At 38.0% G+C, this 137,514-nt stretch overlaps 1 protein-coding gene across 1 annotated transcript; it reads right to left on the bottom strand.

Annotated features, from left to right (window-relative positions):
• Positions 1-63,984: 63,984 nt before the first annotated feature.
• Positions 63,985-118,626, bottom strand: LOC150086920 (cAMP-dependent protein kinase catalytic subunit beta-like). Its single transcript, XM_090372323.1, has 4 exons — positions 118,533-118,626; positions 106,795-106,856; positions 80,491-80,619; positions 63,985-64,043 (listed from the first exon to the last, which is right to left on the bottom strand). The coding sequence occupies exons 1-4, from the start codon at positions 118,624-118,626 to the stop codon at positions 64,032-64,034; spliced, it is 297 nt and encodes a 98-aa protein (XP_090228449.1). The 3' UTR covers positions 63,985-64,031.
• Positions 118,627-137,514: the final 18,888 nt, after the last annotated feature.

Below are 137,514 nucleotides of genomic sequence, written 5' to 3'. Positions count from 1 at the left end.
AAGCCTTTCTTCATAACAGCACCCCTTTGTTCCCTTCACCAGCCTTGTTGCCCTTCTCTGTACTCGTTCTAGCAACTCTAAATCCGTCCTGAAATGAAGCTTCCAGACCCATACGCAGTACTCAAGGTGTGGCCTGACCACTGCCTTATACAAGGGGATAATCACCTGCTTATCCCTGCTTGCAAAATTCCTGTATATCATTGACAAAACCCCATGACCTACTCTGGCAACCTGTCTGCACTGCTCAGAAAACTTCATATCTGACTGCACTATTACCCCCAGGTCTCTTTCATTCTCCATCATCCTGAGTGTAACACCACTCAGGTTTTGTTGATTCAAAAAAGTTAAGAGCACAAAAGGTGATATTGTTATAAACATCAATACTAATGATATTATGAGTAGGAGATCTGAGGATTTACTCAACAAGAATAGGGAAACATTGAGAAAAGATCACAAATTTGGATTGATATTAAAAGTGGCAGCAATTCTGAATAGAGATGATAGGAGTACATGGTGAAAGCTTCTTGACTATCAATTCAGCCCTAGAGGGACTGCAACTCATGGGGTGGAATTTTTCTCATGATCTGCACTTTTTTAAGGGAAGAGGCTGTTTATACAGGAATGGAACACACTTAAATAGAAGGGGTGCAGGAATATTTGCTGATGCTATGAAGGCAGTGTGAGGTGGGTTGGAAACTGTTAGCTTGGGGTAGATACATAGACTAATAGATTAACAGCAGTTGTACAGAGAGGTGTAAATAATTTTTACGCTGCTTCTACTGAAACATGCAACAGCCTGGAAAGCAAGGTACTGGAGGTTTCAAGGCCTACTGGAGTTCCTGATGGAACAAGCAAATACGTGAGCTGTATTAGGATTACTAAGAGTAAAGACAGTATTGCATATATACTTGTATGTACACTAATACTATGAACACAGTAAATAAATTTGAAGTACTACTAGTTAAATCATCATATGGGGACAGGACATTGTATGTAAATCAGAACCAGGGTGTCACTAAGGCGTAAGGGATGAAGAATGTGAATACAGAGAGTAAATGTTTACAGAAAGAAGAAACAGAATGGGGGGGGAGGTCACACACACCTGGTTCAGAAGCACATAAAATCTAAGGCAGTGCATCCAGTTCATATGGTTTGCAAGGGCAATGTTGAATCAGTTTGGTGTGACGTAATCACACGGAAAACAAAAATGAGAGGAGTAGAAGTAGTAGTGTGTTACAGCCTAATTACTGCAGAGTGTCATGTGATAAGAGATAATGAACGACTGTACATAAAGATAAAGTGGACCAGTAAATCAGATTGTCCTATAATGGGGATTTTAACTTTACAGATATTCACTAGAACTTGAGGGTCGATCACTCACATAAGGTTTTTGTGGATTTACTGGATGACTGTTTTCTACACCAGCATTTTAGAGAGCAACAAGAAAATGCATTACTCTTGATCTGATTATCAGTAGTGATCTTCATGTATTAAGAATCTGTAGATAAAATAGCCACTGGATGGCAGCAATCACAATGTATTGATGTGGTATTAACTTAAAGATGTAATTACTGACAAAAATAAGGGCATTTGCTTTCTTAAAGGTGACTATAGTGGGTTTCAGTTTTAAATTCTATGCAGTGGGACCCACTGATGATGTTCCCAACAGTGAATTCTAAATGTAAACAATCAGGGAATTGCAGAAGCTACAATGCTTAAGACCCAAATGGATGTTGCATAAACTGATGGGACTCGTGGCAGAGAAGAAAAATACATAGGATGCATATAAGTTATGAGGCAATACAGAAGACTATAGTAGAATAAAAAAAAAAAAAAAGCGAAGGTAAAGAAATCAACATGAGAACGATGAGAAACGTTGGATAACTTAAACGGAAAATTAGTTTCCCGATACGGCACTCTGGCGCTGCTCGCTCGGTAAACAGACGGTAGGTGTTATCGGACTGGAGCAAAGTCGAGAACAATATACTGATGACAGGTAAGTGTAGCAATCAATGTGCAGATTGGTGCGCAAACACAACACATGATAACATCGGGTTAGTATCATTTTAGTAACACTCAGAAGCACTAATGGTAACTTGCCCTAATGAATGCTTTCCATAATGGTGAAAAAAGATCAAGTTACTTCCACTTGAATCCCATGGGAGCCTGAACCCCTCCTGAAATGGAGGGGGTAACCTAACCTTTTTTCTTTAGAATCATGTGGACTAGCGCATAAATTGTTTATTAACAAAATATTATTTTTTTATTACTGTACTTTTATTTTTAAAGACACTCGTGCAGATACACACGTATCATAACATCAATCAACACCTCAACAGCTATTCACTAATATATATATATATATATATAGAATCTTTCTTTCTTTTCTTATATTATTTCCTAACCTAACGTTTAAGGTTAGGTCACTAAATATAAGGAAACCGTTTCTATTATTTCCCATTTAAGATCAGGTTACGAAATATAACGAAAAATAAAGAAACCTTTTCCTTTTTTCGTAACCAAACCTAAATCAACAGTATAGCAAAAACACTCATGAACTCCAAAAATCTGCTTTTAATAATGAGAAAAAAACATAAGGAAGAACATGAAAATGAACAGAACGAAACTTTTATTAATTTAGTTTTCATCACAAAATCAACCAACATTTTATTTTCCTTACAAATTTCTTCCATCTTTAAAAGATTCATCGCTACTTGTTTACCATTCATTACAAAACTATTATGCACCGTTCTTTACTCATAAATACATTATAATGCCAACCAATGACTACACAGTAGCTTGTCCTCTGTCGTGGCCGACCGGGCTAGCCGAGTGGGTAAAGTACCTGCCCGGCAACCCAAAGGTCGCGGGTTCGATTCCCGCCTCGGGCTTGGATCACTGTACTGCAAAAACCTTTGGAGGTGCAATATGGCCACAGAAGCCGATGCGCCAACAACTACCAAATCAAAAAAAAAAAAAAAAAAAAAACCTCTGTCGTGCTCATCACTAATCATTTCATCATTTGCCATGCCTACCTGTCAATCAATATATCCTTCTCGATTTCGGCTCCAGACCGATATCACCTACCGTCTGTTTACCAAGTGAGCAGCACTAGAGTCCGGTGTTGGGAAACTAATTTTCCGCATAAGTTATCTGACATTTCTCATCGTTCTCGTGTTGGCTTTCTTTACCTTAGCCAAAAAAAATTCTACAGTAAAGGAGTTAGGCTAAGGTAGATTATGAGAATTCTCTAGCAAAGAAAAGCAGCAAAGACTTGTTAACTTATCTAAACACTAAATTGAAGGAAATGAATCACATTGGTCCACTGGATATTAATCATATAACACTTGATGATTCTGCTCAGACTGTTGACAAGCTGAATAGCTATTATGTATCTATATTCACATGTGAGAAATTTTTTAGGAATGGGGATAGTGTAAGTAAATCAAATTACAAGGAGCTAAATGATTTTGTAATAACCGAGAGGAGAGTGGAAGAGAAATTGTTGAAGCTAAACATAAAAAAAAAAAAGGCACCTGGGGTGAATGGTAATTATCCAATTATATTAAGGCAGGTAGCAAAAGAGGTGAGAAAACTTTTAGCCATAATTATGAGAGTACCCTTGGATTCGGGGAAGGTCCCTATGGACAACATTTGGATGCATTTGCCTTGCACAACAAGGCAAATGTAACCCTGATTCACAAAGGAAGATCAAATGGTGACATGAGTTTTTTTTTTTTTTTTTTTTTTAGGAGCATTAGCAACTAAGGCCATATTGTTCCAGGGATATGCGGTGGTCATTCCCTGACCTTTCCACATCCTCCGTATTTGGTGGGCACGGGTTCGAACCCCAAGTCTAATCAAGAAGCGTGTGCTATGCACTGCTGCTCCTGCCCACCTGGCTACGGAGGCGCCGGTGACATGAGTAATTGCAAACATGTTAGCATGACTTCTGTACCATTGAAGAGTTGCAGGTTAAAGAGGTAATGTAGGAGCATCATCTATACAGGAATGGAGTTATACTTTAGTCATATTAAGGATTTAGTATCAAACAATATTAACTACAAAACTGCATTTTTTGAAACAAATTTAAATTTACTTTAAACAAATAACAATGTATGTCATGTCAAAGAGCTGTATCTCTCTCTGATTAGTACTTTACAAGTTATCTTGGGCTGTAAGTACATTTCCCATAAGCCAAGAACATGTCAAATGACATTATGTATACATAAAGTTTTTTGAGCCTCAACATTTCAACCACAAACTACTGGAAAAAGACACTATCTGTAGTTGACATTCTTTGACATTAATCCTACTGGCAAGGGTTCCACAAATTCAAGAGTTATTCTGCATGTGTTCCCCTGCCTGTTTCTATGTGTCTACCCCACTAGATGTTTTCTTTGATTCAGCTATGTGTTTGGTTTCACTGAGATTACACATGTGATTGAAGCAGATTTTTCTTGTACCAAGTGCGTCTGTTTGATTTTCATAATGAACATAGAAAAGAACAAGTTAGTGGGGGTTAATAAATCACTTAGTAGCAGGGGAAAAGTAATGCTTTATCTTGCTTTGAGTGTTCGGGAAAATAAAACAGCTTCATGTGTGACTAGTGAATTGAATTTCGATGCTTCTGCTTCTGCTTCTACCTCTTCAAAATGCGATACAGTTGCTGCCACCTCTGTTTCAGACAACACCTGCCCCAACAACGAGCCCAATAATGAAGTAAGTAACAATAATTCAATCCGTCGAGTTTCATTCTGCTGTTCAAAATTCCTGTTAATATTTGCACATAAGTCCAATTAAAAATTTTCTTTCTAGTTTGGGCTAACATAATTCAGGGAAGATGATTTTTTTGACTACTCCAATACAGACCCACACTACATTCCCGAGTCAAAAGGAAACTTTTCTTCTTCTGTCTCTTCCGATGATGAAGAAGACAATAACTCAAAGAAAAAAGTTTATTCCACTTTAACAAACATAAATCTACAAATAGAAGATGGTGATACCCTTTCAGGTGCTCCTAATTCAGGACAATGTGCTGCAGAGGTCCCTTCCCTAAAACATTAGATGGAAAGTCTGAATGCAAAGAAGGAAGATCTCTAGGTCTGATACATGGAAAAGGAATGTAATCAAAAAGAAGGTACAAAGAATAGAAGCTTATTTTTCCATCAGTAGAGGCAAAGGAATAGCTGTGAAACATGTTTTACCAAAAGACCCTTCAAAATGCCCTAGAAAATGTAACAGTTTATTCAATGAAAATGAGAGGCAAAAAGTATTTGAAGAATATTGGAACATAAGCGACTAAAATAAGAAAAGGTTATATCTAAGTGCACTGATTGATGAAACAGAAGGCAACTACTCGTTCTAAAAGTGAATTGTCTAGGGGGATGAAAATCAAGAGAATTTTGCTTAGGAAAGAATGGCAAGAAAGTCAGTCTGCCAAGATTTCTTTTTAGCTACCTTGAACAGTTGAAATACAGTAGTGGCTAATATTTTGAAAAAAAAAAAAAAAAAAGGAATGAACAGCTTGTAGTTGAAAATGATAAAAGATAAAAGCACAAGCCTGGAGTAAAACAGTCAGAAACTGCTGTACAAACAATTTACGAGCATATCAACTCCTTTCCCAAAATTCCATCACATTACACAAGAAAAGACACACAAAAGCAATATCTGCAAAGTGACCTGAACCTCTCTAAAATGCATGATTTGTACTTAGAGAAGTGTGTTGTAGAAAACATCAGGTCTGAAAAAACCTGGCTCTACTAACAACTTTTTCACACAAAGTTCAATATGTCTTTTCATACTCCATGAAAAGATATATGCAATAAGTGCTTTAGGTTTCAAAAAATGAGTGAGGAGGAAAAAGATAAAAATAAAGAAGACTTTTAACAACATATCGACATAAAAGTTAGATTAACAAAATCAGTAAAATAAAAGATAAAGTTTAGGAAACAAGAGAAATTTTGGCAACTTAGAAAGGAGGAATACAGAAATTTAGAAAAAAGAAAATATATTTTTATCCATTTATTTTGTATAAAAGGATTCGTGCCAATCCTTCTCATAGGCAGGTTGGAAAGTGAATATGTGCCTAGTTCAGCATGACTCTGTTGGTGTACCATCCCTTGGTCACGAGCACTGAGAACTGCCATGGGCCCCGGTGAACATGCCTCACGGGGCCAGAGTGCTTTTCTATGTAAGGGACAGACTCCAATTTTGACCCCTACACAATCTCCAGGGAAGCTTACCCACCTACCCTTAACCTATCCATGATACTAGCCTACTACTAACTTCTTTTGATAAAAACTATAGCACGGGTGCATGCTGAACATCAAAAGACACATATTACCTACCTGGCATCCATTAACAATCTCTACTTTTGGTCTCTGGTGTATTTCCTAAAAAAATGCAACTTACAGAAGTGAAAGTAAAGTGTGAACAAGTTCTATTGTATTCCAATCTTTAGCCCGTCCATGGCACCTTTTTAATAAGATTTCCTAAAAAAAGTATAATGTGCACTAAAAAAACAAAGTACACTCTATCAAAAATATAAAATATCAAGAATGATATTGAGATCACTAAATTCACCATTTACCATATTTAAAGTTTGTGCTTTCTGTCTTGCTTTGCCATACACTGAATTCTCCAAAAAAATTCACCAAATCATCATTGAATTGTTGTAGCCAATTGTCTTTTACCAAATTGTCACATACAGTAAAATGTAATTCACAAAATTGTCTTGTACATCAAATATCACATCATGCACTGAACTTGTTCATACAGCAAATTGTCTTGCAGTGAATTGAAGTGATCCTATTTTGACATTATATACTTAGATTTCAGAAAATCTTTTTATACTGTTTTGGATAAAAGGGCAAATTGGATCAGTGTGGCATTACATACAAGTTAGTGCTATGGATAAAGGGATGAGTAACTGGAAAACAGAGAGTGGTTATCAGTTACCGATGGACACTGGAGCAATATGGCCTTAGTTGCTAATGCTCCTAAAAACCAAATAACAAACAAAACAAAACAACAAAACCGATGGACACTGCTCTTCTTGGACTAATGGTATTAGTAGAGTTCATTTTTTGGCCAATTGTTTGTTTTCTATATTTACAAATGATATTGAAGGCATATCAAGCTTAAAGTCTAAACCAGAAGATACAATGGTTGGCAGGATGGTTAATGACAGTAATGAGAGTATTTTACTGTAACAAGATCTACAAAAATTAGGCAGACTGACAGATAAGTGGAATAATCCCAGTTTAATGTACCAACTGTGTGGTAGTACATTCAGTCTAGTGGAGAATGAAAAATACCTAGGGCTAACTGTGCAGTCAGATACTACGTTCTCTGAGAAGTGCAGATTGGCTTTACCTTGTATTATATTGCCAAAATCCAGGATTGGCTGGGTTTTGTCAATATAATACAAGGTAAAGAACTTTTGTGTACGGCAATAGTTAAAGCCACATTTTAGGAAGGATGTGGATCTGTTGGAATGGGTGCAGGGAAGAGTAACAAGATTAGAGGGGAACAAAAGGTTGCTTATCAAGAAGGACGTCCCTGCAAATTGCAACATCTGGAGACTAGGCACTTGCAAAGATATGCTTAAGGCATTCAATGGATTGAGTAAGCTAAATATTGATGGCATCCTTATTCTTGTTCAGACAACACACATAAGGGAGCATAAATTCAAACTGAGGAAGGATGGTCACAGGATAGATATGCAGAGTTTGCCTTCAGCAAACAAGTAGTTGATTGTTGGAACAGGCTTCCATCTGCCATTGTGGAAGAGGATAGTTTGAATAAATTTAAGGAAAAGCTAGACAAACTATTAGAGGAGATGGACAGATGACCAAGAGTTTGTCTAGTTCTTCCCTTGAATTTATTCAGACAACACAGTTTCACAATGCCAGACATAAGCCTGTTCCAACGATTAGCTACCCGCTGGCTGAAGGCAAACTTCTGCACATCTATTCTGCAACCAACCTACAATTTGAATTTATGCCCCCACGTGTGTAGGTCTGAGCAGGATGAAGGATCCCATCAGCCTTGAACTTACTTGATCCATCAAGAGCCCTAAACCTCATTCTGATCTCCACACGGGTGCCTAGTTTCCAAATGCTGCAGTTTGCAGAACTGAAAGTTTTCTTGGTGATGGTACCCTTTTGTTCCTCTCAATAATCTCATTGCTCTTCTCTGTACCCATACTGACAGATCCACACCTGTCCTAAAATAAAGATTTCAGACCTGAATGTAGCATTCAAGGTTGGCCTTACCATTTCCTTATACAATGGGATAATCACCTCCTTATCCCTGCTGGAAAAATTTCTGTATGTCATAGGTGCCTCCATGGGCAGGAGCAGCAGTGCGTAGCACGCACTTCTTGATTAGACCGGGAGTTCGAGCCCATGACCACCAAATACGGAAGATGCGAAAAGGTCAGAGAATGACCACCGCATATCCCCGGAGCAATATGGCCTTAGTTGCTAATGCTCCTAAAAACCAAAACAACAACAACAACATCATTGACAAAGCCCTATGAGTTGTCCTTAGCAGCCTGTCTACACTCTTCAGAGAACTTCATGTCTGATTGCACAATTACCCCAGGGTTTTTCTTACTCCACTACTCTCAGTATGCTACCACAACAGTTATGTTATTCTGAGATTACTTCTACCACATGCATACCATGCATTTGACAATGACAAATTTCGGTTAGCATGAATGACAATGAAATTATACAATTCTATGGTCCTAACAGATACTGAGATATAGTTAGAGTAAAGTAAAAATGTATGTTATATAGGTGAAATCCTAACTCTGCACAATCAGCTAACATGCTTTGGTGGCAAATGGTCAACCTGAGAACTAAATTTGCCAATCCTCAGCTGGTTTGCTGGATTCACTCATTCTCCTAAACACAACTCTGCAAAATGTGTGGAGGCTAGTAATGGACTGCTAGAGAGGGGAGATTCAACTAAACTAACATATAAAAAAATATGCACAAGGACTATGGGGGTTACATTAACAGACTTTTCAAAAGCTGATGCTACAAGTTTGGTTTCCTTGCACTGCTTATTACTAATACTAAGAGTTGTAGTATGTTATATTAGTCATTTATAAACTAATATAGCATAATATAACTCTTACTCTTATTTGTCCATGTCCCATCAGAAACAGACCTATGAACCTTCATTTCCTTGGTAAATAGATTTTTTTTTTTTTTTTTGTACCATAATTATCTTATATATGATGTATCTGGAAGTGTACTGAAACCCCACTTCATACAAAGGTCATACTTTCAAAGAATTTAAACTTCTTTTTTTTTTTAATAATTAATGGGAATACCTTTGAGAGAAACATTTCTGGAGCGAGATATTCTTGTGTGCCACATGTAGACCAAGTTCTGCTTTTTACTCTTTTGGAAAAGCCAAGGTCAGTCAGCTATATGAAGTATCATATTAAAAAAAATTTATTTGCATACAAATGTTTAATAATTATGAAATATTTATACTGAAATAATATTACATATAATATAAATATAAATTTCAATATAAATATAATATTATATTTATATTGAAATATACAATATAATTAATTATTGAAAAATATACGAACTATTATAAATTATTAAATAATTTTCTCTGAAAAAATAAATGAAGCCTCGGAACTTAAACAAAATTAGACTGAACCATAATGATATACAAGTGGAATAATATATTGGGAATTAATTTTGAATTTGGTCTACATAATCAATGCTCTGGCATTAATCATATCTGATGTTTAGACATGATTAGTTCCAGAGCATTAATCATGTCTAAACCTCAGATCACTTGTGTCCAGAAAAATAAAACTTATTTAAAAAAGAGCTTTTTCTCAGCTGTGGCCTTTTAAATTAGTATAGCTTATAATTATATAAGCTATACTAATATAGGTTAGCTTATAATTATATAAAAATATAAAGTTAAATAAACAATATTTTACAGCAATAAAAGAAATATTTATATAGAGGGGTTTAATTTACTTGTGATCATCATAACATAACAGTATAAGATGAAAATTAAGGCATATAAAGGAATTCGAACAAAAAATGAAATAAAATCAAATGCATGCCAACCTCTAAAATCAGGCCAATTTGATACCAATCATGCAAGTAGTATTAATACCAACAATGTATAATAAATGGAGTTTTAAATCATGGAATATAAATTCTGAGGCAATTATCTCAAGAAAATGCTGAGAGAGAGAAAATTGAGGATTTTTGCTCTTAACGAATATTATAATTGGAAGTAAAGCAATAATTTTAAGTGCCTAATTACATAGATGTTTAGTTTTTATTTACATAAATATTTAGAAAATTTTAGATTAATATAAAGTCTGTCCCACTTGCAGATAGATAGTGGGGGAACCTGGTCAGAAACAATTTCCGGATAGCCTGTTACACCCAAATGTTGCTCCATTGGTATCAAGAGAGCCCAGTGGGCAAAACAAAAATACTCCCCACACTGTTATACTGCAACTACCAGTCTGCATTATTGATATCTAGCATCCAGACTCATGCTGTTTTGCCATATTCTTGTGGTCCAACCAATGGGAAACAGAAGGAACCATGATGTGTCAGATCAAGCAATGTTTCTCCAATCCTGTCCTGCATTGTACAATTTGTAATGCTTCCTTGGTTACCAAGGAGACATTTCAAAGACAGGTCTTGTCAGCCTCTGTTCCCCTTCCATTTTCAATGAGCTGTTTCGAACCACAGGGGGCTGCCTCTGTGTTGCAAGATGACCAAGTGCAAGCTCTGGCGTTGATGTGGGCAGCTGAGAGCTTGATGGGCCCTCAATTTATTTCCTTCGAGGGCATCCACCCTGTCCTTCAAGGTCTCATATAGGCCCATAACAACGCTGAGTTGTCCCTAATTTCCTTGCTCTCCTTGCATCGGGCACACACAAAGACATCCCCCATGGCAGTATCATGTCCTGTACCCAATTGCTCCGCAAACATCAAGCAAACAGTACATCTAAAAGGCTGTGATTCAGAGGGCAACTGCCACCCTCAGTTCTCCCCTGAGCCACAGCACTCCCATTAGCTTGAGTCTTTTGCTTTGCTGCTCTGGTCTGAGTCTGATTTCGATTTAATGTCAATAAAATTACAATTTCAGAACAAAATTAAAACCTTGAACTTGTATCCTAACACAGTTATAATGCTATATTTATTTTTCAGTATCGAGTGTTATCTACGAATTCCCTTTATATAACTTCCGTATCAAGTTATGAATTAATTAATTGTTACGTTTGTACTTTAAGTCGTTATATATATATAGTTAAAAGCACAATTTAATTGACAATGAAGTTTAACAAGATTAATAGATTTACTGATTAATTGACAATATTATATTATGCACTATACTATACAAAGCTAATGCTATCGAATTCCGGATATGCTGTATCGTGTTACAATGGCGGTAATTACGAACGGTAGTTCTACGGACTCTTAAGTATTGATTAACTTCCAAATCTCGCTGTCTCAATTTAGAATAAACTAAGGATGCTGACAAGGTCTATAGCTACCACATAGATATAAAGGAGTTTAGGATGAGAGCCTTGAAAATCAATTTGACACTGGAAAGAATATGCAAGATAATGGGATAGAATTTTTCTCAGCATGGCCAATGCTATTAACAACTAACTGTTTTTGATGTGAAACATCCTTGGGGGTACCTACAAATATTTCAATGGAGTAAATCTGATTAGTCGCGAAAAATGCATCACAGAAGTGATTATGTCATCCACAGCTTCTGCCAGAGGTGTTCCCACACTCCCACCACTAGTCTGTGCCGAGCACTCGCTAATAGATTAGAGATTAGACTAGTAAATTAGAGAACGTGACGCATTTTACGTAACCAGTACAATATCTCAAGTTTTAGTGAATCTATTTACAAAATTCAAATGCCTTTCATTTGAATTTCATAAAACTGCATTAGAAAAACACAACAAAACAAGAAAAAAAACTTGTGCGTGCTTTGTATGCATGAAAGTTTTATTTTACATGAAAACATCCTTGGCTTGGAACAGGTTAGCGAAAACCAAGCCAATAGCCTAATTACCCATTTAATTGTAGCCATTTGTTGAATATCATGATTCACAATAATGCAGTTACTACTGCAGGAAGTATGATTGCCACTATTTATTATGACAAGTATTTGTGAACAATATCTTTTATTGTCTTGCATTTTCGTTATATTCCATTGTTAGGTGCCACTATAGATATTTTCACATCAATAATTTTCGAAAACAAAAAAAACTGGAATGCTCAACAATGACAAAGTCAAGTGCAGAGTGTTCACAAGAGTATCAAGCAAGAATGAAAGCGAGAAAACCAAAAAAAATAAAGAAAAAATCGAGTACCTAAATCGACGCTGTTTTCCAGAGAAATTTAGATACGTTGCAATCACAAATATAATTCTCTTACTTTAGTTTACATAAATCCATTGTAAGTGCTCCCAAGTTTGTTTCACATAAAGCCATCTACTGCGCATGCTCGGCACAGATGAATTTCTATTGTGATGAGATACACTTGAATAGAATGAGTGCAAATATTTGCTGGTGCTCTTGAAGCACTATTAGGTGGGTTGGAAAACTGGTAGCTTAAGGTGGGAGGTTAGACAAACTAATAATTTAATAACATCCATAAGCGAGGGGGAGGGTGAAACTGATTCTCATATTGCTTCTATTGAGACACCCATTAGTTTGAAAAGTAGAGGGCAGGGGGAATTATGAAGTTCAGGACTCTGGGTAGACTAGCAATTATATGGGTTGTGTTATTGTTATTACAGGCACACATTTACTTGCTTATAAAGGCTTGGAGTATAGTAAAGAATACTTTAAACTCATGCAGTTTGCTTATTATACTTTACTAACCTAGGTTAACTCATTGAATGTTAACATTATAGGAATAAGAGGAACATGTCACTCTGATATTGGAAATACAGAATTTTGAATTTGCAATTATAATCTATACAGAAAGTACAGCCATGACAAAAGGAGGGGGGGTATGCTTTTACTTAAGAGCACAGAATCCAAATCAGAACAACCAGTAGACACAGGCAGCTAGAGTAATACTGAGCCAGTGTGGGTTTTTTTTATGAAACCCCCAAACATGAGAGGCATTATAATCTATAGTACTTAGTACCGAGAATGAGCTGACGGTTGTTCTAGAAGATGAAAGAAGATACTTTCTGACATTAGACTTGAATTTCTGCAGACTGTAATTTTCAGGAAATATGTATGAAGGAAGGTTGTTCCAGAAAACAGTAGTTAAATGAATAAATGAGGAAGAAGTAAACTTGGATCTGTGAGTTTGAAGTTGGATAGTAAAAGGATGTTGACTGGTTGTGGCACGTGATTGGATGGCTTTAGAAGAGTGGGAATTGCAGAAGCCAATTAAGAAGAATAGTACGCATGGAAGTACCTATAGAAAAGGCATGCAGCAGAAACAGAATGTCTCTGAGACAGAGTAGAGAAGCTCTGTTAGAAATGAGTTTTTAATTAACCTAACTGCCCTCTTTTGAATGGAATCTAGAAGCCTGAGAGAGGTTTCAGGGCACCACCCCACATCTGGGGTGGTACCCCATTTGTACAGAGTGAACAGCTGTTTGAAAGAAAAGTAATGCAAAGAGCAAAAGAGAAAACCCAATTTTTTTAGGTGTAGAGGAAGCTATATTTGTAATGCGCTTATGCTAAGAGAGATTAGAAATCAGGTTGATCCCCAATAAATATATACAGTTGTGCCCCCGTATCCACTGATTCAGTTACCCGAGGTTAACCATGGGAAAAAAAAAGAAAAAACGTAACACGTACTACTCGCGTGTCCAATACGATGCTTCCCTTTATTTTTTATGATGTTGATTATGAGGACCTCTGCATGTTGAGACATGTTTATCTGCGTTTCTAGCCGATGATACTTTGCAGGGCTTTCCTGTCATGTTCCACTAGTTTCAGAAGTTTTCTGGGTTGTTTTGTGATTGTTTCAGCAACAATCCACTTCCATTTGCAGATCACATCACTAATCTCCAGCATAGGGATCTTCAGTGTCATTTAAATGTCAAATACAGTGGAACTTCTCTATTACGAACTTCTGTTTAATGAATTTTTCTATATTATGAATTTTTTCGCAAAACATTGCACCTTGAAACGAAATTACATGTAAAATTAACCCCATATGGCGAAGTGTTAGTCTCTCTATAACGAATTTTTAAAAAAATTAGTAAAAGCATTTTTGAAGATTTTCAAGCATTTACTGCTAAACAGCCGCTCAAATATACTGTCTCCATCCTTCTGAAATTGTGCTTTACCATCTGGAATTAAATAATCATCCTTTTAGTGAACACATGTGGCCATTGACGCCCGTAGGAGGGTCTTTGTTTCATTTTTGTTACAGTTATTAAACCAAATGGGTTTTCTTAAAAGTGGTCGTAAACTTTACAATAAATAGGGTAAATTTGTAAATTGATGTTGGCTCAGGGGAAAACGAAATTCGCTGCAGTAAACCTTTAGCATGCTGCAGCGGAATACATAGAATGCTACCACAGTTGGTTTTTAGTAATGCCTACTGAGTGACATTCGCTTCTCACCTCAACTGTACCACGTGGCCTTCCTGTCAATCATTATATGATATATCCATTCTCATCTAACTGAACTTCCAGTAGATGGTTTTCATGAATTTTTTTTTTTTTTAATTTCGTTCGTCATCAATCACATAGGCTATTATGCTCTTGTATTTTTTTTTTTTTTTCTAAAAAGTAACATACAGCATACATTAATCATAAATTTTCTTTCATATACATATGAATGAAAGCAGAATAAAAGAAATTCACAAAGTCGTATATTTCTTCAAAGTGACTGATAGGAAAGGTCATGTGACACTGTTGAATTGGCAAGTGAATGTCATTGAGTAGGCGTACTAACAATTCACTATATGGCCAGCGCAGCGAAGTTTGTAGTGTGTGTATTGGCAAGAGCTGCAGTCCAGTAATTTTTACAGTTGCAGAAACAATGTCGAAGAGAAAGTGTTTAAGTATTAACGATAAAGAAGAGATTGTTATGGTATTGACCAGGGTTTTAAGAAAAAAGATGTTGCAGAGAAATATGGCATACCTGCAAGCAGTTTATCTATTATTTAAAAAAAAAATCGAGAATCAATTTTAAATGCAATTGAAGGAGGAGCAGACAAGAAGCGAATTAAGTTGTATATATACGAAGATGGTGATAAAGCTGTTCTAAAATGGGTGCAAATGATACGTGAAAAGAATATCCCAATATTGGACCTAATAATTAAGCAACAAGCTCTGAAATTTGCACAGCCCCTTGGACATACAGAATTTAATGCGAGCACTGGGTGGTTAGATAAATTTAAGAAGCGCCACAGAATTGTGGAAAAGGTTATTTGTGGAGAAAGTGTTAATGTAAGCGAAGAAGATTGCAACAGTTGGAGGAACAATACCTTAAAGAAGATTTTGGAAGAATATGAGCATAAGGATGATAAATGTTTTGGCGAAAAACAAAGCAAGGAAAGAATCACTGTGCTAGTTGGAGCAAATATGACAGGAAGTGAAAAATTAAGACTTTTAATCATCGGAATATCAAAAAACCCAAGGTGTTTTAGAGGTACAAAATCTTTGGAAGTTGACTACACCTTTAATAAAAAAGCATCGATGACAAGTTATATTTTTGAAGAATGGATATTAAAACTAGACAAGCATATAACAAAAGAAAAAAGGAAAATCGTTTGGTAACTGACAACTGTCCGGCACATTCTGCCAAACTTAAAAGTGCGAAGTTGTTGTTTTTACCACCAAACGTAATGTAAAAACTCCAGCCAATGGACCAAGACATTATTAAAAATTTCATTATCGAAAGAGAATAATAATGAAGATTGTCAATGCGTTATCAGAAAATAGAAACTTGGAGGTTACAATTAACCTTAGAGATTGCATCTCTGAACTGGCAAAAGTTTGGACAAACAATGTCACCGAATACACTATTCAAAATTGTTTTTCGAAAGCGGGATTTGCATTGAATACAGAAGTCGAACAACAACTGGACGAACAAGATGAACTGCCCCTTTCACAACTGAAAAACTTTTGGACATTATTAGAATCGTCCGGTAACATCGAAAATGAAATAACACTGGTTAGTTATATTTATGTACATCAAGATTTGACTACGGCAGAACATCCAAACGAAGATGAAATACTGCTGAACAGTGTTAGACGCGACCATGATCACGAAGAAATTAACGATGATGCTGAAGATGCATCAGAATAACCCGCGAAGAAATGATTAACGCTTTTAAAACAGTTCGTATGGGTCTACAGTTTTGTGAAAATGTTCCTGATAATGTTTTTAATGCTCTGAACAAATGTGAGGTTTCTTTGCGAATCAGACATTTTTTAATTGTACTGTGCAAATGAAAATTACAGATTTTTTTTTAAATTTGTGATACTTACCGGCGAAAATTGTGTAAACATAATTTAAATAAGCATATTTATGAAATAAAATACATTAAAAATAAATATAGATTCGTTTTCATTTTCTAATTAGATAACAATTTCTAATAAAAAAGATATTCTCTGTATAATGAAATTTCTCTATAATGGATTTATCGAATTCGTTATAGGGAAGTTCGACTGTAGTTGGGCAGACAACTTGAGTAGTCAAGATCTGCTAATTTTCGTAAAATCAGACAAATGCTAATAATTTATTGTTTGTTTGTTTGTTATTTGGTTTTTAGGAGCATTAGCAACTAAGGCCATATTGCTCTGGGATATGCGGTGGTCATTCCCTGACCTTTCCGCATCCTCCGTATTTGGTGGTGACGGGCTCGAACCCCCGTCTAATCAAGAAGCGTGTGCTACACACTGCTGCTCCTTCCCACCTGGCTACGGAGGTGCCGAATAATTTATTGTAATTTTTCCTTGTAGAGGATCTGTGATCTCATTATGGATTTAAAATAAACTTTGTGGATTTTTTGAAAAGGGTAGTATAGGCTATTTTTGGGAATTTTAAAGGAATATTAAATTTTAAGAATATTATATATTTTATTTTAGGGCAGAAGAATATTCTTACCAGGGGTTTTCTTCAGGTCGGCTGCATCCAAGAGAGGTGTAATTCAGAAGATGTTGAAATTGCAAATTCCCAAACTATAAGTGTAATTCAATGAGGTGGGAAATTCTTACTTTTCCCCTCCCCACCCTACTTCACCCTTTTCCGACTACTCAAACTCCCCCCCCACACACACACTTTTGAAATATGGCAATGGAACATGCCCGGGCTATAAAAGACGGCCTTGACATGTATTCACCCTCCTTTGAAGATGGTATTAACGAAAAGTCCCCATCAGGCTTCAGGACATCATCTCCCTTTATATCTACAATTACTCCCCATGAAAGGATTTAGGACAAAAGCTGGCTTTTTCCTTCATCCTCCTTCCATATAATTGCAATTTCAACACCTTCTGAATTACACCTCTCCCGGATGCAGCCGACCTGAAGAAAACCCCAGGTAAGAATATTTTTCTGCCTTAAAATAAAATATATAATATTCTTAAAATTTAATATTCCTTTAAAATTTCCAAAAATAGCCTATACTACCCTTTTCAAAAAATCCACAAAGCTTATTTTAAATCCATAATGAGATTGCAGATCCTCTACAAGGAAAAATTACAATAAATTATTAGTATTTGTCCGATTTTACAAAAATTAGTGGGTCTCGACTACGCAAGTTGTCTGCCCAACTGTCTAATAAAGTTTCAAGACATTAGGACCTCCACATATTTTTTTACTCTATGTCTTAAATGTCAAATAGAGACAAATTACTTATGGGGCACACTATATCATTCTGAGCTAGAAGTCTTTTAACTCTGTCGATCACAGCATCATGCATTCATAATTCTACTACTGTCTCCTTGAATGCCTACAAGCATATTTATAGTTATGTTTGACACGTGCTTGAGTAGGATGTGATCTATCACATCCTACTCAAGCACGTGTCAAATCTACCAACTATCAATGGAAGTATGTCCAGATATTAATGGTTGAGCAGCGTAGATGCAAAACATTCATTCAGTTTGCCAGCTGTCTCTGAATGATCATTAATAGTTACCATTCATACCTAGTTGACTAGTATCATTCATTCCTTTTCTTCTAGTGTTAACATAAACATTGAATTCCTTGGTGTTTTGCTTAGCACTCTTAGCCAAAGGCTTCTCATAATCTATTTTTGCATGTTCCCCCCCCCCCCAGTAACCTGAATGTAGACTAATTGATACTTAGCACACTGTTCTGTGTTCCCTGATAATTTATAATCATCTCATGCAGTGTAATTCTCTGCCAATAAAATCATCGATTCATCTAACCTGCATTCTGATCCTCTTGGTATAAAAATTTAGTGGCTTTATGATTACCTCACAAAACACTTTCCATTTGGCATTTACACTTTTTTTGCAATATTAGTTTGTTTCCCACTAAAAAAAAGAGTTTAAAAATGTTTGTCCATTATAATCATTTTGGAAAAAGAAAATTCCTTCCCTTTACCCTTGACAGGTCTATCTTTGAATAGATACTTTATAAATGATGCGGAAAGGTCAGGGAATGACCACCGCATATCCCGGAGCAACATGGCCTTAGTTGCTAATGCTCCTAAAAACCAAATAACAAACAAACAAACAAACAAACAAACCACAGTTTCTTGTATAAGGCAATGGTCAGGCCACGCCTTGAGTACTGCATACAGGTCTGGAGGCCTCATTTTAGAAAGGATGTAGATTTACTTGAGCGTGTACAGAGAAGGGCAACAAGATTGGTGAGGGGAATGAAGGGATCCTCTTATCAAGAGAGGCTTAAGTTCTGCAAATTGCAGTGGCTGGAGACTAGGCACCTGCATGGTGATCTGATTGAGGTGTATAAGGCCTTGAATGGGTTCAGCACGCTGAATTCTGATGGGATCCTTCCACTTGTTCAGATTACGAACCTAAGGGGGCATAAATTCAAATTAAGAAAGGACAGATGTAGAATAGATGTGCGGAAATTTGCCTTTAGCCAGCGGGTGGTTAATTGCTGGAACAAACTTCCATTTGTCGTTGTGGAAGTTGATAGGTTGAATAAATTTAAGGAGGAACTGGACAGGCATTTGGAGGGAATGGTGTGATTTTTTTTTTTTTTTTGGCTGATGCTGCATAAGCTTATACACTTGCTTTCTTGCATCACATGCCACTACTACTACTTCTTCACTCAAAAGTTTTTAATAGATGATGAATAACTGCTGAAAACTAATGAAGAATATTGCTTCCTTTTTTTTGCCTCTGTAATATGTTGATGTAGAAAGGAATCATGTAGCAAATTCAGAAATGTTCTGATACTGAATGAGCTTGGGTTCAACCCATAATTTTCACTCAATATCTGGAAAGACAAATGGAAAAGTGTATACTGTTATATTTTAAAGTATATGCTTTTCTCCATACTGCATCAATCTCATTGTGGTGGCTCTTCACTAGGAGGCATCTTAGTGTTGCACTATTCACTTAAACAAAAAGTGTACCTGTACAATTACGTTCTGTAGTACTGCAAACAAAGTTTCAGTAATTCATGAAATAAATAGCATCGATCAGAACCATTTAAGAAAATACTTACTTTTATGTAGCCATCTGCATCTATCATAATATTCTCAGGCTTTAAATCTCTATATATCACATCCATTGAATGAAGGTATTCAAAGGCTAGAACAACTTGGGCAGAATAAAATTTTCCTTGCATTTCACTGAAAAAAATAAATTATAATATATTTTCATATTCTCATGAATTTCATGAAATAAAAAAAAAAAAAAAATACTAAATAAAATTCATTTTAAACACCAAAAATAATTTCCCATTTTCTCCCTGAGCATGAATATGGGTGTAACGGTTTATATACATAAAACATATCAGGTTCCACTCAGTTGTGAACTAACCATATTCCTGACAGTATTTTTCCCTGACAGGTACTTTTTATTGGCAGTATGAGAATTTCAAAAAATAAGGTAGCAAAGCAATATAATGTGAAGGACTTTATTTTTAAATGGATGTATGTACATACAATAAAGTAATAAGACTTTGGTACACATAACTTTTCCATGTAGTCATGACACATGAAACATTTGTTTAGCCATGACACCAATGTATATATAGTCGAAGCAGTATATAACGACTGCCCAGGGTAATGAGGAAAAACAGTTGTTATATCGGAAAGACGTTATACCAACTGTTCATAAAATCAGCAAAAAAAACAAGTAAAACTTGAACATTTAATGTAATTCTACTAATACAATATAGTACAATCATATTTATAATATGTACTACAGTATTAAACAAGAGAATTATGATTGTAGATTTTGCACTGAATGTAGAGTGCAGTAAGGTTACAATTAAATTGTAAATTTCACTACATAGGCTACGTACCTCATCATTATCATCAGCCAATTTCAATCCACTGCAGGATGAAGGCCTTTCAGCAACTTTCCAGTAATTTCTGTTTTGTGCAATGGCCATCCATTTACTACCCACAAACTCGTGAATTTCATCTGTCCATCTTCATTATTGTCTTCCAGGTTTTCTTTTAGCTCCTCTTGGGTACCATTCTGTTATTTTCTTAGACTATCTGTCATCATGTCTTCGAGCTATGTGTTCTGCCCAAGTCCATTTCGGTTCTTTAATTTTGATAAGAATGTCCTTTACTTGAGTTTGCTGCTTAATCCATTTGTTTCTCTTCTTATCCAACAGTTTGATTCCAAATATAATTTGTTCCATTCTTTGCTGTGTAGTCTTCTCTTCCATTCTTTTGGTGAGTGCCCAAGTTTCACTTCCATAAGTCATGGTGGGGAATATACATTGGCTCATTATTTTACGTTTCAGACAAACTGGGATACTACTCGTCAGTACATGACTATATTTCCTGAATGCTGTCCATCCAAAATTTATTCTTCTGTTGACTTCCAGCCATTTATCATTATTACAGCTAATGACTTCTCCCATATAAGTATATGAATCCACCTTTACAATTACTGCTCCTTCAGTGATTATATCCCTTTCTGTGGCATACTTGTTCATCATTACTTTTGTTTTAGCCATATTCATCTTTGGTCCAAAATCCTTACTAATCCTCCGTAACTAATTAAGATTTTCCTCTAATTCTTTGGGATCGTGGCTTATTACGACAATGTCATCTGCAAATCGTAAATGGTTTAGGGACTCGCCATCCACATTGACTCCTTTCTATGACCAAAAGCTTTCAGACCAATCTTCTGAAAGCTTCTTCAAGGGCAGCAGTAAATAACTTCAGAGATACTGTCTCCCCTGGTCGAACTCCTTTCTCAATTTTAAATTTGCTACCGTCTTTGTCTAGTCTAATAAAGGAGGTAGCATTCTCATGCATTTTCTTCAAAATCATAATGTGGCTATGCCTTGTCTTTCCAGTGCTTGAAACATTGCCTTATGCTGTATGAAGCCAAATGCCTTTTCATAACCCACAAATGCCAGGCATAATGGTGTTTTATATTCATTTGCTTTCTCCATTACATACCTATCAAGACCTAACAAGAGAATTGTTTCATACTTTAAAATAATCTGTCAAACCATGCTGTTTCAATGGTAGAACAACTTTTAAAAGAGAATTATGCAGGTGCACAATAGCAGTTATTTCACTTTAGCAGATAGACTGTGCTTGAAAAAATCAATGTACGAGTTGTAATCCTTGATGAGAATCATTCACTGAAAGTTATTGTTCAACCACAGTAGGTTCCTCATCTTCATCACTACAAATTTCAGAAGATTCCATTATGTCTCCAATGAGTTCCTCTTCATTTGTGCATATCTTGAAACATTCAATGTCCGCATCAACTTCTGTGTAATCTTTCAAGCTTAAGTTTTTATTTAAGATTAGCTGATGATGTGCATGCTCAAATATTTCTTCTCTATTATTGGACTGTTCATTGCAATTAATAGTGTAAGAAACATGTGTACCTTCACCCATTGCATCATTCAAGGTGGTAAATCCAGCAAGTTAGAAGAATCTGGCGATCACTTTTTCATCAACTTTATCCCATGCTCAAACAGATAAATACATTGCCTGCAGGATGTCGATTTCGCATTGAATTTTACTTTCAAGAAATAGCACAATTTTGTTAAATAGCATTCTTCAGTAGTTTTTCTAAGAACACTGGATAACACTTTCTTGAAACACCTTGATCAAGCAGCTGAAGAACTAAGGTCATATATGGTGGTAGGTACTTGGCAGTGATTACATGTAGGCTGTTTACTTGATAATGAGGGGTGCAGTTATTCCACAAACAGCAAAAATTTTTTTCTATTATACTTTCTCATCCCGCAATCTGGCTCTGATCCATTCTTCTAAATTTGTGATGTCTTCCATGCCTTTTGGTTTACACAATACATTAGCATTAGTATTAGTAGAGGCATATGATGCAAGAAAGCAAGATTATACAGCGTAAACACAAAAAAAAAAAAAAAAAAAAACCTTTCCCATTTCACCCATACATTCAATCCAAAAGTTTATCCAGTTCTTCCCTGAAAGTTTGGAAGTTTGTTCCAGCAATCAACCACTCGCTGGCTAAAGACAAATATCTGCACATCTATTCTACAATTGGCTTTCCTCAATTTGAATTTATGCCCCCTTAAGTGTGTAATCTGAGCAAGAGGAAGAATCTCATCAGCATCAAGCTTGCTCAAACCATTCAAGGCCTTATACACCTCAATCAGATCACCTGGCAGGTGCCTAAACTTTAGGTGCTGCAATTTGCAGAACTTAAGCCTTTCTTGGTAAGCACAACCCTTTATTCCCTGCACCAATCTCGCTGCCCTTCTCTATACTTGTTCCAGCATCTCTACACCCTTCCTAAAATAAGGCCTCCAAGCCTGTATGCAGTACTCAAGGTGTGGCCTAACCATTACCTTTATACAAAGGGATAATGACTTCCTTATCCCTGCTAGAAAAATTTGTGTATATCATTGACAAGACCCCATGAACTGCACTGGCAGCACTGCTCAGAAAACTTCATATCTGACTGCACAACTACCGCTAGGTTTTTATCATTCTCCACTACCCTGAGTGTAGTACTGTACAGTTGGTATGTTATTCTGAGGTTTCTGCTACCCATATGCAGTACTTTGCATTTGTCAATGTTAAACTTTAGTTGCCACCACTCAGCCCATCTACCCAACTTTTCTAGATCCTGTTCCCATAACATACTGTCATTAACAACCCTGCCAAACTTTGTATCATCTGCAAACTTGGACATTAAGCCTGATATACATTCATCAATATCATTGAAAAAAATAGAAAATAACAATGGACTGAACACTGGTGGACTCCAGTCCACAAAGAACAGAGTCCACTGATTACCACCCTGTCTTCTCCCAATCATAGCAGCAACTTGTCCGTAATGGCATACTGCTCTAATTTCTACTGCGTTCATCCTTGCGCAACAGTATCAAAAGCTTTTCTGAAATCCAAGTATATGATATCAAAATCTTTTTTTTTTTTTCCAGTTCCTTTGTGACTACGTCATAGTATCCAATCAAATTGGTCAAAGAAGACTTTCCCTTAACAAACCCATGCTATGTCTGAACTATAACTGCAGTCTTGTCTAGATGATTCTGCAATGCTTCTTTAAAAAGTGACTCCATTATTCTCTCTGGAACAGAAGTTAAAAAATTTAATCGTACTGATCAAATTGTATTCAAATTGAATCGAAATCATGTCTCAAACCACAGCAGCAAAGCAAAAGGCTCAAGGTAGTGGGTCGGGGGAGAACTGAGGGGCAGTGCTATCCTCTGAATCATAGCCTTTTGAAATGTACTGCTTGTTTGATGTTTGTTGAGCTATCAGGAACGAGACATGATATTGCCGAGGGGGATGTCTTTGTATGTGCTTGATGTAAGGAGTGTTGAGGTGCTAACTCAACTAGTTAGGTGCCAACATTGTTATTGGCCTTTATGAGAGCTTGAAGAACAGGATAGATGCTCTTAAGAGACTTAAATTGAGGGACTCATTAAGTGCTCAGCTGCCCACATCAATGTCAGAGCTTGAACTTGATCATCAAGAAACACAGTGGCAACCTTCAGGGCACAATGCACTGGTCCCACTGGAGCTAGTTATTGTCAGTGACTCTATTGTCAGGGAGACGGGAAATATATTGTGCAAAAATGATAGGTGGAACAGGCCCAGGGTACATGTGCAAGGGGAAAAAGTTGATGACATTGTAGAGCAGAAATCTTTTAAGGGCACAAAAGGTGATATTGTTGTACATGTTGGAACTAATGACATTAACAGTAGGAGAATGGCAGAATTACTTAACAAGTACAGGTCAATATTGAAAAAAAGCCATGAATTAGGGTTGAATTTGAAATTGTCTGCAATTCTGCCCAGACACGATAGGAAAGGATATATGATGAAAGCCTTGTCAATCAATTCAGCCGTGGGGAGATTATGCAAGGATCCTGGGATAGAATTTTTCTCAGTGTGGCCCATGTTTGTAAACAGGAGAGACTGCTTCTACAGGGATGAGTTACTACTTAAATAGAAAGGGTGCAAGAATATTTGCTGATGCTATCAAGGCAGAGTTAGGTGAGTTGGAAAACTGTTAACTTGGGGAAATACAGACTGATCGGTTAACAGTAGCAGAGGTGAAAGTGATTTTTTTGCTCTATTGGAATGAGCAGCAGTCAGGAAAACAAGTTGGTGGAGATTTCAGAGACTGCTGGGAATCATCATAGAACAAGTAAAATACATGGGCTGTGTTACGGTAACTAGAAATAAGAACAGGTGCATGTATACTTGTGAGTACACCAACCTTAGGAGTTTAGTAAATAAATTTGATGAACTAGAGGTGCTGGTCAAAATATCAAAGGCAGATATTGTTGGGATATCAGAGACATGGTGTCACACAGATATAAGGAACGCAGAATTGGAAATTTGGGGAGTACGATATTTACAGGAACGATAAACACGATAGGAGGAAGGAGGGGCTATGCTGTTGGTTAAGAAACACAAAATTTAGGGAAATGTATGCAGTTGACATAGATGGATGTGCAATGTTGAGTCAGTTTGGTGTGACATAAGCACTGGGAAAGTGAAATTGAGAGTAGGAGTGTGTTATAGGCCTAATGATTCTGATGAGTATAATTAACAACTGTACAGAGAAACAGAGTGAGCCAGTAAATCAGATTGTCTTATAATGGGAGATTTTAACTTAAAAATATTGACTGTGACTTCTGGGTTGGTCATTGCATACTCACAAGGCGTTTTTAGATTTACTGGATGATGTTTTATACAGCAGCACGATCAAGAGGCAACAAGAGTGAGTAATACTCTTAATCTGATTATCAATAGTGATTCTTCATGCAATAAGAATCTGCAGATACAGGAATCACAAGGTTGCATTGATCACAGTGTGTTGATGTGGTATGTACTCAAAGATGTAACTACCACCAGGGGTAAAGGGAATGTTTTTTGTTTTTGTAAAGGTCACTACTTTTAGCATTAGCATTAGTAGAAGCACACAATGAAAGAAAGCAAGCTTATGCAGCATCAGCCAAAAAAAAAAAATCTTTCCAAATGCCTGTCCTTTAAATTTATTTAGGCTATTAGCTTCCACAACAAAAGATGGCAGCCTGTACCACCAATGAACTACTCACTGGCGAAAGGCAAATTTCCGCACATCTATTCTACAACTGTCTTTCCTCAATTTGAAACTGTGCCCCCGCAAGTTCTTAGTCTGAGAAAGAGGAAGAATCCCATCAGTATTCAGCATACTCAACACATTCAAGGCCAATCTGATTCCTACTCTCCAGGCGCTGCAATTTGCAGAACTTAAGTCTTTCTTGGTAAGAGTACCCCTTTGTTTCCTTCACCAGTCTTGTTGCCCTTCTCTGTACTCATTCTAGCAACCCTATATCCTTCCTAAAATGAGCCTTCCAGAGCTCTATGCAGTACTCAAGTTGCAGTCTGACCACTGCCTTGTATAATGGGATAATCACCTCACTGTCACTGCTAGCAAAATTCCTATATACGATTGACAAAACTCCGTGATCTGCCTTGGCCGCCCGTCTGCACTGCTCTGCAAACTTCATATTTTTGACTGCACAATTAACCCCTGGACTTTTTCACTTTTTACTTCCCCGAGTGTAGTACCATACAGTTGGTACGTTCCTCTTTGGTTATTGCTAACCATACGCAGTACTTTGCATTTGTCGATGTTAAACTTCAGTTGCCGCTTCTCAGCCCATTTTCCCAACTTAACTAGATGGAATAGCATACTGTCTTTACTGTCGTTAACAACCCTGCCAACCTTTGTATCACCCGCAAACTTGGACATTAAATCCAATATACCTTCATCAATATCATCCATAAATATACAAAACAACAATGGGCCCAACACAGAACCCTGGGGAACTCCACTAACAACAATTGTTCACGAAGAGCAGTGTCCATTGATTACCACTCTCTGTCGTCTCACACTCAACCATTCCTTTATCCATTGCAGCAGCTTACCCTTAATGCCATACCTCTCCAATTTATACAGCATTCTTTCGTGTGCAACAGTATCAAAAGCTTTCCTGAAATCCAAGTATATGATATCAAAATTATTTTTGGCATTCAGTTCCTTTGTGACCACATCATAGTATCCAATCAAATTGATCAGACAGGACCTCCCTTTAACAATCCCATGCTGTGTCTTAACTATTACTGTAGTCTTGTCTAGGTGGTCCTGCAATGCTTCTTTAACCAGTGATTCCATTAATTTCCTCGGAACACAAGTTAAACTAACAGGACTGTGTTTACTTGTGTCACCTTTTGAACCCCCTTTGTGAATTGGTGATACATTTGCACACATCCAGTCCATGGGGATCTCTCCTGAGTCCAAGGAAGCTCTCATAATTATGGCTAAGGGTTTGCTTACTTCTTTTGCTGCCTCCTGGATATATAACTGGATAGAACCCATCGACCATCCCAGGTGCCTTCCTTATATTTAACTTCAACAATTTCTCCTCCACTTTGCTCTCAGTTATTACAAAATCACTTAGCTCCCTGTTAGTGTTTGATAAACTTCTGGCACTCCCCTCATTGAATAACTCCTCATGTGTGAATGTACATGCGAAATACTCATTCAGTTTATCAGCTCCCTGAGCATGATCATCAATAATCAATCCATCTATGTTAAGTGGTCCAGTCTGATTCATCCCTTTCCTTCTAGAGTTTACATAGGTAAAGAACTCTTTGCTGTTTTTCTTTGCATCCTTTGCCAAAGATATCTCATAATCTGCCTTCGCTGCCTAACCTCCTTTGTGACTTGATTACAGAGTAGTTTATACCTGCCATAGGCTTCTGTGTCACCTGATACTTTATATGTATCCCATACATTTTTCTTCTCTGCCACGAGCCTCATTAATTCATCTGACATCTATTTAGGCCTAAACCTTGAACAGTATTTCTTAGTCGGAATGAAAAGCCTAGCAGCCTCCAAAATTAAGTCCCCAAAGGCGTCCCATTTAGAATTCAATGTTGGTAACGTCATCAGTTGATCCCACTGAACAGAATTTAAAAACTGTCTGAGACCTCTCTATTCACCTTTGCAAAAGCCCTTCCCTTTAGCCTTGATGGTAGTTACATCTTTAAGTAATTCCCACATCAGTACATTGTGATCACTATCACCGAGTGGTTCCTTTATCTGTAAATTCTTAATGCATGAATAATCACTGCTGATAATCAGATCAAAAGTATTAATCCCTCTGGTTGCGTCTCGAACATGTTGCTGTAGAAAACAATCATCCAATAAATCCGGTGCCTCCGTAGCCAGGTGGGCAGGAGCAGCAGTGCGTAGCACACGCTACTTGATTAGACCGGGGTTCGAGCCCGTGCCCACCAAATACGGAGGATGCGGAAAGGTCAGGGAATGACCACCACATATCCTCGGAGCAATATGGCCTTAGTTGCTAATGCCCCTAAAAACCAAATAACAAACCAATAAATCCACAAAAGTCTTGCTAGTGTGCGAGTGACCAAACCACAAGTTCCAGTCAATATCTGGAAAGTTAAAATCCCTGATTATAATACATTCTGATTTACTGGCCCACTCTATTTCTCTGCACAACTGCTCATTGTACTCATCAGATTCATTAGGCCTATAACATTAGGCCTTTTGTAAAGATAAGATAGTTGCAGACAGTTTTTAAATTCTATGCAGTGGGACCAACTGATGATACCAACAGCAAATTCTAAATGGGAAGCATTCAAGGAATTAATCTTTGAAGCTACTAGCCATTTCATACCAACTAAGAAATACTCTTCAAAATTTAGGCCTAAATGGATGTCAGAGGAACTAATGAGACTCGTTACAGAGAAGAAAAATGCATGGGATGCATATAAATTATCAGGCAATGGATGCACAGTAAATCAGCAAACACTTCTTTACTTATATAAACTCCAGAAGAAGGGGGATGAATCTGATTGGAACACTTGAAATAGATGGTTCAACTATTGATGATCTGGCTCAGGTAGCTGACAAACTGAATGAGTATTTTGCATCTACATTCAGACATGAAGAATCTGGTCTGGATGGTATCTATCCAGTTATATTAAAGGAGCCAACAAAAGAAGTAAGCAAACCCTTATCCATAATTATGAGAGCATCCTTGGACTCGAGGGAACTCCCCATGGACTGGAGATGTACAAATGTACCTCCAATTCACAAGGGGGTTCAGACGTGACATGAGTAAATACAGACCTATTATTTTAATTTCTGTTCCAGGGAAAATAATGGAGTCCCTAGTTAAAGAGAATTGCAGGTAGATCTAGACAAACCTGCAGTTATAATTCAGACAAAGCATAGCATGAGTTTGTTAAGGGGGGAAGTCCTGTCTGACCAATTTGATTGGATACAATGATGTGATCACAGAGGAACTGGATGCAAAAAACAATTTTGATATCATATACTTGAATTTCAGGAAAGCCTTTGATACTGCTGCTAATAGAAGCTGCTGTACAAATTAAAGCAGTATGGCATTAAGTGCAAATTGCTGCCATGGATAAAGGGATGATTGAGTGGGAGAAGACAGAGCGTGGTAATCAGTGGACACTGTTCTTCTTGGACTAATGTTATTAGTGGCACCCCCAAGGTTTGGCGCTGGGCCCATTGTTATTTTATATCAATGAAATTGATGGAGGTATATCAGGCTTTATTATTATTATTAATTATTATTATTAGCCATATGTTGCAAGGAAGCCTGAGGCTTATGCTGCTCCAGCCAAAAAAGAGATAGAGAGAGAAGTAGAAGGGAATTACCAAGAAAGAGAAGAATTATGATATCCAGCTCAGGATCCTGGGTTTGCCAAGCCCATATTATTATTATTATTATTCATTTATTGTAAACAAATTCTCTTGATAAAATTGTATTGTATTGTATTGTATTGTATTATTATTATTATTGCGCTTATATTTTTTCTTCCTGATTGGGGATTCCACCTCGTGACAGGTATTGCTACCAAGTACACAGGGTGGTTGTTGTTGTGTCTGGTGTTACTGTTGGTCGAGGAACTCTCTGACTATCCTACAGGTGTTCAGGATTGAGACTTTCTGGAGTTCCTTGTAGGTGTTCACTGGAAGACCTATTGCTGCTAGGCTGTTATGTAGGGTCTTTGGCACCATATCTGTGGTTGACACGATGATCGGGATGGTCGTTACTTGTTGCATATGCCACATCTCTTTGGTTTCCTGTCTTAGGTTCGTGTACTTCCTGATTTTTTCCCAATGGTTTTTTGCGGGTTGCCAGCGTTGAGTACCGCTATGTCAATCAGATAGGTATACTTTTCCTTCTTGTCCACAAGGGTTATGTTCGGTCTGTTCTGCGGGATTGTCCTATCCGTTATTATGGCACGGTCCCTGTACAGCTTGTGGGTTGGGATCTCTAGTACTGCCTGGGGTTCATATGTGTAGTAAAGTACACTTTCTTTGATCAACTGGTATTTCCTTGATAGCTTCTGGTGTATTATCCTGGCTACCTGGTTGTGTCTATGAGTGTATTCAGTCTGGGTGATCACCTTGCATCCTGCTGTGATGTGTTGGATTGTTTCTGAGGCCAGGTGGCATCATCGACATGTGTTATCGAACACTCCAGGCTTCTTGGCAATGTATTTTCTGTAGTTCCTAGTGTTGATTACCTGGTCTTGGATAGCGAGCATGAATCCTTCAGTCTCGGGGAAGAGCGTCCCACTCGTGAACCATGCATTGGAAGCAATTTTATCTATGTGATCTTGATGGAGATCCTTGTAGTGTCTGCCATGGAGTGTCTTCTCTGCCCATCTTTCTAGCTTCGTTTGTACCTCCTGGTTGGGGGAGGCATTCTTCACTTAGGTTGAGTGGGGTATACCGCTTGTTTATCTTTTTTATGGCCTGGTGGAGTGCTGCTGTGTATTTCTGGAAGTAATCCTTCAGGTTAACTATCGCTATCTTATGTTGCTCAATGAGGTCTATGAGGCCCCTTCCTCCTCCTTCCAGGGCAATTGTCAGTCTCTCCATGGCAGATTTTGGGCGGTGTTGGTGGCTCTTGGTCATCGTTGTTGTTGTTGTCTTTCTCATGATATCCTCCAGCTCAATGTTAGTCCAATCTATGACCCGAAGGAGTATGTTAGCACTGGGACTGCATAGGTGTTTATGACTTTAACTGTGTTCCCTCTGTTCAGCTTTGCTTTCAGCAGGTTTCTCAGTCTCGATGGTATTTTTTGGTCAGGCAGGCCTTAATTTCCTTGTGCTTGATGTCATCCATGTACATCAGGTGGATGAGGGTGTACAGGTTGTTCCTTCCTTCTTTGAGGTTATATCCATACTTGCTACTGTTGAGCATGGTAGATAGCGGGTTAAGTGCTAGACAGCACAATGGGCTCAGGGCATCTCCCTGAAAGATTCATCTTCTGATGGGGATTGGCCTGGTTGTGATGTTTTTGACCTTAATGGTGGTACTCCATTTCGCCATCGTTTCTCCTAGAACGTTTGTCACTATCAGATTGACTTTGTAGATGTTCAGCACCTCTATTAGCCAGCTATGAGGCCTGGAGTATGAACGCCTTGTGGTAACCGATGTAGGCTGTGTACATGTTGGGGCACTTCTTGTATGCTTATTATTACTAGCTACATGGTGCAAGGAAGCCTGAGGCTTATGCTGCCCCAGCCAAAAAAAAAAAAAAAAAAAAAATTTCCCGAGTTACCCTGAGAGAGAGAGAGAGAGAGAGAGAGTTAAAAGTCAAAGGGAAGAAAGAGAAGAATGATGATATCCAGCTCAGACCCTGGGTGTGCCAAGCCCATACTCACCAGATGTGAGCTCCTGGGGCTTGCTCCATAACCGCAGCATTTATGGTTAATTGCTCCTTGCATCCTTTGCTCAGCCACTTCCATCCTTTCTGATGTTCGGCCATTATGTTCTGGCTCTCCAGGTTGTCTGATATCTTCCTGGTAATGCAGCTGGTCAGGATCTTGTACATTGTTGGGAGGCAGGTGATTGGTTGGCCTATATTTTGCCTGGTTTCTTGTACCTTCATCTTTAGGCTTCAGATATGTGATTCCTTGAGTGAGAAACTTTGGGATTGTCTCTGGGTGCCTTATCATTCAGGGAACTGCTTTGCCAGGTACTTGTGTGTGCAAGTGAGCTTCTTCTTCTTCTACCAGTAGTTGTGGATGTTATCTATTCCTGGAGTTCGCCAGTTGTGAGAGTTCTTGATCGTCTATTTTATTTCTTCTTCCCGAATCTCCCAACCTCTCATTTCTTGTATGTCCTTGGTTTTCTTGCATTCTAGTTCTATCCAGGTGGCTCAGCTGTTATGTCTTACTTCACTGCTCCATATGCTTCCCAAGGACTCCTCAATCGTCTTCTTCTCGGGTGGTCCATTCCTTCAAATTCTGTTAGGGCCTTCTTCCACTCGTTCTCTATTCTGGATATCATGACCTCGTCTCTTTCCACTACAGCTGCTGTGGGTTGTATTTCTTCTAGCTCTTCCTCCTCTGGTTTGGTGGTAGTCACAATTTTTATGTTCTTCCTCCTCTGGTTCCATATTCTATATCCTTTGTAGTTGATCACTCACGTTCTGCTTGATTTTTTCCAAAATTGCAAGAGCTATCAGGTTCTTAGTGATGATGATGGTCCTTCTCTGGCCTGCTATTCTCTGTTCAGCGACCTGAATATCCAGGAATCGTTCCAGCCACTTGATATGTAGTTTCAACCTGTAAGTTGTCATATCGGTCTCCGGCTTCGTTATTTCGTAGTATGCTTGCATGATGTACATATTCATTTTGATGTTCCACTTCGTGCGTTGGCATTTTCTCCCTTCCTGGGTGGTCACTAGCACAGTTGTGCAGGAAGCACTTCCAGTTGATGGAGCTGGATGGTCTTGCCCTTTTCTTGTGGTAGCCATATGGGGGACAGCTCCACTGTCTTCCTCGGGAAACCGTCTCTGATTTTTCGAACCGACCCCTCTGCCTAAGGTATGAATGCGAGTGACTTTATCCTGCACCACACTCAATGCAGTATGATTAATATTTCTCTGCGACATCATCCATCTATGGAGGTGGACCTGTTTAGCTTCAGCTTATGTCAAGTGGTAGTTCTTGGGAGTGACGCCAGATAGCGCCACAATCTGCCTTAGCCACCACTCCAATCTTGGGGTAGGTCGGAGCAACTCTGGAGCAACTTTCATGATGTTTATTTATTTATTAATTTTTATTACTATTAATTAATTTATTATTATTACTATTATTATTCTGGTCTCCCAGTGTGATGGAGCCATGTTCACTTCTGCCAAGGTGGTACTCGAACCCAGGTCCATCAGGCTGGTACTCCAGTGTCATAAGCACTGGGCCATCATGACGCTTCTTCTCCTGATGGAACTGGCCTGGTTGTGATGTTTTTGACCTTAATGGTGGTACTCCATTTCGCCATCGTTTCTCCTAGGAAGTTTATTATTATTATTATTATTAGCCATATGGTGCAAGGAAGCCTGAGGCTTATGCTGCATCAGCCAAAAAAAAAAAAAAAAAATTCTGAATTACCTTGAGAGAGAGAACAAGTAGAAGGGAATCACCAAGAAAGAGAAGAATGATGATATCCAGCTCAGGACCCTGGGTGTACCAAGCCCATACTCGCCAGATGTGAGTCCAAGTTTGCAGCCATTTTGGAGGTTGGCAGGATTGTTAATGACAGTAATGATAGTGTGCTACTGCAGCAGGATCTACAAAAGTTGGGCAGATAGGCTGAGAGGTGGCAACTGAAGAACAATGAAAAATGCAAAGTACTGCATATGGGTAGAAGCAGGGCCAGATTAACCACTTCATGGATTATCCCGAGATATCTCGTTTTTAGTTTTAAATGATATATAGGAATTTTGCTATTAGGAGTTAGGAGGTGATATATAAGGCAATGGTCAGGCAACACATTGAGTACCACATATAGGTCTGGAGGCCTCATTTTAGGAAGGATGTAGAGTTGATTGAGCAAATACAGAGAAGGGCTACGAGATTTGTGAGGGGAACAAAGGCAGTACCCCTTACCAACAAAGGCTTAAGTTCTGCAAATTGCAGCATCTGGAGAGTAGGCACCTATGAGGTGATCTGATTGAGGTGTATGACGCCTTGAATGGGTTGAGCAAGCTCAATTTTCTGATGGGATTCTTTTTCTTGCTCAGATTACGACCCTGAGAGTGAATTCAAATTGAGAGAAGACAGTTGTAGAATAGATGTGTGGAAATCTGCCTTTAACCAGCAGGTGGTTGATTCCTGTAGCAAACTTCCATCTGTCTTTGTGGAAGTTGATAGCTTAAAGAAATTCAAGGGAGGACTGGACAAACTTTTGGAGCAAATCGATGGGTGCATTGGGTATTTTTTTTTTTTTTTGTGGCTGATGCTGTATAAGCTTGCTTTATTGCATCATATGCCTCTACTAATGCTAATGCAGCCCTGTAAAAAATTTTTTGAAAATTATTTGTATTTTTCGCAGTGTGCTTTTTGCTTATTAACAGACTGTTTTCGCAGGACTGAGACACAGGGATTGATGGGATACACCTAAACTATCTAAGCAATTTAGGTGGGTCAGAAAACTATTAGCATGGGGTGAGGGGGAGATACATAGAATAATAAATTAATAGCAGTTGCAGGCAAAGGTATGATTCTTACATTCCTTTTTTGGAACAAGCAGCAGCCTGGAAAGCAAAGTGTGAAAGATTACATGGCCTGCTGGGATTCTCATAGCACAAGCAAATGAATGAGCAGCATTCGGTTTACTAACAGTGAAAACAGTTGCATGTATACTCATATGTACACTAAAGTATAGCTGGAATTTTAGCTGGTATAGCTAAAGATTATAAATAAATTTGATGAATTTGAAGTACTAATTAAGTAATCAGGTCTCGTGCAAGGCTCATGAGGCAGAATTTTTCTCAGCATGGTCTGTGCTTGTTAACAGGAGACACTGCTTCTACAGGGATGGGAAATACTTAAATACAGTGGCCAACAAAAAATCTGAATCACTTGTGAATTTTGCATATTATTTGTTTTGCGCTGCATTGTGGGTTGCAGAAATGTTCGAAATGCATTTGTTAGATGGGAAATATATCTCTGTGAATGAAATCCAATAAAAAGACTCCACCTGATATACCTAATTGCCATTAATATCTTACCAAAGGGTAAAATGATAATTAATGGAAATATGAGAAATCATGCAAATGGCAATCATTAGCATTAGTAAAGGCATATGACGCAAGAAAGCAAGCTTATGCAGCATCAGCCAAAAAAAAAAAAACCACTTCCACTTCACCCCTTCGATCGTTCGAAATACCTGTCCAGCTGAGCCTTAAATTTATTTAGGCTATCAACTTCCACGACAAGGGATGGAAGTCTGTTCCACCAACCAACTACCACTGGCTAAAGGCAAATTTCCGCACGTCTATCCTACATCTGTCTTTCCTCGATTTGAATTTATGCCCTCTCAGGTGATTATTCTGAGCAAGAGGAAGAATCCCATCAGCATTGAGCATGCTCAAACCGTTCAAGGCTTTATACACCTCTATCAGATCACCTCACTGGTGCCTAATCTCCAGACACTGTAATTTGCAAAACTTAAGCCTTTCTTCGTAAGAGTATCCTTTTGTTCCAAATCATGACAACCAAACATACATTTTATTGCATTTACGTGTACAAACTGAAATGACAGGTTAACGTAATAGTATTATGTACTGGAAATCAGCAAAATAAGTCCTCAATATTTTGTGGTTCCTCCTCAAGCTGCAATTACAGCCTTGCAACGATCTGTCGTAGAGTTAATCAACTTCTGGATATACGGATGCCCAATTTCATGGTACCACACTCTTACAATGCTGTTCTGCAGTTGAATCTTACTTATTGGCTTCTTCTGAGCAATTATAGATGACATTATGTACCAGCAATTTTCAATAGGGGTTCAAATCTGACTGTTGCCCGGTCAGCCAACACTGTAATGCCGACTGGCCTAGCCAGGTGGGTAAAGTGCTTGCCTGGCAACCCAAAGGTCATGGGTTCTAATCCCGCCTCAGGCTTGGATCAGAGTAAAATGCAAAAACTCTAGGAGGTGCATTATGGCCACAGAAACCGATGCACTAATAATAAAAAAAACAACAACAACACTGTAATGCCAGAATTTCTGAGGTATGACTGCACCTTAAGGGAGAAAAACGAGGTTGTTGTTTTTTGGTGCAAGGGCTACTTAGGCCATATTGCACCTATCAATGTTATAAATGTTACACATGCATAGAGGCTAAGAAATTTGTTAAAAACAATCATATAATTTTATCTGTTTAATAAAGTGAAAAAACTCCAGCAGATTAGCGTCGTTACTTATGATGTGGTAGAGTGTCAGGGGTTCTTTTAAGATTTAGAAGAAAGCTAAATGAGACTTGGCGGGCAGTGGTGTACAAAGTACACTCAACAAGAATATGTTCCACTGTAAGAGGAGAGTTGCACTGCGTGCATTGCGGAGGATCATTACCTGTGAGAAGGTAAGTGTAAAGTGTATTTAGGGTCAGATGGCACCAGGGGTTCCCCCCATCTCCGCATAATTTACATTGTGTGGTGATACAGTTCACTGTAAAGGCCAGAGATTTAAAATTATATGGATCCTGAAATGTGTGGTGTCATGTACTGTTGTTCTTCTGGCCATTAAGCCGCCAGACCGCTGCTGAGGCTCGACGTTGCTCCACTTTCGCCCCATGGAGGCAGACCACATACCCAGTAGTTTAAATTAGGTGGCAGGACCTGCCAGAGGTCCTGCCACCAAATTTCCTGAGATTTCAGTGGCTAGGTCCTAAAAAAAAAAGTGATCAAGTAGCATAGTGGGAAAGTACTAGGAGAAAGGCAAAAATGGTGGGTGAAATTGATTTTGGATTGTTTAATTTAGTTTGTGTGGGGCATTCAACTGTGTGCAGATAGAGTGGGGGAGATAGCAATACAGAGTCTATAGGGAAGACAACTCCAGTTACAGTGGAGCATGCCCATGCCCCACCAGAGGAGAAAGTGGGGGTGGCGGGAGGAGACTGCGAGGCCATCTACTCTCCCCTGACCAGGGAAGGGGAGGAATAGTGGCCGGCAAGGGGCCAGCTCAAATTGCCTGTACGGCACATTGGCAATGCTGCCGGTTGACAGCCAGCATAAAAATCGTGACTAGGACAGCATCCCAGTCTTAGTTTCCAAGCTGTTAGGATAATTTGTGGGAGGAATCCCATCCAAGATTCATAGTCATGAAGGCATGGTTGATTTCGACGGTTTAGTTTGGTATGGTTAGTTCCTTTGGCATATGAGTGGTGACTTTTCCTTTGGGAGAGTCATGTTATGGTGGTAGGCTTGTTCCTCATCTCTCAAAAAGGTCATGGGCGAATTTTGTGACGCCGTTGTATGTTTCCTTTGATTCCAGAAGATAGTGTTCCTGGTCCTTCAGGTTGAAATGGATGGTTGTGATCAGTATGCAGCAGAGGTCTTCATATAGTGGACAGTGGTACATTATGTGTTCCCAGTATTCCAGGAGGCCACAGGAGCAAAGCGGGTTGTCAGTCAAGCCTAGGGTAATTAGTTTTCCTTTGACAGGCCACCATAAGGCACCATGACCAGTCAGGAGATAAGTAGTGAAGAGGCCTGGAGAGAACCAGGATGGTGGTACTGGGTGGATTTTGTCAAGCTCTGTCAGGAATTTCTTCGTTATTGCACCTTTAGTTCTGTCATTCCAGCACTGTTGTCAGGTCTGTTTGAGGTATGTGGAGAGTTGCCGTTTTTCCATGGAGTGGTTGTTTTCGGGGTCAGTTGTGTGGTCCATGAATATGGTCGAGCTTCCTTTTGTCAGGTTGTAGAGCATGCTACACCACACAACCTCCGGGAGGAGGGCACCTACCAGGGCCTGGAAGGCATGAGTGCTGACAGTGCGGCAAGCCCAGGAGATGGTCAATAGGATTGAGCGTTGTATGCTCTCGAGTTTTCTTTGGTTGGTTGCCATTGTGGCTTTTCTGAACCATACTGGAGTGGCGTAGGTTATGGCAGTTAGGAATACTGTCTTCTGAGGGTTTTCCATTTGAAACCCCAATCCCTCCTGGCGACTCTAGCAACCATTGCCGAGTAGCCTTTGATTTTTTTCTGGATATAGTTGAGGTGTGGCTTGAATGTTCGATTTACATCGAGGATACGTCCCAGGTGTTTCAGTTGCAAGGAAAACTTGGTGGTAGTATTACAGATCTTGATTTGTGTTGGTCGGTTTCGGTGGAGATGACCTCTCAGCAAGATAGAGCAGGTTTTTGTTGGTGATATTTGGAGGTTGTTTTGGGCAGCTCACTCTTGTAGGGTCACAAGGGCCCTATTTCCCAATGCCTCCAGATGTGCTCTGGAGTCCAGCAATAAGTCAAGATCATCGGCATTGACCTGGGAGGTTACGCATACAAGATCCTGGTGGAGGCAGTCATCCATGACCACGTTCCAGAGCAGTGGGCCCAGTACAAGGCCCTGCAGACAGCCTCTATGTACCTGGCACATTGTTTGAAAGAAAGGCGCTCAGACTGTGATTTTTCTATTTGAGAGATATTGCATTACACAGTTGCAGAGATTTATGGGCAGGTTTGCCTTTCTGCGCCTACCTAGGATGCTAGGCCACCATAAGGTGTCGAATGCCCCAGCAAAGTCAACGGAGAGGAGTAAGAGATATTTTTGGTTGCAAGTGTTTGCAGTAGTGATGATGATGATGTTGTTCAGGGCCTCATTGGTGGATTTGCCTTGTCTGAAGCCAAACTGATTGTTTGAAGTGAGATTTGCAATGTTGTAGTGGTTCTCAATTCTTTGTCGCAAAAGGTATTCCATTGTCTTGCTTAAGACAGATAACAGGGCTATGGGATGGTAAGAGTCAGGTAGGTCCTGTTTCTTCGTCGGAGTTTTTAGGATTAGGCATACGCTGGCTGTTCTCCAATCAGTTCAGGAGTAGTTCAAGGGCATATTCGATGGTTCTTTTTATGATTTCTGGCTCCAAAAGGTCCAGGCCTAGTGTCTACTTTTTTCTAATTTTCTGGGCTGGGTGGTTGAGGTCTAGTTGTGTAAAAGGTTCTTCAGTCCGATCCAACCGGTATTGTTCATTGTCCTCACAGAGCTGGATCTGTTCATGCATGGAAGAAAGTTGTGCAGGTTTGAAGACAGTATTTAGTATATTGTTTATGGACTCTTGCCATGTTTTTGTTGGTTGGTTCTGTGGTGTCTTGGCTGTAGGGATGACCTCACCCCTGGGGAGTTTGTTTGTAGTGGTCTGGTATACCCCCCCAGGGTTCATCATTTCCCAGGCTTTTCTGAACCGTACTGGAGTGGCGTAGGTTATGGCAGGTAGGAATACTGTCTTGTAGAAGAGACTGAGGGTTCTCCATTTGAGACCCCAATTGCTCCTGGTGACAAGATACTCCCATGACTTTTTCTTCCTCTCCCTGATCGTTGAGGTGTTTCTCTGTAGAACTGTTTCAGGGCCTCAATCTCAGCCGCCAGCCAGGTTCTGCGTGCACTCTGGAACACACACCGCTTTCCATTCATTTCTCATTGGAGGTTTTGCAGCTCTTGATTCCACCATGGGACAGCATCTGGTATCGGTTTCTTTCATGGGATGGCATCACAAATGCTGCCATCCCATGAAAGAAACCGATACCAGGCAATGGCAGTATTTGTGATGATCTTTGTTACAGCTCGTTGATGGAGGTCTGGGCAACCAGCCTGTGGATTCTAGGCTTGGAGTGCTTGGGTGCCAGCAATTAGGTTTTTCCCAGAAGAGGGGGGGGGGGCAGTCTGCTTTTGCCAGAGAGCATCTTTGCTTTTGTTGTCTGGGAATGATTGTGCGGTCTAGGAATCTTAGCATTTGGAATGTGATTGCAGGGTCGTCAGATGTTGACCAGTTGTCTTGTACAGTCCAATTGGAGATATGTTTTGCTAGTGATCTGGTTGCAAAGGTGACATCGATGGTCACCTCCCAGAGGGTACTGGAGAAGGTGGGTAGGTTATTTGCTTGGTTTAGAATTTCTATGGACTGTTTACAAGATATTCCTCCAGGTATTGCCCGTTCATTGAGCGTCGGGGAGCTCGGTGGATAGGGTTTATAAGTAGGCTATGGCTGGATGAATGTAGTCTCCAGGTCTGAAGTATATAGAAACAGTGTAGAATTTGCCGACAGGTCTGATGATGTGTGCACAGGCCGCCCAGGGGAGGCAGAGATGGGAGATTCTGATAATTGTGAAGTCTGGATTATGCACCAGGATTTCAGCCCTGGAGGTGTCATCCTCACATTGCACAATTTTATAGGTGTTTGGGTATCCTCTCACTTCCTCGGCACGAGTGTAGGGTTCTTATAGCAGAAGTATATCTATATTTTATTCATCCGCTTTGAGGCGTAGTTGACTTATAACTGCAATTGCTCTTTGTGCATTGTTTTGTAGGAAGTTAACTCTGTTGTTATTATATTGTTTACAGTAGGTACGCTCCCATAATTGTTTCTGGACTGGTAGAAGCTCTTTGTCTTTAAGTAGACTGGGCATTTATTATCTCTGGAGGAGTGTGTGTGTTGCATGTTATGCTCTTTACAGTTTATGCATTTTTCCTCTTCTGATTTGTTTGGGCATGTATTAAATTCATGACCCTTTTGTGCACAGTGGCCACAAGTTGGTATTTATTTTTTGTTCACAGGTGTGCGTAGTGTGGCCGAAGCAGCAACACTGGAAACATTTGGGCACAGCCACGTAGTTCTTGAAGCAGTGGCTGCACCAGTTTAAAGACTGTTCTGTCGGTGTATGGCCTGCCAGGCTTTTGGGGCCAGTTCTACCACCCAGTTGGTTCCGGTGCCTGTTCGGGATTTAATCAAGTGTTTTGGTTTTATAAGAGTCGCTGGGTCATCATTTGGGAATGTCATCTATAGGTTTCTTTGGTAGAGTTTGTCTCTAATCGTGGAATTATCCAGATCTTTGCCAACATCAAATATTACAACTGATGGGCCTTTTTCCTTTGGGGTCTCTGCTACCAGCCCCAGGTTTGGAATTTTGGCATTTTTTAGGATTTGTGTGGCGTCATCCTCTGTTTCTGTCTTGATGATGAGCTCTGTTTTTCTGGTTTTTCTTGTTGGCTTTATTTTTGTGGTTTTCAGGTTGCCTGTAAGGTTTGTTATCACTGTGTCCTTTATCTGTTCATTTGTTTGTGTGGCCTCTGTGGATGCTGGCTTTAGCAGGACCAGGTGGGGTTTTAGGAGGACAGTCCTCTTTTTCATCATTGTTATGGTTTGGGATTTTGTTTGTTTGGATTCCTCAGCATTTCAGCATATGTAGGGGTATGCTGTGGCATTTGTTCGCCCCTACATTCTATGTAGGCCTCCAGTTTTTGCTTTGTTTCTTTCCGATTTGGAATGAACAAAAAGCATTATGGTTTCCAGCTTGGTCCATAAGCCAATAAGGTCCCCGTGGAGGGCTGTGGTGATCCAAATTGGAGGTTTCGTGCGTGGCGTCGCGTGCCCATTTAGGTTAGATGTGCTTTTATTGGGGGGGGGGAGTTTTATGCAACTCGAGCTACAAAATTCGCATATTAATCTGAACCTAAGATTGCATTTTTATCGACATGTGAAAGTTTTAAGAGTGCATAGTGCAGCACCAGCGCTCTTCTTAATTGATCCAATGTGATTAATTGTAGAATAATTTTGAATACCTTAATTTACTAACTAATATAATTTTAACTATACAATCCATAACTGTTTACGTGAGAAGCAGAGAGGGATTACGCTTTGTGATGAGAAGATTAGAATATCATTGCAAATACTAGAGTGAGGCACAAATTATCTGTATTTTGTTACAACTTTTAAATACAACCATATTTAATATAAGCACAGAAATCTGAAAAACGATTCACTTGCGAAAATATTAATTTTCCAGATTAAAATCAAAGGAAGGCTTAAAAAACTCATTTTATTTATTTATACACCAGTTCCAATCTCCTGTTTTGCCTTAGGAATTGTGTTAACACATCATCATAAAATGAAAGTCTATTCTTCAGTTCCACCATTGCAGCAATGTCTTTTCAATGGCGAGTAAACATAGGCCGCATAACCTTTTCTGCATTTGTGCTTCTTTATAACACGTATGTATTCTCTTCACAGTCAAAAAAGAACGCGCTCAACTGTAGCAGTAGAACTCGGCATCATCTCATGATAAGTTCCGCTAATTTATAAATTTCCTCGAATGCAACCTGAAGCTGATTTAGGTGATCCACTGGTTTCCTTGCAAATTCATCAAAAGAAAAGAGTACTTTTAATTCATTGTTCAAGCGAACATAGTGAAAAACTGATCCGTAGAAATCTTTTAATTTTTCTAAAATAACATCAGGAAAATTTTTCGCATATTGATCATATCTTACGCTACAAAGGAGTTGAAAAAATTCAAGTTTCGAAAGTGAAGAGTATCTTTCTTCCATCTCCAGGTACATGCAGTTGACTAGTCCCTGGTATAATCGAAAGCACATGCTCTTCTCCTCTTCTTCAGATCATTTTTGTCTTTTAGGCTTTGGCTCCTCAACCATATGCTTTTCCTTTGCAGAAACCCAAATATTATCAAATCCACGTTCCTTCATTCCTAAGCTGCTTCATAGTATCATCACCTTTTCACAACAATACAATATGTCATAGGATGAAGTTTGCAGTATATTATTCAACACATCAGTATAGCCAAAAAAGAACAGAAAAAATTGTTTGATTGCAGCATTCATGTCCCATTCCTCAGAATTCTTGACAATGTGTTCAAAAAATTCAATAAGTTGAATTCTGTGATGTTTTACAGTGTTTGCTAAATGGGAAGTTCCATCTGGTTGGTGTGACAGAGGGTAATGTTTTAGCAAAAAAATCTTGCAAAGCATTTACTCTTTTCAACGATTTAAAAAAATATGTTGCCAATCCACTGATGTTTGGATAACCAATCTACTTTTGTTGATATTCGAGAGGCTTTGATTCAGAACTAAGTTCAAAACATGGACATAGCAATGAGTAAATGTTGCTAAAGGATAGGCCTCAGATAACTTTACTCTGAAACCCATTAATATGCGCACTCATGTACAAAAAATTCAATAAGTGACACAGGCACCATCATAAGTTTGGCTGACCAACTTGTCCTTAATATTAAATTCCTCAACTCTGTTTAAAACATGTTTAAAAAGAACATTAGAGCGCCGACCGGGCTAGCCAGATGGGTAAAGTGCCTGCCTTGCAACCCAAAGGTCGCGGGTTCGAATCCCGCCTCGGGCTTGGATCACAGTAAAATACAAAAACTTTGGGAGTGCATTATGGCCACAGAAGCCGATGCACCAACAACTAAAAAAAAAAAAAGAATATTAGACATTCTATCATCACTTACGTCAGTAAATCCGACAAACCTTTTGCTCATTATGGACAAAACAGAAAACAAATGATAGCTATGATTTTGACATGACATCAGAAGTTTCATTCAAAAGAATGGCCACAAATGTAGTGGAAGAAATTTCTTTCTTTATAGCATCTTTAACCACATAAGATATAGCGTTGATGGTATCATTTTGTACTGTGGAAAAAGTTCCTCAAAATACAGTCAATGCCTTTAAATGACTGTCTAAAAGAGGATCATACTCATGGAGCACATTTAAAAATTCTATATAATTCCCTCAATTAGCTTGAATCTTCAGACTCATCATGACCTTTCAAAGGAAGCTCTTGCTTAGCCAAATAATGTACAACATCAATTAATCTTTTTAATGTTTCTATTTTATTTTTCTTTACGTGTTCATTATGACGGATAATTTCGATTTTTCTTTGACTGTCAATGAGAGTGTCAATTCTTTGTTTTCCATACATCTTAAGATTTAAAAATGACTAAATATGTTTGTTTGTTTGTTTGTTATTTGGTTTTTAGGAGCATTAACAACTAAGGCCATATTGCTCCGGGAATATGCGGTGGTCATTCCCTGACCTTTCCGCATCCTCCGTATTTGGTGGTGACGGGCTCGAACCCCGGTCTAATCAAGAAGAGTGTGCTACGCACTGCTGCTCCTTCCCACCTGGCTACGGAGGTGGCTGACTAAATATGTGGTTGGGAGTGCTCATGTTTTTGCACTGCTGTGGCTAAATGATTAACAGCGGAAATAGCCGTACTTATTTCAAACATGTTTCTCTTTGGAGAATAATAAACAAGGCCAACAAAAAAAAAAAAGTCTTGACCGCTCTTCACATCCAGTTAACCATTCTACTGTATTGTACTGTGAAACAGAGAAATGTCTCATATACTCAGTTTTTGCATCTTTGTGCTTGCAGAGTAAATTTGGAAGAGGAGGACAAGGCTTACCTTCTTTGACTATGTTCGTACAAGCCCCAAAAGCTCTGGCAGAAATGGGACATTTGGTACATTGTCAACACTGTTTCCCATTATAAATATGGGCAAAAAAGCTATAAATTATATCTAAAAAAATTATAAATATACATTTAAATATAAATGTATATTAAAAACTTGTCTAAATCAGTGTCATGAACATGTCAGTTCACCCTTTAAAAAAGCAAAACAGACGAAACTCAGAAAACAAACATAGCAACTCGTGACAAGTGACAATGTTGCATTGGATTGCTTCACACAATAGCCATTCACAATCACTAACTGGTTCTGGGTGCTGTTGTCTCAGTGCACACCCTACCACACCTTCTGAATGGTTTAAAACCACTAGAAGGCTAAGAATTTGACCTGTTACACCATCTGTATGTCTGTTCAAAGGGCTCAAAGGTGTCCGTTTGTGACTGTACACCCGGGCTATTAACGCGAATGTGATACAATGTTTACGTGCCAAAACTTCTCCTCTTCGTGAAACTGTATATTGGATTTAATTTTAGTAATCACGCGAAGCTAGCAAACAACTGCAAAATGCAAAAATATAATATTGGTGACATTGCAATTCCGTGGGTATGCACTGCACACCTACCACACCCTGAATATATGCCCATGGTTGTAAATAACATTAATTAAATTAAATTAAATATTGCAGTCGATAAGAAATAGCTTAACGTATATATATCTCGAACTGATAGCATAAGGTATAAAGTAAAACTAGATAGCATAATACGAAGCACTGTATTAGGAATCTGTTAGCTTATTAAAATATTATGAAGTAATCAAAAATAATATTAATCTTATTAAAATTCATTGTTAATTAAATTATATTTAACGGAAATCATGACCCAGACTAGAGCTGCGAAGCAAAGTTCAGAGACTGGCGAGAGTGCTGTGACTCGGGGGAGGAATGAAGGGAGCGAGTTTCCAAAGCATCACAGTTTGAAAAAATGTGCGAAATGTGAAATGTTTGCCGACCTTTCTAAAAAAAGGACATGATTTAGCCAAGGAGGATGCCTTTGTGTGTGTGTGTGTGTGTGTGTGTGTGTGTGTGTGTGTGTGTGTGTGTGTGTGTGTGTGTGTGTGTGTGTGTGTGTGTGTGTGTGTGTGTGCGCTACGTGTCTAGAGTGTCAAGAAATTAGGAGCCAACTCAGTGTTCTGATGGGCATCTACGAGAGCTTGAGGTGTAGGGTAAATGCCCTCGAAGAAATTAATATGAGGGGCCCATCAAGCTCTCAGCTGCCCACATCAATGCCAGAGCTTGCACTTGATCATCATGCACCACAGCGGCAATCCCCAAGGGAGAATGTGCTGGTCCCACAGGAACTAGCAGTTGTCGGTGACTCTATTGTCAGGGAAACGGGGAACATGGTGTGTAAAAAGGATAGGTGGAACAGGACCAGGGTATGTCTGCCAGGGACAAAGGATGATGACGTTTTAGAGCAGATATCATCTTTTAAGGGCACAAAAGGTGATGTACACATTGGAACTAATGACGTTAAGAGTAAGAGATCTGCAGATTTACTCAACAAGTACAGGTCAATGTTGAAAAAAAGTCATGAGTTAGGGTTGAATGTGAAAGTGTCTGCAATTCTGCCCAGACACGATAGGAGGGAGTATATGATGAGAGCTTTGTCGATCAATTTAGCCCTGGAGAGATTGTGCAAGGCTCAAGGAGTAGAATTTTTTTCAGCCTGATCTGTGCTTGCTGACAGGTGAGACTACTTCTACAGGAGTGAGGTACACTTAAACAGAAAGGGTGCAAGAATATTTGCTGATGCTATCGAGGCAGTGTTAGGCGGGTCGGAAAACTGTTAGCTTGGGGGGATACACAGACTAAAAGGTTAACAGTGGCTGCAGGCAGAGGCAAAAGTGATTCTTGCACTGCTATGATTAGAATGAGCAGCAGCCTGGAAAGCAAGGTGATGGAGATTTCCAGGACTGTTGGGAGTCATAGCGGAACAAGTAAAAAAATGGGCTGTGTTAGGGTAACCAAGGGTAGGAACAGGTGCATATATACTTGCATGTACACCAATGCTAGATGTATAGTTAATAAATTTGATGAACTTGAAGTGCTAGTCAAGACATCAATGGCAGATATTGTTGGGCTATCAGAGACGTGGTGTCACACAGATATAAGCAGTGCAGAATTGTAATTTGGGGAGTACAATGTGTATAGGAAGGATAAACAGGATAGGAAGGGAGCAGTTAGTTGAGAAATACCTATGCTATTAGTTAAGAAACACATAAAATCTAAGGAAGTGCATCCAATTGATGTTGGTGGAAAATGCAGTGTTCAGTCTGTTTGGTGTGAAATAAGCATTGGGAAAGGAAAAATGAGAGTAGGTGTGTGGTATAGGCCTTTTTTTTTTTTTTTTTTTTTTGATTTGGTAGTTGTTGGCGCATCGGCTTCTGTGGCCATATTGCACCTCCCAAGGTTTTTGCAGTACTTTGATCCAAGCCCGAGGCGGGAATCGAACCCGCGACCTTTGGGTTGCCAGGCAGGTACTTTACCCACTCGGCTAGCCCGGTCGGCGGTATAGGCCTAATGAATCTGATGAGTATAATGAGCAGTTGTGCAGAGAAATAGAGTTGGCCAGTAAATCAGAATGTCTTATAATGGGGAATTTTAACTTTCCAGATATTGACTGGAACTTGTGGATTGGTCAGATGCACACTAGCAAGAATTTTGTGGGTTTACTGGATGACAGTTTTCTATAGCAACATGTTCGAGAGACAACCAGAGGGAGTAATACTCTTGATCTGATTATCAGCAGTGATTATTCATGCATTAAGAATTTGCAGATAAAAGAACCACTGGGTGACAGTGATCACAATGTAATGATGTGGGAATTACTTAAAGATGTAACTACCATCAAGGCTAAAGGGAAGGGCTTTTGCTTTCGTTAAGGTGACTAGAGAGATCTCAGACAGTTTTTAAATTCTGTACAGTGGGATCAACTGATGGTGTTACCAATGTTGAATTCTAAATGGGAAGCCTTCAGGGACTTAATTTTGGAGACTACTAGGCTTTTCATTCCGACTAAGAAATACTGTTCAAGGTTTAGGCCTAAATAGATATCACAGGAATTAATGAGGCTCGTGGCAGAGAAGAAAAAAGTGTGGTATGCATATAAAGTATCAGGTGACACAGAAGCCTATGGCAGGTATAAACTAGTCTGTAATCAAGTCACAAAGGAGGTTAGGCAGCGAAGGCAGATTATGAGATATCTTTGGCACAGGATGCAAAGAAAAACAGCAAAGAGTTCTTTACTTATGTAAACTCTAGAAGGAAAGGGATGAATCAAATTGGACCACTTAACATAGATGGGTTGACTATTGATGATCATGCTGAGGTAGCTGATAAACCGAATGAGTATTTTGCATCTACATTCACACATGAGGAGTTATTCAATGAGGGGAGTGCCAGAAGTTTATCAAACGCTAATAGAGAGCTAAGTGATTTTTGTAATAACTGAGAGCAAAGTGGAGGAGAGATTGTCGAAGTTAAACATAAGGAAGGCACTTGGGGTGGATGAGATCTATCCAGTTATATTAAAGGAGGCAGTGAAGGAAGTAAGCAAACCCTTAGCCATAATTATGAGAGCTTCTTTGGACTCAGGGGCGGTCCCCATGGACTAGAGGTGTGCAAATGTATCACCAATTCACAAAGCAGGTTCAAAAGGTGACAGAAGTAACTACAGACCTGTTTGTTTAACTTGTGTTCAGGGGAAAATAATGGAATTACTGGTTAAAGAAGTATTGCAGGATCATCTAGACAAGACTACAGTAACAGTTAAGACACAGCATGGGATTGTTAAAGGTAGGTCTTGTCTGACCAATTTGATTGGATACTATGATGTAGTCACAAAGGAACTGAATGCCAAAAATAATTTTGATATCATATACTTAGCTTTCAGGAAAGCTTTTGATACTGTTGCGCATGAAAGACTGCTGTACAAATTGGAGAGGTATGGCATTAAGGATAAGTTGCTACAATGGATAAAGGGATGGTTGAGTGGGAGACGACAGAGAGTGGTAATCAATGGACACTGCTCTTCGTGGACAAATGTTATTAGTGGAGTTCTCCAGGGTTCGGTGTTGGGCCCATTGTTGTTTTGTATATTTTTCAAAGATATTGATGAAGGTATATCGGATTTAATGTCCAAGTTTGCAGATGATATAAAGGTTGGCAGGGTTGTTAACGACAGTAAAGACAGTATGCTACTCCAACTGGATCTAGATAAGTTGGGAAAATGGGCTGAGAAATGGCAACTGAAGTTTAACATTGTCAAATGCAAAGTACTGCATATGGGCAATAACCAAAGAGTGTAGTACCAACTGTGTGATACTACACTCAGGGAAATGGAAAGTGAAAGAGACCTGGGGGTAATTGTGTACCCAAATATGAAGTTCACTGAGCAGTGCAGATGGGCTGCCAGGGCAGGTCATGGAGTATTGTAAATGATATATAGCAATTTTGCTAGCAGGGATAGGGAGGTGACTATCCCGTTATACAAGGCAATGGTCAGGCCACACCTAGAGCACTGTGTACAGGTCTAGAGGCCTCATTTTAGGAAGGATGTAGAGTTACTAGAACGACTACAAAGAAGGGCAACAAGATTGATGAGGGGAACAAAGCGGTGCTCTTACCAAGAAACGCTTAAGTTCTGCAAATGGCAGTGCCTGGAGAGTAGGCACCTGCGATGTGATCTGACTGAGGTGTATAAGGCCTTGAATGGGTTGAGCAAGTTGAATGCTGATGGAATTCTTCCTCTTTCTCAGACCAAGAACCTGAGGTGAAACAGTTTCAAATTGAGGAAAGATAGTTGTAGAATAGATGTGCAGAAATTTGCATTTAGCCAGCAGGTACCGTATTTCCCCATGTATAAGACGCACCTTGATTTTGGGGCCTGAAATTTGAAAAAAAAATGTATTACATAAAGTTACTGAACTCAAGTTTTATTCATCATAAAATTCATACAACTCATCACTGTCAAAATTCCCATCCATTAGCTTGTCCTCATCTGTGTCTGATGACGAATCACTGTCTTCATATATTGCCTCGTCCTCAGCTCCATCTATGGCATTTGAAATGCCACACTTCTTAAATGACTTGACAACGATCTCAATCTTGATATTATCCCAGTATCTTTTCACCCAGGTACAAACTTCTCCTATAGTTGGTTTCTTCACTCTTCCTGCTGGTGTCAAATTGTCCCCAGAAGACTTTATCCATTGGTTCCATTCATCTCTCATGTCAGCTTTGAAGGGTTTGTTAATGCTGACATCAAGTGGTTTGAGCTGGGATGTCAAGGTATGATTGCAAGTATGGTTTTTTGCTCTGCAGCAATCTTCTTTGTATTTTTTGTTATGTGTAATCTAAACTGATCAAGCACCAATAGGGCAGGTTTGCGTAAGAGCCCACCTGGTCTCCTGCACCAAACTTTCTCAAACCAGATCTTCATTCCATCCTGATCCATCCAACCCTTGTCATGAATGTGGATAATCACTCCTCGAGGAATGTCTTCTTTTGACATTGTTTTGCGTTTGAAAATCAGCATAAGAGGCAGCTTGGTTACGTCGGCACATGCTAGAACAACTGTATAATGGCTCTTTTCATGTCCACTTCACAGTTAGTTTTCACCCCCTTCTTATCAACAGTTCTGTTACTTAGGACATCAAATTGAAGAGGGACTTTGTCCATATTTGCAATCTGTCCCAACTCAAACTGATGTGTCTTCCGACATTGAATGACAAAACAATGAAATTCAAGGACCTTCTGCTCGTAGCTTTCAGGCATCTTTTGGGCAAGTCTGGTGCATGTACGCATGCTTAGTCCATTCTGTTTCTTGAACCTGAAGCACCAATTGTGTCCTCCTTTGAAATCAGTAACTTCTTTTTCATCAGCAGTTCTTCTTGCCTCATGCTGAAACATCTTTGTGGACACAGGAATTACAATTGCCCTTTGCTCCTCAATCCATATCATCAATTCCCTCTCTAAATCAGGCCATTTTGCTGACTTGCCTCTAATGGCCTTCTTCTGCCGTGGCGTTTTCAGTAGGGTTTCTTCTTCCCGTAGCCAGTCTCAGATTGTTTTCTCAGTTGGAGGAAGACCAAACTTACGTTCAGCAGCACGATTTCCATTCACTTTTGCAAACTGGATCACTTTTAACTTGAATTCAGCACTGTACGAAAATCTTTTCTGAGCCATTTCTGGGCAGAACGTGGCAAAACGTAACCTAATATACCGGTAACAAGTGCGAAACAATGAGGCAAAGATAAGCGCGAAAAAGTAGGAAATGCAAGTAAAAAATCTATGACCACTGTATAAGACGCACCCAGTTTTTAGACCTCAAATTTTTCGAAAAAAGGTGTGTCTTATACATGGGGAAATACGGTAATTGATTGAACAGGCTTCCATCTTTTGTTGTGGAAGCTAATAGCCTAAATAAATTTAAGCTTGAGCTGGACAGGACTCCCATTCACCCCTCCATTAGAATGAATGGAGGGGTGAAAAGGGAGGGGGGGTTGTTGTTTTTTTTGGCTGATGCTGCATAAGCTTGCTTTCTTGCATTGTATGCCTCTACTAATGCTAAATCTACCAGGTCTACCTTTAGAAAAATTAAATCCCATTTTGGCTTAAGCCAGTTATTTAGCAGAAAATTATTATATTTGCTGTATGAGTTTTTAAAATTTATGAAAAGGAAAGAAAGAGATTAATTTCAAGAAAGGTAACTACGCCTAACTACCTGTTTCTTTTCAAGAAAGGTTGGTTAAAAAACAACTTTTGCACATACCATACCTCATTAGCATCGTGTATAGTAGAAATTTGTGTTAATACTTTTAGGTGTACTGGAATAAAGTAAAAAAAATCAAGTAGAAAATAAAAAAAAGGTAAAACTGAAGTTTCCTCTACCTACACTACTATTTTGCATTAGAGTTGATATACTCTGTGGGGAGGGGTAACCACCCAAAAAGAGTATGCTAATAAGTTGGCCAAAATAAATAGATCCACAGGAAAATATCATTCTCTACTCAAAAGAGCATTGACAATTATTATATCTACAACTTACTGATCACGCTAATGTACCGTGAGCTGTAGATAATAATAAAATTTTATTCAGGGTTTCCCTGAGACCTTAAAATTATTTCAAGGGTTCCTCCAGGGTAATAATATTGAGAAAGTCTGCTATACACTATTTTCTAAAGAATTTCAGAACTAGGGGTCAAAAATTCAAATTACAGGGCTTGAGGTTTAGATTAGAATGTAGGAAGTTTTCTTTTAGCCAGTGAGTTGTTGATAGCTATGAGTTTCCCTCACGGGTAGTGATGCTGACAGTTTGAATAAATTCAAAGATCTACTGAATACTTACCTGTGTGAGGAGGGAAGCATATAATTTGTTTTCTTATCTACTTGGTTGAGTTTTTCCTTTTTTTTTTTTTTTTTTTTTTTTTTTTTTTGCCAGTACAGTAATAGTTATTTCAATAACTTTCCTCATGAAATAGTCATGATCAGTCACCTTCCAGTTGAGTACACTATGATGTTAATGCAAGCACTTTTTTTTGTTGTTGTTGTTGTTATGGTGTGGGTTAACCCAGTGGTGCGAAAACTATGGGGCGCAACAACCAGAGGGGTCGCAGGATAAATTAAAGGGCTTGCGGCAATTTTTAAATAAAATTAGTTTTTGTGTACACGAAAGACAAAAAAACCTGTTGTTAAAATTACTTTTTCAATACTGTAAGTGTAGAGACCTTACTACTCGAACAAAGTCTGAGATACAAATGAACCCTATTGCCAGTCTTTATTTTTTAGGGTAGTTTCACGTGTGATGCAGGCGGCTTTCTTACTTATTGTCCTTGTGGATAATATGGCTTAATTTGCTCACTGGCTATGGACACACAGGAAGCATTTGACTAGTGTGACTTCTCAATATGTATTAATACTTCTCATTACTACTCAATTGCTGAACCGTAATCCCTCTAGCTCTTAATTCGTGCTTCCTACAGCAAAAATTTTTGAAATTGCCTAAAGACCAGAGGAGAGAATATGCGGTGGCAATAAATAGAAAGTCTGTTGCATGCACGCTTTATTCTGCTTCATAATTCTATGCTTTCACGTCAATTTGAATGTGTTTTTCATTCTTCTGCTACTTTTTATATTATTGTTGTTTTTAAGAAAACAAAAAAATGCACACATTTTTATATAATTTACCATGGACAATTGGGTAATCAGAACAAAACGGTCGAGGAGTGATGACAATAATGTTACTACAGCTACATCAGAAATTGAAAGGGTAAGAAATGCATCATGTGAAATTTTGGACACTAACGTTATTTCAAGTGTAGTCAACTCTTCAACGTGATTCCTACAGCAACCACCAATTTCTGGTAGAGAGCCATCATATTCCAAATCAAAAAGAATGAAAATGAATAGAAAATATCAAGAAGAATTTACGAAGTACAGCTTTACTTTACTAACTATAAAATTTGTTGATGATGAGCAATGTCCTGCATGCATAATAAGTTACGAAAAACTGGCTAACGAAAGCATGAAACCTATTAAATTAAAAAGACATATATGAAACATCCAGAGATAATGAAAAAAACTGAATCTGTGTTCAAAAGCCGACGACGCCATACAAGGTCTGAAAACTGTCATGAAGAAACACTGCTATTCCTCGTAAAGCTTTTAGAGCATCATTGGAAGTTTCATATTTAATAGGAAAAAAATTGAAATCACATACTATTGCTGAATCCCTTGTTCTCCATGCTGCAATAAAAATGATTTCAATTATGCATGGAGAAAAGTACAGTAATGATTTAAATACCATTCTTCTATCCAGAGACACAGTTATCACGAATAACATAAAATTCAGTTCATTAAACTGATTGAGAGAAAGTCCAATTTTTTCAATACAGTTAGATGAATTCACAGATATTTAGAACCTTGCTCAACTTATTGCATATGTCAGATACTGTCACAATGGAGATATTTTGGAGAATTTCTATTTTGCAAAGCTTTGGAAGGAAGGAAGAACGACGGGAGAGATTTTTGATGTTATAAACATTTTCTTTCAAACAAATATTGTCTAAAGTGGAACAACTGCTTTGCGATTTGTACTGATGGTGCGACTGAATTAATAGGATAAAATAAAGGTTTGAAAGGCAAAGTAAAGGAATTGCTCCAAATATAGTTTTGAATCATTGCATTATACAGTACATAGGGAAGCATTAGTAGCAAGCAAAATGCAAACTGATTTGCACGAAGTTTTGAAAGATGCAGTAAGGGTGATCAACTTTATTAAACAGTAGAAGCTTAAATAGCAGACTTTTCACAATGCTTTGTAATGAAATTGGATGAAACGCTTCTTTTAGATACAAAAGTGGGGTGGTTGTCCAGTGATAAATTGTTGCAACGTCAAAATCTTTGGAAAACTAAATTTGAGCGTAACAACACTCTGAAATTGAAATTTTCCCATGCTAATTAAGAATTTTTCCCAAATGATTTAATGTATCTCCAGAAAAAAAGTTGTATTGGATTTGCAATCCCTTTGCTTTTGATATTTCTTCATGTCCCAAAATTATTTATTTTATTTGTTCAAAGGAAAAGGAAGATCTCATCGACCTGCCATCTAACAAAGCATTACGTGCTGTTTTCAAGACCACTTGGAAAAATTTTTGGAATTCTTTTCGAGACGAGTATCCAGAATTATTGAAATTGGCAATACAAACATTGCTACCTTTCAGGTCTACATATTTATGTGAGGTTGTTTTCTCAAAATTAATACCTATAATGAGAAAACAGCATTCCAGACTTGATCCAGAAGATGCCATGAGATTAGTAATTTCAAACACTGCACCAATATAGACCAAATATTATCAGTTATCCAGGCTCATCCTTCTTATTGTTTTGTTTTGTAATTGTTCATTTTTTTATTGTTTTGTAATCTTAATTGAAGAATAAGAATTTGATTCGTTGTTTTTGTCGTATTCAATTAAAATATTAAACAATTATTTTAACGTGTAAATTAAAAAGGAAACAATTTTTTTATTGCTTTCCCAGTACTCAAATAAAATTTTCTACTACATAATTTATAAAATGCCATTTTTCTTCTAAAAAAATCTGGTCATCTTACCTCGGGGTTTACATTGAGGGGGTTGCATTAATTTTATATTTAATACAGGGGGTCGCCAGCGAAATAAGTTTGCGCACCACTGGGTTAGCCAACCATGGGTTAGCTGACCCACACCATAACAAAAAAGGTGAGGGGAATGAAGAATCCTTCCTAAAATGAGGCCTCCAGACCTGTACGCAGTACTCAAGGTGTGGCCTGACCATTGCCTTATTGACTCCTTGTTGACCTCACCATTGCCTCAGGTCCCCTTGTTGACCTGATTTCATGCATTTGCATGTTTTGCATAATGGTTAATCTGTCTCTGGGCACTATTAATCTCCAAGATTTCACCTGGCATACTTTTCTTATTTATTGGTGGAGAGTTATTCGACACGTATGGCATTTAATTAGGATTTCTGGGGTTGAAAAGGAAGTGCCAAGGAGGAGACTATAGTTAAATCATCCTTTTAATTGTATAATACATATTATTGTAATGAACATGTCATTCTTTTATCAATAAATAAATAAATATCAGTTTATTGGTGGTAGTAGTAGTAGTAGCATATGATGCAAGAAAGCAAGTGTATTATGCAGCATCAGCCAAAAAAAAAAAAAAAAAAATTACAAAACAAATCCCACTAAATGTTTGTCCACTTCCTCCTTAAATTTATTTAACCTATCAACTTCCATAATGACAGATGGAAGTTTGTTCCAGCAATTAACCACCCGCTGGCTAAAGGCAAATTTCCGCACATCTATTCTACATCTGTCTTTCCTTAATTTGAATTTATGTCCCCTTAGGTTCGTAATCTGAACAAATGTTATTTGTTATTTGTTTTTTTTTTTTTTAGGAGCATTAGCAACTAAGGCCATATTGCTCCAGGTTATGTGGTGGTCATTCCCTGACCTTTCCGCCTCCTCTGTATTTGGTGGTGACAGGCTCGAACCCCAGTCTAATCAAGAAGCGTGTGCTACGCACTGCTGCTCCTTCCCACCTGGCTACGGAGGAGCCTTCTGAACAAATGGAAGAATCCCATCAGAATTCAGCATGCTCAACCCATTCAAGTCCTTATACACCTCAATCAGATCACCTCGCAGGTGCCTGGTCTCTAGCCACTGCAATTTGCAGAACTTAAGCCTCTCTTAGTAAGTGGATCCCTTCCTTCCCCTCACCAATCTTGTTGCCCTTCTCTGTACACGCTCAATCAAATCTATATCCTTCCTAAAATGAGGCCTACGGACCTGTACGCAGTACTCAAGGCGTGGCCTGACCATTGCCTTATACAGAGGGAGAATCACCTCCTTTTCCCTGATAGCAAAATTCCTATATATCACTGACAAAACTCCATGACCTGCCCTGGCAGCCTGTTTGCATTGCTCAGAAAACTTCATATCTGACTGCGCAATTATTCCCAGGTCCTTTTCATTTTCTACCACCTTAAGTGTAGTACCACACAGTTGGTACGTTTCTCTGGGGTTACTTCTACCCATATGCAGTACTTTGCATTTGTCAAGGATAAACTTCAGTTGCCACTTCTCAGCCCATCTGCCCAAATTTTCTAGATCCTGTTGCAGTAGCACACTGCCATTACTGTCATTAACAACCCTGCCAACCTTTGTTCATCTGCAAACTTCAACACTAAGCCTGATATATCTTCATCAATATCATTGATAAATATACAAAACAACAGTGGACCCAACACTGAACCCTATGGGACTCCACTAATAACATTAGTGTACGAAGAGCAGCACCCATTGATTACCACCCTCTGAGTGATTGGTCAACCACTATGATTAAGTTAAGTCTTTCTGTGTGAATGATCTTAACCTGGCAGTGGTGGCATCTCCAAATGCAGCAAAGCAAGTTGCAAGGCACCTGATGTGACCCAATTTTCTTCAATTCTGGAAAATGTTTTAGGAATATTTGAATTCTGTTTGTACAATATCAATATTCCATCTGTTCTTAAATGATTGAAATACTTACTGTACGTAACATTTTATTTTTTAATAAAAATTATTAAAAAATAATTTTATTAAAAATTATATTTATTAAATTATTAAAAATTAAATTATTAAATTATTCATTATTTTATTAAAAATAATTTTATTATATTAAAAAATAATTTTATTAAAAATTATTTTTTAATAAAAATTAAATGTTTTTTAAGAATGCTGAGTGTTTTGCACCTTTTATTTTCAAAAAAATTATTAATTCTAATGAAAATTCAAAAAAACCTTTTATTATGACTAAAAAAATGTTTTTAGTCATAATACATAAAGATTAATGTATTACTCATTCATTTGTCCATTTAAAAGATTATTATGCACAAAATTTCAAACATACGCATGCACACATTTCTGCTTCTTAAGTATATAAATATATTTTAAAGAAATTTAAAAATATATATTTTGCATTATTATTTAATTCCATTTTCAGATTTATTTTGAACTTTATTTCAAATTTGGTGTGCTGTGATACACACAAAATTTGAAAATTACTTGTGTTGCTACCCACAAAGTAGTAGGCATCTTGAGTGAATACTGTTTCATGTTCTCGTCTTTCTTATGCAAAAATAATAAAAAATCTTTCAAAAGGAACTCTTGTAATAGCTGCAGATATTTATAGAAGTAGTGGAAGAAGAAAGGGATGTAACACTGAACTACAAACAAACACAACATTATGATATTCAAGACTTCGTAGCATGAGCAGTGCTCTGCCACTACCGTTAAAAAGGAGGTATCAGAGAACCTAACTGGTTCTTGCATGCAATACTCTGAAAAAAAGGATACAAAGTAAAAATCTGCCTATATTTAGGAAGGTAAAAAAAAAAATTTTAATCTTTGATTTCAGTTAAAGTGGGATCATTATTTTGAAGTAACCCTAAATTTTCAACACAATAAAACCTTTCACTGTTATTTGGGAACCCCCCCCAACCAGGCCAAGAAAGGCAAGTACACCAAATCTACAGCACATCTTAAAATTTGTTGGCCATAGATGTCACATGCCATTCTGAATGTGGAATAAATTTTTTAAATGTTGCAGAAATTTATGACCATCCTGAATATAGTAACAACTGTTTATGTAAGCTTTAAAAACTAAGTAATTAATGAAGCTACAAGGAATAGCAACTCTTAGTTTGATAAAGGTAATTTAAATTAGATCAAAAATATTTACCTAAATCTTCCGCTTCTTCGTAAGTGAATGAATACATCCCCACCGGGCATATATTCTTGCCCTAAATATAATGTTGAATTCTCCTGTAAAGATTTAATTGACTTGTTAATGGGACGAAGGTAAAGAAAGCGAACACGAGAACCAGGGCAAACTATGAGAAACTTACCGGACAAACTAGTTTGCCACTACCACAGTTTCTCCCTACATTCTCGGTAAACAGATGGTGCATGTTATCAGTAGAGGCAGTAGAAGTTGAGAAGGATGCATTGACTGACACGTAGGCATGACAGACGATAACATCATAATGTTAAGTGATTGACTGATGTTATGATACACACACACACACACACACACACACACACACATATATATATATACGTTTAAAGTCATTTAAGGTCAGGTTACGACATATAACGAAAAAAAAAGAAACCTTTTCCTATTTTCCTAACCTATCCTTTAAGGTTAGGAAACCTAAGGTTTTAAGGTAAGGTTTTAAGTTTTTAAGGTTAGGAAACCTAACCTTAAAAAAGTACAAAGAAATCAGTAATATGGTTTTTTAATAGCGAAAACACTCATGAACTCCAATAATCTGCTTTTAATAATGAGAAATAACTAATCATTACATCGTCTGTCATGTCTATGTGTCAATCAATAATCGTTCTCGACTTTTACTACCACTACCGATAACAAGCACCTCTCTGTTTACCGAGAATGCGGGAAGAAACTGCAGTAGCGGCAAACCAATTTGTCCCATAAGCTTCCCAAAGTTTGCCATAGTTCTCGTGTTGGCTATCTCCTTAGCCATTAATGGATATTACATTACAAGCAATCTTATGCAGTAGCTTCCAAACTGAGACCCTTCCATTCCACCAAGAACATCCTGTTACCCAGGAGAAATGCAACCAAAAATCAGAGAACCAAAAAAATTCTAAAAGTAAAATAACTGAACTAAACAAATATGAAAAAGTCTTTCGTCATAATAAAGTTTACTCAGTTTTGGCCACATACAAAAAAGTACACCATATTCTCACATAACTCATCTTGCATAGTATTTCAGATTTTCAGATTTTGCAAACATTTATCTTTCATGCTGTTCCACTTGGATGTTCTTCATAATTATGCAAAGATCTCCAGTTTATAATTAAAACTTTGGATATTTTTATACACTTTTATACAATTTAACCCTCTGTCAGACAGATTGGTGGTGAATGTCCACCAAAATGACTTAAAATTAAATAAAAATAAAAATATCCATTAAAATAACATCAATGTGAATTTTACTTTTCCTTCATTATTGGTTAATTTTCAATCTGTATCATTAACTGTTTTGTTATTGAGAAAGTTTGGCATAAAAAAATAATAAAATAAAATAAAATGTTTAAGGCATTGTTAATCTTTTTTTTTGCATATAATCAAAAAAAATATGGCCCAATAAACCAGAAATCATCGAGCAGTCTAATTTAAGAAATGAATTTAAGATTAAGTTTTTTTGCCCAATCACCAAGTTTCACCTGCCAACAGTGAATAACACCCATATGCAGGCAATAATGGAAAAAGTTTCAAAAATATGTATAAAGCACATGTATAAAGTGCAGAGGGGTTTTATTTTAAAAAATTATTTAAAAATTAAATAGCAGTCTCGTGAACGTTAAAAATTTGCTGCGTTGAATAGCCTCCTTCAATAATTTTTTCCAACACATCATAAAATTTCTCTGCAGCTGCAGAATTGGCACTGGTGACTTCACCGTATACTTTAACGTTGTCGAAACCAGAGCGATACTTGAAACTATTAAACCACCCATTGCTTGCCACGTACTTGGCTTGGTGCCTCCGTAGCCAGGTGGGCAGGAGCAGCAGTGCGTAGCACACGCTTCTTGATTAGACCGGGGTTCAAGCCCATGACCACCAAATATGGAGGATGCGGAAAGGTCAGGGAATGACCACCACATATCCCCGGAGCAATATGGCCTTAGTTGCTAATGCTCCTAAAAACCAAATAACAAACAAACAAACGTACTTGGCTTGAGGTTCGCCATACTTATCCTTAATATCTTCATAAGTACTTCTTGCTTTTGCTTGAATGGTCATTAGACTCAGGGGCACTAGTTTCTGAATCCAATTTTCCATCCATATTATTAATAGTTATTCCATCTTCGATATAGCACCTGAATGCTATTTTGTGTTCACAGCTGAACTTAAATGCATTGGTCCTTTAACACGTTCTTTTAAACGCACACTGTCCTTTAAAATAGTATTCACTGTTGAAGCAGCAAGACCTAATTCCCGGGGCAGTAATGACAAACTTTATCCTGCTTCATACTTCTTAATCATTTTCATCTTCATTTCTAAATCAATTTTGTTTCATTCCCTAGCACTGCACTTTCACCACCACTTATATTTTCCGTTGGTCGCTTTTCCTTCATCATTGTAATAAGTAATTGGGAATGAAGAAAATATTCTGAAAATTTATTTATGTTTTTTATATGATTAAAGATTTCAGTAAATTGGAAACATTTCACCAAAATAATGTAAAAACCCACACAATTCCAGTTATCGGTATTATCGCAAATGCAATAAGATCAAGTTTACTACCCATTTATAACAGATTTCACTAATAGAAAAGCCCAATAAACCAGAAAGTGCAAATTGTTTTTATTGTTTTATGGTCATGACCTAAAGAAATAGGTTTACATTACAATATTTTCACAATACCTCCATTTATTCCTATAGGATGCAAAATAAGTTTACATATTTTTTTCAGTTTGCGCCGGCTTGCAAAACTTACATAAAGTCGAATTTACATAAGTTGAGTATTATGTAAGTCGGGGAGCACTTCTATAAAAGCAGCTAGCAATACTGGAAGAAAAGCAGATTCAAAAGCATGCGGCAGAATATACATCTAAGCAAATACTACAGAAAGTAGACCTAGAGATTCCAAAAAAAATATCAGCATGCTCAAAATAATGAATGCTGAGCAGCTAAAAAACAAGAGAACAGAGTATAGAACAACTTCAGGCAGTTCCCAACAACTGCAAATCTCATCTGATTTAAACAGGCTCAGGCAAAAGCAAAATGTATTAAGCAGACCAGCAAAGGGAAGCATGGGGGTATTTCGCCTCCACAGATACAAGAACTACAATATCAGAAACGATATGACATATGTACTAGAAAGACCCATGCATCAACCTTCCCATGCTCACTATTAACGGATGTGATGTTACAAAACCAGTAGAGATTACTAATACATTGGAAAAGATATTCATGAAATTGGAAAAGATATTCATGAAATTGGAAAAGACATTCATGACATCGTACTTGCCTCCTTTTCAGGTACACAAAACTCAAGCTGAGAAACATTTCATCAACTTTGAATCAGCATCTAGTGCTGCATACAACCTCCCCTTTACAATGTTAGAATTAGAGCATGCTCTAGCCACTACTAACCTCAATGCAGCAGGACCAGATGGAATACATTATATCATGATAGCACAACTTAGTGAACCAGCCCTTAAGACACTGTTACTTCTCTACAACAGAATATTCAAAGAAAATATCTTCCCGGGCAAATTGCATCATGCTTACATTTTGGCATTTCTGACACCAGGAAAAGATCCTACAAATCCACTACATTACTGACTTATAGCACTCACGTTGTATGAGCAAGGTCATGGAAAAAATGATCAATACCTATTTAACCTGGATTCTAGTTCAAAATAACCTCCCTAACCCAGTGCAATGTAGTTTCCGTGAAGGCAGATACGCTCTTGACCTACTGATCAGTGCAGAAATGAACATCCATGATGCCTTTGTATGAAAAGAACATCATGTCATGGTTCTCTTTGATATGGAAAAAGTCTTTGACACAGCCTGGAGATATGTTACAATGCAAAACCTATATGATCTAGGCCTATGTAGACACCTGCCACAGTTTATCAGAAACTTCCCACATCAGTCATTTCAAGTTAGAGTCCACAACCAGTTATCTTCAAATTTTATCCAGGAAGAAGGGGTCCCACAAGGCTCAGTACTAAGTGCCACCCTATTTAACATAATAATGAATTCAGTAACACAGGACCTACCACAAACAGTGTCCACTACCGTGACTTTAGTCATTGGAGATGCCAATGACTTTAGTATCTCCTGCCATTCTCCTAATATGTGAATAATAGAAAAAATTTGTAAGGTACTGTCAACAAACTTGTTAAATATTCCCAAAACAACAGCTTTTGCCTCTCACCCCAAGACTGCAGGGATACACTTCTGTAGGAAGTACATAGCCGACCGGGCTAGCCGAGTGGGTAAAGTACCTGCCCGGCAACCCAAAGGTCGCGGGTTCGATTCCCGCCTCGGGCTTGGATCAAAGTACTGCAAAAACCTTGGGAGGTGCAATATGGCCACAGAAGCCGATGCGCCAACAACTACCAAATCAAAGAAAAAAAAAAAACAAACAAAAGTAGGAAGTACATCTCGTAGTCTACATCCAGACCTGGAACTTCACCTAGAAAATCAAATCACCAGTAGTTCTGCTTTCTCGGTGCAGTTTTTGAGTAAAAACTTACCTTCCTTGAACCTTCCTAGCACTACAGATTACTTGTCTTAAAAACTAAAAATCTTAAGAGTACTTTCTGGCACAATGTGGGGAGCTGACCACTACACACTACTGCATTTGTACCATGCATTAATACAGTCACATCTAGAATACAGCTCTGCTAGACCAAGTGTTTTGTGTTGGCTTGATCCCATACACCACAGTTCTCTTTGTCTTGCACTAGGGGCATACCATACATTGCAAGTTCAGAGATATGCCAAAGCAAACGAAACCCTCTTGCAGTTACGCAGAAAAATGCTTTTGTTAAACTACGCAACCAAACTCAAAGGGCAACCAGAAAACCCTACTTGGAATGGACTTTTCTTGCCAAAATGGGAAAACCTTTACATAGCTTACTCATCTATAAACCCTTCAACAGGGATATGCCTTCACTCATTGCATGATTGGCAACTTGACCTTGGTAAGATACAGCCTACTGCCTCTCATACAGCCCCATTTTGGAGGTATCATATACCACTATGTGACTTTTGATTCACAGCATGGGGAAAACACACCTTATCCCAACAGAACATACTGCAAATTCATGCCACATTGAGAAGCTATTATGCACAATATACATAAATCTATATGGACAGATCTAAAATTAATACTCATGTTGGTGCAGCAGCATTATTTCCCAACATTACCATAGTCAAGAAACTCCCTATTGAATGCAGCAGCTATACTGCAGAATTCTGTGAACCCACATAGCCTCAAATTTCATATTCTCAACAAACATATTACACAGCATTATTCATACAGATTCCATTAGTGCTATCCACACCATACAGCAGAATACAAATCATGATAACCCCTTACTCATACAGCTTTGGAATACCATGACCAAGTTAAATAAGAACAAACAACTTCTCTTTTATTATTATTATTAGCCATATGGTGCAAGGAAGCCTGAGGCTTATGCTGCACCAGCCAAAAAAAATTCCGGAGTTATCCTGAAAGAGAGAGAGAGAGAGAGAGAGAGAGAGAGAGAGAGAGAGAGAGAGAGAAGTAGAAAGGAATCACCAAGAAAGAGAAGAATGATGATATCCAGCTCAGGCCACTGAGTGTGCCAAACCCACACTTACCAGATGTGAGCCCCTGGAGTTTGTTGGATCCCTGGCCACATTGGAATTGATGGAAATAAACATGCTGACCTAACTACCAAAACTGCTACAGATCATATAGATCAATCCTTTAGTACACCGGTCTTGGATTACAAGTTAATTGCAAAGAAGCTATGTCTTGAACAATGGCAGCACAGGGGCTCACATCTGGTGAGTATGGGCTTGGCACCCAGGGTCCTGACCTGGATATCATCATTCTTCTCTTTCTTGGTGATTCCCTTCTACTTCTGACTCGTTTCCTCTCTCTCTCTCAGTCACTCAAGGTAACTCGGAAATATTTTTTTGGCTGGTGCAGCAAAAGCCTCAGGCTTCCTTGCACCATATGGCTAATAATAATAATAATAAAAACATTTGACAAAGTTAAGTTGGTAGCAAGCTACTCCATAAAAGAAAGATCTCAAACTGTGGAAATTCAGTATATGCAAGAACAGACATGAAGAAGTCAAACAAGTAAGAGAAGCCCCTGTAGAAGACCTCAAGATCAAGAAGGAAGGCACTGGCCATGACTTTCAAGGTCAAAGTTGAGGCAGTTCTGCAGACTCTAATGATGACTAGAAAGATAAGACACTGAACAGAGTTCATATGTTTTCTACTGGTGCTTTTCCTGCTGTTGCTGCAATCTTCTTTGTAGCTTTGCACAAAGGACTGTTTTTGTTATGTTGCTGCTCTTTTTCTTTTTGTATCAAAATTTATTTATATTACTGGATAAAAAAAATTGAAATTTCAGTTTTTCAGTTTTTTTTTTTTTTATATTCATTTTAAGACAGCAGAATAAAAAAATTAAAATTATTTTGTGCAAAACCTATACATATTGTGTAGTATAATGAAATTGCAATGCACATAAACTAAAGAAACTAGTAGACAAACATAATATAGAAACTGACAATTCTGTAATCCTGCTAAATGCAGCAAATCGAAAATTCTTATATATTTCAAATGGCTTACCTGAAAACTGAAATGAAGTTTCACTATAAATGGAAATTCAATACAATGTGAAATCTTCCTTTCTTGCTGTGTTTGCTGTACTTGCTTCATAATGGAGCCTACAAATATGAAACAACTGATCCTTCCCAAACATATTTATTAAGAAAATATCAATAAAGTATTTTCAATGCGGTTCTTACTCAAATCTGGTTTAGCTGTTCTAGCAATTAGTAATACTGGTTAAACATTTTAAAACAGCCTATATAATAAATGATTTAATTGTTCTTAGCATGAATATTCATTAATTAGCACTTATGTTTTTAGTGAAACATTCTGGATTTTTTGGTTCATTCCTTTTTGCTATCAGTGAAGGCAGCCTAGCAATGCCTAAAACATCCATGAATTTGTGAGGACCTCTGAGGCCCCCACAAATGGAGTTTGTTAGTACATTGTAGGAGCCAGTATTCTGCAGAGTAAATGCACTTGCTGTTGGTGGGTGCTGATGATGATGCCCAGATTTTTGATGAGTATAGGACAACTGAATAAATATGTGTCTAGATATATTTCCTCACCAGGAATGAATCCCTGATGTGTAGCAGTTGATACTTGGTGATCCATAAAATTGACAAAATCCGGATGGAGGTTTAAAAATGTGTGCACTGAAGTTTAGTTTGGTGTCAAAAACAACACCTACGTTAGAGTGAATTTTGGCACATAACATTTCCAATCCTCCAAGAGAGAGAGAGAGAGAGAGAGAACAATTACGGAAATAAATCAAATCCCAGAGAGGAACAACCTCTCTGGGAAAGCCCACCGTCATTTTGTGAGGACCTCTAAGGCCCCCACAAATTCACTATACTGTCCTTGTGGTGGAAAAAAAAGTTTTTTTTTTTTTTTCAGTTGATACTGTACACTGAGTGCACAGAAATCATGGGATACCTACCTAGTATTGGGTAGGCCCACCTTTCGCCCAGATAAGGGCAGTCACACAGCAAGGCATTGAGTCTGCTAGTTCACAAAAGTATTCCACAGGTATTTCCATATCCATGCTTGCTGCACCACTGTCTGTAATTCCATTCCATTCCTGGGTGGAGGATCCAAAGCTTGAACAAACCTTTCCACAGTATCTCACAGATGCCCCACAGAGTTCATGTCCGATGAACGGGAAGGCCATTCCATGGTGATAAAATCTGCGGAATGCTTTTTGAACCATGTTCTGATCACCATGGCTCTGTGGGGCGGCAAACTTGTGGGTGCACACAACGACAGTTCAGAGATGTGTCTAGATGTACCAAAGGTACCAACGTGTGCCAGATAAACATGCCCCAGACCATTACTGACTGCCCACCTGCCTGAACCGTTCCTGAACAGTCCTGTCCGAAATAACTGGAAATGGGACTCATCAGACCAGGAGACCTATCTCAAATCATCCAAGGTCCAGTGCCGATGTTCTTTCACCCAGTTGAGGCGTAGAGTCCTGTGTCATGGTGTTAGCCTTGTTAGCTGACAGTGGCTCCCATAACCTATTGCGGATAATGATCACTAGATGGTCTTGGTGGAGACATTTCTGGCAAGTGATTTGTGCAACTGTCACTCTCCGGTTGACAAACAATGCAAGACAGACAACCGCCATGTTCATCCACCACCTTTCTCTGCCCACAGCACTGTCCACGAGGAGATGTTATTCCAGAAATGCCGTATTCCCAATATACTTTTGATAGTGTTGAACGGGGATAGTGCAATTTCTGTACCACGATAGAGTGATCCATGCGTCGGGCACCCACTATCATCTCCTCTTTTAAAGTCGGTTAACTCACGACATTTATCCATACTGACATTGAATTACTGTCTACATTAATGCAGTGTACCTTATACCTACCAAGTGGTGGGTTCATCCACTAGCAAGAGGAGTGACAGCGTCACATTTCCCAGGAACCAGGTATCCCATGAATTCTGTCCTTTCGGTGTATAAATCTGGTTTCCTTTTATTTCTCTGCTAATGCTAACTTTTTTTTTAGCATTACAATGCATTCAACTTGGCTGTTTCAAACATGCCAGACATCTGCTGCACGTGTATATATGTGTGGCCAGGTATACACAAATATATATACTCATCCCAACTGAAGAGTGGCAGAAGTGCTGTCACCATTTGGGTTGTGTCTCATACTTTGGGTTTGGTAGATCACATTACTCATTTTTTATTGTTGTTCCCAGATCAATGAAAGTTGCTAGGATGCACTATAAGTGGAAAAAAGCAGTTCAATGTTTCATGTATTATTTATTTTAATAAAGCTTCACTGTCCGTAACATTGTTTATTCTGTTATATCATGTTACAGTGGATCAATGAATAAAAATATGATCCGTGATCTTTTTCTCCTTATGTCAGCATAAACTTTCTTTTGCACATGTATAAAATAAATAAAAAACACCACAACTAAAGTGAAAATTATGGTTGGCACTCTTTTTCTGTATTATTTGTTTCAAAGTTATCTGTCGGGCTAGCTGTTATCTTGCCTATTTGCTGTCAAATTAAAAGTTTAGCATAGATTGCCTTTATGTTTCTTATTTGGACCTAGTTAAACAGGCAGATAACAATCAGAAACAGATAGCCTTGCTAATTATTGGTGGGATATATTGAATGGTGTTAGCCCTTGAAAAAGTGCCATTCAATGTATCCGATTATCAATAATTAGCTGCATAATCATTATTTCATTCTATTTTATATTTTTATTTTATTGCTAATTATATGTTTATTTCTAGGGTAAAGCAATGTAAACCCACACAGGCTATCTTAGTCTTTATAGGTCCTTTTGGCATTATGGTCCACTTAGTACTTTTATGCCAATGTCGATTCCGGTTATTTGGGACACATCAGGACTTGTGCATTTTGGCCTGAGTAAGCGGCTGCCCCAGTTATGTGAAGTTTCACGTAAATAGTTAAAAATACATGTACAATGGACCCCCACTTTAAAATTGATTTTCTGTACAATCAAATCACATTACAATGGACTCATCAAAGTAAAGTACCGTTCCCTATACGACATGTAGTAAGTGCCGGTCATTATGATCACGTTTGAATTGAATTTTAATTCTATTAAACAGCAATTCTAATTAGCAAAAATAGGAGGAATATTATCCACAGGCTATAAAAGAAGATATATCAAGCACAAATTTACACTTTATTAGCTTACCAATTAAAAAATTAAATGATACATGAAAATCGGAAGGATATTTTCCAAAATAAAAATAAATTTATGCTTACATGCATAGCTTAATTAATACGTACTGTAATATGTATATGCTAACTAGTTGATATTTCTGTTCACTAACATTTGTGGGTGGGGGTTAAAATTTAAAAGAGTAAAAAAGATAAGCATTCAATAACAAAGAACACGGCATACACACAAATCGCAAGTAACACGATACTCACAAGTGAGAACGGAGTAACAAGTTATGAAGCTTAAAAAATAGGAATGAAGAGAAGATTCTGAAAATTTGTTTTTTATATGATTCAAGATTTCATTGAAGGGGAAACACATTTCACCATAATGTGAAAACCCACAGAATTCTAGCTATCGGTATTATCGCAAATTCAATAAGGTCAAGTTTACTATCCGTTTATAATAGATTGCACTAACAGAAAAACCCAACAAACAGGGGACTGCTAATTGTTTTATTGTTTTATGGTTGTGACCTCCATAAATCCGACCAAACCAAGTGGTACGGTCGGAGACAATCGTAGGATAATCTCAAGTGTGCAGTCTCCTGCCCTGATTAAATGGTATGTTGTCCCAATTAAGCAAAGTAAACCCTGGCTATTTTCTTGATTGGGTTCTGTTCTTTAAGATTTGTCTCAAATAAATGGCTGCTCCGATTAACCGATGGCCCAAATAACCAGAATCCACTGTGTGTATATATATACATATATATATACATACAAATTTGTATATATATATATATATATATACATACACACACAGTGGGGCCTCTACTTATGATGACATCGACATCCAATATTCTCAGGAACCGATATACCTTCCATACGATCTCTTATTTTAAGGACCAATGATATTTGCAGGTACCAGTGGCTTTCCAATGTAGCTGGAATGATACATGAGTTGAAATTTACAGACACGGGGCGCACAGAATATCACTCATATGATTGTTCTCAACCAACTAGCCTCCTTTATTATTATTCAACAACGTTATTGTTCAACATGTGAGGCATGGAATATCACTTGTACGAGATTGTTTCAGATCTATGACGATCTGAAACTTAAAGCTCCATCAACCAGTGGCAGTGCTGTGCGCTTTGAAGACTTTAAAGCCAGCAGAGACTGGTTCGGGCGCTTCAAAAAAAAGGGCAAATATCAAAAGTGTTGAAAGGCATGGGGAGGCATTCATTGCTGATAAAAAAAACAGCTGAGACATTTAAAATTGAATTCCGAGAGTTTGTTGATTAGGAGGGTTATCTTCCCCAGCAGGTTTTTAACATTGACGAAACCGGCCTATTATGGAAGCGAATCCCCAGGAAAACGTACATCACCAAGGATGAGGCTAGTTTACCTGGGCATAACCCTATGAAAGATAGGCTCTATCTCCCTTGCTGGGTGTCAATGCCTCTTGAGATTTTAAGCTGAATCCTTTGCTTATGTATCACTCTAGCACCCCAGAGTATTTAAACAACAAAACATGACAAAGGCATGCTGGGAGTGTTTTGGTACAGTAACAAGAAAGCCTGGGTTACAGGATATGCCTTCAATGAATGGGAGCTTGAAGTTTTCTGTCCTTCATGGAAGAGTCATCTTGAGAAGAATAAGCTTCCTGTGAAGGCACTGCTCCTGCTGGATAATGTGCCAGGCCATGATCCCAACCTTGTTCAATCTCTTCAGGCACAATTTGAATTTGTTCAAGTCAAATTTTTGCCACTCAACAAACATCACTCCTCTTCTCCAACCAATGTACTAGCAAGTGATTGCAAACTTCAAGAAAATTTACACCACGAAAATGTTCGCAAGTTGCTCTGCAGCGACCTTTGATAAAAATGCTGTCACCCTCAAAGATTTTTGGAGGTCGAAGTTCAACATGCTGGACTGCGTGAGGCTGATTGTAAGTTCTTGGAATGATGTTTCCACCAGGTGCTTAAATTCAACCTGAAAAAATATCTGACCTTTAATTATCCATAATGTTGACAGATTTGAAGATGATCTTGTCACTCTTGGTAAATCAATGGGTCTGGAGGTTGGCAAAGACGATGTGGAGGACCTTATTGAAGCTCATGGGTGTGAGCTAACAACAGAGAAGCTACAAGAGTTGAAGAAAATTATAGGAGTGACACTGTAGAGGAAGAGAAAGAAAAAGACACCCAAAAAGTGTCAGCTGAAGACCATCATTTCTTGTTGGGACCGTTTAAGAGAAGTTATAAAAAGCACCACGACACTGAAAACATTGAACTCATGATTGGCAAAATAGAAGATGAAATCATTTCTTACTTCAGGAAGCTACAAAGAAGTTCGTCATAAAATAGTCCGCTTTGGACAGTTTCTTTGCAAGTAGAAGCAAAAGACAAAAGACTGAAAAGACACCTGACGCTTGATATAGTCCCACCACCACTACACCACCACTGATTTCATCGGCAGGGCACTTTAAGTCTAATGTATATGCTAATTTATTGTTTGTTTTTTTGGATAAGGTAAAGAAAGCCAACACGAGAATGACGAGAAACATCGGACAACTTACGTGGAAAATTAGTTTCCCGACACCGGACTCTAGCACTGCTCGCTTGGTAAACAGATGGTACGTGTTATCGGTCTGGAGCCGAAATCGAGAAGGATATATTGATTGACAGCGTGGCAAACGATGAAATGATTGGTGGTGGGCACGAGAGAGAACAAGCTACTGTGTAGTAATTGGTTGGCATTATAATGTGTATTTATGAGTAAAGAACAGTGCATAATAGTCTAGTAATGAACGGTAAACGGGTAATAGTAGCAATGAATCTTTTAAATATGGAAGAAATTTGTAAGGAAAATAAAACATTGATTGATTTTTTGATGAAAATTAAATTAATAAAAGTTTCGTTCTGTTCATTTTTATGTTTTTTTCTCATCATTAAAAGCAGATTTTTGGAGTTCGTGAGTGTTTTTACTATACTGTTGATTTAGGTTTGGTTACAAAAAAAGGAAACGGTTTCTTTATTTTTTGTTATATTTCGTAACCTGACCTTAAATGGTAGGTTAAGAAATAATAGAAACGGTTTCCTTATATTTAGTGACCTAACCTTAAACGTTAGGTTAGGAAATAATATAAGAAAAGAAAGAAAGATTCTATATACAAAGGGTACTAGGAAAGTTTTGCAATACAGCTTTGTTTATTTAATTTTTTCAAAGTAATTTCCTCTATGTTCAATACACCTCTCCATTCTCCGAAACCAATCTTTAAACCAGTTCTGCCAAGTTTCACTAGGGAGTAAAGCACACTCGTTGTCCCAAGCCCGTAGAAGGTCCTTATCACTGGAAAACCGCCTCCCTTTTAGCTTCATTTTCACATGCGAGAACAGTGCAAAGTCGCAGGGAGCAAGGTCTGGGCTGTAGGGAGGGTGCTCGAGAAGTTTCAGTCCTGTCGTGGTCAAATATTTGGTGCAGGCTTTGGCGCGGTGAGCTGCAGCATTATCGTGATGGAGGTACCAGGTGTCCATTCTTGACTTTGGCCGCAGGTTCTTCATAGATCCAATGACTTTAGGCAGGCATTGTTCAGTATACCACTTAGCTGTGACTGTCTTCTGCGTGTCCAAAACGACACGTTCCACAATTCCACTCGATTTGAAAAATACAGCTATCATTTTCTTCTTTACAGATCGGGATTTTCTGACAATTACGGGTGTGTCGTCATCATCAAAGACCCAAACTTTGTTTTGAGCCTTGGTCGGCAGATCGTAATAGTACAGCCAAGTCTCGTCACCTGTCACAATGTTGTTCACATACCGAGATTGTCCCTTATCAAACTTTTTTAACATCTCCCGGCACCAAGTCACACGTCGTGCCATCTGCTCTTCAGTCAGCTGATGCGGCACCCAGAGAGAACAAAGTTTCTTCACGTGCAAATGATCTTGCAGAATCGAACGAATTGCTGGTGCATTTAGGCCCAAAGTATCCTCTATCTGTTGGTAGGTCACTCGCCTGTTTTCGTCAAGCATTTTCCTCACAGCAGTAACGTTTTCCTCCGTAACTGACGTTCGTGGCCTTCCCGGCCTCTCAGAATCCTCCAGAGTGAAATTTCCCCTTTGGAATTCTCTATACCACCTGAATATCGTTGTACGATGTGGACAATCATCATCTAGTGCAAGAGTCATTTCTTCTAAGCACTGGTCTATGGTTAAACCACGCACGAAATTATACCGCAAAACTGTCCTTATCTCATTTCGTGACCACGATGCCATCGCACGCACTTTACACTCTCACTACTAAAGAATAACTGAGCCCATCGACTTGGCGCGGTGGCTACTATGCACGTATGAACATGTCTCAACATGCAGCAACAAGCAGCTTCCTGTGATTTATTGTTGCATCATATTGCAAAACTTTCCTAGTACCCTTTGTGTATATATATATATATATATATATATATATATATGTACAGTAAAATCTTGTTAATACAAACTCAGTTTATACAAAGTACTTGTTTATATGAAGCACATACCATTCCCCTATGAAAGGATAGGCTTTTCTATGTAAATATATTCGTTTATTACAAAATTCGGTAAATATATTTTACAAAGTTCTTTTTCACCCTGTGAGAAATAAATATTGTTATTTTGTATGTATAATACAAATCTTGGTAGAGCGATCCGATTATTGCTCCTGGCCACCTGGCACCCTACTTCCCGAAGGATGGCACTGACTTGTTAGAAATTAGTTTTGTGTAAACAAAAGCAGTTTATGGTAGCTACAACATCAACTGCACCCTGAAAAACATCTTTCTGAAGGATGAGTTGTTAAATTAACAAAAGAATAAAAAGTTTTTCTAAGTTGTTTACATGCACTCCCTCGCTCTCCACGGGAATAAGGTCAATTGCAATTGTTACCCCAGTTCAAAGAGTCTTTTGCTATTGTATACAGCAATCTATTTTTTGTGCCATTTTATCTGAGCTGATGTCTTTATCGGAACTTGTGTCTTTAAATTAATTTAAAATTTGTTTATATAAAATCTTATCTAGCAGTGTTATGGCGACAAAATGTAGATGAAAAGAATTAAGCCTGGAAATTAAACTAAAAATTATACAAGAGGCTGATAAGATAGAAAGAAGCAAAACGGACATTGCAAAGGAATACAATATCCCTTTACCTACTTTATCTACAATACTGAAAAACTGAAAAAGACTTGAAGAAGTTTGTGACACTGGAGCAGTGATGAAAAACAGGAAATGAATTCATGGTGCAAAACACGAGGAGCTTGAAACAAAACTTTTCAAGTGGTACCAACAAATGCATGCATCTAATTTGCCAATAAAAGGGCCGATTTTTCAAGAAAAGGCAAATTATCTAGCTCAGCAACATGGGATGCGACTTTAAATGCAGCAGTGACTGGCTCCAAAGATTTAAAGACAGGAATAACTTGGTTTCACGAAATGTTTGTAGTGAGTCTGGATTAGTTGAAAAAGATCTGTATGGTCCATCCTTGAAAAATATGAGGCAAAGGATATTTTTAATCTTGATGAGACAGGTTTATTTTATAATTTGCTGCCAAACAAAACATTTGCTGTTCAAGGAAAGTCTTGCCATGGTGGAAAATTAAGTAAACAAAGACTCACTGTTCTGCTGTGCTGCAATTCAGATGGCAGTACAAAACTATGCCCACTTGTGATTGGTAAGTTTTCCAAGCCAAGATGTTTTTAAGCAGTTAACCAACTTCCCTGTGATTATGAGGCCAATAGAAGTGCTTGGCTTACGGTCAAAATTTTTCAGTCTTGGTTATCAAAATTGGACAGAAGAATGGCTTCAGAAAAAAGGAACATTTTGATGATTCTAGACTGTTGTACAGCACATTCTGCCGAGACACTTAAGTTGACAAATATACGGCTGTAGTTTTTACACCCAATACCACCATTTTAATGCAACCACTGGATCAAGGCATTATTTATAACCTCAAGAGAGCATAAAGAGCCCATCTGATAAGGTACTTGATCTGCAACATAGAAGGAGGGAACAATTTGCAGCCAAATTGGAATGTCTTGGATGCTATTCGTAATCTTATTATTGCTTGGGAAAGTATTACATCAAGTGTAATAATCAACTGCTTCAGAAAGAGTGGCTTTCGAGAGAACATTATCGAAAAACATAGTCCAGCAGACGAATGTGATAGCAATAGTGAGGAATGGAGGAATTTGAAGGAGCATAAGGATTTTGTTGGCAAATTTGAAGAGTTTGTGAAGGTGGATGATGAAGTTGCTACCACTGAAATGCCAACACCAGAAGAGCTGCTGGGTACCAAACAAAACAATGATGTTTTTGTTACCAGCGACAGTGAAAGTGAAGAAGCTCGCACACTGCCATCTAAAAAAGATGCCCGAAATGCATTGAACATAATAGAGACTGTGTTGGCCTGCAGTAACATTAATAAAGAAACAACTATTGCATTTGATAACATCTGTGCTGTAGTTAAAAATGTATATAGAACAAAAATTGTGTTTAAATTAGATTAATTTATTAAAAAGGTAATGGCTTGTATGTCTCCTTTTATGTTAAGATTGTAATTCTTTTTACACTGATACTAAAATATTGTATATATCAAAATATATACTGTACAATATTTTCATTTCCGTTAATATGGCTTAGTTTATCTTACAAATAAAATAAAAGCTTTAAAAAATATGTTATTCCTATTACTGTATTGTTAGACAAGGTTTTTGTTTTTATTTTATTTTTATTATTTTATTTTATTAATTTACTTTTGATATTATTATTATTTATTATTTTTCTTAGATATACAGTATGTACCAAAAAAACCAGTAAAATTTTGACACTTTTGGGGGTCCTCGTTACTACAAACCTCGTTATTACAAAACGTGAAAATTTAGGTCCCTTGAACTTTGTATTAACGAGATCCGCTGTATGTATATATATATATATATATATATATATATATATATATAGTGAACAGCTGCTGAGGTGTTGATTGATGTTATGATACACGTGTATCTGCACGAGTGTCTTTAAAAGTAAAAGTACAGTAATAAAACAATAATAGTTTGTTAATAAACAATTTATGCGCTAGTCCACACGATTCTAAAGAAAAAAGGTTAGGTTACCCCCTCCATTTCAGGAAGGGTTCAAGCTCCCATGAGATTCAAGTGGAGGTAAACCTATTTTATGTGTTGTTGGGGAACGAATTACAGGAAATCAATGTGTTATCGGTTTCAACTTACAATATTTTCAACAACGGATTTTCTGGAACGAATTACCATCAGATGTTGGGGAACCACTGCATATATATATATACAAAGGGTACTAGGAAAGTTTTGCAATATGATGCAACAATGAATCACAGGAAGCTGCTTGTTGCTGCATGTTCGTACGTGCATAGTAGCCAACGCGCCAAGTCGATGGGCTCAGTTATTCATTAGTAGTGAGAGTGTAAAGTGTTTGCGATGGCATCGTGGTCACGAAATGAGATAAGGACAGTTTTGCGGTATAATTTCGTGCGTGGTTTAACCATAGACCAGTGCTTAGAAGAAATGACTCTTGCACTAGATGATGATTGTACGATTGTCCACATCGTACAACGATATTCAGGTGGTATAGAGAATTCCAATGGGGAAATTTCACTCTGGAGGATTCTGAGAGGCCGGGAAGGCCACGAACGTCAGTTACGGAGGAAAACGTTACTGCTGTGAGGAAAATGCTTGACGAAAACAGGCGAGTGACCTACCAACAGATAGAGGATACTTTGGGCCTAAATGCACTAGCAATTCGTTCGATTCTGCAAGATCATTTGCACGTGAAGAAACTTTGTTCTCTCTGGGTGCCGCATCAACTGACTGAAGAGCAGATGACACGACATGTGACTTGGTGCCAGGAGATGTTAAAAAAGTTTGATAAGGGACAATCTCGGTATGTGAACAACATCGTGACAGGTGACGAGACTTGGCTGTACTATTACGATCTGCCTACCAAGGCTCAAAACAAAGTTTGGGTCTTTGATGATGACGACACACCCGTAATTGTCAGAAAATCCCGATCTGTAAAGAAGAAAATGATAGCTGTATTTTTCAAATCGAGTGGAATTGTGGAACGTGTCGTTTTGGACACGCAGAAGACAGTCACAGCTAAGTGGTATACTGAAAAATGCCTGCCTAAAGTCATTGGATCTATGAAGAACCTGCGGCCAAAGTCAAGAATGGACACCTGGTACCTCCATCACGATAATGCTGCAGCTCACCGCGCCAAAGCCTGCACCGAATATTTGACCACGACAGGACTGAAACTTCTCGAGCACCCTCCCTACAGCCCAGACCTTGCTCCCTGCGACTTTGCACTGTTCCTGCATGTGAAAATGAAGCTAAAAGGGAGGCGGTTTTCCAGTGATGAGGACCTTCTACGGGCTTGGGACAACGAGTGTGCTTTACTCCCTAGTGAAACTTGGCAGAACTGGTTTAAAGATTGGTTTCGGAGGATGGAGAGGTGTATTGAATGTAGAGGAAATTACTTTGAAAAAATTAAATAAACAAAGCTGTATTGCAAAACTTTCCTAGTACCCTTTGTATATATATAATGAGAGCATTTTTGTTTTATATTAGAAAACAAAAAAATTTAGAGCTAAGGTAGCAACAAACCAGGTACATAAACAATAGCCTTCAATGTTTTGTAAATTAATCAAAATCCACTTATTGCCTATTAGCTATACTGAGATACACAAAGAATTTTAGAATTTTTATCACAGATGAAAGATATGGTAGGTTGAATTACAAAACTAACACAAGTACAATATAAATATATCACTGCAACATTGAGGTAGCGTGTTTTGCATGCCAAATAAGCCAGCTCAAATAAACAGCAAAACAGAGTGATATATTCTGGTGCAGCTTATTTAAGGGCAATAGGACCAATACAAATAGAAATTCTAACATACAAAGATATAACAAAAGCTTTATAAAACTATAAAAAAAAAGTAAATGGTTAATGTATCAAAGGTAATATTCCATATATTTGTTAGGGTTAAAAATTTGAAAGAGTCTGCAATTCTGCCAGGCACGACAGGAGGGATTATATGATGAGACCCTTGTCAATCAATTCAGCCCTGGAGAGATTATGCAAGGCTCATGGGGTAGAATTTTTCTCAGCGTGGTCTGTGCTTGTTAACAGGAGAGATTGTTTCTACAGGGATGGCTTACACTTAAAGAGAAAGGATGCAAGAATATTTGCTGATGCTATCAAGGCAGTGTTGGGGGGGGGATCGAAAAACTGCTAGCTTGAGGGGCATTCGCAGACTAATAGATTAACAGCAAAGGTGAAAGTGATTCTTGCACTGCTTCTATTGGAATGAGCAGCAGCCTGGAAAGCAAGGTACTGTGGATTTCATGGACTGCTGGGAGTCATCATGGAACATGTAAATACATGGGTTGTGTTAGGATAGCTAAGAGTAAGAACAGGTGCATGTATACTTGCATATACACCAATGCTAGGAGTATAGAAAATAAAGTTGATGAATTTGAGGTGCCGGTGAAGACATCAAAGGCTGATGTTGTTGGGATATCAGAGATGTCACACAGAGATAAGGAATGGCGTACACATTGTACTCCTCAAATTGGAATTTGAGGAGTACAATGTGTACAGAAAGGATAGAAGTGGAGGAGGGGTGATGCTGCTATTTAAGAAACACATAAAATCAATGGAAGTGCATCCAGTTGACATGGGTCAACAATGCAGTGTTGAGTCAGTTTGGTGTGACATAATCACTGAAAAAACCAAGTTGACAGTAGGAGTGTGTTATAGGCCTAATGACTCTGATGACTACAATGAACAACTGCAACTGTACAGAGAAACAGAGTGGGCCAGTAAATCAGATTGTCTTTTAATGGGGGATTTTAACTTCCCAGATATAGACTGGAATTTGTGGGTTGGTCACTCAGACACTAGCAAGACATTTGTGGATTTATTGGATGATTGTTTTCTACAGCAGCATGTTCAAGAGGCAACCAGAGGGAGTAATACTCTTGATCTGATTATCAGCAGTGATCACAGTCAAACCGGACCCAGGTCTATCAGTGCCCTATGCAAGATTTTCTGGTGCATCCTCTCCAATTTCCTATTAAGTTAACACATTATATGTTTACTATTAACTGAAAAATACTTACTGTTTTATTTTAAAAAAGAAACAATGTATGAGAGCCCCTGAAGGATACAATCAAATATATTATTTAGGAAATAAATTAACCACATTTTACAATATCACAACTTTTGGAAGATCGTGACTTGAGATTTACAGCAAATCAGTGAATTTGCACAGCATTTTGCACTCTCTAAATTTTGGCAATGTGTGCGGCCACACCACTCGATCATACCTGAAGTCAGCCCTGAACACAGTGTACTGGTGTGGGATTTACTTAAAAATGTAACTAACATCAGGGATAAAAGGAAGGGTTTTTGCTTTCATAAAGGTGACTACAGTGGTCTCAGAGATTTCTGAAATTCTATACAGGAGGACAAACGGATGGTGTTACCAACAGCAAATTCTAAATGGGAAGCATTCAAGGAATTAATCTTGGAAGCTACTAGGCTTTTCATACTAAGAAATAACATTCAAGGTTTAGGCCAAAACGGATGTCAGATGAACTAATAAAACTCGTGGCACAGAAAAAAATGTGTGGGATGCATATAAATTATCAGGAGACACGGATGCCTACAGTAGATATAAGATAGTCTGTAACCAAGTCATAAAGGATATTAGCAAAGGCAGATTACAAGAAATCTTTGGCAAAAGGATGCAAAGAAAAACAGTAAAAACTTGTTTACGTATGTAAACTCTAAAAAGAAGGGGATGAATCAGATTGGTCCACTTGACATCAACAGATCAATTGTTGATGAACCTGCTGAGGTAGCTTACAAACTGAATGAGTATTTTGCATCTACATTCACACATGAGGAATGTCTGTAGGCTGGCTTGGAGCTAAATAATTTTGTAATAACTCACAACAAAGTGGAAGAGAAGTTGTTGAAATTGACCATAACAAAGGCACCTTGGGTGGATGGGTCTATCCAGTTATATTAAAGGAAGCAGCAAAGGAAGTAAGCAAACTCTTAGCCATAGTTATGAAAGCTTCCTTGGACTCAGAGGAGGTCCCCATGAACTGGATATGTGAAAATGTGTCCCCAAGTCACAAAGTGTGATCAAAGGGTGACATGAGTAATTACAGACCTATTAGTTTAACACCACATTTCCATTAATAACCCTACTATGTCAGTATTAGTTGTTCTAACGAGAGAGAGAGCTCAAATTCTCTCATTTTATAGAAGACACTCCTGACATTACAGGATACACAGTTGAGACTAAGTATTCTTGTATAATTTACTACCCTGATACATCCTTTGAAGTTACTTAAGCTTGTTTCCCTATCATTAGCTTCCCTTTCATTTGAAAATTTAGTACTATTGAACATCTCGCCAATAATGGCTGCTGCAGCAAGAAAGAACTTTTGTATGGACAAGCATTACTTTGTCCCATTTCAGATAAATGTGCATCTATATTGCCTTTATCCTGTTCAAATAACAGTTTTCTTGAACCTTCAAGGTATCTGCATTGATAATGACAAAAACCTCTGCACCACCTATATTCAAAGGCATTCAGTCTCTTCAAAAAAAGTTTCCTTCTACCTACAAGTGTTCCAGAGAAAATAATAGAGTCACTGGCTAAAGAGGCACTGCAGGATCATCTAGACAGGACTGCAGTTATAGTTCACACACAGCATGGATTTGTTAAGAGAAAGTCTTGTCTGACAAATTTGATTGGAGACTATGACGTCGCCAGAAAGAACTGGATGCAAAAAATATTTTTGATATCATATACTTGGATTTTAGGAAAGCTTTTGATACTGCTGCACATGGAAGACTACTGTACAAATTGGAGGAGTATAGCATTAAGGGCAAGTTGCTACAATGAATAAAAGGATGGTTGAGTGGGAGACGGACAATGGACACTGCTCTTTGTGGACTAATGTTATTAGTGGAGTCCCCCGGGGTTCGGTGTTGGGCCCAGTGTTGTTTTCTGTATTTATCAATGATATTTATGAAGGTATATCAAGGTTAATGTCCACGTTTGCTGACAATATGAAGGTTGCCAGGGTTGTTAATGACAGTAATGATAGTACACTACTACTGCAACAGCATATGGAAAAGTTGAGCAGATGGGCTGAGAGGTGGCAACTGAAGTTTAACATTGACAAATGTAAAGTACTGCATATGGGTAGCAGTTACTGCTACCCATATGCAGTAACGTATCAACTACCCAGAGTAACGTATCAACTAGGTGGTACTGCACTCAGGGTAGTGGAGAATGAAAGGAACCTGGAGGTAATTGTGCAGTCAGATATGAAGTTTTCTGAGCAGTGCAGACAGGCTGCAAGAATAGCACATGGTGTCTTTTTTTTTTTTTTTTTTTTTGATTTGGTAGTTGTTGGCGCATCGGCTTCTGTGGCCATATTGCACCTCCCAAGGTTTTTGCAGTACTTTGATCCAAGCCCGAGGCGGGAATCGAACCCGCGACCTTTGGGTTGCCGGGAAGGTACTTTACCCACTCGGCTAGCCCGGTCGGCTACATGGTGTCTTGTCAATGATATACAGGAATTTTGCTAGCAGGGATAAGGAGGTGATTATCTTCTTGTATAAGGCAATGGTCAGACCACATCTTGAGTGGTCTGACCATTGCCTTATACAAGTCTGGAGGTCTTATTTTAGGAAGGATGTAGAGCTGCTGGAATGAATACAGAGAAGGGCAACAAGGCTGGTGAGTGGAACAAAGGATTGCTGTTACCAAGAAAGGCTTAAGTTCAGCAAATTGCAGCATATGGAGACTAGGACCTGAGAGGTGATTTAATTGAGATGTTGAGGCCTTGAATGGTTTAAGCAAGCTCAATGCTGATGGGATTCTTCCTCTTGCTCAGATTACTCACCCGAGTGGACATAAAATTCAAATTGAGGAAAGACAATTATAGAATAAATATGCAGAAATTTGCTTTTAACCAGAGTGTGGTTGATAGTTGGAACAAACTTCCATCTGTTGTAGTGGAGGTCAACAACTTAAATAAGTTCAGGGCAGAATTAGACAAACATTTGGAGTGAATGGATGGGTGAAATGGGAATTTTTTTTTTTTTTTTTTTTTTGGGTGATGCTATATAAACTTGCTTTCTTGCACCTTATGCCTCTACTAATGCTAATGCTATTTCAGCAAAAAGGTAAATAAAGACAACAGAAAATTGCACCTTTAACTTAAGCAACTGGAATATTTTCATTCTGAAAATCCATTGCTCAAAATTCTGAATCATAGAACTCATCCCAAATATGTCTATACATACCTTAGTACCGGAAATAATCTTCAATGCATAGCATTGTTTCGATTCTTTATGTTCTGCTAGCATTACTTTTCCAAATGATCCTGTACCTAATGTTCTTTTTATCTCAAAATCTTCTAAAGAACCTGTATCCTAAATAAAGTTAGGAGTAATATTCAAATGAATAAATATTATTTATACTTTAATCTGAACTAAAGTAAAGTTAGGAAATATTCATGTTATAAGTGTTAAGAAACTTTATTGTATAAGTAGGGTGTAACCTCATTATTCAGGTTTTCAAAGTACTGTACCTACCTACCCACCCACCCTCCAAGGAAGCCCCCAAACAGGGTTGAACCCATGGTTTGAGTTGTGGAATACACTTTAAATGAATAGCAATACACTTTTCCATTGGATCAGGGCTTTTTATTTATAGTATTGATATGATAACACAATACAACATAAGACAAAATGCCTTCAAAATATGAGATCGATGCACTAAGTAACAAACCTAGTGTACTCATTATTACATACATAATGAGGCTATGTTCTATTTATACAATAATGTTTTATATTGTAATTTAAGCATAACATAAATTTGTTATGTATTAGTGGCAGTATAATCCAAGAAAATTAAGCAATTGTTAGCATATATAATAATGAAAGTAATTCACAAGTTTTGTAACTCTGAACAAGCACTTGTTACTATGTTCTAGATAACATAGTAACAATTTGCATACCTATGACTCAAGCACTGTTTGCCATACTGGAAAAATAGCAACTGTATCATGTGACCCATTATTTTTTCCTTATTTATCTCAGCACAACAAAAGTTCATATAAACAAAATGAAATAATACAAGTTTGCACATCATTTTTTCTGTAAGTCATTATCGATTATGAAACTGTGTGTGTGTGTGTGTGTGTGTGCGCGCGCGCGCGCGCGTGCGTGTGCGTGTGTGTGTGTGTGCGTGTTTTTCTTCCCTCAGTGATTGCTGTCACAGCGTATCTCTTTTGTTGACATTTCATACCACCTTCGATGCAGACCTCACAGTGCCTTACTTTTTAATTTGCATCTTTCCTTTCTCTCCTCATCTCACCCTGCCTTTGCAGATATCACAGGATAGGTTTCTAATTCAATCAAGATGGGAAGAATTTTCATTGGCCTTTTACATAACACGGCAGAGTTAATTGCTCTCAGGTGAAGGTGCACAGTTTTTTCTCCAGAGACTAGTTTTTCATTCAGCAATTTGGTGAGACTCTAGCTCATTCAGCAATTCAGCAAGGTGATGCTAGAATATATTGATGCAGTATGGTCTTAGCAGCCATAGCACAAATACTAAATAAATAACAAGAATCTGTTGTCCCTAGTATTCACCTGGCAGTAAAATCAATGTGCATATTTAACAATCAATCAAATTAGAGGGGATAAGGAGGATGATGCTGGAGGTGGGACTACCAACTCATGTTAATTTAAGATTTTACTGCAATATGTTGCCTACCAAAAAAGGAGGATACCCTGCCAATGAAAGCTTGCACTTGCCATTTCTGGAAAAAGACAGAGGCATGCCAATATTCTATAAAAGAACTTAATTTAAGTATAACACACACAGTTGATTATCCATGGTAATGCATGAAGCTAGAGAGTCTGGATAACACAGTTAATCAATTATATTTTATTAGAATTGTCACAGGTAGTATTTCCAAATTCCTGACAGATATTAACCTTCTGGATTCGGGAACGAGAAATCGGAATTCTCGTGAATTCCTGAAATCATAAGTTATTCTGTATTTTTCATACCATTTTATTTACAAAAAATTTTAAATAATAATGAGTGACCATAATAAAAAACAGTGAATCCTTTTTCTGTGATAGGTTTATATATTGTGACAAGATTATATATTTCAGTAACACATAAAAGTGATCTCTACTTGATAGAGACATTTGATAATAGAAAACATTAAAAGAAGGGAACATTAACACAAAATAAATGCCAAATAAAAATCATTTAAAAAATTAAAAGATAATACCACAAATATTGAATATTTAAAAGTTATCATTCTTAAAATTAAATTTTAAAATGCAAAAAGCATTGATTGCCCTATCTGATAGTCTTGATCTTTGTTTAGTGACAAATATTCCAGACGTAGAAAATTTTCTTTCATTTTCTGTTGATGTTAGTCGAATTGTTAAGAGTGTGTCCAAAAGAATCTTCAAGTTGGGTGTTAGGGTACATGTTGCTTCATATAAGCTCATTTCCTATTTTAACGATGAAACCATTTTGTCCGCTTGCCCTGATTTTGGTTTTGTCGTTGAAATCGATATTGCTTTGCTAATTCAGATTTTAGATCAATTTCTGATTTCATGTCAGAGTATTTCACAACAATATTCACATCTTCTTCTCTTTGCATTTCTTCTGTTAAAGCACATTTTCCTTTAAAAAGTCTTTCCATTAATGATTTTGCCAATCGAGCTATTTCATTCTTGTTTGCCAAAGCAAAAAAGTCATCCTTTTCCACCTCATATAAACAACTAACATTGCTTAAATATTTAATGAGGGATACTAGATCTTTATTCCTGTGTTTAAGCAATTCATTTCTAATTTCTTTTAAAAGCATACTGCTCAAAGCAGAATTCCGTTTTTCCAAATTACTAAAAAGAAACTTAAAAATTCCTTCGCTTGTTAGACGATTTGCATCACAATTACTTAATGCCTCAACTGCTAAATTGCTTAAAACCTGTTTGAAAGTTTAAGCAATTAAGCAGTTGAGGCATTAAGGGTTTTAAGCAATTTAACATATCTCTTGCAATTTCATAATATTCCTCTTTCCATTAGTGACCAAGCTTCAGCTGTAGTAAAACAATTTTTATCAGATTTAGGACCTTTAAAATTCTTTCGATCATTCTTTCTAATGTGTTCCAGTGCATTTTACAGTCCAAAATGACTTGTGCATGTGCAAAAGTCATTTTGGACTGTAAGTTCCATTTTTTCACTCTTGATTATTTCCTGCTACAAAAGGGAATTTCTCACTGGAGAATATTTAAACAGTTTTACAATTTTTCTTATACTAAAAATTGCTGGAAAGACATCAATCATCTTGCAGATCATACTGATTGGCTCTGGCTACATTAGCTGAATCAGAGTCATTGCTTTAATTTTTCTTGTATTCAGAATCTGCATCACATTTGCTTCCGCTTGCTTCATCTTTTAACTTTTTGACGTAAAACACTTTTGTTACAACAAGGTGAAGTGCATGATTGTAATGTAACTGCTGAATAGTCAGTGATAACCTTTCGAATTTTTCCATAACTGCTGCACCATCACTAGTTGTTGCAACCAACATCTGTTTCAAGTTTTAATTCAAAAGTTTCTAATCTTTCCTGATGTAAATATAACACTTTTTTTGCAGGACAGTTCCCATGAACTCATTAAACCAAGATTCAGTGAAGTCTCAATGTAGTATACATGAACGTTCATGTACCTTCGATTCTGACAACTGGTCCACTCATCTAAGCAAATGCTCATTTTCTTATTTTCACATTTGAAAGCACCATATTTCTCGATGTACAGTTGTTCTATTTTACTGTAATAGTTATGTATTAATGCCATAACTGATGATGGACTTTTTGGCAACTGCAGTCCTTTGCTTGCCTTAATAAATTCACTCTTTGAGATTATGTTCATAGATAATCCATCTGCTGCTGCAAGTTTGCTTACCATTTTTTCTAAATCTTGTGACTCATGTCCTTTGACGTACTGTAAAATTGATAAATAAGAAATATTAAGTTTAGTAGTATTTACAAAGAACTATAGCCTATAGCGAATATTTAAACACTGGAAGACGGCAGCAAACATTATTGGGAAGTATTCAAATAACATAACATTCAGATCTCCTAGCAAGGTTAACAGCACTACACAGAATCACGTGTCGAAATTGCCAATTTAAGGACTTATTTTGTTTCCAAAACTTGTTATTTCTTAGAACACCACTCATAGGATTTGCATAAAGTATACACCGCGTATAAACTTATATTTATTTTATTTGCAAGGATGACTCACAGTTAGCAGCAGACAGGGCTACGAACATCTGTCATTGTAGAAGTTGATAGCTTAAATAGATTCAAGGCAGAACTAGACAAACATTTGGAGTGAGTGGATGAGTGAAATTAGAAGGTTGGGTTTTTTTTTTGTTTTTTTTTTTTTTGGCTGATGCTATATAAGCTTGCTTTCTTGCATTATGTGCCTTTACTAATGCTAATGCTAATGCTAAAGAACACACTTTTATAACAAGGCGAACTGGCTGATTAGATTGCGATTAGATCGTTACAAGGAAGACTGACTGAGCAGATCATGACCACTTCTCTCCTACGTGCTCCTATTTGATTCCCGGAAATGGAAGGCTAATTTACCTTCCAATCCAGTTCCTTCTGGAAGTGGAAGGTTAAGTTAACCTTCCACTCCATGTATCAGCGTTTCCTGCTCTTGCTTTCGACTTGACATCGGTAGATTCCTTTGAACCAGTAATGTCTCTATGTTGATTGTTAAGCTTTAATTCTCGCAGGAGAATTATAATACTTTTTCCCATTTTTCAGATTTCTCAACTGATTTTTCTCGGGATTTGGAAAAACACATAAATTTCCCGAGAAATGCCGGGAAGGAATTCCCGCATGGAAACACTAGTGACAGACATGTATTTTTCTAAAAGTCATTCATTCATTTAACTGCTTTGTTAGGAGGCCTGTAAATTTTTTTTAAAGGTTATTTTGGTTTTTATTCTTCGTATATAACCACAAGTTTGAAAAATTTCAGTATAATAGAACATCGTCATAGATTTTCTATGAAATGAAGTGATGTCGTTGCAGCTCTTGTTCTTTAGAGCTTACTTTACAAGCTGGTTGCAGTTAGTATTAGTAGTGAAAAATAATGCAGAAAACAAGTTTGTAAAGTAAGCTCTAAAGAACAAGAGCTGCAATGGCATTACTTCATTTCATAGAAAACCTATGTGATGCTTTATTATACTGAAATTTTACAAACTTGTAAAATTTCCCATATTACCTGTCCATTCTCTCTAACAGTTTGTCTAGTTTTTCCTTGAATTTATTCAAACTTTGTTCCAACAAACTTCCATTTGCCTTTAGCTAGTGGATGTATTCCAACAAACCCACTAGCTGAAGACAAATTTCCACATATCTTTTTTCTTTTTTTTTTTATGAAAACCCCAAACACAAGAGATATTAGAACCTACAGTACTTAGTACCATGCATGGGTTGGAGGTTGAGAAGATGAAAGAAGGTATCAGTTGACATTAGACAAACTTCCGTACATTGTAATTTTATCTATCCTGCAATCATCCTTTCTCAATTTTGCTACCCATACGAATTTATTTATATGAGCAAGAGGAACGATTCCACCAGCATTGACCTTACTCAATACATTCAAAGTCTTAAACACCTCGATCAGATCTCCTCTAGTCTCCAGATTCAGAAATTCACAAAACTGAAACCTTTCCTGGCCTTATACAATAGGGATAATCACCTCCTTATCCCTGCTGTAAAATTCTTGTATATTATTGAAGCCTGTCAGAGAATATTACTCTGGGATTACTGCTACTCATATGAAATACCTTGCATTTGTCAATGTTAAACTCCAATTACCACTTCTCAGTCAATCTGCATAATTTTTCTAGGTTTTGTTTCAGTACCATGCACTGATTATTGTCATAACCATCCTGCCATTCTTTGTATCATCTGCAAACTTAGACATTAAGCCTGATACACCTTCATCAGTATCATTAATAATACTGAAAACAACAATGGACCCAGCACCACTGAACCCTGGTAGACTACTAATAACACCAGTCCAAGAAATGCAGTTTCTTTTGATAACTACTCTGTGATTTCTCCCACTTAACCATCCCTTAATCCATAACAGTAACTTTCCCATAATGCCCACTGCTCTGATTTGTAAAGCAGTCTTTTTTTGTGCAACAGTATCAAACTGTTTCCATCCATTCTTGCAGACATTCTCTCAGATATGCCAGACAAACTGTGCTTGCTACCTGGGAGTCTAAAATGCTGATGGAACTGATATTTGGGTGACGCTCAAGTTAAGTGGACCCAATTTCAGTGAAGTCTGGACGGTCTGTGACAGACAAATCCTCTGCTTGCACCTTCACGATGGTAGGACTGTTAGAAATCCTGGATATAACCCCCATGCGCATCCCCATGATCACCCAGTCTGGGTGATCACCCGGATGTGAACCAACATAAGCAGGGGTCGAGGTGTGGCACCCACACCACATATTGCAATGCAGCTCCTCTGTGTTACCAGGCAATACTAGGTGGTAGATGACTCTCATCAACCAGTGAAATACCACCACTTTGCTTATTGGAGGCTTGAAGTGGTGGAACTCATGTTTAGTCTCCAGAGCTAAGTTCCGGTCCACCCTTCCCCATCTCTTCCATCATTCAGTATGACTGATGTCTTTTGAGATTAGGATGAACACCATGGCAAGATCCAAACTTCCTTACATTTCAAGGATACAGCTCTAAAACTGTTTGCAGGCAAGCTGCTAGTTAGTACACCATACCAAACCTATTGGTAACTCTCTAAGAGGCTTCCGGATCAGCTAGTGTATAATCTTGCTACCTCTACTCTGCCAAACAGTGACAAGAGGGAGTCCAAGTAGTGTGTATGCGGGAACATTGTAAAGGCCTGATCCTCCTCGGGCCACGTCTTGAGGCCCAAGGAGGATCATTTCCTGTAAGCAGATATAGATGTGTGAGGTGGTGTGACCTGTTCAAGTTCTGGCTAAGATTACTTCGCCTTTTCTATTTTTACGAAGGCTAGAAGTCCATAATTGTGGTTCAGGTTTTATTTGAAATCGCTTGTTATTTGTTTGCATTTTCCATAGAAGTGTCCATTGTTCCACAGATGTTCTCCGTATATTGTATCTATAATCAGGATATGGGACTAAATCATTTGATAAGGCTATGTTGGAAGGATGCTTTGCAGCATCATCTGCACATTCATTTCCAGGAATACCACTGTAGTCAGGGATTCAAGAGAAGATAACAGTTTGTTGATGCTCACGAAGACGTATCAGCTCATGTCTTATGAGCTTTAATAAAGGATTGTTAAATGAGGAAGTGTTTTTCAAAGCTAAAAGAGCACTCTGTGAATCAGTCAATATATATTATGCTTTTATAGCATGGAGCATAATATATATTATGCTTTAATGGCATGGGGCTAAGCAGTATAACTGCTGCATTTGGATGGAAGTGAAATTGAAATACAACAGACTCTCGATTTACCGGGATTGGATTAACTGGGACACTTCAAGACTCCAAATTAAAAAAAAAAAAATCAACCTGAAATCATAAAATTCAAGTAATAACTAGAATAAGTATAAACAGATGTTTTACAAGTCGTAAATAGGCGACAAGAAGCGGCGTTATAAGTCGCCATTGGGAGATTATTATACATATTATCTTGCAATCCCCATTGTCTTCACATCCGCTGCTCAGAAAGAAAAAAGGACCAAATGTTTAGTTTGTTTTAGTGCATCGTGTCGATTGTTATGTTCAGTCAGCACAACAAAAGGCAAATTTTGTTTTGTTATTTATGTCAGGGATATCAGAATTTTTATTATTATTATTTATTTATTTATTATTATTTTTTTTTGTTTAGATATCGCAAAAATGATGGGCAAACGCAAGAATTGTTCTTTCAATTAAACAAAAACTTGAAATTATTCAAAAGTTTGAAAACAGTACATCCATTAAATCTCTAATGAACCATTATAATGTTGGTTCATTAGAGATTATAACCAAACCATACACGACACTGTAAAAAATAAAGGGAAGCTATTAGATTTAAAATCAGCATCATAAAAAATAAAGGGAAGCATCATATTGGACACGCAAGTAGTACGTGGTAAGTTTTTTTGTTTTTTTATCGCCATACTTTTTACGTAGACTGCTGAACATTTTTCGATACAGTAAGTTCCTGACTTACGTAGCTTCAGACTTATGTTATGTTTTTTATATGACTGAAGATTTCAGTGAGGGGACACACATTTCACTACAATACTGTAGCTTAAAACTGTTATCAGTATTATCACAAATGCAATAAGATCGAGTTTACTACATTTAAATTAATTGCAGTAACAGAAAAGCCCAGTAACCCGTAAAGTGCAAATTGTTTTTATTGTTTTATGGTAGTGACCTCCAGAAATGTGCTTTAGTAAAATGTGAGCTCACGTGGGGTGATAATAGTGAGTATAGTAATAGTGATAATAGAGCCTTAACCCTGTGAAGTTCTTTTCAAAAAATTTAATTTTGACTGTTATCATGGTGCCAACTAAGAGAATAAGTGACAGTGATACTAGTAAATCTATCAAGAAGAGGAAAGCAATTGAGTTGGATCAGAAAATTAAAATAATAAGGATGTATGAAAATGGCCAAACATTAACAAGTATCATGCGGAATTCAGATTTGTCAGTGGCAATGTTGAACACAATAAAGGAGAAAGACAGAATATGAGAAGCAGTGAAGGGATCGGCATCAATGAAGTTAACTATAATAACCGAGAAATATGTATCAGTTTTTACAGTACTGTACTAACATGCATTTTTCCTTCCTTTTATGTTTTCTTTTCTTACATGCCATCCGGCTACTTCACCACCGGTCCCCAGATAAAGTTTTTAATTGAACTAATTAAAAATATATAACTATTTTTCTTCTTTCTTCTGAGGATATTATGTGGTTTTTGTAATTTTGGCATATCAAGGATATAGCAAAAATATTTTATTAGTCATTCCCGAGTTACGTAAAACTTGTCTTGCATAAGAAGTCCTGGAACGTATCTCTTACGTATGTCTGGGACTTGCTGTATTTTTGGATTAACTAGGAAATCGATTATCCAGGAATTTTTTTTACCATCTATCCCAGAAAATTGAGAGTCTACTGTAGTTGTATTAGGGAAGACAGCAGCTGCACCCACCCAATTGTGTCAGACTTTGAACCATCAGTATAGACCTTGGTAAAGTGGGGGTACTTTTGTGTGTGAGCAAAATGTAGTTGTTGGATGTTAATATTTGCTATAGAACATTTACCCCACTGCTCAAAGTATTCATCAGAAGAAAGTGTGAAGGAAGTCCATGGAATCTGGATCTTTTGATTCTTAGAGGATATTATCAAGCTGAATGTTCCAGCTTTCTGTTAGATTCTGCAGTCTGATACCAGTACACCGAATTGTTCTGGGTTCATTTGCATAGTCAATTTTCCACTGGGGATCATGTAGTAGTGGCTTAATAGGATGAGTAGGTAGGCTTTTAATTTTAACTGAGTAGTTCATTAACAACATCTTTCTTCTAATGCTAAGTGGAGGTTCGTGAGCCTCCACAAGAATTTGAACTGGTGATGTTCTGTATGCACATAGGGCTATCCCAGGAGAAGAGTGTTGGATGGGCGCAAGACGGGCCAAGGTGCTCTCCCTAGCACCTTCTTTGTGAAAGTGATTCTTAGATATTTGATGTGCTCCTGGAAGTCTAATTTCTTATCAAAAATTAGCCCTAGGAGACTAATACTGTTCACAATTGGTAGAGGATGACTGGCCAAGTGCAACTCAGGTTCAGGATGCATTCTGTGCTTGGTGCAGAAATGTATGACTGTAGATTTGTGCCTTGACAGTTTGTATCCATTCTGTGCCATCCATAATTCAATTTTATTAATGGATATTTGCAGATGCCTCTCAATATAGTTCATATTCTAGGAATGGCAGGATATGGTAAGATCATCTGCATAGAGAGAGAGATATGTATCAACAGTGTTTGGAATGCTGTTTGTGATGTTGTTTATTCGTCCTGCAAACAGAGTGGTGCTAAGAACAGAGCCTTGTGGGACTCCTTCTTCTTGTATGTACGTTTGAGATAAAGCCTGTTGGTACCTAACTTGGAAAGATCTATGCTGAAGGAAGCTTTGAATAAAATATGGTAAATGGCCTCTCATATGAATAGAATGGAGATCTTTTAGGATGCTGTAGCACCATGTGGTATCAAATGCCTTTTCTATATCGAAGCATATCATGATGAGATATTGATTTCTGATGAATATATTTCTTATGTTTGATTCAGCTTTTGTCATGAGGTCTAGGGTAGATCTATCCTTCCGAAAGCCAAACTGATTATCATTATGTTTTGGGATTCGAGGTACCAGGTGAGTCGATGGTGAACCATTTTTTCAAAAGTCTTACTCTGGCAGCTGGTTACAGAAATTGGTCTATAGTTGTTAGGAATTGAATGATCTTTTCCACGTTTAGGTATGGCTATTACATAAGAATGTTGCCAAGAAGTGGGGAAAATATGTTCTGAGAATATCCTATTCTAAAAGTTTAGCAATGAAGATAGTGATTTCTGATTGAGGTGTTGAAGCATTGTATTATAGATTCCATCAGGGCCTGGAGAGCTATTTCTAGAGGTATAATAGATTCTTCCAGTTCAGATATTGTGAGTGGTTGGTTATAGGGTAAAGGACATGTAGCTTTGAAGTTCAGTTTCCTTTTCCCAGCTTCAGCTTTAATTTTTTGAAAAGATGGTTGATATGCAATTGAGGCAGACAGTTCACAGAACACCGTTCCTAAGGCATTGGCAATTTCCTCAGCAGATGAGATCTCCTTCCCATTTCCAATTAATAATAGCAGAAGGTAACATATGATATTTACCATTTAGCTTCTTTATTTTTATCCAGATTATTCAGGTATCAGTGTCTTTGTTGATTCAGAAGGAGGCAAATTTTATCCATGAGTCTTTTTTCGCCTTCCGCAGATATATAACAAGCTCTGGCTTTCAGTCTTTTGAATAACAAGCTCTGGCTCTCAGTCTCTAGGGTTGGCAGTGATGGGATATTTGTGGAAGGTGTTCCATGCATCATTTTTTCTCTTTTCGCTTTGTTACAATCGCCATTCCACCAGTGATTGATATGCCGATGGTTTCTTATTTGAGACTGTGGTTTGGCGGCTGTTGCAACTGTTAGTATCCGCATTGTGATATGATCAGTGACAGTGTCAATAGCAGAAGACCCTATGATGTCATCATCAAATGATAAATGGCTAGTAAATTTTGTCCAGTTTGCTTTGGAAAATTTCAATTTTGTTTGGAATGGGTGGTTTGAATACTACAGATCAGCGGATAGTGATCACTGTTTAGAGGATTGTCATGTACTGCCCACTCTATAGTTGGGAAGAGGACTGGAGAGCAAATTGAATGATCTATTGCACTGGTCATATTGTACTATGACCCAGTAGGAAGATGGATGTAAGTGGGTAAGCCAGTATTCAATAGTGTCAAATTCTCTCTATCAAGTAGCATTTCAATAAGCTCATCATGTCCGTCTGCGACCAGAGAACCCCATAATGGATGATGTCCATTAAAATCTCCTAATAAACAAATAGGAGATGGTAATTGAGAAATAAGACTTTCCAGTTGCTGTACTGTACATGATTAGTTCGGCAGAAGACAAATTGAGACCGGTGTCAGAGTGATACCAATTACTACACGTGTGGCAACAGCTTCCAATTGTGTTTGCAATGGAATGAATCTGGAGGGGGACTCATGAGTCCATGAGTATGGTCAGTGCTTTTTTTGTAAAAAAATAGGCGCCGGTACTAATTCTTTGCTATCAGGAAAAATTGAAAATTAAAAGGATGTGAAAAGTACCCTGACAAATTTTTTTTCCTGATATTGTTACTTTAGTAGTAATGTTTTTAGAATAAGAACAACAAATTAAGTATATTAACACAGTTTATTAATCATAAATTTATTATTCAAGTATATAAAAAAATAAGTAAAATCTGAGTAAAATAAGTAAAAAATAATAACATAAGTAAAAAATAATAACATAAGTAAAAATAATTTCATAAACTTTTTTATGAATATCCCAAATTTTTATTAAGTTCTCATCCGACACCCTATGCCAGGGGTTGGTAACCTTTTTTGAGTGAAGAGCCATTTTTGATCTAATTAAAAAAAAAAAAAAAAAAACAGAGAGAGAGAGAGAATCCAAAGAGCCGCACCTCAGCTCAAGCTTGAGGTCCTTGAGGTTGTCACAGACACTCTCTCAGATATGACAAACAAGCTGTACTTGCTACCTGGAAGTCTAAAACGCTGATGGAACTGATATTTGGGTGACACTCAAGTCAAGTGGACCCAATTTTGGCAAATTCCAGACGGTCTGTGAAGCCAAATTCTCTGCTTGCACCTTCAAGATGGTGGGACTGTTAGTAATCCTGGGTATAACCTCCATGCACAAGTACATGGTGGGTGATCACCCAGGTGTGAACCAATATAAGCAGGGGTCGAGGTGTGGCACCCACACCACATGGAGGAATGCTGCCCCTCTATGTTACCAGGCAGTACTAGGTGGTAGATGACTCTCATCAACCGCTGCAATACCACCACTTTGTTAATTGGAGGCTTGAAGTGGTGGAACCCATGTTTAGTCTCTAGAGCTAAGTTCCGGTCAACCCTTCCCCATCTCTTCCATCGTGCAGTATGATTGATGACGTTTGAAGTTATGATGAACATCATGGCGAGATTCATTATTCCTTACATTTCGAGAGTACAGCTCTAAAACGGTGTTCACAGGTCGGCCGCTAGTTAGTACACCGGACCAAACCTATTGGTAACTGTCTAGGAGGCTTCTGGTTCAGCTAGTTATAATCTTGCTACCTCTACTCTGCCAGATAGTGACTGGAGGGAGTCTAAGTAGTGTGTATGCAGGGGCATTGTTGAGGCCATGTTATGTCAAGGATCTGGGTATATTCTTACCATGTGTATGCCATATCCAAAAATTTCATTACTTCATACAGCATGTCCCACCCACTTTTTCTTACTATTGAATACACCATTAACTGTCAAACTAATAGAGCAAGCTTATCTGCGAAAAGATCTAAACCTCCCAAACACTTCCTAATTCATTTCACAAATATATGTGGTCTCAATTCTAATCTCAATGATGTCCATTTTCACTTGCAGTCTGCCAAACCCCATGTACTTTTTCTGACAGAATCTCAGTTATCAGTTGATTCAACTACTGCTCATCTCAGATGCCCAAATTATTTGCTGTATGATTCCTTTAGCCTCAAAGGTGGTACTTGTGCATACGTCCGATCTGATATTCCCTGTCAGAGACTTGGTAATTTAGAATCTCCTCTCTTCGATTTTCTCTGGCTTAAAATCTCTCTACCTCATTGTGTAAAATTCATCTGTTGTCTCTACCGTTCTCCCAACTCCACCAATCACTTGGAGCTCTTTGACTTCCTCTCTTTGCAACTTGACTTTCTCCAGTCCAACTTTCCTAACAGTGAGGTAATTTTCCAATAAATGTGCTAAGGCTGTTTAAGAGAAGAACATTGCATATCGTAATTGGCTTGTTTTTAATTCTTCAGTTTTATTTTCTGCCTACACCAAAGCTCGCAACAATGGTAAAGCAGTTATTAATCAGTCAAAACTAGAGTTTGAACAGACTAAGAGTAGAAAACTTGCTTCTTGCCCTAATGGTAGCCAAGCATTCTAGTCTCTTGCCAAAGCTATTGGCCGCAACTTTTGCCCATCTCTGCTTCCACCTCTGTCCAAACCAGATGGTTATGTTGTCACTTCAGCCAAGGATAAAGCTGACTTGCTGGCATCCCATTTTTTTTCAAACTAATGTATTAATGAACTTGGTAAAACACCTCCCACCATTCCCAACATGTTCCATTCAATGCCTCCCGTGGTCTTCAGTCAATAGGATGTCAGAAGGATTTTGACGAATCTTGATGCTAAGAAAGCTCTAGATCCCAATGGTATTTCTCCACTTGTTCTCAAAGCCTGTGCTCCTGAACTAACTCCTATTCTTTTTCGCCTTTTTTCACTTTCTTATTCCAAAGGTGTTTTTCCTTCTGCTTGGAAATTTGCTCATATCCAGCCAGTTCCTAAAAAAGGGTGACAAATCCCTCCCATCCAATTATCATCCCCTTGCAATTACTTCTACTCTTTCTAAAGTAATGGAGAAATCAATTAGCCACCAACTCTTAAACTACCTAGAAACCTACCATCTGATCAATGATTGCCACTATGGATTCCATCAGTGCCGATCCACTGGTAATATTCTGGCTTATGTTACCCATTTATGGACTAACTCAATGGAAAGGTTCAGTGAAACACAAGTAGTTGCTCTTGACATCTCAAAGGCTTTCGATCGTGTTTGGCATAAAGGTCTTCTAAACAAACTTCCATCTTATGGTTTACCAACTGTTTTTTGTAATTGGTTATCCAGTTTTCTCTCTGATCGCTCACTGATAGTGATGGTAGATGACTCTCTGTCTTCTAACTTCTCCTCTAATGCTGGTGTTCCCCAAGGTTAAGTTCTTTTCCCCCATTCTTTTCCTCTTGTATATTAATGACCTTCTTCCATTGACTGGAAAACCTATCCATAGTTTTGCCGATGATAGCACATTGCATTCCACTTTCCATTTTGAGAAACCTTGCCCTGCTCAATCAGCTTCAAATTGTCGAATATCTGCTACCAATTCCTTAAATGCCAATCTTTAGGTAATTCTCCAGTGGGGCAAAGACAACTTAGTTGATTTCAATCCCTCTAAAACTCAGTTTTGTCTTATATCTTGCAAAAAGGATTCTTCTGCTCCTATGCTTATGTTTGGTGACACTCTGATTTCTAGGCAAAATGATATATCTCTTTTGGGGATTACCCTTACTTCTAATCTCTCTCTCTCTCTTGGCACAAGCATATTACAAATATTGCTTCCTCTGCATCTAAAAAACTTTGTTTTCTCTTTCGCTCTCGGTGTTTTTTTTTCTTTCAAACAGCTGCTCACTCTGTATAAATCGCAAATCCACCCTACCATGGAATATTGTTCCCACATCTGAGGTGCCGACCGGGCTAGCCGAGTGGGTAAAGTACCTGCCCGGCAACCCAAAGGTCGCGGGTTCGATTCCCGCCTCGGGCTTGGATCAAAGTACTGCAAAAACCTTGGGAGGTGCAATATGGCCACAGAAGCCGATGCGCCAACAACTACCAAACCAAAAAAAAAAAAAAAAAAAAAAACATCTGAGGTGGTGCCCCCAAAACCTCTCTCAGGTTTCTTGATTCCACTCAGAAGAGGGCAGTTAGGTTAATTAATGATTCATCACTAACAGAGCCTCTCCACTCGCTGTCTCATAGACGTACTGTTTTTGCTGCATGCCTCTTCTACAGATATTTCCATGGGCACTGTTCTTCTGAATTAGCTTCTATAATTCCGGCTCTCTCTTTCAAAACAATCCGAACCCGTGCAGCCATCAGCCAATATCCATTTACTGTCCAACTTCAAACTCACAGAACCAACTTTTCATCTTCCTCGTTTATTCATTCAACTGCCGTTTTCTGGAACAAATTTCCTTCATACGTATTTCCTGAAAATTACAGTCTACAGAAGTTCAAGTCCAATATCTTCTTTCGTCTTCTCAACCTCCAACTCAAGCACAGTACTAAGTGCTATATGTTCTAATACCTCTCGTGTTTGGGGTTTACATAAAAAAAAAAAAAAATTGGGAGGGAAGCCAGTGAGTTTTTTTAAGAGTTGGTATAGAGCGGGAAGGTGTTTATTAAAAAAATATATATTTTTTGAAATATTATTTATTAATACTGCAAAAACGTAACAAATATCCAATTAGGTACAAATTAATGTGACTTTTGCTGATGAACTTCTTGAGTCTCAACATCATGCGAGTATGTCGTAATTAAGCATGCTGAGCTTTAAACATGCTCGCATTGTTCAGACGACGGTTTCTTGATTTATGTTTAATATAGTTCATGTTCAAAAATATTTGCTCGCAGAAATACATCAATCTAAAAACTGAGAGAAGTCCAAATGCAAATATTTTCAAATTTATATATGGGTCCAGCCTTTTGCCTCTCCAAATGGTCAATTTCAGTTTTAAGGCATTTTAATCTTGCACTCCACATGTCCTTGATTTTTAAGTCCTCTAACTCCATTTCAAATTGTGCTTCATGTGAGCTGTAAAGTTAAAGAGCCGCAATTACATGTTAAAAGAGCTGCATGCGGCTTGCGAGCCGCAGGTTGCTGACTTCTTTTCTTCCTCTTTGTGTTTCGGTTGCTGAATGACATTTCCGAAGCAGCCACGAATCGACATATTTTGCTGGATCGAAGCAGGTCAGCGGTTTGCCTTACAATTTTAAGAAACAGTAGTGAAGAAACTGTTTTTGTCATCAACAAAGCGCTGGTTGGCTGGGGATCGGATTCATTTGTGAAAATCCTCGCTCACATTCACTCGATGAAATTGGTATCGTACTCAGAGCGTTCATCAAATGCTTCAATTCTTCTGAAACCTTCCTATCAATTAGGTATCCACAAATTGCATCTCTTTCATTTAACTGTAATTTAATTGACAATTTTCTAACTTCACTTTCACCAAATGCCAATAATTCATGTTTCGAAGGAGTGATACCTTCGCTGTCCTCGTTTTCCTTCTCTCGTCATCAGTATTGTCACTAGTTCTTAAATTTGAATTTTTTGTTTTCTTTTTTTTGAAACTGTCCAAAATATTGGTGCCATTTGGATATTCAGGTACTGTGACCCAGTAAACAGAGATAAGGAAAATTTACGGAAAAATGTGGATAACGCACTTCCGCGAAACAACAGATGATTATTTGTTGGGGTAGGTAAAAGAAAATCACTTTTCTAATTCTCAAATGGGACACTTACGGTTGATTCACAAAGGTGTCCAGCCTACGGTCCACGAGGAAAGTGAACTAAAACAGCAATTTAAATTTTGTTAATTTTTAAAAACATTTTCTCATTAAATGTTTTGTTCAGTAAATGTAATTGTGTATTGTACTTAATAAAATTTTCGAATATTTTCAATTTTACTTTTACATGCAACAAGATATGGAAAATGTAACACACTAAAGAAATCTAACTTTGAATTTTTTTGAATATGGCCCCTGTACGGGAAAAGGTTGGACACCACTGAAGAGAAGGTGGACCAGAGCCCATTGGGAATACACCTTGATCTGCTCACTTTTGCTAGCACGACTCCTCTGTAAGTGGGACAAGTGGTTTTTGATCTGCTCACTCTTGCTAGCGCAACTCCTTTGTAAGTGGGACAAGTGGTCGGATAGGTTTTACCGGGTACCACTAAGTTGTAGAATGCTTTAGCTCTCTTAATCCACGCAGCAGCACTAATTGCCTAAATTGCCTGCAGGCCAGAAATGCAAACAGTGTGTACAGAGTTAATTCTCTCCTAATCCATTCGCTATATGAAAATTTTCTTTGCTCAACAGAAAGTATTTTAAATGTAACTTCGGAGGGGAATTCAAAATAATTAAACAGAGGTCCGGCTGAGTAATTTAGAATTATAAAAATGGTTATACAGTTTTATATAGAAAATATCTTAAAAATAGACAGTAAAAAATGCAAATTTAGTTAAATAATTTTAAGCCTAGATCATAGATATAGCTTAGCTTTGCTTAATTTTCAGCACTCACCTAATAGTAATCCGCTTAGTTGGTTGAAAGTTTTACCACATACATAGTGGTTATGAGATTCTAATAACTTAAAGAAATTATAAATTTAAAAACTAAGTTATGAATCTCATAACCACTATGTACGTGGCAAAACTTTCAACCAACTAAGCGGATTACTATGAGGTGAGTGCTGAAAATTAAGCAAAGCTAAGCTATATCTAAGATCTAGTCATTACATCACAGTACATAAGGACACCTTAAAATATCATCAGTCAATAATTTTAAGCTTATTTGAAGAGTAGATAAACATGAGAAAAATATTTACGGAATATTACAAATTTTGAAGTGCACTGCATCCAAATGTCACACGTCACTGTTAATAAAGGTGCCGGTACGCCGCACCGTTGCGTATCGTCCCAAAAAAAGCACTGAGTATGGTTATTCCTCCATGGGGGCTGTTAGTATCAGATCAATCTTGTCTGAAGAAAGTATAATGTTTGACAGAAATGGATATTTTTGTTGTTAAATTTGTTTCTTGTAAGCATATGGCAGCAGGATTGTAACGGTGAATTAGTTCATAGATATCATCAATATTGCTGCAAAAACCTCTGCAATTCCTTTGTATGATTTGTTCCATTATTTGGTTTTGTGAGCAGAAGAAGAATCTGTCTGCTTTTTGTAAGTGGCTTGTTTATATCTGTCGAGTTTTGATTTTTCTTTTTTTGAAAAATTTGGGTCATCCTGACTCATTGCTTCCTTCCATATCACCATCTGCATGTATTTCAAGCAGATCTTCTGAGTTGGTGGTATCATCTGTGTCCATGCTTGATAGGTGAGATTGCTTCACCTCAACTGGATCTGATTTTTGCAAATCAGATCTCCACTGCTTGACAATGGGGAAGTCTCTGGAATGGAACTGTCAGTGGTGTATTACTGCATTAGTCTACTACCTTTGGTGGAGATGGATGCTGGACTGAGAGGACTGATCGAGCCCAGTCTGAGATTGATGTGTCCAAATGGATGGACACTTCTGTTTGACATGCTACTGATTGGCGACTGTAAGTGGCAGAAGCATAAGTGCATTTTGGTGTACTTAATTTTACTTGCTTTCTTGCCTCTTGGTAGGAAACGTTTTTTTTTTTTCAATTTTATATTTTTGTATTTTTTTCCCTAACTTCCAGAGGTCACAGTCTTTGGAGTATGCCATATGGTTGCCTTTGCAATTAAGACATTGTGGAGTTGGTGCCTTACATTCTGTTTGTGTGAGTTTTACACCCACAGTTTGCACATGTTGCATCTCCACGTCATGCTGTCTGGGAATGGCCAAATTTCTAGCATTTAAAACATCTCAGGGGGTTCGGGATATATGGCTGAATGCGACAGTTTAAATATCCTGCCTTGACTGAAGCTGGTAGGTTTGGAGAACCGAAAGTTAACATTATACTCCGGGTAAGGACTAAACTGCCATATTTTTGGATCATGATCCTTTCTGCCTGAGTAACTTTTTGATCTTTAAGTTCCTGGACTATTTCATCTTCAGGAACGTTCAATAAATCCCATTCAGTGATCACTCCCTTTGAAGAATTGAGGGTGGTATGTGGTGTGATTTGAACTGAGATTCCATTCAAAGATGTTAGACGTAATAATAGTTCAGAGTGTCGAGGATTGGTGGTCTCTATAAATAAATCTCCAGATTGGAGGCGTTTCACCATTTTTAGTGAACCAGCGGCATGTTCGAGGCATCTCTGAATGATGAACGGGGGAGAGCTTGCTCACAGGTTGTGTTGACAGAGAATGTATTATCAGGAATGCTGGTAATTCCTGTCTGCCAGTGTCTTTTATCATTCTCTTCGAGAGAGAGAGAGAAGTCATGGTTAGTGTCATAGTTGTCACTTGGTTGAGAACTCTTTGTGTCTAAACGTGGAAAGTCATTCGTTTCCATCTCTGCTCCTTTTAGCACTGAGGATTGGTTTATCCCCCAGGTTACCGGCCCCACCACGTGGAGGCAGGAGCGGTGCCACCAGCAACCAAGCAGTTGTTTAAATTAGTAGAGTTGGTTAGTAATAAATATAAAGACTAAGAAAAGAAAGGTGGATTTCCTTTCTTGGTTCTTACTTTTGACCTCTAAAGTGCAGAACCACTTCAAGTAAACAAAAGAATAAGCACACTAGAAAAGAATAAGCACCAAATTAAAAGCTTGTAATAGTATGTTTATGCTCATTAAATGCGTTCCATTACTAAAAAAAATTTTTTTATGAAAACCACAAATATAAAAAGGTATTAGAACCTAGAGTACAGGATTGTTAAAATTAAAGTATTCCTATGTAGAGGGCTCTGGAGTGAGTTCTAAGGCCCGTACTGAAGAGAAATTTGGATAACAGGTATAATAAAGAATGCGCTCACCATTTATTGGGAAAAAAAATTAGTTACAAAATTTGTCACTATGTGGCGCTGTGGCAATACAAATCATGTGAATAGTGCTACAATTGTTCAATGTGCCTTCCATTTTGGTCAAAAAAAGTTTCCATTAGAAGAACAGCATTTTCTACAGCAGAACATAACATGTCAACTGGAATAGCCAGCACATGATGTCTAATGCTGTCCTTCAGATCTGCCGGAGTTTGACATCCTTCCCGATACAGAGCGTATTGTGTTTAGTGTCAAATGGCACCAGGGGTTTCCCGCATCTCCGCGTAGTATACGTTGTGGGTGTGAAACAGAACACTGTTAATGCCAGAGGTTTAAATGTATATGGATTTTGTATATGTGTAGTGTCGTGCACCATTGTTCCTCTGGTTATTTAGCTGCTGGGCCCATAATGGGTTCCATACACCCAGTTCTTCAAAAAACCACACAACTGGACCTCACCCCATGTGACCAGAAGTCACATGGGGTGAGGTCCAGTGATCAGGGTGGCCAAGATGTCTGGAAACAATGGCTGATGACCCATTCAACTGTAAAGTGTTGCCTTAGCAATCTTTGGACACAACAGTGGATGTGGAGTGGCGTACCATCTTGCACGAATATGGTATCTTGAAGGCATCCACGTTGTTGCAGCTCTGGTATTGCAAAATTTGCCAACATTTCATAATATTGCTGTACAATGACAGAACAGGTGCAGAGTGCAGTCGGTGTTACCTGTTCAAAAAAATGTGGCCCAATCATTAATGTGGCTGTAAATCCACACCACACTGTCACAATGCAATGGGACCTCTTGGATAACTCAAGGGTTTTCTGTTGCCCAAATGCGACAGCTGTGCATATTCACTAGGCCATTTAAGCAGAAATGGGCTTCATAACTCCAAAGGATATTCCATGGCCAAGTGATATCCACTGTCGTTCGTGCCAGAAACTGAAGTGCATATGTGAAACGAATATCTGCATCACCATGCTTTAGCTGCTGTAGCATATGCAACTTGTAAGGATAGTACCAAAACACCTGACGCATTACTAGCCTTACAGAGTGGAATATGGCATGTCCACTTCGCAAAAAACAGCTAGCACACTTGCACTACCACATGGAGATTGACGATAAATTCACGACAGCCATAGCCACATCTTCAACATGAGAGGAGTCTACTCGTTTTCGACCTCTACCTGGTTGAACACCAAGATGTCCTGTCTCTTCAAATATCGCAATCATTTTGCAGACAGCACAAACAGTCATAGGTCCACACCTTATACGCTTCTGATTACGGAATTCTCTGATAGCCACAGCTGGATTGTTGCTTTTCTGATAGTACAGCTTCACTAATAGTGCCTTTTCCTGCAACATTGTTGGCATTGCTGCTGTAGTGCAGGCAAACATCTACTGTATGATTTTGAAGAGATTGCTTTGCTTTTATACAGTACAGTAGAGCTGACTAGTGGCGCTGTGGCAATAACTTACGATTATGCAAATATCATAAGTTATTTGCATAATCGTAACTAAGATAGTTACGTGCCATACAGTGACAAATTTTGTAACTAATTTTTTTTTTTCCAATAAATGGCGAGCAAATTCTTTATTGTGCCTATCGTCCATATTTCTCTTCAGTACGAGCCTTAGAACTTGCTCCAGAGCCCTCTACATAGGGATACTCTAATTTTAACAACCCTGTACTTAGTAGAATGCATGGGTTGGAGGTTATTGTTATTTTTTTTGGTTTTTAGGAGCATTAGCAGCTAAGGCCATATTGCTCCGGGAAATGCGGTGGTCATTCCCTGACCTTTCCGCATCCTCCGTATTTGGTGGTGACGGGCTCGAGCGCATTATAGCCTTAGTTGCTAATGCGCCATTAAAAACCAAACAAACAAAGGGGCTCAAACCCCGGTCTAATCAAGAAGCATGTGCTATGCACTGCTGCTCCTTCCCACCTGGCTACGGAGGTGCCTGGGTTGGAGGTTGAGAAGACAAAAGATATCTGTTGACATTAGACTTGAACTTCTGCAGATTGTAATTTTCAGGAAATACATATGAAGGAAGGTTGTTCCAGAAAAAAGGAAGTTGAATGAATAAATGAGGAAGAAGAAAAGTTGGTTCTGTGAGTTTGAAGCTGGACAGTAAAAGGATATTGACTGGTTGTGGCACGTATTTGGACTGCTTTGAAAGAGAGAGCAGGAATTATAGAAGCCAATCCAGAAGAACAGTGACCATGGAAGTATCTATAGAAAAGGCATGCAGCTGAAGCAAAATGTCTATGAGACACAGAGTGGAGACTCTGTTAGAGATGAGTCATTGATTAACTTAACTGCCTTCTTCTGAATGGAATCTAGAAGCCTCAGAGAGGTTTGGGGGGCACTGCCCCGGATGTGAGAACATTATTCCATGGCAGGACAGATTTGTGACTTATACAGAGCGAACAGCTGTTTGGAAGAAAAGTACCGCTGAGAGCGAAAGCTAAAAACTATATTTTTAGATGCAAAGAAAAATATATTTGATGTGCTTATGCCAAGGGAGAGAGATTAGAGGTCAAGGTAATCCCCAATAGAGATATACGATCTTGCCTAGAAATCAGAGTGTCATCGAAGATAAGCATAAGAGCAGAAGAATTCTTTATGCAAGATATAAGACAGGACTGAGTTTTAGAAGGACTGAAATCAACTAAGTTATCTTTGCCCCACTGGAGAATTACATGCAGATCAGCATTTAAGGAATTGGTATTGGATATTCGAGAAGTTGGAGCTGTTTGAGCAGGGAAAGTTTACTAAAACTGGAAGGTCGAATACAATGTGCTATTAGCAACAAAATTATGGATAGGATTTCCAGTCAATAGGAGGTAAACAAGAGGTAAATAGTGGGAGAAAGGACTGAACCTTGGGGAACATGAGCATTAGTGGAGAAGTTAGAAGACAGAGAGCCATCTACCTTCACTTACAGAGAGCAATTAGAAAAAAAACTGGATACCCAATTCTAAAAAACAGTTGGTAATCCATAAGATGGAAACTTATTTAGAAGACCTTTATGCCAAACACGATCAAAAGCCTTTGAAATGTCAAGAGCAACTGCTTGACATTTACTAACTGTTTCACTTAATTTTTCCATAGATCGGTAACATAAGCCAGAATATCACCAGTGGATCGATACTGAGAATCCATATTGGCGATTATTGATCAAATGGATAGTTTAAGAGTTGGCAATTAATTGATTTATCCATTACTTTATAAAGAGTAGAAGTAATTGCAATGGGATGATAACTGAATGGGAGGGATTTGGCACCCTTTTTTTAGGAACTGACTAGATATGAGCAAATTTCCAAGCAGAAGGATAAACATCTTTGGAATAAGAAAGTGAAAAAAGGCAACACAGAACAGGAGTAAGTTCAGAAGAACAGGTTTTGAGAACAAGTGGTATAATACCATCAGGACCTGGGACTTTCTTAGCATCAAGATTCATCAAAATTCTTCTGACATCCTTTTGACAGAAGACCACAGGTGGCATTGAATGGAGTGTACTGGGAATGGTGGGAGGTGGTTTACCAAAATCTTTAATACACGAATTGGAATCAAAATAGGATGCTAGCAGATCAGCTTTATCCTTGGCTAAAGTGGCAATAGAACCATCTGGTTTTGACAGAGGTGGGAACAGACATGGGCAAAATTTGCAGCCATTAGCTTGGCAATATGCTCAACTACCATTTGGACAAGAACCAAGTTTTCTACTCTTAGCCTGTTTGAAATCTAGTTTCAACTGATTAATAATTGCTTTAAAATTGTTGCAAACTTTGGTATAGACAGAAAATGAAAGTGAAGATTTGGAAACAAGCCAATCTTGATATGCAACATTTTTCTCTTGAACAGCCTTAGCACATTTATTGGAAAACCAAGGTTTAGATAAAGGAAGAGATTTTAAGGTGAAGTGTGGAATATAGGATTCCATCCCTATAAGAATAATTTCACTGATGCAATTTGAGCAAATGTTGACATCAGAAGTTTAGAAACAGTAATTCGACCAAGAGAAAGAAGAAAAGAAATCTTGCCGATCATTCCATTTTGCATTCTTGTAATGCCAAACAACACAAAGTTTGGAATGGCAATGAGAGAAAGCTCCATTGGAGAAGAGACCATCACCAAGTTGTGATCTGAGGTGCCAGGAGGACCACTCACCTCGACCGTGTACTTAGAATGGTTGTTTGTACAAAAAGATCAAGCATGTTGACTGTGCAGTGAAGATTGTCTGGTATTATGGTAGGTAAATGAACAATCTGTGCGAGGTCATTAGTAATTGTAAAAGCCTCAGCATCTCAACCAGCTGGGTCTGTTTGACGAGAAAACGGAAGCCAGCTGCAGTTGTGAACATTAAAATCGCCAAGGAAAATTACCTCACTCTTCAAAAGTTGAACTAGTGAAAGTCAAGTTTCAAAGAGTTCCAACTGATTAGTGCAGTTGTGAGAATGATAGAAGCAAAAAATAATTTTGACAAATGTGGTAAAGAGATTTTAAGCCAGAGAAGATTGAAAAGAGGAGATTCCAAATTACTAAGTCTCCAATAGGGAATATCAGAATAGACATATGCACAAGTACCACCTCTGAAATGAAAGGAATCATACAGTGAATAATTTGGAAAACTGAGATGAGCAGTGGACGAATCAACCAATAACTGTGATTCTGTCAGAAAAAGTACATGGGGTTTGGCAGAATGTAAGTGGAAATGGACATCACTGAGATTACAATTGAGATCACGTATATTTGTGAAATGAATGAGGATGTGTTTTAGAGGTTTATATCTTTTCACAGTTAAATTTGCTCTATTAGTTTGACAACTCACGGTTTATTCAGTAGTAAGAAAAGGTTGGGGGGGGGGGCATGCTATATGAAGTAAGTTGCCAAAAACTGTGCCACAGTGAGAGATGTGTGGGCCCATACGTTGTCATGATGAAGGACCCAGTTCTTTGTGTACCACTTCTCTGGATGTTTCCTCCTGACGGCTTCCCTTTACAGCCTCAAGACATCGCAGTAGAACTTTGCACTGATGGTCTGGCCAGGAGGGACAAATTCCTTGTGGATAATCCGTCAGTGTCAAAAAAACAGATCAGTATGGACTTCACATTGCTCCTCACTTGTCAGACTTTATTTGGTCAGGGCGAAGATGGGCTCTTCCACTGGGACGACTGTTGCTTGGTTTTTGGGTCATACCCATATACCAACTCTCATCACCAGTGACAACCGTAGGAAGGAAGTTTTGACCACTCCTGGCCCGTTCTTGAAGATCTCTGCTAATGTCCATGTGATGCTGCTTTTGGTCTTCACTCAATAACTGTGGCACGAACTTGGCCACAGTTACTGTGGCCAAGTTCGTGCCACATGTTCAACTTGTCTGACAAAATCCACTGACACGTGCTGTACGATAGTCCCACAATGCCGCAAATGTCATGATTGGTCTGCCTGCAGTCTTCACAGATTGCTGCCTGAACTTTTGCAACATTGTTCGGCATGGTGCTTGGTGATGAACACCCAGAGCGATCGCTGTCATTAACCAACATTTGATCGTTTTATAAATGGTTAAACCAGTAGTAGGTCTGTGTCTGGCTTAAAGCATTGTCATCAAAAGCTTGTTTCAACTTCTTATGGGTTTCTGCTGCTGCTGTATTGTTAAGAAGGAAACAAAACCTGATGAAAGCACATTGCTCTCTCACATCAGCCATCGCAACAATCGCAAACTACATGAAACACACCACCAAAGAACTGTGCATAAATATTCAATGACTCCATCCAGCCCAATGCCACTTGGCACCCTGATTCACAAAGGATGCATGCAGTGTTACTTAGCACCACAAGTTCATACTAGACATAGTTCCCACACAGCATTCAAATTTTGGGAACATTTGGGTAGCACCTCACACCTCTCCTTTTAAGTAGTCCAAAAGCTAAAAAATCTGAGGATCATGGAGAGTCAATAATGAACATGTGTTATGTCTGTGAAAATGACACTAGCCTTCAATGTAAGAAAAAAATATAACCAGTGACTTAGTGACTAACCAATATTATTTAGTATTAGTATTGGCATAGGCGGATTCAGAGTAGGGGTACCGGAGAACATGCCCACCCACCCTCTCTATTCTTGTCAAGAAAGATTGGTGTTCTGTAAATTGCAACATCTGCAAAGTGACCTAATGAAATGCATAAGGCTTAAATCTCTTCTTTTCTCTCTCAAGCATGATGATGATGTACTAAATAAAACTACTGACAAATAGAAACATCATATCCATCAGTAAAACATAAAAGTTTGACATATTTCAATGAGCACTAAACTTGTAAACCTACTTTTGTAATTGCTCAGAATGCAATTCCAGTTTGGGATTTTTAAAAAAAAAAGGCACTTACTCTCAGAGGCTGAATCCATTTACTTTCAAAATCTTCTCTAGCTTGAACTAAGTAGCCTTCAACTGAAAAAGTTTAAGTACAAAACTTTTAAAATATATGATAGAACATACATACAGGTAAATAAATATCAGATCACAGGCATAAAATGAACAAAATTAACAAACAAACAAAAAAAAAAAGGACCATATGATACACTATATATTTAACATTCATGTCACTATCATATCAGAAATTCACATTACGAACGATTTTTAAATATGAAAAGAACATTGGAAAGTAATGGATAGCAGCTGCTTCTTTGTTTAACAACTAAATTTGGAAGAATTACAGCTAACTGAAATTTATTCTAATGGTGCTTTGAGTAAAACAGACTTTATATGTTTTTTGGTACATTTGCAAATGCATTCGGCATATCCTCTAAATGGAAGGCACAATTAGATGGGATAACTTGCAATAAAGACATTTGTGAAATTCTGTATTTGGCTTTTTAGACATTTTTATTGAATCAACTGAATTTGTTGTAATAAATAAAATAAAAATCATAAAATTAATTTTTTTCCCTAATACATATCAAAGGTTAACTATATTTCATTTCGCTACAAATGCTTTTGTGGCTGCATTGACTGTAGGAAAGATTGGGCAATATGGTAGATGAACAGAAAAGAAAAATTCTCAGTTCATGAATTAGTTTTGGTTTTTTTTTTTTTTTTATAGGAGCATTAGCAACTAAGGCCATATTGCTCCGGAGATATGAGGTGGTCATTCCCTGACCTTTCCGCATCCTCTGTATTTGGTGGTAACAGGCTCAAACCCCGGTCTAATCAAAAAGCGTGTGCTACACACTGCTGCTCCTGCCCACCCGGCTTCAGAGGCACCCTTCACATCTGGTTTAGTACGGGCTTGGCACCCACACAGGGTCCTCAGCTGGATATCATCATTCTTCTCTTTCTTGGTGATTGCTTTCTACTCTCTCTCTCTCTCTCTCTCTCTCTCTCTCTCTCTCTCTCTCTCTCTCTCAGGGTAACTTGGGAATTTTTTTTGGCTGGTGCAGCATAAGTCTCAGGCTTCCATGCACCATATAGCTAATAATAATAATATTATAATCTCTTCAAAAAGATTGAAGAAGCCTTTTTGAAGAATTCATTATTTTTCTGTTGATAATTTACTAAATACACAAGGTTGATTTTTTGATTTTTATTTTAATTTTGTATGGCAAAAAACAACAAGGTTATATTGTGCCACGACAGAAATACACAAGTAATAAATTATTACTGTTTGTTTATTTTTAAACCATAAATCTATGAAATATACATTATATTTCAATTGTTATTAAAATCCAAGAGGAAATAAATATTACACAAAGCTAAGTGAATATTATATGTATATGCTGCTATTTTTTTATTTTGTTAAATCAAAACTAGTTCATAAAATTCATATCATATTTCAATTTTACAAGCATTAGCATTAGTTCAGGCATATGATGCAAGAAAGCAAGCTTATACAACATCAGCCAAAAAAAAAAAAAAAAAAAAAAAAATCCCATTTCACCCATCCGGTAACTACAAATGTTTGTCTAGTTCAGCCTTAAATTTATTTAAGCTATCAACTTCCACAACAACAGATGGAAGTCTGTTCCAGCAATCAACTACTTGCTGGCTAAAGGCAAACTTCAGCACATCTATTCTACAATTGTCTTTCCTCAATTTGAATCTATGCCCCCTCAGGTTCTTAATCTGAGCAGGCATAAGTATCCCCATCAGCATTGAGCCTGCTCAAACCATTCAAAGCCTTATACACCTCAATCAGATCAAATCTCAGGCGTCTAGTCTCCAGATACCACCACTTTGCTTATTGGAGGCTTGAAGTGGTGAAACCCATGTTTAGTCTCTAGAGCAAAGTTTCCGGCATCCCCCTCCCCCATACTTCTCCTTCAATCTATGCACGGTACTAAGTACTATAGGTTTTGATACCTTTTGTGTTTGGGGTTTTCATAAAAAAAAAAATGCTGCAACTAACAGAACATAAGGCTTCCTTTGTAAGTACACCCCTTCGTTGCTCTCACCAATTTTGTTGCCCTTTTCTGTACTCGTTCCAGCAAATCTAGATCCTTCCTAAAATGAGGCCTCCAGACCTGTACTCAAGGTGTGGCCTGACTATTGCCTTATACAAAGGGATAATCACTTCCTTGTCTCTGCTAGCAAAATCCCTATATATCACTGAAAAAACTCCGTGACCTGCTCTGGCAGCCTATCTGCATTGCTTGGAGACCTTCATATCTGACCGCACAATTACCCCCCAAGTCTTTTTCATTCTCCACCTCCCTGAGCGTAGTACCACACAGTTGGTACAATTCTCTTGGGTTACTGTTACCCATATCCAGTACTTTGCATTTGTCAGTGTTACACTTCAGTTGCCACTTATCAGCTCATTGGCCTAACTTTTCTAGATCCTGTTGCAGTAGCATACTGTCTTTACTGTCATTTACAAACTTGCCAACCTTTGTATCATCTGCAAACTTGGACATTAAGCCTGAGATACCTTCATCAATATCATTGATAAATACACAAAACAACAATGGATCCAGCACTGAACCTTGGGGAACTCCACTAATAACATTAGTCCACGTAGACCAATGTCCATTTATTATCACTCTCTGCTGTCTCCCGCTTACCTATCCCTTTAACCATTGCAGAAACTTGCCCTTAATGCCATACAGCTCCAATTTGTACAGCAGTCTCCAATGTGCAACAGTATCAAAAGCTTTCCTGAAATCCAAATATATGATATCAAAATTATTTTTTGCATCCAGTTCCTTTGTGACCACATCGTAGCAACCAATCAAATTTGTCAGACAAGACTTTCCTTTAACAAATCCATGCTGTGTCTGAACTATTACTGCATTCTCTAGGTGATCCTCTATTACCTCTTTAACCAGTGACTCCATTATTTTCCCTGGAACAGAAGTTAAACTAACAGGTCTATAATTATTTGTGTCACCCTTTACACCTCTTTTGTGAATCGGGGATACATTTGCACATCTCCAGTCCATGGGGACCTCCCCTGAGCCAAGGAAGCTCTCATAATTATGGCTAAAGGTTTGCTTACTTCCCTTGCTGCCTCCTTCAATAGAACTGGATAGATTCCATCTGCCCCAGGTGCCTTTTTTATGTTTAACTTCAACAATTTCTCCTCCAATTTGTTCTCAGTTATTATTAAATCACTTAGCTCCCTGTTAGAGTTTGATAAACTTCTGGCATTCCCCTTCTTGAATAACTTTGAATGTAGATGCAAAATACTCATTCAGTTTATCAGCTACTTGAGCAAGATCATCAATAGTCGAACCATCTATTAAAATCCAGGCGGAAATAATTAAATTATTATAAAACATTGAATGAGCATTACATGCAGCTAAGTGAAAATGATTACTTTATATATAATTAGGTAATTAATTAGCAATTAATTGGGGTAAAGTTAACTGCTTATTTAATTTTCACTTCTATTAATCACAAAATGGAAAAATTCAATCAGTTTAAGAAAAAAAATTAATTAACACATCTGAAATGTCAGGTGAAGCTTACATTACTAACTGGTTATTGTTTTGTTGTTCTAGCACATAGCTTGGCAATCTCAATATTCTTTTTCTCAAAAAAGAACACTTTTGGTACATTTCAACATTTCATGCTGTGCTTATGTATTGTTTTGTCAGTTAATGTAAAGACAGCAGAATATGAATCCTAATAAGATGCATTTTAGAAGAAACTGATTACATTATACATGTATTTTAAAAACATTTTAGCATCATAATTATTAATTGGTAACATCTATATATAAATAATACTTATTTAATATATTTAAAGTTAAAATAAAATTCTTCTAAGTTCAACTACAGATTGAAGTTTGAAAATTTCTTAGGTAATCTCAGCAAAAACGGAGAAAAAAGGGAACAGGAGTGCTAGGAGCAAACATTTTATTAAAATCGTAGTTGGGGGTTCTCACATTAAAGCAATTTTCATTCCCTTACCAAGGTTCTTAAAGATCCTCAGAGATAAAATATTTGCATTTCTGCAATAAATTCTCATGAATAATTCATACATGGGGCAGATGCTGCCAACGAATGGTCACTGGAGAACTGGTTCCACCAATCAGGTCAGGGAGGATGGTGTCACGGATGCAAAGGCAATGAATAGCAGGAAGGCAGCACTTGGGGTACAGTCACTTTATTAGTTTTTTGCCCAGCAGTATATAATTTAATAGTTCTGTTCCACCCATAATTAATGTCAATGAAGGATGTTTCAAGATAATAACTGAAATCGGTAGTTTAGTATTACCAACACGATGAAAAGAAGCAAATCTTGGAGAAAAAATAAAGTAACACATTCTTTTCCAATAATTTGTTCAGACCTTCCTCTCCAACTTCACAAATAAAGTTTCATCTAAACAAATGATCACTCTATTCTGAAAATTAGCATTAGCATTATAGAGGCATACAATACAAGAAAGCAAGCTTACGCAGCATCAGCGGGGAAAAAAAAAAAAAAAAAAACGCTCCCATTTCACCCCTCCGTTTGTTCCAAATACCTGTCCAGCTCAGCTTTAAATTTATTTAGGCTATCGACTTTCACAACAAAAGATGGAAGTCTGTTCCACCAATCAACTACCCGCTGGCTAAAGGCAAACTTCCACAGATCTATCCTACAAATGTCTTTCCTCAATTTGAATTTATGCCCCCTCAGGTGATTATTCTGAGCAAGAGGAAGAATCCCACTGAAGAATGCTCAGCACTGAGCATGCTCAAAACCATTCAAGGCTTTATACACCTCAATCAGATCACCTCGCAGGTACCTAGTCTCCAGACACTGTAATCTGCAAAACTTAAGCCTTTCTTCATAATTCCATTCACTAATCTTGTTGCCCTTCTCTGTACTCATTCCAACAGCTCTACATCCTTCTTAAAATGAGGCCTCCAGACCTGTATACAGTACTCAAGGTGTGGCCTGACCATTGCCTTATGCAAGGGGATAATCACCTCTTTATCCCTAGAAAAATTCCTGTACATCATTGACAAGACACCATGAGCTATTCTTGCAGACCATCGGCACTGCTCAGAAAACTTCATATCTGCCTGCACAAATACCCCCAGGTTCTTTTCATTCTCTACCACTGTCAGTGTAGTACCACAGAGTTGATACATTACTCTGGGGTTACTGCTTATCATATGTAGTATTTTACATTTGTCAATGTTAAACTTCATTTGCCACCTCTCAGCCCATCTGCTCAACTTTTCTAGATCCTGTTGCAGCAGCGTACTGTCATTAGTGTCCTTAACAACCCTGCCAACCTTCGTATCATCTGCAAACTTATACACCTGATATACCATCATTCAATATCATTTATAAATACAGAAAACAACAATCGACCCAACACTGAACCCTGAGGGACTCCACTAATAACATTAGTCCACAAAGAGCAGCGTCCATTCATTACCACTCTCTGCCTTCTCCCACTCAACCACCCCTTTATCCATAGCAGCAATTTGCCTCCAATGCCACACTGCTCCAATTTGTGCAGCAGTCTTCCATGTTTGTTATTATTGTTGTTATTTAGTTTTTAGGAGCATTAGCAACTAAGGCCATATTGCTCCGGGATATGCGGTGGTCATTCCCTGACCTTTCCGTATTTGGTGGTGGTCTTCCATGTGCAACAGTATCATAAGCCTTTCTAAGATCCAATTATATAACATCAAAGTTATTCCCTGCATCCAGCTCCTTTGCAACCACATCATAGTATCCAATCAAATTGGTAACACAAGACTCCCCCTTAACAAAACCATGCTGTATCCGAGCTATAACTGAAGTCTTGTCTAGATAATCCTGCATGCTTCTTTAACCAGTGCCTCCATTAATTTCCCTGGAACAGAAGTTAAACTAACAGGTCTATAATTACTTGTGTCGCCCTTTGATCCTCCTTTGTGAATTTGGGTCACATTTGCACATCTCCACTCCATTGGTATCTCCCCTGAGTCCAAGGAAGCTCTCATAATTATGACTAAGGGTTTGCTGACTTCCTTTGCTGCCTCCTTTAATATAACTGGATAGATCCCATCCACCCCGGGTGCCTTTTTTATGTTTATCTTCAACAATTTCTCCTCCACTTTCCTCTCAGTTATTACAAGATCATCTAGCTCACTGCCAGAGTTTAATTCACCTCTGGCATTCCCCTCCCTGAATAACTCCTCATGTGTGAATGTAGTGCAAAATAGTCATTTAATTTGTTAGCCACCTGAGCAGGATCATCAACAGTTGAACCATCAATATCCAGTGGACCAATCTGATTCATCCCTTTCCTTCTAGAGTTTACATAGGTAAAAACTCTTTGCTGTTTTTCTTTGCATCCTTTGCCAAAGATTTCTCATAATCTTTCTTTGCCTGCCTAATCTTTGTGACTTTGTTACAGACCGCTTATATCTATCATAGGCTTTCATTTCACCCATTAATTTATATGTATCCCATGCATTTTTCTTCTCTGCCACATGTCTCATTAGTTCATTGACATCCATTTAGGCCTAAACCTTGAACGATATTTCTTAGTTGGTATGTAAAGCCTAGTAGCTTCCAAGATTAATTCTTTGAATACCTCCCATTTTGGATTTGCTGTTGGTAACATCAACAGTTTGTCCCGCCGTATAGAATTTAAATACTGCCTCAGATCACCGTAGTCACCTTTACGAAAGCAAAAAACCCTTTCCTTTACCCCTGATGGTAGTTACCTCTTTGAGTAAATCCCACTTCAGCACACTGTAATCACTGCCACCTAGTGGTTCCTTTATCTGCAGATTCTTAATGCATAAAGAATCACTACTGATAATCCAATCAAGAGTATTACTCCTTCTAATTGCCTCCCGAACATGCTGATGTAGAAAACAATCGTCCAATAAATCCACAAAAGCCTGGCTAGTGTGTGAGTGACCAACCCACAAATTCCAGTCAACATCCAGGAAATTAAAATCTCCCATTATAAGACTCTCTGATTTACTGGCCCACTCTATTTCTCTCTCTACAGTTTTTTATTATACACATCAGAGTCATTAGGCCTATAACACACTCCTACTCTCAATTTTGATCTCTCAGTGCTTATGTCACTCCAAACTGACTTGACACTGTGCTGCCCAGCGATGTCGACTGGCTGCACTTCCTTGGATTTTATGTGTTTCTTAACTAATAGCATAACCCCTCCTACTCCTCCTTCCTATCCTGTCTATCCTTCCTGTACACACTGTACTCCCCAAATTCCAGTTCTGAATTCCTTATATCTATGTGACACCATGTCTCTGATATCCCAACAATATCTGCCTTTGATGTTTTGACCAACACCTCAAATTCATCAAATTTATTTACCAAACTCTTAGCATTGGTGTATATGCAAGTATACATGCACCTGTTCCTATTCTTAGCTACTCTAACGCAACCCATGTGTTTACTTGTACTGCAATGACTCCCAGCAGTCTCTGAAATACCCTGCATCTTGTTTTCCAGGCTGCTGCTCATTCCAATAGAAGCAGTGCAAGAATCACTTTCACCTCTGCCAGTGGTTACTGTTAATCTATTAGTCCTTGTATCCCCTCAAGCTTACAGTTTTGCGACCCACCTAACACTGCCTCGATAGCATCAGCAAACATTCTTGCACCCTTTCTATTTAAGTGTATCCCATCCCTGTAGAAGCAGTCTCTCCTGTTAACAAGTCCAGACCAGGCTGAAAAAATTCTACCCCTTGTGCCTTGCACAGTCTTTCCAGGGCCAAATTGATCGACAAAGCTCTCATCATATATTCCCTCCTATCGTGACTGGGCAAAATTGCAGACACTTTCAAATTCAACCCTAATTCATAGCTTTTTCTCAACAGTGCCCTGTACTTGTTAAGTAATTCTGCCGGTGTCCTACTCTTAATATCATTAGTGCCAACTTGTACAGCAATATTACATTTTGTGCCCTTAAAAGATGATATCTGCTCTACAACGTCATCATCCTTTGCCCCTGGCAGACATACCCTGGTCCTGTTCCACCTATTCTTTTTACACACCATGTTCCCCGTTTCCCCTGACAACAGAGTCACCGACAACTACTAGTTCCTGTGGGACCAGCGCATTCTCCCTTGGAGATTGCCGCTGTGGTGCATGATCATCAAGTGCAAGCTCTGGCATTGATGTGGGTGGCTGAGAGCTTGATGGGCCCCTGAATTTAGATCCTTTGAGGGCATCCACCCTGTCCTTCAAGCTCTCATATAGGCCCATAACAACGCTGAGTTGTCGCCTGATTTCCTCACACTCCTTACATCGCGTGCACACATAAAGACGTTCCTCTTGGCAATATTATGTCCCGTACCTGATTGCTCCACAAACATCAAACAAGCAGTGCATTTTAAAAGGCTGTGATTCAGAGGGAAACTGCCCCCCCTCAGTTCTTCTCTGAGCCAAGCACTTGAGCCTTTTGCTTTGCTGTTCTGGTCTGAGTCATGATTTCAATTCAATTTTAATAAAATTTCAGTACAAAATTATAACCCTAAACTAATATCCCAATGCAGTTATAACACTATATATCTATATATATATATTTTTTTTTTTTTTTTTTTCAGCATTGAGTATTATCTCCGAGTTTCGTTATATAATTTCTGTATCAAGTCATGTATTAATTAATAATGTTACATTTGTAAAATCAAAGTTGTTATAAGTATTTAGTTAAAAAAGTACAATTTAATTGACAATGAAGTTTAACAAGATTAATAAATTTTACTGGTTAATTGATAATATTATATACTATAATAATACTAAGCTAACACTATTTAGTACGGGATATAACATTGTATCATATAACAATGGTGGCAAGTGTCCTTTTTCACAAATCCTTTTTCAACAAATGTCCTTTTTTAATTTAAATTTAAGTCCTTGTGTGTTTCATCTGAGAGGTAGTAAAGATGCAATCAGCATTTAGTTTGCTTTACCCTTTTACACTTCAATTACATCACAATGCAGATGCCTAATTTCCAGAGACTGCAATTTACAGAACCCCAGTCTTTCTTGGTAAGGGTATCCCTCTGTGTCCCTCAACTAATCTTGTTGCTTATCTCTGCACCCTTTCCAACAGATTGATGTCCTTCCTAAATGGTGATTACCCCACTGTATACAATGGGGTAATCACCATTTAGGAAGTAATCACTCCATCGAGCAATCATCTCTTTGTCCCATCTGGCAAAGTTCCTGTATATCATTGAAAGAACCCTCATGAGCTTTTATAGTAGCTTGTTTACACTGCTTATAGGATTTCATTTCAGCCTGTACAATTATCTATCCTGTACAAGTAATCTTGCTGAGTTTATCTACTTTTCTAGTAAGGTGCTAACTAAACCCTGATTACTGTCAATAACCATTGGGACCCATTTGTATCATCAGCAAACTTAGACAACATACCTACATCAATAAATATCAAAAACAGCAAGGGAGGCCCCAATACCAACCCCTCTGGAATCCTTACTTATCACATTATTCTATGAAGAGAAGTGGTCATTTATAACTAAACTCTTGTGTCCTACCACTTAGCCATACTTTTATCCAAAGCAGCAACTTGCACCTAATGCCAGATTGCTCCAATTTATATAACACACATACAGTATAGTATGAAAGCCTTTAATGACATCTAAATATAGGGCAGGGTCCACTTTGTTTATGTTACACTTTGTTCATGTGCATGTGTTCCAGGAATGTATGTACATAAAGATTCACGTAAATTAATTATTCCATAGAGATAAATTAAAGAATCTGGGGGGTATATTCCATGAACGATGCATAAATAGTCACCAATATAACAAAAAAATTTTCAGCTTATTTTATGTGGAAAATTAAAATTAATAGAAACAGTTTTAATAATTAACATAAATAAGATAAAATTAAATGGAATTTCTTTGAAAATTTATATATACTCTATGAAAAAATATATATATTCAGCTGAAAGTTACCTGTACAGCACGGTAAAAAAAAACCAAACAGGTAACCTGTAAACTAAATAATAATAAACATGTGAATATAATAAAAAAAAGTAAAATGTAAAACACTGGACTTTAGCTTAAATCTAATTTTAAAATATTCACTGCAGTCTTAAGTTAGCAGTCAATTTTTTAGGTGTTTTTTCATCCTGTGTGAACATATGGCACATTATTTTAATTTTTGCACATACAATATGATTTATTCATTATTACTACTTATATTATAAGGGTACATTATTTAATTAACCAATCTATGTTGCAATTGCCCTATAGATCCACTCCTATTAAGAAAATCTTGCATTAATTCTACTACTGGCATAACAACAGACTGGCAATGCCATTTCAACTATATTCAGATCTCATTGAAGAGGCCTCTGGACTTAGGAACTCTATGATTCATTTATGATGATGCTACTAAAACACTGACTCAAATGGATAAAATGCCTTTATTAAGCAAAAAATATAAAAATAAAATAAAAATACACATACTGACCGTAAAACTGTATATTAAAATAAAATTAAAATGAAATAAAATAATATGGTATATAATAAGAATAAAATGCGATAAAATATAAAATTAAAAGTGCTAAAAATATGTTTAAAATCACTAAAAACCACTAAAACAAAAGCTTTCGGCAACAGTAGCCACCTTCATCAGCAATAATGGTTGCGGGTTATCCAACAATCTATATATGTACACATATATGCCCCAGCAGGTCCATGACATGAACTATGGCACCTGTGCATGGTCCACTTCTCGTGCTTTGGAACCGGAAACAGAACAAGCCACTCTAAACAGTTCGTCTCTCCTTAGGATAAGGGCTTCAAAGAGTGGATGAATGCGACAGCCCTTATCCCTATTAAGACTATAGCATCCAGACGAACATATCCTTAGACTCTCTAGCCATTTCTGGTTCCAAAAGCCATGTCGCTCTATCCACAATCACAGCTTCTTTAGCTGTAATGCCATGCCCAGTTTCCCAGGCATATTCAGCTATGGCTGAACCCACATAATTGGCTGTCTTGAGGGCCCTATTGTGTTCCCCCAGGCAATCATGCAGCCAACGTTTCGTTTCCCCCACATAACACTCCTCCACAATCCGGACACTCGATTTCATATACGACCCCACTAGTATCATTACTCGCAATAGGATCTTTGATTGCAGACACTACTGTGTGCAGTCTCCAACCCGGCAGCTGCACACACCATATCTTACACAAACGTAAAATACAGAAAATGGGTTCTGAAATGCCCAGATAGTAGAGAATGTATGCAGTGGCAACAGGTGTAAAAGCATCCCTGCAACTGCTACTCATATCTCTTAAACACACCTCAATAATGCTCTGGGGGTAATCGCACGTTACTAGGTCAGCCGTAACCCATAACCCATTTAGTCTCGCTGCCCCTCTCCTCAGATGAAGAGCAGTGGAACCTGTCCTTCCCATTAAGGCCTTAACCACACTATTTTTGTGGCAACTGGCCTGAGCAGTTTTAAAGTGTGTGTATTTGCCACAACACAGATTTTCTATAAACGTTATTTTTTCAAGTGTCAGCCTTCTCTGTACACATGCACATCTAGGAATGGAAGGACCCCTCCTGCTCAACCTCCGAGGTGAACTGAATATAGGGCGAACCGTTATTCAACCAATTAAGTACTTCTGTTTTGTATCCCCTTTGTATTACCGTGAACGTGTCATCAACATACCGCTTCCACACCTGTAATGGGGGTGCACTAGAGCTCCCAACATCCTGTCTTCGAACTCTTCCATGGCTATAATTGCACTAATAGGTGAATTCATGGCCACTCCGCGGACCTGCTGGTACGTAACATTTTGAAAAACATGGTGGTACTAGATAAACATAAACTAACACCTTCACAAATGTCTTCTCCACTTATGGCTGTCCAATCCTTCAAAGTATCATCCCTACTCTGCAGCCTTCATCTGCATCCCTAAAGCCTTCCGCACACAATCCAAGCCTAGGTATACAATCAACAGGTATACATGTGAACAAACAAACAACATCGAAATATGCCATAACCTCACCCTCTTCTACCTCCTGAGCATGTTGTTGTTTCAAAATACTATATACCAGCAGGTGCAAGTTCACCTATTAGTGCAATTATAGCCAATTTGGCCATGGAAGAGTTCGAAGACAGGATGTTGGGGAGCTCCAGTCCACCCCCATTATGGGCATGGAAGAGGTATGTTGATGACACATACACAGTAATACAAAGGATACAAAACAGAAGTACTTAATTGGTTGAACAATGGTTCACCCTATATTCAGTTGACCTTGGAGGTTGAGCAGGGGGGCCCTTCCATTCCTAGATGTTTGTGTGTGTGTGTGTGTGTGTGTGTGTGTGTGTGTGTGTGTGTGTGTGTGTGTGTGTGTGTGTGTGTGTGTGTGTGTGTGTGTGTGTGTACAGAGAAGGCTGACACTTGAAAACTAAGGTTTATAGAAAACCTATGTGTCGTGGCCAATACAAACACTTTAAAACTGCTCAGACTGGTTGCCACAAAAATAGTGGTTAAGGCCTTAATGGGAAGGGTGGGGTCCCACTACTCTTCATCTGAGGAGAGGGGCAACGAGACTAAAAGAGGGTTACGGCTAACCTAATAACATGTGGTTACCCCCAGAGCATTATTGAGGTGTGTTTAAGGGATATGAGTAGCAGTAGCAGGGATGCTTTTACACCTGTTGCCACTGCATACATTCCCTACTATCCGGGCATTTCAGAACCCATTTACTGTATTTTACATTTGTGTAAGATGCAGTGTGTGCAGCTGCCGGGTCGGAGACTGCACACAGTAGTGTCCGCAAAGATCCTATTGCAGGTTGTATATGAAATTGAGTGTCCGGATTGTGGGGAGTGTTATGTGGGGGAAATGAAACGTAGGCTGTGTGATTGCCTGGGGGAACAAGATAGGGCCCCCCCCAAAAAAAAACAGCCAATTACGTGAGTTCAGCTGTAGCTGAACATACCTGGGAAACCAGGCATGGCTAGAGAGTTTAAGAATATGTTCGTCTGGATGCTATAGTCTTAAGAGGGATAAGGGCTGTCGCATTCATCCACTCTTTGAAGCCCATATCCTAAGGAGAGAGAGAGAGACGAACGGCTTAAAGTGGTTTGTTCCATTTCCAGTTCCAACATGAGAAGTGGACCGTGCACAGGTGCCATAGTCAGTATCATGGACCTGCTGGGGTGTATATGTGTACATATGTAGATTGTCGGATAACCTACAACCATTATTGCTGATGAAGGCGGCCGCTGTTGCCGAAAACTCCTGTTTTAGTGGTTTTTAGTGATTTTAAACATCTTTTTAGCGCTTTTAATTTTATATTTTATTGCATTTTATTCTTGTTATATACCATTTTATTTTAATATACAGTTTATACAGTCAGTATGTGTATTTTTATATTTTTTGTTTAATAAAGGCATTTTATCCATTTGAGTCAGTGTTTTAGTAGCATCATAAATGAATCATATGTTCAGATCTCATGTCCACTGTGGGCCATCGTGCTTTGTCAAATACTCAGAGTGCTCTTGGGAGGCATTTTCTACCTTCCAACCACTTCTATAATCTTTCCAGGAGTTTAGAGTTTAGAAATGCTCTCATGATTCAATGGACTTCATTGCCACTTGGAATTCTTGATAACCTGGGTGGCAATGATGCCTACTTGTCCACTAAATTTTCTCAATTGCCTTGTCAGCTGCATGCAGTATCACTGTGAATCCTGTACAGAACTCCCTTGCTGACCACAGGAAATACATTCCTGAAATGTGCTGTGTTTGGTAATACTGCAGTTGGAATGCCTAAGATCCCTCAGGAAATAGGGGATTTAGGAAAAAAAAAATTAGGTGGCAATAAAATAAATGAAAGGAGAAAAAAATTCAGTAAAAATACGAAAAAAAAAAAAACGCCACAGCCGAAGCCACAGACACTTCACATTTCACCTATTCATTCCCTCTAACAGTTTGTCTAATCTTGTTAAAATTTATTTCAGCTATCAACTTCCACAACAGATGGAAGTTTGTTCCAGCAATCAACCACCCACTGGATAACGGTCAACTTCTACATATCTATTGTGCAACAGTCCTTCCTTGATTTTAATTTATGCCCCTTATGTGTGTAGTCTGAGCAAAAGGAAGAATTCCATCAGCAGGTGCCTAGTATCCAGATGCAATTTGCGGAACTGACACCTTTCTTGGTAAGAACACCCCTTTGTCCCACTCCCCAATCTTGTTGGACTTCGCTATACTCGTTCCAGCAGTCCTACATCCTCCTAAAATGAGGCTTCCAGACCCGTACATAGTACTTAAGATGTAGCCTGACCATTTGCCTTATACAATAGGAGAGTAATCTCCTTATGTCTGCTAGCAAACTTCCTATATATATATCATCGACAAAACCCCACAAGCTGTCCTGGCAGCCAGTCAGCACTGCTCTGAGAACTTCATATCCAACTGCACAATTACCCAGGTCTTTTTAATTTTCCGCTACCCTGAGTAATACCACACATTTAATACATTACTCTGGGGTTACTGCTATCTATATGTAGTACTCTGTATTTGTCAGTGATAAACTTCAACTGCCATTTTGCAGCACATTTGTCTAACTTTCCTAAATCCTGTTGCAGTAGCATACTCTCATTCATCAATATCACTGATATATATAGCAAACAACAATGGGCCTAACACTAAACCCTGGGGGACACCACTAATAACATTAGTATATGAAGAGCAGTGTCCACTGATTATCACTCTCTTGTCTTCTACCACTCACCCATTCCTTTATCCATAGCAGCAACTTTCCCATAATGCCACACTGCTCCAATTTCTATAGCAGTCTTTTTTTGTGCAACAGTATCAAAATTCCTGAAATCCAAGTTTATGATATCAAAATTATTTTTTGCATCCAATTCCTTTCTTACTGCATCATACTACCTCATCATATTGAACAGACAAGACATCTCCTTAACAAATCCATGTTGCAACTGCAGTACAACTGCATTCTTCTATAGCTGGTCCTGCATTACTTCTTAAACCAGTGACTACATTATCCTTCCTGGAACAGAAATTAAACTAGGAGGTTTGTAATTACTCATGTCACCCTTTGAACACCCTTTATGAAATGGTGATACATTCGCACATCTCCAGTCTGTGGGGACCTCCTTGAATCAAAGGATGCTCTCATAATTATGGCTAAAGGTTTCCTTACTTCCAGTGCTGCCTCCCTTAATATAATTGAATAGGTCTCATCCAGTCTGTGGAGATAGAGATTTTTTCGGTCCCTTGAATCCTATTAGATATAGAATTGTTTCTAAAGGTGAAAATCCAATGACGGCCATAGTAATTAGAGATCCCGAAGTGGTTGTAACACAAGTGTTATCTCTGTGTGATGAGAAACACGTTTGTTGTGAAATTATAGGGAAATGTGGCAAGTTGTATGTTGTTACAATATATTGTCAGCCATCAGAAGGAATGGAACAACATATAAAGTATTTAGATAAATTATATGAATTAGTTGGCTCTTGTAATGTAGTGGTTGCCTTGGACTCTAATGCTTGTTCTCCATTGTGGGGTAGTGATGTATCCGATGAAAGAGGAGTGATGCTGGAGGAATTCATTGCTGCCTCTGGTGTGGAGGTGTTAAATGTGACAGGACATTATTATTATTATTATTATTATTAGCCATATGGTGCAAGGAAGCCTGAGGCTTATGCTGCACCAGCAAAAAAAAAAAAATCCTGAGTTACCCTCAGAGTGAGAAAGAGACAGACAGAAGTAGAAAGGAATCACCAAGAAAGAGAAGAATGATGATATCCAGCTTGGGACCCTGGGTGTGCCAAGCCCATACTCACCAGATGTGAGCAGTAATCACCAAACTTCAACAAATAATGAATTCAGTACTCCACACCTGAACCAAAACCTACAAAGAGACCAACCATCTGCATACTATATGTACCTAACATCAGCAAAAAAAAATAGCTGAAGAAGTAAGGAAATGTGGAGTCAGTACATTTTTCAAAGGAACAACTTCGTGAACCAGACAGTAAAACATCCAACCAACAACCCAAACAATCCTAGAGAACTGAGTTACAAAACAGATTATAACTGTGGAGGTACCCACATAAGGGAATCACACAGACACCTCAATTCTAGATTAAAAGAATAAAAAAGATGTCCAATATGGAAGAATAAACAAATCTGACACTGCCTTCCATGCATTCCAGTTGCAGAGATTTGTATTTGGCAATTTAGCAACATTACAGTCCTTTCAACCAACCAACAGTACAACAGAAGAAAATTTAAAGAATTGTTGTTTATAAAAATGTTCAGGGCCAACTCTTTAATCAGAAAACAAGATAGAAAATTCAAACAACAATATTTAAACATCCTTAAAGGGATAGCAAAAAAAAAGCCTTCTAGAAACTTCTCTGCCGGTACATATACGAGTGGGTTCTGCACCAAACAAGCATTTTCATATTTCAAAAAGTGTATGTGTTTCAGAGAGCGAGTGGTGACCAAGTCTTTCGGTGAATTAGTGTTTGTAAACAAGTGTTGTGTACATTAGTGTAAATCATGAACTGTGTTTAAATTAGAAATAAAAATCTACAATTTCTTAATTGTGTTCTTATGCACGTGTACCTCAATTGTATGTGAAATATGACACGTTCTTGCTGAAATAAGTCTGATAGCTTTTGATACATTTGTGGCAAAATGGTATTAAAATGGCAACAGAAGCCACTGCCACAACTTGTGAGAAAAGCCTATGAACTCTAGTTGGAGATCAAGATAAAGTATGGGCCCAAAGATTTCCTGTACCTCATGTTCAAGGACATTAACAAGGCTGGCTTAGAGGTAGTCATAAATCAATGCCTTTTGCTGTTCCAATAAAATGGCAGGAACCTCGAGACCATATCAACAACTGTTACTTTTGCATGACCAATATTTCTCGTTTTTTTCTGGGAATTCCAAGCATAAAGTAGAGTATCCCAACATACTTCCTTCTGCTCTAAGGCCAGTTCCTCACGATGCCAGTGCCTAAAGTCACCAGAAACTTATGAACTTGACTTTGATTCAGGATCATTAAAGGAGTCTCCAGGAGATGCAGAACCCACAATGAGTACAGATCCAGACTTTTCAACTCTTGATACTGCAAAGTTGCATCTAATCACTCGGACAGAATTAACCGATTTGATCAGAGACTTGGACCTCTCCAAACCCAAGGCTCAATTACTAGGATCACGGCTTCGGCAGTGGAATCTTCTTGAAAAGAGTGCCAAGGTGTCTTTTTAATGAAAGAGTTACATCTGGAGCATGTCCACAAGCAATGAAGGCTTTTCACTGATTTGTCTAAGGTCAGCTTGAAAGCGGTTTTGCTCCATAATGGAAATAAGCATCCATCTAAGCACCAATGGCCCATGCAGTTCACATGAAGGAAACATACGATAACCTACATGTTCTTTTGCAAAAATAATATGCTATCAAGAATAGAAATGGCATATCTGTGCCGACCTAAAAGTGGTAGCTTTGCTGACTAGATTTCAAGGTGGATACACTAAATACTGTTGCTTTTTATGCGAGTGGGCAGCTGAGCAAAGGATTGCCACTACAGGGCAAAAAAATGGTCAGACTGTTCAGGAACTACACCAGGTCAAAAAAATATAGCACATCCTCCTTTGTGGATAAGTCAAAAATCTATTTACCTCCATTCCATATCAAGCTAGGTCTGATAAAAAAAAAAATATTTGTGAAAAGAGAATTTTCCTGTTTGAGGAAAAAAAAGTTTCCTCGAATCAGTGAGGCCAAGATAAAAGAGGGAATTTTTCTATCGCCTCAAATCAAACTGCTATTCCAAGATGAGGAATTCACTAAAAAATTAAATGCTACAGAAATAGGAGCCTGGAAGGCATTCAAAAACATCTGCCGGAACTTTTGAGACAATGAGAAATCACAAAATTACAGTGAAATTGTGGATGAGCTAATTTTGACATACAGAGAGTTGGGATGCAACTTGTCATTAAAGCTTCATTTCCTACATTCCCATTTAGCAATTTTTCCTGAAAACTTGAAAGCAGTCTATGATGAATATGGTGAAAGGATTCACAGAGATACTTCTCAAAAAGAAAAAAGATATCAGGGAAAAATGAACTCCAAATACATTGACAGACTACTGTTGGAATCTCGTACAGTTTTTTTTTTTTTTTTTATGTAAACCCCAAACACGAGAGATATTAGAACCTATAGTACTTAGTACCATGCTTGGGTTAGAGGTTGAGAAGATGAAAGAAGATATTTGTTGACCTTGGACTTGAACTTCTGTAGATTGTAATTTTCAGGAAATACGTATGAAGGAAGGTTGTTCCAGAAAACGGCAGTTGAATGAATAAACGAGGAAGATGAAAAGTTGGTTCTGTGAGTTTGAAGTTAGCCAGTAAATGGATGTTAGCAGGTGGCTGCACATGTTCCGACTGTTTTGAAAGAGAGAGCAAGAATTATAGAAGCCAATTCAGAAGAACAGTGCCCATGGAAGTATCTGTAGAAGAGGCATGCAGCAGAAACAGAATGTCGATGAGACAGCAAGTGGAGAGACTCTGACATAAATCATTAATTAACCTAACTGCCCTCTTCTGAATGGAATCAAGAAGCCTGAGAGAGGTGTTGGGGACACCACCCCAGATGTGGGAACAGTATTCCATGGTAGGGTGGATTTGCGATTTATACAGTGTGAGCAGATGTTTGGAAGAAAATAATGCCGAGAGCGAAAGAGAAAACCAAGTATCTAGATGCAGAGGAAGCAATATTTGTAATGTGCTTGTGCCAAGAGAGATTAGAAGTCGGGGTAATCCACAAAAGGGATATATCATTTTGCCTAGAATCGGACTGTCAGCAAAGAAAAGCATAGCAGCAGAAGAATCCATTTTGCGAGAAATAAGACAAGACTGAGTTTTAGAAGGGTTGAAATCAACTAAGTTGTCTTGGCCCCACAGGAGAATTACCTGAAGATCAGCATTTAAGGAATTGGTAGCAGATTTTCGAGAAGTTGAAACTGATTGAGCAGAGCAAAGTTTCTCAAAATGGAAAGTGGAATGCAATATGCTAACATCAGCAAAACTATGGATAGAATTTCCAGTCAATGGAAGAAGGTCATTAATATACAAGAGGAAAACAGTGGGGGAAAGAATTGAACCTTGGGGGACACTGGCATTAGTGGAGAAGTTAGAAGACAGAGACCAATCTACCATCACCCTCAGTAAGCGATTAGAGAGAAAACTGGATAACAAATTACAAAAAACAGTTGGCAAACCATAAGATGGAACCTTGTTTAGAAGACCTTTATGCCAAACACGATTGAAAGCCTTTGAGATGTCAAGAGCAGCTACTTGTGTTTCAACGAACCTTTCCATTGAATTAATCCATAAAGGGTAACATACGTCAGAATATCACCAGTGGATCGACACTGATGGAATCCATACTGGCGATCATTGATGAGACAAAGTTTCTAGGTAGTTTAAAAGTTGGCGGTTAATTGATTTCTCCATTACTTTAGAAAGAGTAGAAGTAATTGCAATGGGACAATAACTGCATGGGAGGGATTTTTCACCCTTTTTAGGAACTGGCTGGATATGAGCAAATTTCCAAGCAGAAGGAAAAACACCTTTGGAATAAGAAAGTGAAAAAAGGCGGCAAAGAATAGGAGTAAGTTCATGAGCACAGATTTTGAGAACAAGTGGAGAAATACCATCGGGACCTGGAGCTTTCTTAGCATCAAGATTCGTCAAAATCCTTCTGACATCCTTTTGACAGAAGACCACAGGAGGCATTGAATGGAGCGTGTTGGGAATGGAGGGAAGTGTTTTTCCAAGATCATTAATACATGAGTTGGAAGAAAAATGGGATGCAAGCAGGTCAGCTTTATTCTTGGCTGAAGTGACAACAGAACCATCTGGTTTGGACAAAGGTGGGAGCAGAGATGGGCAAAAGTTGCAGCCAATAGCTTTGGCAAGAGACCAGAATGCTTGGCTACCATTAGGGCAGGAAGCAAGTTTTCTACTCATAGCCTGTTCAAACTCCACATGGGAAGCTTCAAAGCCACAGAAGCTTCCCATGTCGACAAAAGAACGAGTTCAAAAACACAGAGAACGAAAAAATATGCAGAGTTTAATAAAATCTGCTTCTGAAGATTTTGATCAACATCAACCTTCTACATCAACTTTCATCAAGAAGCTGGACTGTCAACATCACGAAATTATATTCAAGAGCTTCCTGAAGATTTCGATCCAGAAGATTTGAATTCAAACGAATTACCTGAGGATTTTCAATTGATTCCTGAACTGACTTGACACAGTATACTGCAACTACCAGCTTCAATTGCATCTTACAAAAGAATACAAAAAATACACAAATCCAGTTATTTAATGGGCTTGGTTTCTAAGGGAGATGAAAGGGTTTGGTTAAAGTATCTACTTACGACTCCTTTATATCATCTTTATGATATCGAGAATGCCGACCAGGCTAGCCGGGTGGGTAAAGTGCCTGCCTGGCAACCCAAAGGTCATGGGTTCGATTCCCGCCTCTGGCTTGGATCAAAATACTGCAAAAACCATGGGAGGTGCATTATGGCCACAGAAGCCTATGCACCAACAACTACCAAAAAAAAAAAAAATATCGAGATTGATGAAGCATTCTTCGATGAAAACAGGGAACACGATGATGCTTCTACACGTGAAGCTATATCTATTGAAGAAAGTTTAGTCGCTCAACAACAAAAACTCTTTTGTGGAGCAAGGACAAATATTTATGAATAGTGAACAAAATATTCCACAAGGTTTGCTTTTTGACAAATATGCATAAGAATTGTCCTTTCTTAGCGTTTATCTTGGTCAGTATCGAGAGTTTACAGAAAATTTAAAAGTTACACCGTTTATGATGGCATCGAGTAAAGTTTGTCATTCAGATCGGCATGGAACGACGCCCTACCATCTTTATATGGCCGTGAAAATAATGAGACTAGGAATGAGACAGGTTAAATAAATTTAAGGAGGAACTGGACAGGCATTTGGAGGGAATGGTGTGATTTTTTTTTTTTTTTGGCTGATGCTGCATAAGCTTATACACTTGCTTTCTTGCATCACATGCCACTACTACCTCCAGAACTAGAAAAATGTTACTTTAGCTGACTTCGTTGCCAATTATACTTACACCTGTCGACATGAATGTTGACTTCATCAATATCCAAAAATACTTCAATTGAAACTATGATATGGCCAACAACTTGAATGAATATAAAAGAGAGATGGTTACTCTTCATTAACCTTTTTGAAGTGAAGAGGAAATACTTTCTGAAATGAAATTTCTCGCTTTGTAGAATAAACACGAACAAGTTATTTTAGAATGTCATAAAAATTATGAATCTGCTCCTACTTATTCCACGGTACATGGACAGTCATATATTGATTTAACTTTGGCAACTACCTCTATTGTGGATAATATTAGAAATTGGAAAGTGATAGAACATCATACCACTAGTGATCATAATAGCATCTCTTTCTCCTGTGTTATAAATGATTCAGTGAGAATATTGAATGATATTGATAGATTTATGGATGAAACTGCAAGGTGGCCAAAGTTTGAACAGGTGTTTTTGAGTAGTATCAATGAAATAAATTGGGTGGGCCTGACATCAAATGATTATGTTAAACAATTAACTGTTATTTTAAAAGATGCATGTTTTAGTAGTATGAAGAAAAGGTATAAGGTTAATAGGCCAGTATTCTGGTGGAGTACTGAATTATCTGAAAAAAGGAGAGAGACTTTTCGTTTAAGAAGAAAGTTCCAGGCTGTAAGAAGAAATGGAGACTTAGATTTGTGTGAGTTGTATAAGAATATGTATAAAGCTTGTCGTAAAGAATATGTTACAGCTATCTGTAAAGCTAAACAGAATAAGTGGAGGGAATATGTGAGCAAACAAGGATCTAGGAATCCATGGAATTCTATTTTTAAATTATTAACTAATAAAAGAAGCCTATCGGAAATAATGAGTACTATTGGCAATGAAAATAGTCAAACCTTAACTTGGGAAGAATCAGTGAACAGGATATTGGACGATCTCTTTCCAGACGAAAATGAAGAAGTCAGTGAATTAGAAATAGATGGTCAAAATTTTATTGTGACACCAGAAGAACAGTTTACGTTAGAAAAATTGACAACGGCCATGGACCAGGCGAAGGATGGTAGATCGCCGGGCCTAGATAAAATAGAAGTTTTGATTATGAAAAGATCTTTTAAAATGGCTCCAGAGTTGTATTTAAATTTGTATAATCGATGTTTGGAAGAAGGTGCCTTTCCGGATGAGTGGAAGAGAGCACAGATAAAATTACTTATAAAAGGAACAGATCGTATGCTTAACGAAACTGGTACATATCGTCCAATTGCCCTCCTCTCTGTTTTGGGCAAGATATATGAAAGATTATGTATGAACCGTCTTATGATGAGGTATGATTCAAGAAATATGTCATCACAGAACCAATATGGTTTTAAGAAAGACTCATCAACTGAAGATGCGGTATATAGATTGCTTCAAGCGGTGGAGGACAGTGAGGAACGGTATTGTTTAGGCGTATTTATTGACTTTAAAGGTGCTTTTGACCACTTATACTGGGGAGGCATCATGTATAGAATTAAAGAAGTATGTACAACTAAATTATATAAGGTTTTTAGAAGTTACTTTTCCAATAGGGAAGTAGTAGTTAAAACAAGATATACAGAGATAACTAGGAAAGTTATTAAAGGATGTCCACAAGGCTCGGTGATAGGCCCCTTTGCGTGGAACATGGTCTTTGATGAATATTTAAATGAAGAAATGGCTGGTGTCACAAAAATAGCTTATGCTGATGACTTGGTAATGATGGTTCAAGGAAATTCTAGATCTTCCATAGAAAGTAAAGCAGAAGAAGCTTTGAGAACATTAGAAATATGGACAAGGAAACATAAATTGCAGGTTTCAAAGGAAAAGACGGTTCAGATGTTGCTCAAAGGAAGACTAAGCATGAATAGAGCTCCTACGGTACGGCTGATGGGGAGTGCCATTCGATATGCACAAGTAACAAAATATCTTGGCTTAATGATTGAAGAACGTTTGTTCTTTACAGAACATGTTAAGTATTTAAAAGTTAAAATTAAAACCTTATATGCCAAGCTCCGGAGGGTGATTAGAAGAGATTGGGGTATAAAAGGTAGCGGCCTCAATCTGTTATATGATTGCTTATTTTCACCTATAATGTGTTATGCTGCCGGGGCTTGGGTTCATAGAATTGGGAATAAGGTTATTCAAAAACACCTAGTACAAGCACAAAGATTTGCATTACTAGGGATTACTCGGGCATGTCGGACGGTGTCCACAGAAGCCTTGCAGGTAATATCAAGTAGGTTGCTAGTCCAATATGTAGTATTAATAGCTGGAGTAGGATATCTTACTAAGCGAAACATTAGGAAGACAATAGTAAGAATAAGAACTTGTCCAGAACCAGGAAAAATTTATACAAGAGCAGATGTTAAAAATGAAAAGAAAAGAGTTTTAGAAGAAGTAAAAATTAGATGGCAAATGGAATGGGAAACATCTGAAAAAGGACGACAGACCTTTATGTTTTTGCCTAGAATTGATATAATTGATGTTAAAAGAAAGGTGTGGCAACAGTTTGGTCTTTGTTCTATGTTTTTGTTAACTGGACATGGATTGGCATTGAGACTCTTTCAGCTTGGTCTCAAAGAAAATGGGCTGTGTAAATGTGGAGAGCTTGAAACATCTGAGCATGTTATGCTTGACTGCAATTATTATGTTGACTTGAGAATGGAATTGGAACTATCAATTGGCTATCTGGAGAAAGAGAGACTCCATGTCATGTTCGCTGATAAAAGGTTATTTACTTATTTTAATAAGTACGTTTCGGAAGTCTTTAAAAGAAGATTTAGATTGCTGGGTAGTAGTGGCACGCCTCCAAGTGGCAGGGATGTCAACTCATCCAATTAGGATCAATGGATAGAAAATCAAAGTTGATTCTCCTTGAATGAGGCTAAGTGGCCAGATAGGAATTGTTTATTGTTTGGTTATTATTTATTTATTATTTATTAACAAAATTGAATTCTAAAAGTTAGGAAAAATCCCATTCTCTGACATTACCGTGGATAGGCTACGGCCTCGGTAGCGGATTCGGCGAATGGAGGTTAAAATGGAAAATGGTCCCCTGAATCCAAGGATGCTCTCACAATTATAGCTAAAGGTTTGCTTCCCTTGCTGCCTCCCTTAATATAATTGGATAGGTCTCATCCACTCCTGGTGCCTTTCTTATGTTTAACTTCAACAATTTCTCTTCAAATTTGCTCTCAGTTATTACAAAATCATTTAGATCTCTGTTAGAACTTGATAAACTTCTAACATCCCCTAAAGAATTTCTCACATGTGAATGTAGCAAAACACCCGTTCAGTTTGTCAGCAACCTGAGCAGAATCATCAATAGTCGAACCATCGATATCAAGTGGACCCATTTGATTCATTCTCTTCCATCCAGTGTTTAGGTAGGTAGAGAAGTCTCTGCTTTTTTCTTTGCATCTTTTGCCAAAGATTTCTTTTAATCTGCCTTCACTTGCCTAAAGACTGATTTATATCAACCATAGGCTTCTGTGTCACCTGATAATTTATGTGTATCCCATGCATTTTTATTCTCTGCTACGAGCCTCATCAGTTTATTTGACTTCCATTTAGGCCTATACTTTGAAAAATATTTCTTTCTTGGTATGAAAAGACTACTAGCTTCTATGATTAATTCCTTCAATGCTTCCCGATTAGAATTTGCTGGTGGTAACACCATCAGTTAGTCCCACTGTATAGAATTCAGACTGTCTGAGACCACTGAGGTCACCTTTACAAAAGCAAAAACCCTTCCCTTTACCCTTAATGGTAATTAAATCTTTAAGTAAATCCCAAATCACTACACTATGATCACTGCCACTTAGTGGTTCTTTTATCTGCAGATTCTTAATGAATTAATAATTACTGCTGATAACACCAGTCGGCAAAAAAACACATTTTTTTCGGTCCCTTTTAAAATTCAGAGTAATTCCTGTAGACTTGCTGTTTCTGAATTAAAATATGGCAACCATTTTGTGTAACACCCACCAATTTTAAGGGAGAAGGGATTAAAGTCAAAAAGAAAGTTTCTAGTAAGAAATATTTCATATATTTTAAGAAAATGTTACATACAGTACTAAATATTGAACAATAGGTCTATTAACCTTATTCTATTCACAAAAATGCTTATCCGATAACAATGCATTTATTTCATCGTTTTAAGCCTTTTATAATCATTGGTGTCTCCCGTACGAGATTCCAACAGTAGTCTGCCAATATATTTGGACTCCATTTTCCCTGGTATCTTTTGCCATTTGAGAAACAATTTAGTGAAACCCTTTCAGTGTTCATTGGAAACTGCTCCCAAGTTTTCAGGAAAAAGTCTAAATGGGAATGTAGAAAATGAAACTTTAACATGTTGCATTCCAACTCTCTGTATGCTAAAATTAGCTCACCCACAACTTCACTGTTATTTTGTGATTTCTCATTGCCTAAAAAGTTCTGTCAGACATTCTTGAATGCCTTCCAGGCTCTTATTTCTGTAGAATTTAATTTTTTAGTGAATTCCTCACCTTAGAATAGCAGTTTGATTTGAGGACCCACAAAAATTCTCTCTTTATCTTGGCCTCACTGATTCAATGAAACTTTTGCCTCAAATAGGAAAATCCTCCTCCTTTTTTGTCCATTGCTTTCAAAAATATTTTTATCAAACTTAGCTTGACGTGCAATGGAGGTAAATAGATTTTTAACTTATCCACCAAAGGAGGATGTGCTATATTTTTCTGGCCCGGTGTAGTTTCTGAATAGGTTCCACCTTGCAACCCATTCAGCTTTTGAGTTTGTTTTGTTTGTTATTTGGAGCATTAGCAACTAAGGCCATATTGCTCTGGGATATGCGGTGGTCATTCCCTGACCTTTCCACATCCTCTGTATTTGGTGGTGACGGGCTCGAACCCCGGTCTAATCAAGAAACATGTGCTACGCACTGCTGCTCCTTCCCACCTGGCTACGGAGGCGCAACCCATTCAGCAAAACTACCACTTTTAGGTTGGCACAGATATTCCATCTGTATTCTTGATAGCATATTTTTTTTGCAAAAGAACCTGTATGTTCTTATATGTTTCCTTTATGTGAATTGCAGGGCAAATGGTATAGATGGATACTTATTTCCATTATGGAGTAAATTGCTTTCAAACTGACCTTGAATGAATCAGTGAAGAGCCTCTACTTCTCAGGGACATGCTCCAGATGCAACTCTTCCATTAATTCCTGGACATTGTTACAATAAACCAAGCCCCATCCATGGAGTAATAGGTCATTATGTTAGATTGCCTCTTCCTATAAAAAGACACCTTGACACCCTTTTCAAGAAGATTCCACTGCTGAAGCCATGATCCTAATAAAATTGAGGCTTGGTTTTGGAGAGGACCAAATCGTTCAATACTGCCTGGGTGATTAGATGCAGCTTTGTAGTATCAAGAGATGAAACATATGGATCTGTACTCGTTCTGGGTTCTGTATCTTCTGGAGACTCCTTTTCTGATCCTGAATCAGAGTCAAGTCCATAAGTTTCTGGTGGCTTTGTACCATCATGAGGAACTGGCCTTAGAGCAGAAGGTATGTTGGGATACTCTACTTTATGCTTGGATTTCCCAGAAAACCAGAAATATTGGTCATGCAAAAGTAACAATCATTTATGTGGTCTTGAGGTTCCCACCATATCACCAGAACAGCAAAAGGCATTGATTTATGACTACCTCTAAGCCAGCCTGTTAATCTCCTTGAACATGAACAACAAGAAGTCTTGGAGCCCATACTTTATCTTGATTTCCAACCGTACATCCAAATTACAGTTCATAGGCTTTTCTCATAAGTTGTTACAGTGGCTTCTGTGGAGATTTTAATACCACTTCTCCACAAATCTAGCAAAAGCTATCAGGCATATTTCGACAAGAGCGCAGCAACATATTTCATGTACAGTTGAGGTGCACGCACATAAGAACACAATTAAGAAATTGTAGATTTTTATTTCAAATTTAAACACAGTTCGCAATTTACACTTATGCAAATGACACTTGTCTACAAACACTAATTCACTAAAACACTTGTTCACTTTATTCACCACTTGCTCTCTGAAACATACACTTTTTGAAATACAAAAATTATTGCTTGGTGCAGAACCCACTAGTATAAATATACTAGTAGAGAAGTTTCTAGAAGGGTCACAATGTTTCTGGAGAACTCCGTCAAAAGTTCTAGAATCCTCTGGAAACATCCTAACTTTCCTTCTACACAACAATATTCTAGAACATTCCAGAAAATTTTCGAATGTTATAAAAGCTCCTGAATGCTCTCGAAATCTCCCGAATGTTCAAAAAAAAAAAATTAGTGGATAAAATAGATGGAAAAGATGATCAAACCAACTATAGCTCTTGATGTTTGGTCATTAACCTACGATATTTGAAACCTGAGAACCTGAGGGTGATGAGAACATTTTAAGCAAATATCTGAATTTTTGAACATATTTCCTACAGAAATCTGTCAAAATTATTTCAGGCAGGAAATTAATGCTGACCAGTGTAATCAGATCAAGAGTGTTACTTCCTATTGTTACCTCTACCATGCTGCTGCAGGAAATAATCATTCAATAAATTCACAAAAGACTTGCTAGTCCGTTAGTGACAAACCCACAAGTTCCGGCAATATCTGGGAAATTAAAATTCCCCATTATGATGCATTCTGATTTGCTGGCCCACTCTATTTCTCTGTATAGTTATTCATTGTACTCATCAAAATCATTAGGTCTATAACACATTCTTATTTTCATTAAAAAAACTCCCAACTGAACCCCCTCTGGATGCTTTCAGCCAAAGATTTACTGTTAAAACAAACTTCCATTTGGCACTGAGAAATTGGATTTCAATAAACTTAAGGAAGGAACAGACAAATTATTAAAGAACATGGGCAGTTTTTTTTATTTTATTTGGGCTGTATAAGCATGTTTCCACAATCATTTGTCATTATTAATACTAATACTTTTATCTTCTGTTCTGATATCTTACCTGTTAGCTTAACATCTATTCCAGGAAAAATAACAGAAACACTGGTTAAAGAAGTAATGCAGGATCACCTAGTCAGGCATGAAATTATACTGCAATCACAGCATGAATTTGTTAAGGGGTTTCTTGTCTAACCAATCCAATAGATTTCTATGATGCAGTGACCAAGGACTTTTTGACACCATATACTTTCAGGAAGGCTTTTGATACTGGAGTAATGTGACATTAAGGGCAGATTACTGCTATGGATAAAGCAATGGTTAAATGGAAGAAGACAGAAGGTGGTTATTTATGGGCATTGTTCTTTGTGGACTAATGTTATCAGTGGAGTTTGCCAGAGTTTAGTGCCAGGCCCATTTTTATTTTCAATATTTATCAAGGACGTTGATGAAGGTATATCAGGCTTAATGTCTAAGTTTGCCGATGATAAGACGGTTGGCAGGGTGGTTAACGACATACTCAGTTGAGCTACTGCAACAAGACCTAGGAAAATTGGGCTGATGGGCTGACAAATGGCAGATGAAGTTTAACATTGACAAATGCAAAGTACTGCATATGGGTAGCAGAAACCCCAGAGTAACTTATAAACTGTGTGGTACCACACTCAGGGTAGTGGAAAATGAAAAAGACTTAGGGGTAACTGTGCATTCGGATATGAAATTCTCTGAGAATTGCAGACATGCCACCAGAATAGCTCATGGGGTTTTGTCAATGATATACAGAAACTTTGCTAGCAGGGATGAGGAGGTGATTGTCCCTTTGTATAAGCCCATAGTTAGGCTGCATCTTGCGTACTGTATACAGGTTTGGAGGACTCACTTTATGAAGGATGTAGATCTGCTGGAATGGTTGCAGAGAAAAGCAATTGGACTGGTGAAGGGAACAAAAGGGTGCTCTTACATAGAAAGACTTCAGTTCTGCAAATTTCAGCATCGTGAGACTAGGCACCTGTGGAGAGACCTGATTGAGGTGTTAAAGCCTTGTATGGATTGAGTAGGTTGAATGTTAATGGCATTCTTTCACTTGCTGAGATTACACACATCAGGAAACTGTGGTTGGAACAGGTTTCCATCTGTTGTTGTGTAGAATCAATTCAAAGAAGAACTAAACAAATTCTTGGAGGGTACAGGTGTGTGTGTGTGTGTGTGTGTGTGTGTGTGTGTGTGTGTGTGTGTGTGTGTGTGTGTGTGTGTGTTTATTTTTTGGCTGATGCTATATAAGTTTGCTTTCTTGCTTCATTTGTGATTACTACTACTGATCTGCACTTGCTGAATATTTAGAGGCCATAATAATGGGGCTTAGAGGGGAACAGGTATCCTGTGTGTTATCAGACACTCAGCCTAAAACACTGTTGGATCCAATATCTCTCTATTACAGAAGATTTAGGAGAAGTCCGGTTGGCCTGCCTCCCTAAAATCCACTCATGCACACCTTCTCGATGGTAAGCCCTGTTACGTCACTTAGGTGGCAACGAACGTGTAGAGTGGTTCTCTTCAAGACGCCTGGTCAGCGTGAAGAGGAAAAGACCAAACCCTCCAGCAATGAGAGCACAACAATACAAATGGCCCTCAGTCCCCAGCAGCTTTCACTCTCCCTCTTACGGCAGCGAGAGGATCAGAGTGGAAGCAGAGGGTGCTAAGAATCTCTGGGTACGACCAGGCTGCCATGCACGGAAATTGAACTTGGCCTGTTATAACGTACGATCACTCATCGGTGAAGACAGGATATTAGAGCTGGAAAAGGAATTAGAAAATGTGAATTGGAATATCATCGGTTTGGCTGAAACAACGAGAAGAAATGAATCACTTATAAATTTATCAAGTGGAAATCTGCTGTACACCAATGGAAACAGTGAAAGGAGTGAAGGTGGAGTTGGGTTTCTGGTCCATAAAGATTTTAAAAACAACATTTTGGAATTCAAAAGTACATCACCAAGGGTGTCAAGACTAATACTCAAGATTTCTAAGAGGTACAAGCTAAAGATTATAATGATTTATGCACCAACATCGAGCCATGATGATGAAGAGGTTGAAGAAATGTACACTGAAATTGAGAGTCTTCTAGATGAGCAGAAAACCCACTACACTATTATTATGGGCGACTTCAATGCTAAGGTTGGAAAAGGCAAAACAGCGCAGAAAGAGGAAACTATAGGAAATTTTGGAATTGGTGAAATAAAAGAGGTGAAAGACTTGTGGAATTTGCAGAATCTCAAGGAATGTCAGTAATGAACACTTTTTTCAAGAAAAGGGTGAACAGAAAGTGGACATGGAAGAGTCCAAATGGATTAACAACTAATGAAATCGACTTCATCCTCACTAACAGAAGATATATTGTGAATGATGTTACCGTCCTGAATAAGGTAAATGTTGGAAGTGATTACAGAATGGTAAGATGTACACTTGATATAGATGTAGGAAAGGAAAGGAAAAAAACTGACTCGAGTAAATAATACAAAGGTCTTTGAAATAACAGAGGAGGAGAAAAAGCAGTA

Source organism: Mastigoproctus giganteus, chromosome 4, assembly GCF_048544385.1.
Source record: "Mastigoproctus giganteus isolate SK-2022 chromosome 4, ASM4854438v1, whole genome shotgun sequence".
Classification (NCBI taxonomy): Eukaryota; Metazoa; Arthropoda; class Arachnida; order Uropygi; family Thelyphonidae; genus Mastigoproctus; species Mastigoproctus giganteus.
Note: the sequence above shows the minus strand (reverse complement) of the source record. Positions and strands in the feature narration are given on the sequence as shown.

Excerpts from the sequence above, each read along its gene's own strand:
- LOC150086920 (XM_090372323.1), bottom strand. The coding sequence starts at position 118,626 with ATGAATTCACCTATTAGTGCAATTATAGCCATGGAAGAGTTCGAAGAC. Across the intron at positions 106,857-118,532 it reads CCATTACAGGTGTGGAAGCG|TTGAAGGCTACTTAGTTCAA; the intron begins GTATGTTGATGA and ends AAACTTTTTCAG. Across the intron at positions 80,620-106,794 it reads AATGGATTCAGCCTCTGAGA|GATACAGGTTCTTTAGAAGA; the intron begins GTAAGTGCCTTT and ends AACTTTATTTAG.